Genomic DNA, 144179 nt, shown 5'->3' with positions numbered 1-144179 from the left:
TTAGTATAATTATATTGAAATATCTGAAGCTCTTAAGAAGTTATCTACATTGGGTTCAACGCACTCTCTTTGCGAGAAAATTTTGTAATGCCTGTATAATGACATAGCATACCGCATTCTGTAAAAATGACCATAAATCATATTCTAGAAGATTACGATCGGGTCTAGATGCTGGCCAGCTTTCAAATCTGATTGAGGTTGAAACCTTCGTTTCTAACCACACTTAGGTGGATCGAGCATTATGACTCAGTACTGATTCTTGCTACATGACTTCATGCACCATTGTTTTGTTAAGAGACTTAACCAGCTCTTCAAGACATCTTTATTATAAACATTTTCATATCTTTTACACAAAAATGTAGCTAAGTCACTCCTTATTAGTTAACACACCACCAAACTATCTCTGGAGTTCAAAGATGATGATGAGAATGATGTTTCTATAGGGAAACTTCTGTACATTGTTTTTAGTCATATCACATAAACTCGATCATTCTGGTTAATTCAAATAGCTTAATAGTAAAAATATTATAGTCAGAAAATACAATACTTTTGCGTCCTCTTTTGCTCCGTTTTTAAATGTTTTTTTTTTTTTCACTTGTAATATATTTATAGTCAAACTAAATACAGATAACAATTTATATCTCAGACGGCTGAGGCAATTAATACTTATGTCGGATTAGAATTAAAGTATTACATTATAAAAATAATATAAACGTTGTTGTTATGGATAACTATTTTACTTGCCAAAAAACAATAAAACGTTCAAGAATCTTAAAACTATGTTTAGTACCTTACAAAATTTTATTTACGTGTAAATTCAGACGACGTCTACTTCAAAAAGTAGGTGACGATAACCGCTTGTGATATATATCAAATGTCAGATAAGGAAGGTAATTTTCCCGCAAGCAGCCGTACGTCACAGGTTCATTTGGATATAATTTGACAATAGAGAGATCTCTCGACGGGGAAAGCGCCGGTGAAACGTGCTTGCCGTAATTTAATAAAAAGTGTCTTCAAACACGAATGAGTTATTTCAAACTGTTATAAAATAATAATATAATATTGATTTTTTAGTTTTAAATAACGACTTTGAACACCTGCACATTTTATTAGACATAGGTACAGGTCATTTGGCAGCAAAATTTTACATTTTGTTTGAAAGCTTTAACATTTATTTCGAATCACCCTGCGTCTATTGATCACTGTGAAATATGTAACATTATTTTTTTTATCTATAGGAACGCCACAGGCCATTAACTTATTGCACTAAAAAGTCTGATAGGACAGATTATAACATATAATCAATTTTAATATGTAGTAATCCGAACTTTGATAACGATTTGTCTTACAATACTTTTACTACTATTCGTATAACATTTACCATACATTAAAAGACAACAGATGAGCTATGTATTCATCCATAAAAGCCTTTACATTTCTAGCCAATCACTCTGTATAAATGAATCGCGAAAGTTTGGCTGTGGTATTTAATACAAAAAAACAACACTGTACTTGTCAAACACAAACCAAAGAGTAAAAACAATTAAAATCGAATAAATATGTTACAAAAATCGTGTGCGTTATATTGAAATTATAATCACGTTATTGCCAACGTCTTGCTTTGTTACAAATACAAAGCTAGCTGATTTTAGTAAGTAGTCGTTGTGAAGTTATATCAATGAAGAAAGTGTCTAAAATACGGTAAATGAGTCTAAAATACGGTATTATTTCGTGTTTTCTATTAGACTGCGACAAATCTTTACCTTTAGACAAAATAAAATTTGTCGTGGCCGCTAGCAGAAATATAATTTCTTAGACGTATATAAATATTACAGCCTTACATTTATTACACTTACTATATAACGACATGCAAAGAATATTAAAAAGGAGAATAAAATGGCGCATCGTTTAAAATGAAAAAGGATGTTCACGTTCCGAGCGTTTGCCAAGATGATTATTATATTTTAACAAAGAAGTCTAAAGTTTTTATAGAACAAAGAAAACATTATTATAAAGCTATAGTTAATTAAATTTTGATATAGCACATCAAGCACTAGGCGTAACATATTCGTACCATATTCGTTTGTATTCGAAAAAAAGTATTATTTTTTTTTATTAATATTGCCTGTAAACGTGATGATTTGTTATAGGTATAAAACCTTTAAAGGGATGAATATATAGTTTATTCGTTGACAATCAATCCAAAAATTTACTACTTGTGAAATATCTATCCCTGAATGCTTCGTAATTCCAGAAGCTATTGCTCTGTCGCATTCCGATAGAAAAAATAAATTAATATAACATATTTCAAAGGGGCATTAACGATTAAAAAAGACGCTCAGTACAAGACATTAGTCTCTCCCAAAGATTGCCATGAAGACCGGGTGTACGCTGGCCGTATCCAGCGATTACCCAGATCCTCTATTATTACATTGGTCCACCTAGTGGAGGGTCTATCCACGCCATCTCTACCAGTTAGGTTTCCTCGCTTTAGGACCTTCAGGCCTCAACGCCCGCGGTTGCTCAGCGATATGCCCCATCCACTCACACTACCCAAATAAAATTAGTATATTCATTTTAAATCTCCCCCGACACGTTTTTAATAATCAAAATAAAAATAAATCAAATACTTTATTTTAGAACAATAAAATTAAAATTTAATAATTTTATGTACATATGTAGAAAATATATAAAACTTTAGCTTTAAGTTGCAGTAAATATTACATACGAGCACTCTAAAAAGCTTTACCTCTCTTTGAACATATCGTTAAAATCAAACGAAAGAGAACCTTTTAAATTTTAAAATTTCGAGGAACAACTATATGTGGAAAATATTCCAGATGACGTTAAAAGCGAACGTTGATAAAAATACTTACCTATATAACCTCTTTATTAACAATAATGAAATTTAATCTGTACGAATAAATGTGGGATTTCACGAATAAATGTTTTTGGTTGGAGTTGTCAAGCACCTGTAATATGTTAAATAATTGTGTGTTCCGTTATTCTGAGTGACTTTTATTATTTACTATAAATTTTCATAGCATAAATTTGATAATATGAACCCATGTGTTTTTCTTGTGTTATTTATTATAAAAAAAAATGTTACTCGCCTAGTCGTGTTAAATGAATAGACATATAATATATTTATTTTAAATAAAAACTCGTACAATTACGAGTATAAGGTGCACTGTATTTTGATAACATATAAGTTGTAATTTCTAAAATATTATTTAAATATTAATAACGTTGAGCACTGATAGCCCAACAGTAAAGGGCTGAGACTTGCAATCGTCGATCGCGGATTCGATTCACTTATATATAAGATCTGATATATCTGTGCATTAGATATATAAGATTTCCACTACTCACTAACAAGTATCCAAAGGATAAGTAGCAGCGTCCTCTGCGTACAATAATACCACGCTGCAATCACCAATGCGCCTGCCAAGGGTGGCGATTATGGTGGGGAAACCCATACTTTGCAGTGAGCCTTTCTTGACCAAAACGATGACGTATATTGTTACGACCATTGTAAATAATATATGCTATATACCGAAGTATTAAAGGACACATCCAGAACTCGTTTTATTAATATATATAATTTTTAATTCACTGCATAACGAACGACAAGATAAACGTACCCTAAAAGTAAAAATCGCCTAATTTTATTCTTCATCATCTTTAAAGCCCTTTGCTGTAAATCCCATTTTACACTCGACTTCTCCAAGTAATGAAAGGCGGTTTCTGCTTTGTGTAATTACTATTAATTACAATGCTTAATTAAAATTCTTGAATCTTTCAAGTGGGTGCGAGATGATCGCAGCTATAGGACGAATATATACGTATGTATTTTATATCTATACACCTACAAATATATCGCTTTGTAATAATTACATGGTATACTAGGTTGTAGTTACCAAAGGATATAATTTAAAATTTATTAATTAATAAAAACAGCTATTGTTGACGTTTAACTATTTTTGTGTCATTATATGTTAAAATTATTAATGCATTTGGATCAACTTCTGAATCTCGTTTAATGTTCATATCAATACTAACTAATCATCGCCGTTTCATATTTAATCAACATAATGAATCTGAGAACGCTACATTTTTAAATATAAAATACATTTTAAATAGCCTTCGTCCCGGAACAGGATGTTATCAAGGAAACCACGTACTAATGAAAGATTCCCGACGAAACCACGACGTAATTGCGGATTACCGCAGACTCCTTCATGCCGTGACAATTTTACGATTTACACTTTGATAGTATTTACAAACATATCAGATTACCGCAAATTTAAATTACACAAATAATAGTCTTATCGGGTACAAGTATAAAACCTTACTTATTTAATTTCCCCGTGGTTAATACCATTGTTATCCACGTACATGCACCTTAATTTGTTCTTTTCGTTGTAATAATATATAATATGTAATACCTTTATCTATTTCGTTTTGGTCTAACAAAAACGGTCGCCTAAAATACGCTTCGTTTTGATCAACAATTTAATTAACAGTATGCGAATGGAATTTTTTTTCCTATTAAACAAAACTAAAAGTATTTTTAATACGAAATATAACGTTTTTGTAATAATTTTATTCATGACACGGAAAAATTATTCCCAGTATTAATGAAAAAATGTTTAAAATATTAGTGACATTACGTTTTCAACAAAACGGTTGACAAGGGTCAACGGGATTTAATAGAAAGGACAAGAATTAAGGGCCATAATACGTATGAGGTCATTCTGAAGAAATATTCTTCATAAAGTCAAATATTTGTTGCGACAAAATAATAACATTTATACATGATTTCGTAATAAATATACGTGTTTCGATATAACATAATGCTTTCTGACTAAATTTATAAACTAGATAAGACGTTGCTTATGTACATTCTATGACACTATACTGTTTACTAACTTAATTAAAAAATCTCGAGTTTGTAGTCGTTACATTTTTCTATATTTGCTTATTGAATGATTTTAAAATTACAACTTAAATTATATTTATTTTAGTACTTTTCTATGTTTATAGACATACATACATGTCATTATAGACATGCATAAATAATATTCCTTATTATTTTTATATTTTATATTTCTTAAGACAATCACAGACGTAAAAATTTGAAAAAAAAATAGTTTATAGATGAAACTTTTTTGCTGCGCCGAATATGCGGAGCTTTAATAATAGTTAAATTACTGAAATAAAGACATTTCTAATTTCATGAAACAAACCAATATTTGAAAATTTTGTTCATCTTTTTTTTCCCTATAATATGTAAAAAAATTCTTTTCATAAAATATAATTCGTATTGAAACTTTGCGTTTTTGACAGTTCGCTTTGAATTTCGCGTTTGTGTAATTCACTCTTTGTTAAATGTTTATCACCCAGTTAATTTATTTATTTCATTTTTAATCAAATAAAAAAAGTGTTGTTATGAAGTATGGCACATTCATTATTTTATTAGATCGCAGGAGGCCGGTAACTTCTGGCAGCACATAATCTGTCGAACACTAAGTCTTTCAATATATATGAATGCATACAATATGAAATAAAATGCACAAAATTTTATCTCACTCATCTTTACGTGGAAACAAATTTTTCGCACACGTGGTTCTCGTCACAAAACTAACTAAGAATAACTTATAATAGGACCATTAATATTTTATTAAAACTATTATCATACATGACCGGATACTGTGGTAATTGTTTATGATCATTGTAATAACATTTCCTCTAAAAGGGGCCAGTTAGGTCTCTAAAGGAATTATGAAAATAAAGATTATAAAATATCTACCATAGTCTGAAAAGAATAATCTTAATCACGTTTTGGTACAAAATTTCAAATCCCGAGTTGAGCAGAGGTAGAAAAGACATTCCGAGCTAGAACCGCGTAATTGATTATGTTCCGCGTACTTTATTCATGGGAAAAAGTATTTAAACCAGTGGCGCTAACACGTCTTACTATATCGTCAACAACAATTTGTAGTACATATTAATGCATAAAAGTAATTTAATTTTAGATATAAATATACTTTTTAACATTCATAATTACACGTAGTCTACATTTTGTCTAGAATTCGTAATGTTGCGGAATGTGCTGTGAAGTGTGAACAAAGAACCACTCCAAAAGTTTTTATCTCAGCAGTTCGAATGTATTGTTTTAAAAATACTACACGGTGCGATACTGACACTTATTGAAAGTTGCTAAATGTACGAAAATTAACAGACGTTATATTAAAACATTTTTATAATAAAATCTTTAACTAATGCCTCCGAAACCACTGTGCCGTGCCTTAGAATGGTATGGTAAACTGGAGGGCCATGGAAGTAAAAACATGAGCTACCTCGAGCGTTGATGTCGTACTGATGGAGAGGAGCAGCTGATACATCCTCCGCTTCTACTACGCGGTACATTAGTTCCGGTAGCGCTGTATCTTGTATCCACATAAGAATCCTAAGAGCTTTATGAATTCATTATCCGGCGAAATAAATAATGTCAAGGTCTTTGAGGAAGCCCTCGAGGTTAGCCTCTGTAAAGAGGCTTAGAATAAATGCCTCTGGTGAAGCAATAAAAGCCATTGACATAAAAATTTTTCGATGACAAAAAAATCCACCACACAGTGGTGTGCACTAAGCCTATAAGTGAAAGAAACCTACCATAGGTAAAATCTTAAAAATTAAGACTTTTAAAATATAATTCTAAATTGCACTGAGTTAGTTCTGGAGTCGAGTCCATGGACCGTCAAACGCAGCGTAGGACTTCTACCTACAAGGAGGACAGCCGACCTTGTTAAGGTCAGAAGACGCTAGATGCAGGCTACGGTCATCCGTATGTAAGAAGATGATGATCAAACTACTAACGATCGTGGCAAAAGATTTTAACTGCAATCACCCTAACACTAATTGTATCAGGAGTGTAAATTACCTCCATTTGATTTTATGAATATTTGTCGAGCTCCAATTTCCCACTGTTTACTATGCTAACGAGCTGCGTCTTCTACCCAACGAACCGGTACAATCAAATAAACAAAAGCTAGATATAACCTGGTGAATTTGAAAATGTATGTAAAAACAGCACCATGGGTTTGTAGGTCATGTATTTAAACCAATTGTTTTATACAATGACATATTTATAACAAACTAGTTTTCCCGGAAAACTCCTCACTGTTCAAAGATATTGGTTTGGCATACTCCCCTTGAAAATAATGTATTTTATAGTGATTACCTTATTTGATTTATTTAATAATAAATAGCGTTTACTTAAAAAAAAAAAGTGCTTTGTAACGTTCACTGTAAACGTACCTAAAGGGTCGTTTATTTTTAGTTTAAATTTGTTAAAACGTTTTATACTTAGGGCTACGTTTTAATTTACTTAGAGTCTCTTTATATGAGCGTGATATTTAGAGCAAAACATTGTTTTAGAAAAACATTGTGCAATTCATATTTATATTTCCAAAATGTTAAATAACATTAAGTCGCTTTAAAGGCAGAAGACTATTATCATCATCATTTCAGCCGTAAGGCAAAGTTTTCTCACATAAATTTCCAGTAGAACCAGTACGCAGAAGACCACGAGGAGACAAATCAAAGCAGTGGACAGAGCAAGTTCTGGCTGACCGTGACTTACAGAAAAGAGGGATTAATTGTACAATAAGAATAGCTTTCGTCACCTTTAGGTAAGTAAGAAAACTAAATCTTTATTTTATCCAATCTACATGTAAAGAAATCCGAGATATTTCTTAAAGAGATGTATTGAATTTAATAATTGACCTATATTCCAATAGACGAAAGTCACTTCGAATCACTTGACAAGTCTGGAACGTGTTCTATTAAACTCCGGAGGTAGAATAATATATCGAAGGTAGCACACAGCGCACTGAAGTGGCACGATCCTGTAAGATTCATGAAAATAATTTCAAAGGATCTGCGTTTGTAAAATGGTAACCCGTTTCTTTCATAATATATCTTCCGAAGTAAGTTTGCCATTTATCATTTATGATCTCTACTTTTTTTCTACTAACGATTATTTTGTAAACTGTTGATAACAATTTTTATTAAAAAAAAATATGGGTCGCGTTCAGTAAATATAAAAGACATAATGAGACATTCTTAATTCCATTCTATTCCTCCATGTAAAGATCCTTAGCAAAGTTTTTGTTCTCTCTGTACGTCATGTCGTATTAAATACGATCAATACAAAAGATAAACCATTGTAGGTTGCTAACTGATATAATCCAGCGGATTAGCAACTTAAAGTGGAGATTGGCAGGCCATGTAGAACACAAATGGCCGCTGTGTCTTTTACATTCTGGGATGAAGTACGCGGACCGGTAAGCGTAGCATAGATTGCCCACCTTCAAGATAGACACCACCTTGCTAAATTCGTCAATATATTGTAGATCGCTTCCTACTTGAAATCTATGAGGCAGATCGGGCAATGTAAGTTCCACAGTTAAAATACCATTAATTATTAAATAATATAGAATTGATGTAAAAATATATACATTAATTATTGATAAGAAACGACATATTGATTGAAAAGTAATTGAAAATGTACCAATGAATATATGATATGAGTTAATTTGAATAACAGAAAAAACAATATGAGATTGAAATATTTTAAAATTGAATAATTGAAATTGGAATGTCAGCGTGTGTTCATTTTGTTCCATCATTTCCACACTTGTTTTTCAACCACAATCGCTGTGAACTTGCACGTGTGGCACAATCGAACGAATTGCAAATTTGCAATAAAAGACGCGTCAATTATAAATCCATTCCATTTTTAGTGAGTTTTCAAACCACGTTTATTAAAAAGGAATAAATCATTTTGGTAAATTAAAATAAAAGTTAAAAACAACTAAAGTGGTAAAAAACACGGTATAACAATCATTTTTATTTTATATATTAAAATAGTAAATGTTATTGTTAATGCACTCAAAAGAAGTACTTAAGATATTTCGTCAAAGCATAAGTCTCGAGAAACTACAGAAAACAAAGCTTTAAAATGTTGATTTTACAGAATACACTAAGAATAAATTAATAGCTTACTCCATTCTACAATCTTAAAAGCTTTCTGATTTATATTAACTTTTTAAAGACCAAGTCAGCTTGTAACAAGGAAGTTTTCTTATTTCTTGTGCAGTGCATGACGTAAAAGTATTTGTTTGTCTATCTTATTTGCCATGTTATGTTTTTTTTTTGAGATGGATGTTCACCCAACTATGGATTGAAGATTCCACGGGTTTTAGAAGACAGATCTCTGGTGACCCATAGTAAAAACTAGTTGTTAGTGGGATACCTAGAGGACTTCGTCTAGAACCTCGGCTCGGGCCACTATATTTTATTTTGCTACGCTATATTTCACTTTATAAACAGATTGGGATCCCACTAAACTCTCATATCGCTTGAGCGGACGCTCCTTTGAGTATCCTGGCACTAGAACATTCGAGAGAGAACTTTGAACTTAGGCTATCGGCTTAGCATACAGAAAAGCGCTCGGAGGGGTCGAACCTGGCCTTGGTCGGTAGCCTTACTTCCTGCCACATATGTTTCCTCTATTGACAAACGAACCTCTACTAGGAGAGTTATGTATGACAGATGATTATTATATCTTGTCAGAGTGTATTCGTAATATTTTTTTTAATTCAAAAAAACAAATCCATACGCGTAGTACAGATAATATATAATAGTAATAATCACATACATTTTTCAAAGTAAATAAAAAATTAGATTTTTTATTTTTTTAAATGAAATTTACGATAATATACATAGAACCCTAGTAAATTTAAGACAAACAGTGATCTCGATCTATGTAATCTAAGGAATAAAAATAAACTTGGTTATTATAAATTCCATCCACCATAGTGTTTCGCTCATTTGTAGGTCAATATATACAATTTTATAACAAAATACCAAGCGACGCGGTAAATTTATCTCTTTGTAATTTCAAGATATTTATTAAACATTGACTCTGCAAAAAGACTTATTACTCTTTTTTTAAAGTATGTTCAAGATTTTTTTTACAAGAAAATTTTTTTATTAATACAATCATAAAAAAATAATATCCCGACAAAGTTTCTGGTTAGATCTTTTCTGTAGGTGACGCGCTACGAACTAATGTAAACTTAATTTTAAACTTACAATTATAGATGACTGTAATGTTTTTATATAATAAAGCTATTTTAAACTTAAATTGAAGAAATTAAAAGCAATAACTTTATTCTTCTCCATTTTATATTTTATATTATTTATATATAAAATTAATATATTACATATTACTTAACCAAGACGATTTTAACGAGTAAAAAATTGCAGACTTTAATTATACTCAAGAGTTCCTAATGCCGGTAATGAGGCCGGTGTTTCTCTCCGCACTTCACAATGAGCTTTAGTCTATTTCCTAAGGACGCATTAAATTAATTAAATCATATACGAAACGTTACTACTGCTGATGTATGGCATTAATTGTATCTCATACTGCAGCGAAACTTGTGTTGAATTTTGCATGTTCAACGAGTACATTATACATTTAAACACCGCTGTTTGGAATGTTATTGACTAAATATCATTAGAGTTAAATGTTAGTTTTGTTTTTATAATGAATTCATGGAAGGTCTTATTGAACAAAGGTATGTTTAAACAGTTTTACTCCGTGGGTGAAAATAATTTGAAGAAAATCTAAAGGCCATTTTGAATTTCATTTATAAACTCTTAACGTATGATAAAGTTGGAAAAATATGATATTGGTTGAAAATCAATATGTTAATTTAGTTCGTACGTTGTGTTTAAATAGTATTTTATATAGTATTCAAAAAATATTTTTAACTATAATCACATTGTTTTAAAAATGATTATTTTCAATTATGTATTGAACATTATTATTGCATGCTTTTTGATTTTTATTACCTTGAAATTAACTAGTAAATATTAAAATTAACAGTTTTTAGAAAAAAACTTATATTCTTAAATAAGACGAAGGATGAAAATGAAAATGATTTACTAGTGTAAATATGATATGTGGTATAAGACACATGTCCACCGAAGCCAACCATACAGATTCCGTTTCTTCGAAATTTCCAGTCGTATTTTGCTTACCAAGCAGCTTTATGTCATTAATCGTAATATATAATTTAACTTTCAACGCCGGAGTAAATTAGTTAGGTTAGATACATTTCTATTTTTAACATAATATCCCAAAATAATCCAACCACGTTAAATTGCATTATCATAAACTTATGCGTTCAGGGAATTTGTTTAACTGTGTGACATGTGGTGCCGTCATGTTACATACTTGTTAAACCATATGTTAGTAATATAAAAACCTGTTTAAAAATTTTTTTGTTTAATAAAATATTTAGTAATAATACCTTTCAAATCCTTTTTTGTGCGGTTGATAGAGACCAAATGAAAAAAAAAACGATTATAACATCAGCGATAGCTATAGAAAATTGTTTTCACAGCGCAATCAAAAAGTATTTTTATACAGGACCGCATAAAAATGTTTCACTGAAAAAATAACTCAAACCTTTACAAAATAACTAGGAATTATAAAAACGTAGAAACATTCAACATCATTCGTAGTCTTACAATACGCGATATTTGTTATGGTATACTGGTTCAAAAACACTATCGACACATTTAGATTTTTATGACATTTTTCATTAGTTTCACCATATAATCGATGTTTAGTTTTTGCAACAGCCGTTATTTCACTTACATACCCATTAATTTTTTTGATAAATTTCTTTAAAATGATCATATACCGCACAAAAGAGGCTGTATAACAAAAAGATTTAATTGTATATATATTTATTTATTCTCCACAATTTACAATTTGATTTTGCTAAAAACGTCTCAAGCAGAATAAGCAGGGATTCAATGCTAGAAATCACAAATAACTTGAGTTGCAATCGGCTATATCAGAGTACATATTAGTCGTTCAATGCCAGGCTAACGAGATCGTAAAATAAAATGTTAAACACACATTTCAATGGCAATATTTCAATAAGAATTTCCTGACCGTAAAGGGTTTAGGCTTCCATGTATTACCAGTAGACACGTGACAAGGGTCAAACAAACCAAATTGGACAATCACTTGAAATTTTATATCTCAATAATATCCATTCATAATGTTATTCATTTCATTGAATACTCGTCAAATAGCGATATTTTATATACACGCTTTGACGTATTTATCTTTAGGTTATAACGTATTTTTATTAATACCTTCTATTATTACGTTTGACATGTAGTCAAACCTTTTCTCTTTTCTAGCAAATTCAAATGAGATAGGCGTTCCCTATAAATTTGCAAGGCATCTACAGAGCGATCAAAAATAGATGTAATAGCTTTAAAGTCATGAACGTATAGCTTTAAATAAGCTTATATATGTCCCGGCATAATTTATCATGATAAATATGAACAGTTATGGTCATTCTTTTTACTCATTATCTTAAACAAAAAGTTAGTGAAAAATTATTCCTAATAGATAACACGTAAAACAGCTTTCAAATATGTCCCATTTATGTTACCGAAATACCTCAACAGTAAGTTATTCTCCAGTTGCAAAACTAGAACAAAGTTCCACCATATGAAGGATGTACAAACGGTATAAACTTTTCAAGATAAACACTAATACACACACGTCTTCTGGCCTTCACATGTAGTTTAAGTAACCTTTTTTAAAAGTTTTCTAAGACTTGTTGCGATTTATATTACATGTAATGTTTTTTATTTAATTGTTCATTTTTCTAAGCAACAATTTATCTATAACTGCACATACACTATGTTTTTAATGTTTTTTTAACAGATTTTTTTCGCTTGGATGAAAATAACTTTACGTTAAAAAATTATTTTATGTTAAAATTGGTTAAAAGTAATTTAGTTGTTATCATATTACATAAAAAATACTGATAATTGCTGTTGAAGAAATATTATTGTGGCAAAGTCATTTAACTTTCTGTAACCATAAAATAACTTTTAATTTTCTAAAAAGTTTTCAGCGCCTATGTATAATGTAATCCAACATAACGATCAAATAAATGAATGAATTTGTAGCAACACGTTTAATTAATGCAAAAAATCTTCTACTTTTCGTAAAGAACTATATTAAAAAATAAAGAATCTGGCGACTGTACAGTAACATAAAAATAGACAATGTTTTCATTTTACAGGTACAATACAAAAAACGCACCAGAATTAAGCTTGCTCCTAACAAACACTAGTGTTAGTTTTGTCTTTTATCTTTTAATTGCAGTTTTGTAAGATCGTTTACCGAGCTAGTCGTGCTCCGGGGCATTAATTGCATACGTCTCGTCGTATTTGAGAAACGGTGTCATTGTTCTCAGGATTTTTGTACGCACTATACAAAAAAACTTTTGCGATATTTCTTCGTAAAGATAATTTTATTTATGTTCAAATATAAGTTACTCAAAGTAAAATTTATGGCAACAATGCAGACGTAAATGATTTTTAGCAAGATATTTTTCTTTCAATTTTATCTGCCTTACTTGATGGTAAAGTCATAATAATGTACATGGTACAGAGTTATTAGTAGAAGAGATTCTCCACAATCTTAACTAAAATTAAAAACTTTTGTTTGAAGTAAGCCGTATGACTGTTCCATACGAAACGCTATTACGGAGAGCTTTTGTTTATTGGCCTCCGCTATTGGGGACCTCTCTTTCCACCCCCTATTTTGTTGGGAACAGGGATATACTTTACAGATTACTTATTTCTTTATTAAAATTTTCACTTCCTTATATTACTTTTATACTTTTCTTCCATTTATGACAATCTCTGTCATTCTATTCTTCTTTTCATAATTTAGTCAATTTTTCTCTTCCGCTCTAATATCCTTTCGTCCATCCTTAATTACTGCAGTTTAGTTTATTTATACAATTTATGTTTATCACAGCTTTTTTTAGTTAATTTTACATCTTTAACCAGTATATATCACAGTTCTCTTATTTTCAATATACATATTTATATGTAGTATACATTTTTATTTTATTTCAATTATAATTAGTTCTAATGTACATTTTTGTATTTAACTGTTTATCTTATCATTTATTCCTATTTATTACTGTTCTAGTTACTGTTCTGCAGAAGTTGAGTTTTGGTCTTCTTTCTCTATAAAAATGGAGGCGATAGTGGCCTCTATGGAAAGCTTATTTATATATTTGCGCAACATTTTCAAACTTAAACTTAGACCTATATAGGTCGTGGTGGCAAAGTTTGACAACTCGGTGTTCAGTTGCACTTAAGGTGTTACTCGAAGTAAGTCCTCTGTCAATAAAACAATTGTTCTCTCTTTGTTTAAAGTGTGTCGGCGGTTGGGAATTGCAGGTTAACAATTGGGCGGTTGTATATAGCTTCAAGTGTAGTAGCTACAATTAATACTTTCTGTATTTTTAGTACTTTTTCTTATGCTATGATATAAAAACAGCTTATTATGACGTTGCCACATAATTAAGTAATGCGACAGGCCACTATTTTCTGGCAGTAAAAAGTCTTCACGAAAAGATAATAAAAAAGTGTTGTCACCTTTTTTAAACTTATTTTATGTTTACTATCATAATGTTAATTAAATATTATAATTTTGTGAAAATTTGGATTCACCGACAGACCGTCCCGCCTTGCCGCCGAGTTTGGAGACAGATGGTTTAAATACATTTTAAAGTACAGTTATTTCGCGATGTAAACGAAAATTATAATTCCCGTCTCCGTAAACTTCCGAAAAATTTACAAGAGCACCGGCAGCGCATGCACCCCAGCATAATTACTTTCACAATGTAGCACGAATAAGCATGACAAAGAATCACGCTCCCTTGAAATTTGTATCACGCTCAAGGTAACATTTAAACAAGCGTTGTTTGATAAAGTTAAACGTTGTTTATACATTTTATTTATGATCCACGCGTGTCATAGTTATTATATATTTACGGTGATAATGTTACATGCGTAATATATTAACAGCTCCTATACATCCTTAAGCTTATATATAAATTACTTTAAAATCTTTTCCTGTATTTTATTAAAATATCTAGATTTTTATATTCTCTAAACGCATCATGAAAATAGAAGAATAAATATTCACACGGTAATTAAGACTTCATCCACTAATACTTGATATATACACTTTTACAATAGGATCTCAGGTAATGTCCAATTTAAAAATAATGTGTTAAAACTTAAAAATGTCTTTAAAAGATCTTTTGTGTCAGGCAGGCGAATAGACTCTTTAAAGAAGACATTTTCAGTAGACCTTGGGAGCGATTTTGTCGCCTCCTAGATTAGTGTTAATTAAATATATTTTGAGTTTTTGTATGATCAATAAAAACGTAATGCGTTTTATGTTGCACGAGGAATCCGAATTTGATTGTTAAATGTTACATAATTTTCATTTACAATATTCAGTGGAGCATTGCCCATTACTAACTAGCCTTAATGCCTTTTAAACTAGTACACTGTAAAAAATACGAAAATAATTAATTATTTGCGCTTTTTATAGTCGAAATAGTCGCCGCCCTGATAACTTTTTTCTTTTGTGATGGAAAAAGCTTCATTATATAACCTGCCCCTGTAGGAGCAACATGTAGATGCAATGGACTCCTACCAACTAAAACCCCGCAGTGTTTTGCGAGACCTTATGTCAGAACTACATAAACGACTTCGCACACTACTGTAGTTCCAACGGCTCTGGCCTTGTGCTTCAACTTGTTAGGCTAATGCTAGTGCTCCCAATACATCATAGTAAATGCGTAAAAAAATACTGAGGTGCTGCCTATAAGTCGACATGTATTCAGTGAATTCAGTGTTTTAGTTCCCCTTAATTCAGTGCCAAAATCATGTTGTATTGGTCAAAAGATGTGCGACTCAATTATCATACATGGCCGTCTCTTTCATAATAAATCTCAGAAAATGGTATTTAAGACACAGATAGACATGCACATACTTTTCGATAACAAAATCGACGACATCCTTTATAAGACCAAACACCTTCAAAAGTCGTCAAACTTGATCAAACGCAATTGTTTTAAAATGTTATGTAACACTTGCATGTATAGTTTATTTATTTTAAGAAGTTACGTAAAATTCTCGTGGCAAAAATAAAGTCATTCGTATAAACGTCGCTAACATATATAAATTATTAAAATTTTCATTATAATTAAAAAATTAGTTTCAAAAATTTTACAGAACGCTGTTCTATTTTTAAAAATGTTAAAAATATAGGTATTCGTTAATACATATTTAATAAATATAATTGCAAGTATTTGGAAACAGAAATGAGTACACAGTGATAGGGTTTACACAAAACTATATTATTTGTTCCTCATCTAATAATAGATTTACACAAAGTCCAGATGCATATATTTGGCTTCTATTTGGTTAGAGATAGAAGTAAACAAGAGAATGATGATATTTTTGTGTTTGTATATTTTTTAGTTTTTATATATTAAGAAATCGAAACATCTTATGCGTACACTAAATAAGTTTAACACATATTATTTCGAGATTAGAAAATGAAAATATTTTTGAAGATATCTTTAATTTGTCGGTTTAGTCCATAGAAACACACTGCAGGGCAGAGGCCTCCAGAGATTTCTATTAGGGGATATACCTTAATCGCCACACTTAGCAGACCTATGCGCTCGCAGTGTGGTATTACGGTACATGAAGGACGTTACTACCCATCCTCTGGACACTTGTTTGTGTAACCCCATATTATTAATGCACAAAGTATGATTTATCTAAGATTGTATCCTGGGATTCAAACCCGCAACCTAAGATAGCAAGTCTTAGCCCTCTGCCACTACGCTACCACTGTTCAAAAAAAATAAGCTAAGAAAATAAACAGAGGAATGATATTTTTGTGACATGAAATCAAAATACTTAAAATGTGTACACTAAATAAGTTTAACTCAAGAAATGTTCAGAGGCCAAAAAAAATACTTTTAAGATATCTTTAAACATCTTGATGAAATATACAATTTTTCCTCTCTTCCCTTCTACCAATTATGTAAAGAGAAAAACGAATCTACGCTCAAAGGCCTGAGTCATCAATATCTATTATAATTCCGATGCCGGCGCTGGTAAGATTAATAGATGCCGGGGCTTATTACATCTTTAATTTCACTTCACTTTTTTGAAATTATTGCCATATACCATATTTATAACTTTCATAAAATATAAGCTTCAATTTTATTAACAACCTGTATCCTTATTAAACTAGAAGGGAAAAATTTAAACAATAATGTACATATCGTTCTGCATGTCTTGCACTAGCCCGTGTACAGATGACAAAAAATTACATTCGTTTTTTATTTTTACTTACTATTAGCATCATCACAGTAGACTTTTTTCTAATTAATCACATATTTTTGGGTTTCATATTCTATTTTATAATCATTTAGTATGATTTTTTTCTGCTATTTGTAGTTACTATTGCCCAATATTAATTTCATTAATTCATTTTTGTTACTTGTTTAACAATAGTTTCGCAAAACTTTATAAATGCTGGCCTACTGTGTACGTCATTCATTATTAAGGCGATGGTTTCACGGGTTATTCTAACGCTCAACTGGCATTAGATCTCCATTCGAGCCCTCCCAAATGCGGGACAATCAGCAACCAGGACCAGATTATGGTTGGACGGTTACGCTGCGCCTGCCATTCTATAATCTCCACTGCAGAAATCATGGCCTCGAGTAGGTTCTCCGTGCTATGCGGCTAATCTATCGGACGATTAATTTTATATAACTTCATCTCATATAACTTGCATCTAAATGTAAGATGTAATAAGAGTGTACTGCATTTTAATTATCCCACCATTGGAACTCTATTTCCCAGAGACGTTATCCGACATTTAGATGATGTATATAAGGTTGATAATAGATAATATATATAAAGAAGACTTAGTTTAAATTTTTATAAAACAATTATGTCTCACAGGTTTTCATTCCTTTAATTTACTCGAAATTTGCGCCATACGGAAATCTTACCACAGTCTCAGATCGGGAAGTACAATCTTTAAATACTCCGCTGCTAACTGTACAACACGGAGTGACATGACGATTTTATTTGTTTACTCTTTATTGTGAGAAAAGTAAAAATAAATTAAATGAAAAACAAGGTGAACTATTTGTACTCGGGCGGTCTCATCACAAACGGCTATATCTCCCAGACAACCATTGGATAGCCTTGGTTATTAAGGAAATAGAGTAGGCAGTCATCAAGTTCCTCTCCCTTCCTAACCAAATTTTAAATGATCTTAGCAATGATGCTTTAAACGTTCGTTCCAAAAATAAGCTGATGATCGCTCTTAACAGGCCAAAATCCATCAGCCTTCACAACACACTTTGTTCTTTTATAATTATGGAAATTGTGCCAATAATAACTCAACAATGACACTGATTAGAGTAGAGCAAATCATAAGAAGCAAGTCTATCGCGTCATAATTATTGATTAAATGTGGCCAGCGGATTGCCAAGTTGAAATAGCAACGTGGCCACGTGTAGCGCAGATGCCTGTCTGGACTTTAAGGTTCTGGAGCACCTTTAAAGTCAATAGAAGACGCTGCATATAGGCCTTTTTTAATCGGCATTATTAGAAAACTATGAAGAAGGCCGATGTTCAGCAGTTGACGTCTTACTCCAGAAATAATGATGATGATGAATTTGATTAATTGCGAAACAAATTATATGTCCAAATACATCACCTATGAATATTTATGCATATTTTCCCTAGAGAGCTGAAACCTAAAAGATGCCTTTGTGACTGTCTCTACGGCGTATTACCAATTTCAACATGTATGTACATCTCGTATAACTTCCGCAATATACGAAATTTATTTCAGCTGCGCACAGAGTACATATATGATACGCAGGTTTTGTCTCTGCCTTCAAGTAATATAAATGTAAATTCGATATAACAAAGCGCCGGCACGTGTTTCGAAGTACACACTCCAATCTTATTACTTACCAAACCCCAAATACACGTTTTTGCCATTTGTACGTTTATGCAGATACGAATGCTTTAGTAATTAGAATACAGCAGAGGTTTAAGGACTATGTTATCAGATTATATATTCAGCTAGTTAAGCGACAAAACTTTTTGTCTGAAATAAAACCGGTGATTATTTTACATTTAGTATATTTTCGAAGCTGTAACGGTGCATGTTCGCGTCATAAACGTCTAAATTAAAAAATTAACAAAAAAATATAAACGCAAGAAATATTACATAATTTGTAATACAGTAAAAACATATGAACACTTGGCGTGGCACGGTACATATCAAGTGGCATGAGATCATGGAAGCTTGCTATCGGTACAACGGACCTTTGTTTTATAAGAAACATTCCAATGCAGCCGCGCGCCACCCACAGGAGTTTAGATCCATTTGCCCGGGAGTACCCTAGGCTCGATCGCGTTCACTTACTATGTAACTTCACACGCACCGACGCACACTCTCTGTGTCGGTTGCGTTCACAAGCTAGGTGACGTCTAACGCGCCGGCTCTTATTCAAATTTACGTTATAAATTCTCGTCTCCGTTCTTCAACTTCGTTCTCGGAGCATTTTTAAAATCACGCCACTATCTTTGTGCCGCCTCGCACCTCAACGGGATAAGCGTTTAACAAATATTATAAAAATATTAATGTTAAGCAGTGTTTAGTTATAAGTTAGAGCTCAACATTTTGTCTGTGTTCATAGTTCAATTATTAGGTATTGCTTATTATTTTTCAATATTTTATATTTTCAATTGTGTATTTGTTTATGCCTTCTCTTTTTGTTTTACAATGCAATTTTGTAACTCCGTTTTGACAATAAACAATCACATCAACTGCTTTCGGCTTCTTCCCTTCCTTCATCGCAAGCCATCTCAGGATTTACTGACAGCGGAACAAGTTGTATATATACTTATATATGTACTGTTGTTATAACTGTCACGTGTATTCACATGTCCGGGTTTTATTAGTAAAATAATCTTCGGTCATTGAGGTTGAATCTATTCGTACTTCGCACGGGCACGAACACATCCTGTCTAGTACCGGCGCTCCGCGTTTCGACCTGCTGCCCCCTGACCAGTCCCGGGAGATCGTGCGGCAACAACCAGGGAAGTACCGAATCAAATCAGGCCTTCTGCCCACTACCCTTTAATTTTAGATATTATTTTTTTACGGTACACCACTTATTGGTAAACTCACTGACGCTTTATGGTCAATAAAAAGATAAAAATAGGATTTATGACGAGTTACGGAGACAAATTAAAGTAACCAATATACCCCAGCGGAAAGGCAAGTTATAATGGCAATGGGGAGGCCATTTAGCACGCAGAATAGATGGTTGCTGGGACTTTGAAGTTCTGAAGTAGAGACAACTGATTAACAAACTTAGGATAACAATAACAATAACCTTAACAAGGACAACCTTGTAAAGGTTATTGGAAGACGCTGGAAGTAAACCGGTTCCGACAAGTTGGAAATTTATGGAAGAAGTCTATATCAAGCAATGGACGTCCTATAGCTGAAATTCTAGCGATGATGATAAAAAAAACATATGGTATACTAAATATTTAACAACTAAAAAAGATCGAATATCCATCCAGGGGCATTTGATCACTTTTTTACTAAATACTGATTCTGCTTCTTCAAGTCTCTCTTTTTATGTAGTAAAGGTTGACTGACATATATGATACAACATACAATTAAACTCAAAATTGATCTCCGTAAGCGATTTACATTTCTCAGCAATCTTTAAAATTATTATGTTTTGCTATCATAATCATCATCATCATGAAAAGCTATTGATGCCCACTGCAAGATATAGCCTTCCAAGATCACAACGATGATGCATTCAGTGACTTCCCGCGACCTTATCTGTGTTGGCTGTCCAGCTAATAGGGACCTAACCACGCTTTGTCAATGAGCCCTTGGTTGCCACTCAAGAACCTGTCAGCCCCAACGGCTATCAGTTGATGTGCTGTGTGTCCCGCTCACTGCCATTTTAGACGAAAAATTCTTCAGCAACTTCGTTTTGCAATTGTCTGTTCTAAATATACATCGCAAGACGAGAAACATAGATAAGCGTCGATAAAAATAATTTAAACGAAGTCATAGAGTTCCTTATGATGAAAATATAACAATAACGTTTGCTTTACGTAAATAATTCATATAAGCGAAATGTTATAAAATTTTTAAAAGTTGCAGTACATTGTGTAGTTATAAAATTTATTCTTACGAACTTTGTATATGCCAAGTATGGGTTTCTGTTTCATATTATTAATATTTCGCAAAGTTATTCGATTTTCAAATAGCGGATTGATTGAGAATATTTTCAAACTATTTGCTAAAAGTAGAAGTTTATTACAAATTTCTAAAAAAACAGCACATATTTTTAGCAGTTTTTTTTTCATAAATTTATCAACCTCTACTTAATTTTAGTATCATACTTTAAGATAACTCTGGCAATGGTTCATAATGTAATTATTTTAGTTAAAAAAAATATGCCTATACAGAAGACAGTACACGACATAACACGACAGAACACGACAGAACACGGCAGAACACGGCATAAAACGACAGAACACGACAGGACCCGACAGAACACGACAGAGCACGTCACAACACGACACAACACGACCCAACATGACACAACACGACACAACGCGACACAACGCGACACAACGCGACACAACGCGACACAACGCGACACAGCACGACACGATACAATATAATATAATAAAATCTATTTTTTGCAGTTTATTAAACTAATTTTGAAATTAATGTAGCGCAGAGTTATTATAATTGTTGAAACATACTCTAGCAGGTAACAACAACTCGGCATTTTTCCATTTCATATTTATAAATCTAAAAACAAAAACTTAAAAGAAATTCTTTATAGTGAAAAAAAATATTCTGTTTAGTCATTTATATAAATATTTATACCTTTGCAACTGCATAAGTACTTAGTTAAACCGTTAATTTTTTTCTTTGATTACAAGTTTTATTTCTGAAACAAAAAAGATTTTCTGCAAATTGCTTTCAACATAACGAAGTCGAGAACAGTTACAAAGCGTGTTCAGTTTCCTTTATAATTTAACTTTGCTCTGAAAATTTCGGTGCACGTTTTAGTTCTTGTCGGTTTTTCTGCAAAATATAATCAATTAATGCAGTGAATAATTAAAAAGTGTGAGAGTAGAACATCGTGTCGTGTCATTATTTTTGTGTTTTTCATGTTTCTGACAGAGAGCCAAACGGGCTCACATCAAAAAAGTAGCATCTTTACTGAAGTCGCTACTTTATCTATAATATTTACTACATTACTAGGAAAGTCAACATCTTAAGTGGCTGACAGCCCTTCTAGTTAGTACGCGTATTTGTGGCTCGACGACCTTTGAAATTTTGCTCGTATGCCGACTATATTCGCACGTTTGGCTGCAGAGCGACCCGCTAGTCACTATATTGTGATATATTATCATTAGTGAATAATAAAATTCTTAAATTGGTATGTGATAGTCAATCTTTTTTAATTACCTTTTCTTTTACTCCTTTATGATTCTCTGATGACTTTTCCTCTTCCTTTCTTATTTTTATAACGCAATATAAAATATCTCCTTAAATACAGAAGCCAAAATGGAACGACGTTCAACATTGCGGAAGAGCTAGTCTAGGTAAATAACAACGTGAACTTAAAGATCGTGATCTTAAACCTCGAACGTGTATCAGCTGCTTTTTTTAGGTCACTAAGACAATTGTTCCATAGAGCACTGGACGCTCGAAAAGGGCATCACTCGATCAGCGCTTAGCAATCCGACTCCAAGGCGACTGGAAGCATCATACCGAAATGGTTGCCCTATTATTAATATAGTTGCGTAAGATAATATATTGCAAAATTATTTGAGCTCATCATTTACTGTCGGAAAATATTCTCACCGATAGCCCTTCCTAAAATTTTCTCGGCTGTGACATCAATTACCGGAGTAATGTCCTTATAAATTAAGTTACTTTGCTTTATTTAGTTAATTTATTCGTTGATCTGGTTAGGCCGCGTTCAACTTAAAGCCACGAAAGTACACAATACGCCCTGTTCTGTAAAGAGACTCACACCCGCAAAAGACTCGGTTTTTTTTGTCACCACTTTCACAGGAATCCTTAATACAGTAGATAGATGAATTCATTCTGATTCGTTATTATCACTTAAAATATTATTTACACTGAAGCAGTACATTTTTAACGAGTTTTTGTTTAACATTTTTTTTTAATTTATTGCACAAATTATAGATAGTCAAACCGAACAAAATGTGCAACCAAAATAGTTACACATAATCAGGCCTAGGAAAAGGTTGTCTTTATTTCTAGCGCTAACCTCATGAACAACGCTTTTTTTTTCTTTTATTCATTATTATACTTATGCAGATAGATAAGGTTATCATAAATATAATACTACTAAATATAAATTTTCATAACTTTTTCTAGGAGTCTTTTTTTAATTCGTCAAGCTATTCTGTACTTCTGTATTTACTTTACTTTGTATTGTAAATACTTTTATGCTCACTATTTATTTAGTGCTTATTTATTAAATTGGAAACATAAACATAAAGTAAAATTACCTAAAATAAACATTTGATTTCATCAATTGTTTTAACTTCTCATCAAATTTCATGTGGTTTATCGGAAGTCAATAAAGTTTTAATTGAATACGAAACGTAATAGAAGGAAACATTCGTAGAAATGAAATTAATTCTGAAAATCGAAAATGTCGTGTGCTTTGCGGTGTTCCATTTTGTTATAAGGTTTCATTTAATTTATTGTCAGCGCTTACCTACTAAAACAGGTTAGATGAAATTAATAATTATTATTATTATTACTAGTGAATATGTTATCAATATCATAGTCTTCACTGTGTAGTTTATGTTTTATAATAATACTATTTTAATACATATACTATATACATATTTGATGTTATATGATTTAATATGTTGATAATTATGAACTTGATGACCGCCTGCTATATTTTTCATTTTTACATATAAGGTTTATCTGGAAAAAAGTTTTAAAATATATTCAAGTTAATTAAATAGTAATATAGATGTAAATAAATATTGTTACGTAGTCACTTACGATTATTCAAATAATATGGCTCAAGGTCACCCGGAGAGCAATGGAGAGGCCTGTGTTCAGAGTTTCGCTACGACATAAAATCATATATGAGGAGGTATGCAGGTCTCAGTGTCTTCAGCGTAGCACGAATAATTACTTGTCTGAAATGGCAGTGAACGGGACACGACGGTAACCAATGGCCTTGAAGGTTCCCTAGTGGCAACCACGAAACGGTAGACGCGGCGTAGGAAGGCCCCCTCGTTGCCGGAAGCCGCTGGATGCGGGTAGGGCTTACAATACCGAACTAAAATCTTAATACCGATATTTGATATTTGTAATTTGAAATACCGGGATACCGGTATTATTAATAAAAAATTTACTAGTTATATTTTTACTTACCACAGTTGCTATATTGACTTGTTAACAAATAATATATGAAGTCCCATATTAAATTCTATGTTACACTTTACACATAATAGTCTCGTATGGCATTATATAATTAAAGAAGCAAAAAATATAATTAAATTGTAAGTATTTATGAAATAATATTAATAACTTGTGTGTGTTTTGTTTATTAAAATATCTCCCTTGAAAAACATAAACAATCAATCGTTCAATTTTTACTTATAAACACTACAGCTGATTTGCAAAATGAAACAATTTAATCTAAACAATTTAATAATTTTCGTGTTGCATACTTTATGTATTTGTTTAAACGACACCTATTCATTGGGCAGTAGACGTAAAACAAACAATCGCACTAAGTTGCCGACACCGTTGCTTCTCGATGGAGCCATACTCGCTTATCGGCTCCGTGTATGTAATAAATGTGCCCAATACACATTTTAATACAATTAAATTGTTTGTACATCTTAAAAAAATTGTAATTAATTAACATTATTTTTAATTGGATTTATGTTGTGCATAAATTCAATTTTCATCAAATAATGTACTACCGAAATACCGGTTTTGAATACCGGACAAAAATCGTCCGGAATTCCGGTATTGTAAGCCCTAGATGCGGGCAGCGCAAGACCGATCATTGTAGCGATTTTGGGGAAGGCCAATGCCTTGCAGTGGGCGTTTATCGGCTAATAAGAATAATGACAAGATATCTTATTTAAAAAAAGATATTCATTGTACCACAGTAATAGGTATATTTACCTATTACCGTGGAACAAATAATAATATCCATTTGGTACAATAAATAAAGAAATATACTGTGGTATAAATCATAGTTGTAAGATTTGAAAACACTGCACTGAATCAGAGTTGTTTACCAGGAATTATAAAAATGTTATAATTACGGTTTATAGGCATCGTCAGATATACTAAAATTGGCGGTATTATAATGTACACGGTACTAAGTATTTATTACCTATATAATACATAAAATAATAGTTTGTACATGAACTAAGTAATTTTAACTTATACTGAACTATTTTAACACAAAAGTATTAGGTAAAAAGCCAAGAATTATTATTGTTGTTAAATAAATTAGAGTACAAATTTTATTTATTATTACTAAGATAACCTTTCACGTAAGTGACTAAGCATCTCGCAAACATGTCGTATTGTTTGATAGTTTTGCAATGTTTTTAGTAATATCATGCATGAAATTCATTATAAGTTCTACCGAAACCGTTGTACCTAATGCACGGTACAGCGGTCCTTACGATATGATATGATAGCACACGTATTTCAACTTTTCGCAAACCATTGAAAAGAAGTAATGCTAGGATGGGAATTTACGTAAAAGTCAATGTATGGCTAATTATGAAAAGCACTTTTGTACCAAATTCTTTTTTTTAAAAAAGGTAAGACGTTATAAATTTATCAACAATGGGAACTCTTACTTAGCTACGTTCAGCCAATTCATACTACAGCGCCGATTTTCAGTAAAGCTCTCAAATTTTTTTACTTTCTTTTTGTTGTATATTTATGGCCGGCCGCTTTTAGTCGCAAATCAAGACATATGGTAGGATTTTAAGATAAAATTATTATTTGTATAAAAATAAATAGTAGGTCGTGAGTTCAATTCCTGAAATACAAAGTCATATAATTAACAATCTCTGCATTAATTATAATAATATTGCCACTGCTCACAAACAAGTTTTCAGAGGAAGAGCAGCAGCGAGCTCGGGTACCATAGTACCACAATGCAAACCCGCCTGCCAGACGTTGCGATTATGCTACGTCCTTATAGATATCTTTGGGAGAAGCCTATGCCTTGCAGTAGGCCTTGCTATGATGATACACACAATACAAGAACACAATTTTTATCAGCTTTCTGATTGGTATTATTGTCAACATTGAACTATTCGATTATAAACTGAAGTACCATTCTGCTGACTCAAGTTTAAGTGCGAAACTAAAGTTTACGACCGAACGTTAGAAATATATTGAATTATTTTTTAATCGAGCGACACTGATTCCTATATACTTTTACCGGTTTGTGCTGCAGTAGAATTTCTGAAAATAAATTAGTTGTATGAAATAGTTTCTTTCACCAATTTCTCTATTGGTAAAGAATGACAGCCGCCTCCACAATTAATGAGCTTTATGTATATGTGTCATTATTCATCCAAATATAAGATTCTGTTTATAAAAGTATGAACAATTGCTCTTCTAAACACACCTCTAACTTCGTTTTCTACTAAATTACAGGAACAATTTATGTGACACACGACGACGGCAAATTACATCATGAACATCACCATCACCATCCGACTGCGCATCAGATACAGGAGCAAGCAACCCCTAAACACAAAGAACCCGATAACATCGTCTTTTCAGATGACAACTATACTTTCGTAGCCCTGATAGAGTAATTATCTTTACACCATACAATTTTTCATTGTTTCCTATAGATCAATGTTAAACTAAAATCAAGTGATAAATAAGATAGTTGCTAGACCAGAACATCAAAGCTCCTCATGCGTAGAGAATCCCAGAGATTTGAAAGGTCAGAGGAAGCCCTCCTCCAACCTCAAAAAGCTGCAACTCTACTCCAAGACGCTGGGGCATTAAAGTTGGGTGTAGTAACTTTGAGTACACGGGTCAAAAAAAGTACTATTACTTTACAAAATCAGGACATAATACCATGTTTTTGGGCTGTTTTTAATAAACGAGTTACTTACGGTAACATGAAAGTATAAAAATAGATAAGTAACAATTTGCTATCATATTACGAGAAACGTGTGGAAAAGTGTGGAAAAAATTGTTTTAGTTTTTAACGAATAGTTAGCAATCATTTTATTATTACGTGAAATAGTTTTTTCAAAGATTTTTCCGGGGCTATCCACTGCCTTTATTGTCTCATGGTAAAATCCTTTATCCTTCCTTTGCGGAGACTACGAAAAGTTTATGTTGGACTTCCGCCAAATTAATCGACCGTGTTAATTTTTATATAAACATTCAATGTAATGGTAATAAAATGAACCGTAACCATATTAACATTTAATTTACTATAGTTTCATCATTATCATCAACACTATTTTTGCCACAAGACGTCCACTGCTAGACATAGGCCCCATCCATAGAAATATTATAGGATCAATTGGAATCGGCCGGAATCCAATGGCTTCTAACAACTCTAACATAGTATATTTATAAGATATTACACAATTATCAAGGAGTATCTATAAATATTCTTTCAAAGTAGCAAATACGGTCACTGCTCAATTATTTGTTCAACTATTTACACATATTTCACTCTGTGACATAAAGTAAAGTATTATTTGCAAAAAGCAAAATAAAAATAACTTTTGCCCTAATTATTAGAATAAAAAATAATGCTTGAATAACGGTTCGATGACAAAGTAATAAAAAATACTCCACTAATTGCAATTTGTATCACTGGCAACTACAATATGCGCTAGATAAAAATAATTTATAAAAATAAAAATCAGATGAACAATTATTTCTAACTACACACCTTAATCATAGTAGTTTGTCGTCTCACTGCAATGTACAGAGCTCCCCCAAAGATATCTATTGGGGTATATACCATAATCGCAACTCGTGGCAGGCAGGTTGGCGATCGCAGTGTACTGTTTTAGTACACGGAGAACGCTGCTGCCCATCATCTGGAAATTAGTTTGTGATAATTCTGTATAACTAATGAACTGAAGCTGAATTTTATAACATACCTAATAATAGACCTGGGATTTGATTCCGTGACCTACGATCGCAAACCTCAGTCCTTTACCACTGGGCAACTATTGCTTAAGTAGGTAATTATTGCTCTTTATTAACTCTTTGTTAATAATTTATTTACTATATATTTATGTATGATTTTGTAGATAAAAATATAAGATCACGGTGTGATCAAATGTCTAAATTTTATTTTTATAGGCAGTTAGTTACAGAGAGCATTTAAAATCAACAATCAGATCATATCTTAAGGTCCCAGTTGACACAGAAACTAATTCCTTTATATTTTTACAGAATACTGTTTAGCGATGGATCGAGAAGAAACTGCACGGGAGCAATCATTCATGACAACGTAGTTCTTACTGCCGCACACTGCTTGTCAGTATTGCATTTTATATACCTCTAATCACCATATTACATTTTCAATTTTTTTTGTAAGATGCGTTATATAATTAACTAGATACTCGCCCTCGCTATTGTGGGTGTTATTTCATTAAATCCATTTTGTATAGTTATTTTAATATGTTAAAAAAATATCCTGGCTAAGTTTTTTACCTATAAGAATTTTAGTTTGAGAGTATACATTTTTAAATGAACGTTCCTCTAACGCTGCCCGCATACAGATATTTCGCGCCACCTTAACTATGTCGTGAGTCCACAAAGGCCATTGGTTAGAGATGGCCAATGGAGCTGACAAAGTCTCCCGCCTTCTGCCATTCCAGACGAGTAATTATTCGTACTACGTCGATGACCGAGGTCACCGCGACGTTGGTTGTTCTTCCTTTATGATCTCTGTTCAATTATGATCTCTTCTTTTCTTCTATCAATCTTGCAGCCCCAAGGGACGTCTGTTGAACGAGCGATATACACCGCCCACTTCCACTTCAGATGAATAATTGTTACACTTATGTGGTGTTCTTGCTTTTTTTTGCGGGTCTGTGATACGGTCTTGCAGCAAAACTCCAAGCCTTCTTATGAGATTCCATCTTCAAACCCCTTACGAATTTAAGAAAAAACTCAACTGACCTGTGCTCCGTGAAGGAATTTAATGACGATCTATTTATTATTTATGCGAATCAGTACGTAGGTGTAAATCTCCTTAAATATACATGGTGATTGTTAATATGTGTGAAAGCTTAGAATGGTGAATATGCAGATCGTTTATCGGCAAAAAGCTTTAAAGCTTTTACACCTATTTTCAATCAGCCCTGTAAATAGATAATAACATCATTTCTTATAAATCATTATTTCTCCCTATTGACTTTTTCGTATAATGTAATGAGCCTTTTGAAAAGTTGAATTAAATCCCTTTTATATATAGATTATGTTTTTACAGCGAACCTTTTTTTCTTTTATGATTATTATAAACGTAATTTCTATCTATTCTTTCTTTTAACTCTTTACATTAATAATTAAAAAGCCTAAATATAACTCAAAGCTGAAACCTTGGTTAAAATAAATACAAAGGAAAAAGGTCATACAGAAATCTTTTAGAACAATTATTGTAATTTTAAGCTTTTCGTATTCGTTCTTTATTTTATATTACTATCTACAGAGAATTATTTACACTGGCTATTTGTGTACGTGGAAAGAATGAGAAGTTGAACCCAGTTTGATAGAAAATATGAAAAGATTTTTAAAACCAGAAGAGATCGATGTGTTATATATTACATATATACAGAAACTATTTAAAATCGTATACTATTTAAAAAATCGACTCGAATACAACGGCAGCGACTGTCTTACTAATGTGTTCAATTTAAAATTGGATTTCCAATTTGAATTCGAACGTGCAAGTTTAACACAAAAAAAAAAATTCCAAACTGGCCAGTAACAAGCGAACGGTATAGGTGTATAAAAAATATATAATTTCAAAATTTATGTATCACTTTATTTTAATTGTAGTGAAATGAAAACATTAAGATCTGTACAACCGGAGCTCACTGGTTCTTTCGTGATCATAGGAACAAAACAAATGTTCGATTCTGGTTACGAACAGTATTTACCTATTGAACGTGTTCTACTGCACCCTGATTATAAACAGTGGTCAGCTGATTTAGCAATGGTGTACACATTTTCTGGGATGATGTCGGATAAACCTGGTAATATTATACCTTTAGCGGATGGAAATTCATTTACGTCCGTACATTCAAACGTAACTGTGATCAATTGGAATCAGATGACCAAGAATAATGTAAGTTACATTTGTTATTCTTATTGTAATATCATTATCATCATCATCATTTCGATCACTGGACGTCCACTGTTAAACAGCGGCCTGCCCGTAGATATCCATTAAGATCAGTTAGAAGCGGCTCACATCCAACTTCTTCCAAACACCTTTATAAGGTCTGTTCACCATGCATCGGACGTCCTACACTGTGCTTGACGGTCTGTTGTCTCCACACCAAAACCTTAAATCCCAAGAAATATTGACTCAAGTTGGCTTTGCAAAGTAAAAATAACTTCATCTAGATATAGATATTATTAAAATTTCCAAGTTCCTTTAAAAAAAGTTTTTCTTTAGATATATTTGGTCGAATCACTTATCAATTCTTTATGTAGAACATGAATATTCACCTTACATACCCTATCTATTTTTATATAGGCGATAACGACAACAACAACCATGAAACCATATCACAGCGATAGCTGCTCCGACTCTTCGGAAGAGGTGATAATTTTTTTCTTATTGTTAATATATTAAGTCCGTATATATGAATAGCGGTAGAGGACTGATACGATCGTAGGTCGCGGGTTTGATTCTCGGAATACAGTCCTATATAATTCCCACTTTATGCATTAATTATAAAGGATTGCCACTGCTCAGAAAAGAAGTTTCCAGAGGATCAGCAGTAGTGTCCTCTGCGTTCCAACGTATCATACTGCGATCACTGACGCGCCTGCAAATTATGGTAATTATTTTATATCCCCCATTGATTTCTTTGGAGGAGGCTTGTAATTAGCGTCTATGGGCTAAAAACTATATGAAAGTACTATCATATTTTTTGCAAAATATCTCACCGATGTATTTCTACCGTTTTAAAGAAATTCATTCATTTGTTTGTTAGAAAATTGAGAGAAAGAATTCTTTTATTGCAGTTTTACCGCCTACCGGTTTTTTTATTTTATTGAAGATCCGCTTCTACATAGATAAACAAATAATACATATTTATAAATATTATAACTATATAGTACATGTGTTTCACGAGATAACTTAACAAGACCAAAGCCTTGTTTATGTTCATATATCGGATATACCGATTTAATCACCTAATATTTTTGAGGAGTTATTAATTCTTATTTTCTGGTTATCATCACAGAATATTTGAGTTGTTATGGTGATTTGAGATTTAAGAGTTCTTTATTTATAGCCGCTATACTATTTTATATGTTTTGACTATATCCAGCACACCCAAAAATCCCCTTTGAACGTGACTTCTTTAAATTATATTTTTGTTAATCTATTTAATCGTCTGTTCCAGGCGGGCCACTATCATAACAAAGTAACACATTCACAAATGACTCAAAGGATATTTATTTCTTCTGAAGAAGATATATCTGTGAGTATAATGTATTTTCAAGTACGACGATATACGACGTTTATTTTGTCATTAATTAATAATAAACGTTTATTTTTTATTTACAGGGACTCACAACTAAGGCAATAAACCAGGTACGTAATATAATTAATTACACGAATCTTAACCTCAAAAGTAAATATTAAATACTTAATTTCTAAAATCAAATTCAATTTTAAAGTCGATATGTACCAGTTAAACAAAAAAATATATAACAAATATTAAAACATAATTTGTAAAGGTAAACATTGCGGAAAGCAAATCTATCTATCGTTTATACATAATATGAATGGAAAGTAAAATGGCCCTTGATCTCATGATCACAGTCTTTAAATATTCACACCTAAAAACAGGCCACTGAAAAATGTCCATGATGCCATGTTTCGTCGTCGTCGTTTCAGTCCATAGACGCCCATTGCTTTGCTAGGCTAGGCTATATACCATAATCGCCACGCTTGGCAGGCAGGTTAGCGATTGCAGTGTGGTATTATGGCACGCAGGGGACGCTACTGCCATCTTTTCGAAAATTGTTTGTTAGCAGTGGCGATTGCAACAATTATTTTATATGTTATTAATGTACAAAATGTAAATTATGCAAGATTGCATCCGGCGAATATAATCCAACCTACGATCGGTAGTCACAGTCCGCACTGGGTTACAACTTCTCACACCTTTGTTTACTTTATATTCATTATTATAAAATATTTCTGACTTATGAAAATTAGTACGCAAAATTTAGACGGGTTCATTCTTTAAATCATTTTTAACATAAGGTTAAATACAAACCCTCTAATGTTCACAGCTAAGCACATTATATACGGAAGAGTATTCTATATTTGAACCTCATGTATGCAGACAGATGGTGCTTAAATTAAAACTACAAATTGGTAAGAATTTAAAATAACGGATAATTCGTTAAATTATAACCACAATTAATCATATATTAATAATTTTTAGTAGATGAAACTAAAATTGTCTGTTACACGATCATGAAGCCAAATAAAATTCAGGTAAATATATAAAATAAATTATTAAACAATGTAAATCTACTTTAAATATATTCTAGCTTTAAAACATCCCAATTTACTGTTTATAAGATCAAAGTGTACCGTTTACATCTAGTCTTTTTAAACTTATGACATGTTTCTTTTTATTCAAAATTGACCGCTACCAGTTTTTCTGTCATCGCCTTAACCTTATTTAAGTAATAATCTGGATTAAGATTTTTCGATACAACGTTTCAAGGGTAATTATGGAGCTCTCACCATACATCGAAATCATCTTGTGGCTGTGGCGGCTGGAGACATCTCTAATGATATCGAACACATCATTGTTGGTACGAAGATTAGCTGTTTCTGCTCGTGGATTGCTGAGAATTTACCGTAAGCTTCATATAAAAAAATACTTAAGCATATAAAAATTGACTATACCCCATGTACACAAATGAAATTATATTAGATAACACAATTCTTTCATGTCTAGGATGACTTGTGTCGGAGTAACCACTACTGTATTAATTCAGGAATATTAGCGAATGTTTGGTTTGTATTTTGTATGATTGGTGCCATCTGGTAACACCCAAATGTCGTTATACATATATATAGATAAGCGTCTGGTAAGCGCAGCGAATGACGTCCATCCACTTCGTGATTAGACGAAAGATACTAGACGCTGGTGGCTGCTTGGGAAATCTCTGGGAAAAAATGTAAACGCTGCGATATTCACCTAAAATCGGCCCACATCATGGCACACAGTAATAAAATTCGTTCAAAAGACTTTTTCATCATATGAAGCATAGGTTAACCAAACAGCTTGTATTGAAAATTAATGCGACTGAATTTTAAATTCTGTACACAGAGTATAAACATTGAGGATAAGAATCACGCAATTATTTTACGCAATACACACCTATCATTTAACCCGAAATCGGGCATTTATAGTACATTTTATTTTCAGTGGTCGAGGAACGGAATTAAACTGTTGCACAAATTGCTGCGAAGGAAGTCTGGCCGATATCAACACGGAAAAATATTTTTAACATTCATCAAACAAATATAACACTATGTTATTACATTTACATCGTTTTACTTATTTTCATACATCAATAAAGTTTACTCATAGCGACAAGGCCAGGAAAAAACCAAGATTTTAAAATAAATAATCTTGCCTATCATAACCTATTCCATGCTTGCGTATCAATGCATGGCGCCATCATTAAGTCCATCATCTGTAATATGAATTATACGTAAGAAGTGAATCGTGAAAATATTGATATGTTTTATATTTAGCACTATATAATTCTGAAGCCTCAGACTAATAAAGTTTGAAGCTTAAATCAATACAAAATTTAACGGTAAAAATTACGAAAAGGTTCTACTTAACTCAAAAACATATGAGTCTTAATAAAGCCGTTAAAAATAGATATCTTCTTCATTTTTGCTGGGTAAAGAATCCATTAAAACGGTGCATAGTCAGCACACTAATTTAGCCACACAAAATTACTTTGCAATACTTATAATGTCAATACGTGTAATACATCTGTACAGCGCTCATATTATAGTGCATAACTAGACAGTCTTACCCTATCGGCCATGTAGTCTTCTTATGATTTCTCAAAAGACAATAATACATATTGTAAATCTTACCAGGTTTACATTGACATAGATAGGGGCGTCCAAAATTAAAGCTCGTAAACTTTGATTTGGCGTTTTAAGAATTGAGAAAGAATACTGCGTCCTATTCAAATTAACTTCAAAGTTGATGCATTGAGGGAAACACATTATCCGATGACAAAATAAAAAACTTATCAGTGTTTCAACAATGGAAAGTTAGAGTAGTTATTGATAATTAAATTACTAACAATTTGCAAAGATACTTTTACTAATTAATCTTTTTAAGTTTAGTTATAAACAACTCAGAACAAATGAGTATATTTTAATTGTCACACTTATGAAGTATTTTATAAGATAATTTACCATATAAGATTATATTGCAAATAAAATTACTTAACTTCAATAAAGTTAAAGACTATAAGCTGAAATTAACAGACAATTTCATTTTAAGAATACTAATTCTTAACAATTTCGCCGAAGCAAATGTAATACAAATAACAAAGCAGTTGTGGATCATTCATTTGAAAAAAGAAGTCGTAATAAAGGCCTATTGTTTTGCTTTGTTAACTTTGGAAGCGAATTCGTTGTTAATTTAACGGCGAAGCGACAAATCTACAGCCGCCGGCGTTTAATTTATTTTCCTTCGTCTCACGACTTCTTAAATCCAATAACCATTTTTTTGCAGGTCCATCAGATATTTATTGAACTCTGTATACATGCAAAATAATTAAATTTGACAATATAAACATTTGAAACATCTATATATTGTTTAACATGATACAAAAAGCCTAAATACTTAAGACGCCATAAAATTTATGTTTTAAAAAATCCAAGTGTCGTTAATAATAAGTGAAAACTCGGGAACTGCTAGACCAATTTAATTTTTTTCTCAGATTTTCGTTAAGACATGAGGAAGGTTCGAAGGAACAATTAAATGGTAAAGAAACGAGGGAAATATTAAACAAACATTATTTTTCCTTTTAATACAATTAGCAGATTAAATTAAAACACTTATCACTAGTGTTGTTATTTTTTATCTATTACACCGCTACAGGAGAATAACTTTTGACAGTAAGTCTGTCAGATCAGCTTACTTAATAAAATAATGTTTATATCACTTATAAATATTAAAATCATGTTCAAAGAGATGACTTTTGTAAAAATGTAAGACATAAATTTCATCCATTGGAAATTTATATAGGTTTAAATTGTGCTGCAGTGTGGAACGAACAATTTTTTGAGCTCGAAGTACTTTGTTCCGTTCACGATGCCATTCCCGCTACTTAGTAGCCACTTGTTTCTTCTTTAGTAGAATGCAAGCACGTTGCCTGCACATTTAATAGCAGCGTAGAGTTTTCAACGTTTTCTCTATTTTCTTTAAACTTGAACAACTTCGATTCTTTTAGGTTGTTCTTAACTTATTATTTGGCTAACTTATAATGTAACGAATACCTCGCAATGAACGACATAATTGTATACTGAACGTACGACTCTTCTATCACCATGATCATTTCAGCCGATAACCGCCGATTTAAGGCAAAGGCCTCTTTCAAAGATCGCTTTAATAGCTGGTATTGCGCTGTCAACCATCGTCTTTCCGCGAACTTGACTACGTCATCAGTCCACCTACTCCTTGTCTATCGACAGGTGGTCCATATTGGAGATCTTTTCGGTCCAAACGGCCGTTGCACAAGTTGCATAAGCCATGTGCTCCATCCACTGCCACTTCGGACAACAACAACAACAACAGCAACTAATCGAACTATGGCATTAAACTGGGTTCTACTGCAAATCTACTCATTTCTGAACCGATGTTGCAGCGAAGCTCGGAATATGACTCACTACATTCCCCAATATATTAACATTTTGAATAGAGCTTTACCTACATTATTTGTAATATTCTAATGAAAAAGGGTAAAACCATAACACGGTTAACTTTAAAATCACTATAAAACTTAAAGGACGTCATATTATAAAATACATGGTTCCCTTCCAATCAAACCCTATACCTGATAACATAAAAGTAAAAATTAACTCACAAACCCAACAAAGTAATACATAAAAATATTTTCTAAATGAGGTACAGATATTAACCTTATAAAAATTAAAAGATTATACATGCCGTACATGAACAATCTTAATTATTTTGATACAAGTATCGATATCCTACTTACAAGTTATTTATTTTGAAGTTATTTCCGAGTAAGGGGTGGATTTGAGCAAAATTAAAAACTCTAAGGTTATCTCTGCGTACTAAAAGTAAACTAGCAATGTAATAAAATCAGGTGTTCGACGATGATCGATGTAGATATGTTGATAATTTAGTTTATTTGTGGATTGATCGTCAAAACATCTATGTAAATTTGATTAAAAAGAAATACAAGACATTCGGCTTTCAATACTGACCTGTAACAACTATTTTTATCGCAGGAAATAACTTTTAATATTTAAAAAAGACGCGAAACTATTTCTTTTATCATTGGAAAATGCATTTTGCCAGTTGACAGTTAAAACTAGACTGGGCTCTCTGAGGAGGACAATAACTTTATTTGATATTTCTTAAGAAAACCATGAAACACATGTTTTTTATTCATCATTTTTCCTAGATATTACGTCTATTAAATAAGTGAGATAGTACTTGATTTTGCAATACTTTGTTTTTTTATCTTTTTTTTCGTTTATTTAACATTATAAAGAAGACGGGTTAATATTAATGCATAGTTTACATTGAATAATCTTTATCAACGTCATCTCAGTTTCATATAAATTTAAATACAAATAGTACGATTTTTAATTGCACTTAAACGTTCTTTGAATTATTCACGTTTTACATTGAATACGGGAACACAATACACTCGGTAATTCGTCCGAATTGAAAAGCGCCTCAGTTTCATGTACATTTTTATTTTTTACTTTTTAAATCGCAAATGAATACAGATGAAGTTTGTTTTGTATTTTTATTTATTTCTGTTTGTGCTGCACTTTTAGTTATTTCGTATTTTAATTAAAGCTTGACAAAAAGTAAATAAAAATAAAAATGTACACAAAGCTTAGGAGGTGTATTTATCGAACGATAACAGAAATATAACAATCATAAAAATATACAGAATTACTTTCCATAATCAGACCGTCCTTCCCCATATTTTCAACAGAACTGGTTGGAAGCAGCTTGCATCCAGCGTCTACCAATAACCCTAACGCTGCCCTTGCCGTGGTCTACGTGGTGCCGTGCACTTTAGAACTTTAAGACCCCAGCGGATATCTGTTCTGTATTACATAGCCGACCCATTACCATATCAACTTACTAATTCATAAGGTGTGTTGAGTAGTAGTAATATAAAAGTCATAAAAAACGGTTATAAACGAGTATTATCTTTCGAAGTTCATATTAAAATCAATTATTTATACAATAAAACAATATTTTTAACAAAAATATTAAATTCAGTTGCAACAGTATTAGTCCCATATTTAAAGTAACCTTTAAGGATAAATAACGAGGGTTTAGTCTTACTGCAATAAATAGGTTGAAAATAACGAATTTCAGTTAAAACTTAGTTTAACTTTTACACATAATTCTATGACTATAATATTAAATAAATAGTTCATGTTTCAGCCCATAGACTTCCACTGTAAGGCATATACCTGCCCCTAATATATCAAGAGGGAAATATACCATAACAGGGTTGGCGATCACAATGTGGCATTATGGTATGCAGAGGACATAATTAACGCACAAAATGTGGATTATTTAAGATTGCATCCCTGGCATCGAACTGCGACCTACGAACACAAGTCACACTCCTGTGTAGGAGCTCGACTACAACTGTTCGATTTTAGTTTTTGAATAGAAAATTAATAAATAGTTCAGATTTATAATGATGTTTAGATTCAGGTATATAGTATTTAGTTAGATATGATATATAGGTTGGTAGTTAGATGATTTTATTGTCGATTTGATTTTTAGTTTCGTAAATTTCTTTTTTTTTTATAGCTTAAGTCATATTTTGGTTGCCAGTCGTATGTTTTTGATTACTTTATGATTGTACTTATGTAGTATTGTTAATTTTGTTGACAATCCTTTATAATTAAAATAATTGTATTTATTATTAAAATTTATTGAATAACATTTTGTTTAGACTGTTTAGATGTAGCGTGGCTTCTATTCGAAATAAATCTTTGAAAAAATTATGACCTAAAACATAAGAGTGCTCGGTGTGACCTTTTTTTTAAAACCTAAAACATTTCTTTCACAAAGCTCTTTCAGAAAATGCAGCAAACATTTTTAATTTTCATCATTCTAAAAGGTGGTATTTTATACGGGTTGTTTAAGAAAATTTGAAAGTCGAAAATATATTCCTTCTAATATTATCTTCCTTTTCATATTGTTATCACCATTTCAGACTTTGATAAACATAATAAAATAAATATATTTTTAAAATTATAGAAGAAAAAAAATGTTAGGTTCGGGAGTGAAGACCTCGCGTTGGCTTGCGCAGCGGAAACCGTACACATATAAGGACATATGACCTTGTTAAAGTCTCGTATGACGCTCAATGCAGGCCGCTTCCTAGCAGTCGTATTGGAAATGCGAAAGGCTAAAATGATGAAGACAAAAAAAAGCATATTGCCTTACGCTATAAAAATTAGTTGTTTTCCTTAGACGTCATTTATTATTAAAAAAAATTGTGGTTTACTTGAAATATACACAAACGGTCTAAACATTTTATTGGTTTATGTATAAACTTGAAAGTATTACTTTGTTGGTTTTAAAGATTAATGTTCCATATTTCGCTAAAAGGAAAATACCCTCATAGTAAAATCGGTAATTTTATTTAAATTAAATTTACACGGAGGGAAAACTTTATACTTCCTCTTCTAGCTGTATTAATAATGATTATTGTGCAAACAAGTCAGAATCTTTGTTGATACTTCTCGGAAATTATTTCGTTGTTATTTTATTAATTATGTTCACTTTACATTCAACAATGACCTCATTCATTTGTTCCAATTAGAACGCGTTCTACTTTAAAGTTTTTTTTTTCATTCTGAATGAATAGAAACACAGATTACTTGTTTTTATTTATTTTACATTTCTGCTTTTTGGACTACCGTAATTTTAAAGCTAACATGTTCGTTTGCGTATTTCAAAAACAAGCGCTTTTCCCCAATGTTTAACAAGCAAGTTCTATTAAATGAATTCAATGGTTAATATTCTTTTAAATATCTCTATCGCAACCGGTAAGACTTGTAAGAACACTGGTATTATCGATTTTCCTATACGACTCTGAATCTTGGCAAATCACAGAGAGGACTGGAAAATAATTGAAGCTTTTGAAATGTGCTGACTATGAGTTTTCCCCCGTCTAGCCTAAGATTAAGCCCAGGCAAGATGCTGCCCTTGAATCTTAAATTATTTTGGCCATATCGCTTGCAGATATCCTGATAACTTCTACAAACTTTTGGTTGCATGGAAAGCACACAGTAGAATACCTCGTGAGCGATCATCCAACTACTGGTATGATTAAGGCAAATCAATAACTGGACTCTCTATTACAACTGTCTTGAGCAAAACAGGATGTAAGAGGGTATGGAATGAGCATCGATTTAGTCAATGCGTTTCCAGACGGATATGACTTTCATAAATTAAGTCTGAGAAGACATTTTTTTAAAATGAACTGATGTCGGCAGGAGCGCAAAGTTACCTTTACACTCTAGGCAAGTTTTGAAGAGCATTATTAGAAAATTCTATAATAGTAAATATATATCGTACTATTACCTCAATAAACAATAATTTGACAACCAGTAACCGTAAATTTAAAAGTAATTTAATAAATTTTAATATTATGAATAGGAATTTACAGAATTAAATCGTCACTTAAAACACATTCATAAGACCTAAAATAATTTAAATACTAGTTAAATTCTATGCTAAAACATTATGAGATTAAAGATAAAAGTATTCATGAAAGTGGATGAAACAAAAACCATATTTTTTATGTCTATTCAAAAATTCTGTTAACATTTTTAAATAGAGTAGTTTTGTTGCGCTTTTTCACTTTCATATAAAACAGTATGGGAAAATGTTCCAGCTGTAAATTAAACATGGCATCTAAAAGGCTTTCCCAGTTCTGAATCAAAATCAATTCAATCGAATAAATTTATTTTTACGATATACGAATCTGTTCCTCTTTTTATTTATAATATTGAGTATCAAGATTCGGTCAATATTTATCTGATTTAGCTTATTTATTTATTTTGTAAAATCAAAGGTCATCGAAGAGTTTACATATTGGTGATTGAAAGTCAGTGTTAATTTTATTGGCTGAACAACTAAGTAGACATGTTACAGCTTAGTTTTTACAAGAAGTCACGCCTGACGTTGTTCTTTTATCTATTAATCCTGTATCTCAGAAAGCTCTAAAACTCAGAAAGGCTAACAGCGACCAACAACCAGCGAATATAGGCATTCACAGATAATGCGAATTTCAGATGGTAGAGAGCTCTTAGCCTAAACATTATAATTTGTCACTAAGTTCGAGATTTCTCTCGGAAACTTCCGTTCAGGCCGTTACAATAAGTATTTCAACGGATTGGGAGACTATTCAACTATTAGTTCGCTATAGTGGGCACTCCATGAAGTAACCGTGCTAGGGACTGCAAAAGAAAAACCTCTGCTTTGAATTTCATTCTATAGACATTTAACATACCAATTCGAGAATGCCCGAAGACATTGTCAAGTTTAACGTCAATGAGTTTGCACGTCAGCGATTAAAGTTCTATCTTGAAATTAAAGATCATTCGGTAATCCAATTATAATAGCTACTAAGTCCTTCAAGTTGAAACAAGGAATGTTCACACACTGGCACTGAGTTGTGTATACACTATACATATAAAAAGTGTGTTGTATTATTGTTCACTTTGTATAAATGCTATTATATTTGTATATTTCTTCAAAAATAAAATAGTACTTCCGCAATCACAATTCAGTCGTTTTATTCAGTCCCCCAAATTAACATCCTTAACTTTGTAGACAAATGGATGCGGGCACTGTAACTGTTTCCTTAACTGAAAGTAATGCGCCATTTCTGTCGCGCTGATTCTGTTTTACACCTTGAACGTGGTGGACACAAACATTTTATATCCTACTTTATTCAACCCGTTTATGGTTCGCAATAAAACTACTAGTATCAATTAATAAGGAACGAAATTTTATAATAAAATATTACAATATTAAATATTCATGTGATAACTGGTACTGTGGTATTCAAACTGTGGTAGTCCAGCGTTGAAGGACTCATACTGAGCTTTAGAACCGGGAAAGAATACTTTAGTGCTTTTCGAATTAACTTTAGATATGTTGTAATGAAGCCACAACAGACCTGGTGAAGCTTTAATTGCCAACGGGTAAACACCATTATTCCATGACAGAACAAGAAACTTATCAGTGTCCCTATAGTGAAGTCATGGTAATTATGAACTAATAATTTGCGAAAAAAATTATTTGACCAGTGGTATTCCAGCGGTAGACTGAGACTTGCAATTGCATATCGCGGGTTCAATTTCCTGTACCACGGATCTTACAATTCACACTTTGTGGATTAATTGTGTAAGTTTGCCGAAGATCATAAAAAAAGTTTCCAGAAGATAGGCATCGACATCCTCCGAGTCCTGATCCTGCTTAATACAATACTATGATCGCAACCCGTCAGGCGCGGCGGTTGTAACATATCCCCTCATAGATATCTTTGAAGTAGGCATGTGCTTTGCAGTAGGCGTCTAAGGCTAAAACGACGGAGTATTTATATTATAAAATACGTTGTTGAAAAAAATCTGCTTTAGTACCTAAACGAATATCTTGCTGTGACATTATTTATGGTACGGTCGTGCGACACTAAACATGAAATAATAATACCACAAATATTTATTTCTACAAATGTTTACACCCACTGTCACAATGCCGGGGCAATGTCACAATACACTTATATGGGGTTTTCAAATTTATAATAAGAAGAAATATCTCAAAAAATGAACTTAGTTACCTTACCTATGTTAATGTTATACCTAATGTTAGTAAGTTTTAAATCAATTAATTCATTACACAGGAAAATTATAAAATAGGTTTTATAATTAAAGATATTACATGATCGATCGATCGAGGAAATTTTTCTTACGAATTAAAATGGTATTTAGACTATTTTTTAATAACACGATAGTGTAATATATGCGTATTTTAAAATATTATATACCATCAAAACTTTTGAAAACATTGCAATTGTCTACTTTTTTACAGGTTTAAAAAAAGGAATAATTCAAAAATCGTTAAGGCTTAACATTACAATAGTTTTACTATTTTTTCCGAATAGGCTATGAGTCAAATTTGACTTGATTTCTAATTAAGTTTCCGATTACTTTTACACGGTATTACCATATATTTTTAAAAAATCACACGACTTACGAATTCCATCTTCTATTATATTTAAGTGGGGTTTTATTAAAACGGGGATATTTTCAATTTTATTGCATCAAAACAACTTCATGACTCAAAGAATTACCTCCCCATGTTTTAAAAACAAAGTGTTAATAATCATTTTAGCCGTCGGTGTCGCTGCTGGGCAAACAACTCCTGCGTAGATTTCCAATAATACCAACCTTCTTACAGCGCTTTCCGATTACCTTAATAAGGTTATTTTTTCACCTTTTTGCGTGGACAATATCTTTAATAGGATTGAAATAGTACTTTTGAAATATAAAAGGTCTTCATTATTTTTAGAGTATCCTTGCAAAATTTAACTTTAATATCTGTTATAAAATAGGATCGAAGTAATAAAACAATACGTTCGCTTTTTGTGGATTTATTTCTCAAGTATACAAAATATAGATTGAAAAGCAATAATATTTTACAAGAATTCATATAAAATATGTCTGGTGTACAACGAATTAAATTTTAATGCTTATCCGTCTCTATAGTAATCTTCTAATGTAATTTTTAAACGTATAGAAAAATAATACATTAATGGATAATAAGTTCTTAACATTACTTAAAATTATTGTTATCATATCAATCACAAAAATATTTGTGAAAAGTAAAATTAAACTGCTAAGACATTATTTTTTTTAATAAGCGAAGTGTCTACAATTCGCCTTTGAAATTATATTTATATAATAACCAACAAATTAGCATTTTTCCGAAACAAGTTTGATTGTTATACATTCATAAGCATAGTATACATACAACGAATGTTTAAACGAATTAACAATTTTAAAAAAAATACTAGGGACGGCACTGCAATTTAATTGAGTTAAAAATCGATTTTCATTTTAATCGATCGTTTTTTGATCAATCGCCTATTTATAGGTAGTATAAAAATATTAGTGCAAAGAACAACTGTGTTTAACAACAATATTTAATCATTTTAAGCGAAATATCATTCTCTGCATCATTATTTTATGCTACCGTAACAAATTTTATAATTATAATCCAATATTTAATATTACAAAATTCTGCATAATGTTAGCTTTATATAAACTAGCCTAAAGCCCTCTAACAAAAGCTTATAATGAAATTGGCAAAAGCCTAATATACTGTGGCAATATAAAAATAAGTAAGCTCCAGGCAGTTTTAAATCAAGCTATTTATATTAATAAGTAAATGCTATATAATACAATGCAGATTCAAGGAAATAATTAAGTCATAAGTAAAGTAATATTTAATACTTACAAGAGATTCATATAGTTATTTAATACAAAACATGAACTTTCAGATTTATTCAGAGATTTATCATCCTACATGTGAAGAAGTGAATTTACCAATGGAACACTTTCTTGACAATAAATATATAGTTTAATAAATACCATACTTTATGTTTTAGGTGGGTGATATTATTTGTTTATTCATATGAGAAAAATTGGTATCAATTATATTATATTATCTTACTTGGTAAACGAATAAAAACCCATTTTTTTAAAAGAAAAATAGGAAGAGCAAACATAAAGATTTCTTTTAAATTAAACTAAATGGGCCTTGGGAATGTTAAAAAGTCCTGCTTATTAGTTTATGAACACGTGAATAATAATAACAATTAATACAGCCAACATACCAAATTGCAACATCATATTAATTATATAAATATAAATAAAAAGGCATAATAAATTATTAAAAAATTTCAATCACATAAATCAAAGAATTTTTTTTAACCTAATAATAAAATGGTGTATTCATGGTTTACAAAAGTGTTGTCAGTTATTTCAAATATGCAAATAATTCCGAAAGAAAAAATATCGACAAATGATTATTAATTGGAGCTTAAATAATGTACTATGTAATGAATGTACTGGCTTAATCTAGAATAAATCTAAGATATTCTAACCTAAGAAATCTGTTAAATCTCCATTTCGAGCTTTTAATTAAATAAAAATGTATCAAACTTAAATAAAAATTTCAGAATTTAAGAGTAAAAAATCTACAAAACTGAGCAAAAAAACTAATACAAAACGGACGCAATTTGAATTTGTAAAAAAAATTTGGAATAAAAATAATCCTTTGAGATAAATGAGTATTTCTTAATGACTAAAAAAATAACATGTTTTAATTCTTACAATTAATATTATGTAGATACATTACAACTAGTATTGTCAGCCATTATTCTCCTGCTGCGACGACCCACACCTTGACCAAGAATGGCAACACTATTTATTTTCACAATTTATATTGTGCCACCGCTTACTAATGTGATGTTAAAATTTTAATTGTTACGATTAAAACCATAAAAGAACCTTTCATATTTAGTTGAATAAGTGATGTCTGATAAAAGTACATTAAAATAACTGGCCAAAATATCGGAAGTATAAAATATTTACACTAATTCTACTCTACCTATATTGCCATATTGTTTTAAATCTCATAATTGCAAAAAAAAGAGCGAACACAATTTGTCATATTTACTACAAAATTTGAATACTGTTTTCTTTCACATTCTTATGATTTCTACATGTTTCGTTCTCAAATAATCAAAGAACAAAATATTCCATGTGTTTTAAAAATGTTTAACAATTTCAGATCCAAAATACTGATCGATCAATGTTACATAAATGCATCATTACAAACACCTACACATACATTAATTCAATATTTATATTCTCACAGCTCCCATTAAGGCTACTTTGGAAGGTACATGAACACATATTGTAGAATATCAACTACCCCAGAATTTACCTTCTCATTTAGGGATATACAAACTGCAATATGTTGCACATATAATTATTTAAAAATACTTGTGATGGCAGGGCACTGAGAACCCCTAGCCTAAGACCGTTAAAGTAGCGAAGCTCAAAGACTCTCTCGAGAACCTCGGTTACCGCTACTTTCTACTATTTTACCAGATTGGACGGCCGCCGAGTTTTTAAATCACTTCGGCGGCACTCCATGGAGTGACTAGGCCCAAGGCACCCCATGAGAGGACCTCAGCTTATTCTGTCATCACTTGTCGATAATACCCGCTCAGCATTCAGACACAATGGCGCCCGAAAAGGCCAAACCTGGACAGGATCCATTGCTATTGTCTGTGACTACTACCACTTCTGAAAGTACAGCGCTGGGATAAGTGGCGGAAGAACCTCCAGCAACGCTTCTATCCAACACTACCAGGGGTTGGCGACCTTAATGATATACGATCCGGACTCTTGCCGACGAGACCGGTTGGTCCCTTAAGTTCGTTTGAAGAGTTCATTTCATTCATGTTTATTTAAAAAGAAAAATTACAGGAACAAGATTTATAGGCGAGGAAATATCATAATTTACCGTGAAACGTGTTTCTAATAACAATTTTCAAGGTAAAATACTTATATTAAATATAGCAGAACACAAAACAATTAGTATATCCCTTTGCTTTCACTCAATTATATCAATTTGTGCAGTTATTAAAATTAAATTATATGAATATATAATAACATTGATAAAACTTTAACTACCAAGCAACAATTTTGAAGGTTTGACAGACATTAAATGGTTCATAGGTTTTTAGAAAAAACGCCAAAGGGAGAATTAAGATGAAATTTGATAGTTAACATTGATATAGTACAACAATATATAAAATATACTAACCTTGTTACGTAATATTGGTGTATGCGAAAATAAATAATAAAAAAAAATATATTAGGTTCATAAAACTCCTATTGTTCAATACAAGATATTAATAATTCTATATGCTGTATTTAATAGTCATATTAAATTATCTTTAAATGATTTAAACCATAAACATTAAGGCATAAAATACTGGTTTACAAGATCCAAGTCTCATGTTTAAAATGTAATGACATGGTAAAAGATATTATAAATGTTAAACCACTTTTCTACTAATAATTTAAAAACATTTACATTGACAAAACATTTTCTTATTTTCATTTCATACACCAATATTTTAATAATTTAAGAGGAACTCTGACATCAATTCCATTAAAAGGTATCAATAAGGTTCAGCAGAATCTTGCTTTCGATACATAGTTTATAATAACCATTAACACATTGAAAACATGATTTTAAAATAAATATTTGCAATTAACATATATTTTAAATATGTAGAATCAACATTAAAAACTATCTATGGTGTATAAATCGATGTATTTAAAATACATTTCTTAAAAACTTTAATGTTTCTATGTTGTGATTTACAAAGCGTTTAAAAATTAAGCAAATACTGAAAATTTTTATTTTAGAATCCTGACAATAGTTACCTTTAGGTTTTAATTCAATCATAACAAACTTGCAAATCGATTTTTTAGATTTCGATTATCCTGCATATAGTAGCCGGTAGGGGTCGCTGTTACGTCGCGAAGCGCGTCACACGGCAGCAGGAGAAGCCGTATGTCAGTGCCATTTTGATTTCTGCGCGAAAATGTCTGCTCGAAGATTTTGTGCAAAACATATACCCAGGATCTATGAACCATTCACAATGTATTAAAAACTCTATATATTATAAAAATAGGGTAAGTATATAAGGTTAAACTAAATTATTGGAGTAACGACTAGTTAGATATTAAAGTAAATGTATTTGCTAACTTAGAAATCATTATACTTAATAAAAAAAAACAACCCTAGTGTGAAATATTAAAATTATAGTCTATATATTTCATAACATAAAAAAATATTATTTATTAATTATTACATTAGTGTATAAAACGTGATATACTATCACAAACATAAACCTGTGAATTTGTAAAAAATAATAATAGCCGATACTAAATACTCAAATATAAATATTAACAGTACTTAGTCAAAAAGCTCAGCAAAATTAAAATTAGTAATATTTCTATTGAATACTATTGACATGTGATGTGCTACTACGTGACAAAACTTACTTGTGCAAAAGCAGTACAAACAGCAGAAGTGGCTACAATCAACAGGTTGCGGTCAAACCACTCCTCCGCTGCCTCTAAGCAGCCTTTGTCATATATTATTTTAGCAATGTCAAAACTCTAAAACAAAACACATATAACAAAATAAACCCAACATTCAAACTACCAATTGACATTTTTCATGTAACTTAAATACAATAATTGACAGTTCCATAAATTCAAAAACCCATCAGATATAGCTGTGTTTTTATGGTTGCACAAGACATTCTTGTTCGAAGACATTATTTATTCACTTATATGTGCTTTTTTATACTAATGTCTATCCATTAATTGCATGATTTTAATTGTTTTGTAATCTTTATGTTTTTAAAACTACCAACGAAAAGGAGCAAAGACGATACAACAAGAATACACAAAAGCCCTTTGAAACCACAGTGTTACTACTAGAGGTGCCACCGCAATGTGCCTTTTGTAAATAATATGGTTTACAAAACATAATGTAACTTTTATAAATTTTTGAATGTCAAAATGGCTGACATTTGGCACGTATATGCACATTACGCAGTGGCGCCATCTATGAATGACTGGTGCGCAACACAGAGCATTTGAACCTTGAGCGCGAGGGGGCTCACTATGGCTGCGGCGACGGACGCGAAGTGCCGATGCAACCAGTCCTCAGCAGCTGCCAGGCAACCGCGCTCGTTTATCACTTGCTCGCTCACTTGCTACATTTACATTCGTATTTTCACAACGTGGACTAAGAATATATCAAAACCATGTCCATAATAAATGTTGTATTGACACCAGCATCTCTATTATTAATCAAAAATTCCCCAGATAAAACACATCATATGTTTAATTAAAATAGAACCATTTTACAGCCCTCTTTCAGTCACTGAAACATGTACTTAATTTATTTGTATCCTTTTAAGCAAGCTTACAGTTGCTGCTGAACAAATAATGTTTCGTTGCTTATCTTCATAGCATATTTATACATATAGTTGACCCATATTTTTTTAATTTTACAGATTTTGGATACATGTTAAATATTACATATAGGATGAAATGATGAAAAATCTAGTAGAGGGAAGTTGCAAGATCTTGGCAGGGCAAACAGTCATGTTGGTGATCCATGCCTGTGCCTTGCAGTGGGCGAGTATCGGTGAACATCATAATCATATTGAAAAATTTAGTTATGTAATAAATATTTAGAAATACTTACATAGGTAGGTTTTCTGACGTCATACCCACATTGTTTATTTTTTATAATAATATCCTGAGGTTTGCTGCGACAACAACTGAAAGGCACTCCACAGGCCTCCCGAGAGCCAACTGCACCACTTGAACAGTTAAAGTAGGCATTGCGATCCCAGTCGCGGGGGCCTTCGACACCACAGCATTGCAGCTATGAAAAAAAAAAAACATTATTGGCATAACATTGTGTATAAACCGGTTATATATGTACGATACAAGGATTCTGCTTACATAGCATCAATGTGATATACATCCAAAATATTCAAGGCGCAAGCATGAAAAGCGCTTAACGCAGATGCAGCTACTACGTGACCAGGAGCAACATCATAAGGAATAATAATTAAGAGAAATACTTCATTTTTATACTTTGAATTGGACCAAATATTTAGTATTTAAGTTTAATAAGTAATTTCTTTTACAATAAATAAATAATAACAAGTTAAATGTTTTTTTTTATCCTTCTTAATACACCCTTAAAAATTTTTATATATCATATGTATATGTAACTTCTTTGTGAAAATATATGGCAATATTTCTATCAATTCATCAAGATGGCTCCCAATAACAAGCATTTAAGATAGCAGAGGTTTGGCTTTTTCACTTCAGAGAATGTTGTATATACTAATATTTATATTAAGTACCAAGAATAATAATTAAAATTAAAGTGATCCGAATTTATAGTAAAGCTTATTTGTGCGATAATTATAATACTTTATATCTTTGTAAGTAAGAGTGTAATTTTAATGGTGTTACACAATCATTCCTCACTTAACTCACACATTAGTGGTTTTAATAAATAGAGCAAAGAAGAATAAACTGGGGAGAGAGCTTACATATACAATATCTAGCCGTTTGCTTATTTAAAACAAATAAAAATTACATTCATCTTTCATACACACTTCAATTGACTTCTTAATTAGTATTAATTCGCTACTATAATGGAATCATCATTGACATACCCATTCTCCTTGTATCCAATCAATTAAATTCTGCTGGTCAGGATCCTCTCTATAATGTGTGATAAATGATTGGAAGCCGCTTGTCGCTTGTTGCTTGATCTAAAATATTAAAAATAATTGCATGTTATTATAAATAAACAAATCAAAACTTTAAAACTTAAACTTTTAACTTAAAAACTTCACTTTGGGATTCAAAGGTAGAGTTCTTTTACTGCAGTAAAATATTCATGTAGATTTATTCATGACAGCCCCTTAAGATATTGAAGTAGAGACCACAGACAGGCAAGAACAGCAAAGGACATCTACAAGACAGACAAATGACCTTGTTCAGAAAATGCTGGATGCTGCCAACCGGTCTTGTTAGAAATCTGCAGGGGAGATTATATCTGGCAGTAAACATCTAATTACATACAGTTTGTAAATATGGGTCAAATAATAAAATGCTTTATTACTTTTAAAATCTTGTGCCTTGACTCCATAAAATATTTGAATCATGTTTATAAATATTTTTTACAAAAAAATAGTTAAATTAAGTAATAACTTTACCCAATCTTTGAACACGAAAAATAAAATGCCAGTTGTCATTTCAGCCAGTAACAATAGTGCCAAAAATACTGCATACTGTAAAAAGAAAATTATAATCTAGATGTAAAGTACATAAAAATTAATGATTATAGATACTATAATCTATGTACATTTATTGATATATAAAAAATTAAAACATACATGTGGATACACATGTATGTTTTAATTTTTTTGGTAATAACAGCTATTTACATTTTGCTTGTATATAAATACAATATAATTTAATAAAAAGTAATGAGAGACTTTTAAGATGTGATGCTGGTGCAAAATGCTATAATACATCTCTTGGATTGTAAAACAAAGGCGACAATGTAGTTTCCATCTATTTGTCTACAAAGAGTCCTTAAGTATTTGTACACATTGCCTGCAAAGATGGAAAAAACCTTCCTTAATTTATCTTTCCAGGTATGGATATAAGAACACAGAAGAATAGCCAGATCACTAGATGTGATGAATAAAATCTGCACTACTATAGACTTCTTTCTGTACTTTACTAAGTTAATGATGCCATATACATAGCTTGGAACCAATAGTGCAGGTACATGTGAGAATATGGTATGTGATGGGGTTGTGATTCTCAGCAATGGGTATTATAATGGGAGAAGAATGATAAATATTATTATATATCGCTAGACAAGTAAACATTCTTAATGAAAACGAACCATACCTTCAAAATACTATTTGATAGGAGTAGTAAGCAGTAAGATAGTAATAACAAAAATCTAATTTAATAAATTAACTTTTATTCATTAATAACTATTTTATATTAATTTCTCTATTTCAGATAATGCATTCCAAAAGAGGCATGTGGATAAAGGAGATTACAGAGTGGGAAAAGGAGCAAGAGCAAGCAAATAAAAAGATGCAAGGAAAATCTACCCTTTGGTTTGGAGATGCTATAAAGATAGAAAAGACTTTGATCAGAGGCTTATGTTTTATAGACAACCAAACAAATCAGAATTTGTTGCCAAAGTGTACAAAATTCTGTAAGTCATAGTAAACAAAGGCATAATTACTTGGTACATAAATAATTTTAAAATTTAATCTACATAATGCAAACAACCATACTTACGCAGGCTAGTAGGCAGGTATTCTCACGTAATGCACCAACACAGCCCGTAAATCCAATAATAAATGTTATTGTTCCTGTAAATATACAATACATGATAACAATTAATTTAAAACTCCACTGAATCAATTATAATGAATATTTTATGTTGTTAGACAGTCATTATTATGTTGTCAAGATAAATATTATAGTTATTCCTTGAAAGTACTGCGATATATGAATGTGTGGATACTTAAACTGATAGAACTATTCACAAGTGGATGTATAGTAGAAGTTTCAAAATGAACCAGTTTACACCTACCAATAAGTAATAGTAAACAATCCCATTTTTTCCAAATTTTAATAAACATTTTACAATAACAAGGTTGTCTTGTTAAGGTCACCAGAAGATACTGAATGCTGGCCACTCAAAACCAGTCTAACTGGAAATCTATGAAGGCCTATATCCAACAGATATACTAAGGCTGAAATAATAATGACAATAACTTAAAAAAAAATTGTAATTATTGGCAATTGTTTGTGTTCACTCACCTACACATATAAGTATAAATGCGGGATCCAAAGCGATATTGGTTAATCTTGACAGATTGTTGAATGTATCTTTTTCCATCCATGCCCAAATACCAACTGCTAATATTATGAGACCCACAAACTGCAAATAGCAATATTTTCAGATAAGTTCAGGAAAATTTTATCAAAAATTAAACTTGTCCTTTAAACAATTCAAGTGGAGTAACATGTACCAGAACTGAAAAATCAGTACCAGCGTTTTCAGATTACATCGCCGTTTTTTTTTTAATAATAAACGTTTCAAAGGACTCTATCAAGATTTTCTCTAATTTTGTACAGTAAATTTATAATACTAATAATTAGTAAAAATCTCTTATAAAACATAGACAGGACAAAGAATAACAACAATTATATATCTTGTTATTACAAAACAAAGCAAATTTTACAGATCAACTCTATATTGATGCTCTAGTTACAAGACAAAGCAACCTTGAATCATAGGTCTGTCCACAATTTAGGTTTTGCCACGCATAATAGATCTCAAGTTACTCGCATTTCATATGATCTACCGTTAGCTAAAGTAATCATTAACTTACCCAGAATAATACATTAACTCCAAATATAACATATTTCAAACAACAGCTGACTTCGCTGGTGTCACGACGATACTTTCTTATACCGGGCATTTTTACACATGCTAAGCATAAGTTTTATTTAGAATAAGTCTTACGTTGAATCGCTACATTTGATGTATATTTAGATTTGGGTTGAATTACGAACATTAATAACAAGTAGGACAAAAACCTATGCACACAAATATACTGTCACAATGACGACCAATCACTTCACATCTAGGTATGTACTATATGATTTAATACCAATTGAAATCGATTATCAATGCGTCTTTTTACTAATCGATTATTCCGAATGAAAAACCAAATAAATAAGAACAAACAAATTAAATAGACTGGACTAAACATGAAGCGAAAATTCGTAATAAAGTTAACAGTTTATAAAGTTAAAGTTAACCGATTAATTTTGTAGCGGTTAGGTGTATCTATAAATAATAAAAAACCGTTATTAGTTTTATTTAAGCAAACGATGCGTTTAAGCTAAAGAAATAAAAATATTATTTATATGGATACATGATTTTGAAGTAGAATTTATATATTTTATAAAGAAAGTTAAAATCATCTTTTAAAATAATATATATTTTATTTATAGTTCAAATATTTTACCATGAATATTAACCTAAAAATCTATTGCAATCTAATAAATAAAGTTAAATGTGGCTGGAGCATTAAAATTCGTTTGTGCTTAAAAAAAATTGTTATGCGTGTTTTTTTTGAAGCATAAGAAATTTTTGTAAAATTTTTCATCCAACGCTATTGTTATATCATAGTAATTTTTCCAACTGTTTGACGTCCACTACTAGATATAGGTTTTCCTCATAAATTTGAAATAAGACCGGTTGGAAGTGGCCTACATATAGCATCTTTAATTTTATATATTTCCATTAATTTCAAACTGATAAATTTTACCACAAAATACAAATATTTGATAAAAAATGATAGATTCAATTATACCACATTTTTGTGGTGAATTTACTGTTCATATTCTTTTAATCTTTTGTAAAAAAAGCGAGGCGAAAGATCTTTCATTAAAAAAAACATGTTGCATATATATTTAAATTGATTTATAGTAACAAAAATAGCTTAAAGTAATTTATTTTTCTCGACATATAATTAAAATACACGTTATGTTATAAAGATAAATTTGCTAACACATCTGTTTTAAAGGCAATAAAAAAGACTTTTTTTTATTATAAATCCTTTTTACTAATTTTCACATGTATCTCCATCAGCACTATTTTGATGAATCCAGTCGATGAAGTGACTAACTTTGGTGTAGATTCCTGGAAAAGTTAAAGATAATTTATTTATTACAAATCTTCAACATAATTCATTTTTTGTCAAATTTATAATATAGGTCAATATTTATGTAGTTTTCTTTTTAATTACTTCGTTTATTCACTCACCTGGATATCTAGGATCTGCACATCCTATTCCCCAGGAAACGACTCCTAAGGGTTAAAAATTATGATATTTTAATATTTTCTATTATTTCAATATGTTAATAACGTCTGACATTTGAAAATGAAAGGCTTTTGCAATACAATTTCAACACATATAAGTTACAAACTCAGAAAGAATTAAAATACAAAGATAGTGTGATATAATTACTTAACATTGAATTATTATAAAAGTAAATATTCGAAAAGTTACTCTAATTCAAACGAATTCGTTGTAAAAAGTACGAAAGTTGCTTATTATTACAAAAGGTGTAATTTAGATAACTCGTTTAAATACTAAAACCGTTCAATATTACTTTACCCGCTTGCACATATCTTCCATTCGTGTCATACACCAATAATGGTCCACCACTATCTCCCTGGAAGAAATACCAGTAAAACATTCTTAAAAAATATGCCAAAAACAATAGCAAAAAGATTCTTTTATTTTAATCATAGTCCTCACAATCATTTGAATTGTAGCATATCCATACATCGTATATCCATAGGCCTCGCCAATAAATGAAATTAAAATAGTGAAAGAAAAGAAAATATTGTCTAGTTTTGACTCGTAACCTTTATTTATACAAATCCTATCAAATTGTAACGGTGGTTACCTCGATCCTTATGCAGAATCTCGAATACACAACGTGATTAATTTCTTAAGTATCGAAGCCAATTAGAATTCGATACAAGCTGTGGCGGCCGTTAGATTCTTAGCAGTACATGTAAATAAATTACTTTTACTAACAGTTTAAATACTAATCAATTACCTGACAACCGTCCTTTCCCTTTGAAAACGCACACATCATCATTGGCTTAAGGTGGTCTGCTAATTTAGAGGCCATGCATGCTTCGTCTGTCAGTATTTTTAGGGAAGCTTTCAATAAAACTCTTGATGATGTTTTGTCAACGCCAACACGTCCCCATCCAACGATAGTCCCAACGTAACCACCGAAATCTTGTCCTGAATAAAAGAAAATAATGCTAAATTACGTTTTACGAGTAAAAACAGAACAAACCAAACAAAGACAGAGTCCAAGTGGCAACCGGTGTAACATAACTCCTGAAGATGCCCCGTGGAGGGGTGAAACACGTGTTGAGTAATTTGGCGGTGGCGGTTGTGTGATTCGCATTGTTTGCCGCACGACTACTGCATGCATGCACGACTACCACTGCATGTGTGGAAGTGGCTAAGTATTAGTTCTTTTCTTACTTAGGATGAACTTCCGTGAGGTAACGCCTAATTCCATTAAATACGAAAATAACCGTCGTAGCTCAGTTGATTGGCAAGTTCAAGTAGCGATAGGCAAGCCGTATATCGCACAGAACAGATGGTCGCTGGAGCCTGAAGCTTGAAGTGGATCACGGACCGGTAAGCGCACCTACAAAGGGGTCAGACGACCTTGTTAATGTCACGCCAAATCTATGGGGGGTCCTCCCTTATTAATGATGAAACATTATTCTCACATTATATACACAATTGAGAAAATTATTTTGGAATAAAAACTTTTCGGAGGTTCGTAAATATTTACTGGTTTCGTCCAGAAACTGGTGCCTTTCAAAACTTTTAAGTGTTCTACCATCATTTCTTTTTTAACCACAGGCCGAAAAATGACTAGACTTTCAAATGCTTTGAATCGATTTTCCTCCTTACGCCGATGTTGCGTATTTTCATCGTTACCAGATAAGCTTGAAAATTGAAATAAATTAAATATGTTACATTGCATTTCCCAATATTTAAATAATAAATATATTTTAATAAGAACATTTTCACATGCCTGGAGTTGGTAAACATATCGGCAATATAGTATCTCCGAAATTAACAGATGAGTTCAGTGTTGCAATAGCGATATCATTTTCGTCTCGTAAAGCTGTCGAAGAGAACTGCTCGTGTATGACGGCTTTCGTGATGCTGCGTTTTTCTACACCTGATAGGTCATCCATGTTATCTAATCCGAGAAGGACTACCATGTCCTTTATATTGTCCCTGGAATTATTAAAACTCTTATAACCTGACGTTTAAGCTTAATTAGTCAAAAGAATACAAAATGAACATGCTGTAACCAACCGAAGACGTATCTCTTTTCTATTATTAGCAATGTAAAGAATAATAATTAAACATATAAGTAGTAAAATATGATGCAAAAAGGCATCTATTTACGAAAATAGTTACAAAAACATTGTCCTTATTGAAACTATTAGCAAAATAAAAAATGTTTTATTTTAAAGGCAATAAAAAAGAAAAATATCCGGCACATAAACTCTTATATTTTTTCTTTCTGAACGACGCAGTCCGCTCATGAAAAGCCTTTACACTTTGTATAATTCTTCATGAAGCCTTTGTTTAAGGAGAATTATTCAAATAATGGGACTTCAGATAAACAAGATGTGTCTGATTGATAAGTAAGAAAACAGATATAGTATTTATCTTATGTAAAAATTATATATACCATTTGAAACAATGTCCAGCACTCAGTATATGCTTCGTGGTTATCAATGCGCCACCGCAATGCATGCGGCCATTGTTGACTATCGCTACCGTCCATGGATAAGAATGAGGTTCAGCCCTTCTTCCTCCCACTATCCTCATGGAGAACACTGTATCTGACGGTTTCCCACATTCTGTGCGAATGGTAAATAGAAATAAGAATTAAGAAGCACTACCGAAAATAGTATATACAATCATCACAAGAAGTTCGACACGTATTTCAAATTTTTCGCTTGACAATATATAAATCAATTTAGTCAATGAACGAATTCATCAAACTACACAATCATGCATACATATGTAGAAAAAAGAAAATTATATTGACTTTTTGTTATATACGCAGCAGATTAGTAATTAAAAAACTTGGCGTAATAACAAATCTCTTATCAGTTTCTTGATTATCTGTTCCATACTGTTTGTACATTTAATTATAGAAAGGATTTTTTTTCTTGTAATTCCACTTACCACAATTTAATCCCCGTATCAGCTGCACCTAAAATAAGAAATTGCTTGCTTTTCAGCTATTAATAATCGAGGCAATCGAAATAAAGTTTGTTGTCACCAGATATTTCTTTGTACAAACCTGAGTCAGGGTGGTGAAAATTATAAAAATACAAATCATTTTTTTTAAAACACCTATTTCACCGCTAGACACGGTCACCGCACTACTTTCTGCCTATGGCACTTGATGCTTATTTACGTTTTACACACTTTGCACTGGGGAAATTATACACGCGATAATGTCCTTGTACATTTTACACGCTATTGCCTATGATATCGAACGTTTCAAATCTCATATAGCACTGTCCTTTAATCGTTCAGATTTTACAAGAATAATCCATTACAACTTCTTTACATTTATAAAAAACAATACCATGAAAACCGCGGAATATTCCATAACAAATAACCTTAATATAAAGTTGCGCGTAAAATAAAAATAAAACATTGACGTATGGAATTTATGATTACTGCAACGACGATGATTTCATTAAAAAATATATTTATTTTTTATCGTTTATTTTTATAACAATGTACTTTATTGTATTCAAATATCTTTTAAAAAGCAGTTAACTTCAAGAAAATTAAGTATTAATTTAATCTATCTTCTCTAAATTTTCATAGGATGTATGTGTATTTGATTTTAAATTTATTTACAATACATTCCATCTGACGTTTGTTGTTTAATCCAAGAAATGTATTTTGATACAATTGTATAAACACCTGAAACAAAAGAAATAATGCCACATAATAAATAGAGGGGAAGTTATTTAACTTAAACCTTTGTAAACTGAGGTAAGAAGAGATAAATTTAAATATTCAAATGTATTATTCGAAACATAATATCTGTATTTTAATTAATCTAAACATAAAAAAAGTTTTTTCGAAAATGTTTGGTAGTCAAGTGGTTAAAAGCTTTAGGATCGAATTACCGAAAAAAAACCGTTAAAAAACATGGCCGCTACCTATGAGCGATTAATGAAAACTAGGAACTCGGCACGTTCTTAGATACAAATTAAAAAAAAAATTATCAAAGTCCATTAGGCTCCGTGAAGAATGTATATCCTCTTTGAATAAATACTTATTTCTCAATTTCCCTGATTGAAATATATTTTAAGAATAATATTGTAAAAAAAAAACATTAAGGACAATTATGTTTCGTTGGTTATGTTTATTTTTTAAGCACGCTTAATAAAATCATTCAAACGCTATATTTTAAAAAAGAAAAGCTGGGTTAGGAGAGTATGTAATTCTAAAGAACTGTAATCTACTACTCGTCAAAAATTAGACAAACTGAAAATTAATAAAACCAAAAAGAAATTTTTTATCTTTATATTCAATTAATATTCATTTTTCGATTGCTTCCATTTATATTTCATAATTTTATCTTTACTTAAATTAATATATTTTTGTAATAAAAGTGAAACATAGCATAAATTTTAGAATATATATTAAAAATAATAACAACTCCTTAATACAATAAGTGCAACAAATATGAAATGAAAATAATTTTACCAGTTTTAACAATATTACTAATGGGCTGGATACATTTCGATTTTTACTATAAAAGCGATCCATCCATATAGAATGCGTGAAAAGAAATTTCGGAAGACCAGTGGTTTGGAAAACGGAAGATATAATATCAAAAGTATGAGAATACTGTATGGCGTTCGCATAGACGTAACTTCTTAGCCTTCCATGGATTTACCGGGTCTATTGCATAGTTAGGATAGCGGCTAGCCACGGTGTTTGGGGCTGACGACTTACATAGCAGCTTTAAATAAACGACCTTGCAAAGCAAGTTCAGCTGCACCACCAGACTTTTTTCCCCGCCAAATCTTATTTTAAATAATCCAATGATACTTTAGAAACCCGTTGCACAAATGAGCTGATGTTCGCTCTTAACATACCTAAATCCTTCAGCAGATTATAAAGAAATTTCGCTATTATACTTCTCGCACTAACCTTCAGCGCAGTCAAGTTCACTATAAATTTCATTCACAAAGTCGTACTTGTACACCTCAGTTGTGTTGTACAGTACAGTTGTCTCTCAGATAAAATATTTATATAAAATACATTAACACGACTAACAAGCATTTCAAGTGGAAATTAAAAAAAGGTTAGATATTATATTAATTATCATTGGTTGTACTTACCAGGATATCCAGGCATGGCGCAGTCTATACCCCATGAAACTATACCTAAAATACAAATGTTAGCTATAGCGCTACCGAAACCGCTGTACCGCATCACAAATATGCGCTCGACTAGTCGGGCGCGGTACAAGGGTATATACGAATATGCAGTACATATATTTAAACATAATTTGCCACTATAATTAGTATTAATATTACTTAATATGCCAATAAAGTAAAAAAAAATGTCATATTTACCGACTTGATACCATTTTGCATTGTGTGTAGCCGGATGAGTAGAAAATAAAGGGCCACCGCTGTCTCCCTAGAAGCAAATAAATTATTCCCGTATTCGAACCCGTTAATCGTCAATAAATGTTTATATTACAAAAAAATTAACAATAAGTGTTATTTTTCAATCAGAATTTTTATTGTAATGTATTATAAAAACAAATATGCAATGATTAACTAAGAACAAACTGATTCGTAAAACCAAAGCTTATCAGAATATTGGAATGTCGATTGGATATAAAATACCGCAAACGATTATATGTAGTGATTCTATGACTCAGCTATTTGGCGTGTATTTTACTAGGATTATTATATAAAACCCCACATTAAATTCATATATTTAAGGGAAACAATGGAGTACTTGGCAAATGTAATTGTAAAAAGTTAGACGCTTACAAAATATAAACAATAGTAAAGTATTTACGAACAATAAACTAGATGTTAGAAATCGATTTGATCGCCTGTTATTTCACGCTCGTGTATTAAATTTATCGTATATAATTGATTGCTAAATTAAACGGATTTTAAGCACATATTTTTATAACGAGAACTTGTCGGCTCATAACCATAATCTACATACAATAGTAATTAATGAATAATATATAAAACGAATCATCACAGACATACTATCCACAAATCAACTGACCCTAAATATACAATTGAATGACTGGTCTTGACCTAAATTGTCTGTGGATTTGAAGTTGTTTCATTACAATACTTCTTTAATTACAAGCTTCACGTGACAACAGTTCATGACTTATGTTGTCAATTAACCTTCAGCGGAGAGTCCTGCGTGCTCTGTGAACCGGGTGTGGACCAGACCGTGGTGCATCTGAAAGCCGATTATCCCGCATTCGGAAGACTTCGTTTATTCTTTCATTATGTGGAAATTTCAACAAAAGGGAACTAATTACCCTGTCCCAAAAGTCAAATAGGGATAAGAATGGCCCCCAATGGCGGAGGCCATAAAAGCAATGTTACCAAGTGATACTTCTTAGACATATTAAAAGGGGAATCAAAGGACAAGTCAAATATATAATCACTTTTAAAGTTGTTTTTCGTTTGTCGTGTTCACCCTATATAAGTGATTTTTTTTTAATATTTGATAATATAATGCAAGGGATTGCACTCACGTATTTTTTTCCGAAAAGTGGTTTCTTACTTTTGGCCTTATTGACAAGCTTACAGTCGTTTAACGAGCGATGGAGAGGGCTATGCTCGGGATTTCTCTACGGGATCAAAACAAATATGAGAAGGTCCGTGGACGAACGAAAGTAACCAACATAGACGACGGGTCAGCAAGCTGAAGTGGCAGTAAGTAAAGAAGAAATCAACAGAAGAAGAGACAAGAACAGATGATGAAAAGATGGCGCCTTAAGATTCAAGAGTGGAGAAAACGGACCGGTAAGCGAAGAAAACCACGTCTAAACTCAAGGCGGTCCAGTGGGTTGATTCCGTTGAAGTTGGTGCTGTTAAGGTTTGTCGATGCGGAAGCTTTTACAGCTTCATCAAAACTGAGTTCACGGAACGGAAAAGTCCGTGAAGTCAAAGACGGACCGGTGCGGAACTTGTTAAAGCCATTGAAAAATCCTGAATACAGGCCGCTTCCGATCGGTCTTAATTTCTTTTCTATGGAAAAGATCTATATCAAGATGTACGTACTACAATCGAAATTTTCCCAAAAGTGCCAATATAAACAAAAATCATTAATCAAAGCAATCATTATACTAAGTTTATACGTAGACTGCTTTCTACCCAGCCAATTGTAGTATAGTAATCAGAAATCGGATATTAGTATTAAAATTATTCACCTATCCTAAAGTTCATGGATTAGCTGATCATAGAGAACACCTTTAAAAATCATCTTGCAAAATATATGACTGGACCTAATTGTTCTCAGGAATGAACTCTTAATAATTGATTTATATATTTATAAGAAGACCACTGAAGTCGGTCAAATAATTCTGGCACCAAAAAAGCTTAAAGTAAATATACGTCCGACAATGAATGAAGATTATTTATCATGATGTAAATTACTTTTTCCTAATATCTTCATCAACCATTATGTGTTTTACTTTTTTATAATATCTTGCTTATATAGAAGTGAGAAAGTGGCTTATATAGAATTTGGAGCGTTCATTATATGCTTACTTTTTGAAATGAACACACCGTACGATTTTTATACGCAATTTATGCCACCTGACAGAAATGCCTCCTGGTAACGACATATCTTCCATTAATTACGATTGAGACAGTTTTTGGAAAGTTTTTTGGGCATTACGTTACGCCATCTGTCTGTGTCTCTGTGTCTGTGTCATCTGTCATCATACTGTGTTTGTTCGAGCATTCAAACGGGACCAACACGTGAGGCTGCGACTCCATGGTCACCCTACACTAAATTTTCCGGTAGTAAAAATAAATGTCCAGCGTTCGAAATTATGAAAATATTTACCTGGCATGCATCCTTTCCTAAATTGTAAGCGCACATCATGCCGTCGGGAACAAGATTTTCCTTGTAGATGGAAGATTTTGTACACTCATAAGCGTCGACCTTTTTCACTTTAGTCTCTTGCAGGTACCGCGATGAAGTCAAAGCGCCTTGTCTAGTTTTCCCCCATCCAGCTACAGTCAATGCTAAATCGTTGAATTCCATATCTGAATAAAAAATAAAAATATGTACTCGTATCATAATTTCAAAGTATGTGCGAAATATTTTGTTTTATTTTTTCTATATACGGGGTTTACTCTATGGCGTAGTTTATAACATGAAAGCATCGAATTATATTTCTTTTACAAGCCAAAGGAGATCCAGTAACTATCAACTTATCCTAATAATGGTAATCAAAATCATTGACCACACCTCTATAACATTAATATCTAAACTGTGGTTTCAACCACGCTTCTCCATATTTCATGAAGTGAGGCAATGTTCGAAGATGTGAAGAAAGTATTTTGGTGACCAGAGCATCATACAAATGTTCACCAACTGACTGCTAGAATTATAATTCGCATAACATTTTTATAGGATCTGTACTATTTTTGAGTTCATGGCCAACGTTCTTAATGCTATTTCATCATCATTTTACCCATAGGATGTTCATTGCAAAGGCTTCCCCCATAAATTTTCAAAAGGACCTGTTGAAAGCGGCTTGCATCCAGCGTCTTTTAACGACCTTAGCAAGTTCGTGTGTCCACTTCATGGGCCGACGTCCTCGACAATTTTGTAGCTCGAATAAAATGCCACATTATTTTTCTGCTTTTCTTATCTGCCTGTCGCATATTAAAGCCGTATTAAAACAAAGGAAATTACCTTCACTCGGCAAACAAATCGGTTGCACTTTATCAGAAAATTTTAATCGATTGTCCAGCGTCAAGACTGCAATATCGTTTATATCTCTAACCGCGTTGGATTTGAAGTTTGGATGTTTTTCACCGTTCACTATTCGATACACGGAAAACGATGAACTCAGACGGTCATGCATTCCCACGTTGACAGTTAAATCCTTGAAATGAACTCTGTTGACAGAATTAAATTATCAAATACATATTAATAAAAGCATTAATAATTTTTTATATGTTATCTTATTATTAACAGATATAAGCGCACTGCAAGACATAGGCCTCCTCTAATAATAGCCATAATGATTCGTCTTTCGCTGCCCGCCTCCAGCAATTACACGCGTTCTTAACAAAATCGGTCGTGTTCGCCACACGAGGCCCTTCGACCTCTATTTCAGATGAACAGTTCTTCAAGATACGTCGGTGACCAAGGTTCTTCTGTGAATTTCCTAATTTATGATTCTATCTCGCACACGAAACTTCAAGCGTGACTTTCCCTATTACTCTCTGGGTGACTCTAAGATTATAAAAAGCCTACCGCAAGAAGAACCAGGTCTAAGGTCCAAAAGAAATCATTACCAGTACCAAATAATGTAGACTTTTATAATAATTCATATAGTTTTAAACATTACTTCGTTTATCAAAAATAGATGGCTTGTATCTGTTAATGCAGTGATATACATATATTTGAATTTATATTCTTCCTTTTATTAAATTAATTTCAAGTAGATTTTACATATATTTCTAGTTTTCTATTACTTCCTTTTAAACTGTTAGTTATTTTTTGTCTGTTTCTGACTTCAATATTTTGATATTTCTACTAATAAGACATAGAAACTGCTATCAAAAACATTTGTTTTGATAAGGAACAATTCGCAAAAGAATTCACACGATATTGAATGTTAAAAAGGATGAAGTAAAACATTTACCCGAATGTGATACAGTGACCAGCTGTGAGAATATGAAGATCCGTAATAATCGCGCCCCCGCAGTGTAACTTCTGACCTAGCATCAGTGATACCAACCACGGATACTGATGTGGCTGTACGGCAGATCCGCCTACTATACGTCTGTTCTTACCAGCAATACCGCATTCTTTAACAGTGAAATTTATATCAGTTACGTAATTTAAAGCAGGCTAGTGTCTTACATACTTTATTACTTATAAAAAACATATTTATTAAGATAAGTGTCAAAAAGAAATTGATTTATCACTGTAAGTATTTACTGCTTTAAAATGATTATAATATAACTAAAGTTGACTCGGTGCGGCAGTTTAGCGGATAAGAGTTAAAATGACGTGCCACAAGAACAGTGTTCGTCAAGTATATATTTCATATACGCACGCCAACAACAAAGTATAGTTATTAGTTTACAATAGTTGCATTTAACAAAGTACAAAATAAAATGTTTGCTTATTGAAGGCGTACACAACCGCAGCCATAATTATAATACTAACTCAATAATAAGAAAAATAATAAAACAAGATGCAAATAATCAGTAATATGTTAATTTAATTATGACCAATATTTTGTACTTTCGTTATGGTGATATTAAAAAAAAATAATGTAAATGATACTGTTTAAAATTGTATAGTTAATAAGTGAAGTGTTAGGATTTATTACATGTCCAATTCTAGATAAAATCACACATTGTGTGAAAACTGAAACATCGCCATCCGTCGTAGGTGGTTAAAAAATATTACGAGGGAACTACGGACACGAATTAGCGTGGTTAATTTTAGGCGGTAATATCTCTTTAAAATGAATATAGTTTTTACAAATGATTTAAATAAATAATTAACGCAATTAAAATCAGTTTAAATTTCTCACCGCAAGAATGGTTAACATTTTCGCCCACACTCTACAAAAAAAAAGAGCAATTTTAGTGCATTTCCATACAACACAAATAAAATCATATAATAATTAAAATTAATAATTACACATTTGACGATCATATATAACATCAACAGAGTCTGTTTCATTTTGTTCACATTCATTTTCACGCGCAAAACATTAGGTTAGACACATTGTTGGGCAGGTGTAAGAACCATTTCTTGATTATGAGTCACATGCACTGCGTTTAATTAAAAAATAAAATTGATTTGGAAGCTCACTCGTGCATAATTTATGTCGTGGCTTGCACTGTGCATTCACTTTTATAACTATAAAATTCAAATTCAAATTAAAAAATTCTTTATTCAATGTACGATGGATTACATCTCTTATTATCGTTTAGTTCAGTTTACTACCAGTTCGAATGATATATGCCTAAGACCTGAGAAGGACAGGCGGAAATAACTCTGGACTATTTTTATATTTATGATATCAGGGTGACCGGAAAGTAATGCCGTTTCTGTCTACATGTTTTACAGAAAATTTGATTGAGTTTACCGCTCCGGCATTAAAAATTTATATACTAGATGGCAAAAGGTTGCTGATAACGAAGGTGAATATATTGTTTATGAGAAATAAAAGTTTGTTAAAATGTAGTCGTGTGAATTTAACTTAAGAAAGCAACATTACTTTCCGGTCTCCCTAATATAACGAATACAACAATAATTCCGTTGTGCTTTATTTTTTAACATATATCAATAACATGGAAATAGCTTGAAAGCGAACCTATTATTTCCGTGGTCTGCTATCATCGATGTAGTCATTTATAGTGAAGTAAATGTTCTTAGATTTTTTAACTTCACAATAGAATAGCCTGGAATCCAAACGGAAGAGATAGAATAATAGAAGAAGATATGCCAATGAATGCAATGAAGTCAATGACGCCGAGTCTTAGATGCACAAAGTTCGTTTATTCAGTTCCTCGCACAATCGGTGATGTTTTTATGAAGGTACAAAATATATTTTTAATTGCAATTTTTCTCTCGAAGACACTTAACGACTGAAATTATAACGAATAGCTTACGGTATTTACGGTACAAAAATTGTGTTTATTGCAGCGTATTACCACGCAATAGTATATTACTATCATTAATATAATACTGTGAAAGTAGCTGAAATAAACTGTCCGAGCATTTAAAATAGAAATTTTAAAATGGAAGTTGTAATCTTTATTTACTATCAACTTATGTATTTAATAATTATGGCTTTTTTTATTTAACATTGTGCATTAATACAATTCTTAATTAAGGAATGTTTTTACATGTAGAATAATAACGACGTAGTAAAACAATACTCAAAATTTAAAATAAAAAACTACAGCACGTTTGTAATATTCATTGCAATTACATTGATCCGTAATTAATATTTATTAAGTTATTTATACAGTTCAATTGCGGTAGAGGACTGAGACTTACGATCGTGGGGTCACGGGTCGATTTACGAAATAAACGAAATAAACACTTCGTGCATCAATGTAGGATATATAGACTCTGTGTTTGGCACTAATCAGTGAAACATAGCTCCTGAAGATGCCACGTGGAGGGGTGAAACACGTGTTGAGTGATTTGACCGTGACAGTTGTGTGATTCGCATCGTTTACCACATACGCATTTATCAGCGGGCTGGCGGGCGGTGCACTTTGTTGCACGACTACCACTGCATGTGCGGAAGTGGCTAAATATTGGTCCTTTTCTTACTTAGGATGGACTTCCGCAAAGTAACGCCTGATTCCATTAAATAAAAGAGGATTGCCACTACTCATTAACAAATTTCCCCCTAGGGCTGCAGCGTCCTCTATGTACCGTAATACCAGCAATGCGATTATGGTATATCTCCCCACAGAAATCTTTGGCGAAGCCCATACCTGGCAGTGGACGTTTATGGACTGAAATGAACGAACGAATTCTTGTTCAATTTCGTTCAGTTACAAATTATCTTGTCACACGCAACTGCCTCCTTATTATCTTGATATTTACTAGTCGCTAATATATTTAGTTTACCTGAAGCTCCCCGAAGACACAAAAACTCTTAAATTAGTTTTGTCAATTTAAAACAGAAAACATTTTTGCTTCGACGAATTAGAATTGAAAATAGATGTGTTGAAAACATTTTTAAATGGGATGAAAATATAATACTTAAAATGATAAATAAATAGTTAAAATAAAGAGTAGTTATAAATAATAAAGCATACATGTCTCCTGTACTTATTGACGTATCAATTCAGAGCGCACAGACAAAGTTAATATTGGTAATACTAGTGTTTATTTTCAGGTATAAATTGCAGGTCAATATTTTAATTACTTTTTATAACAGTGTATTTGTATTGCGTTGTATCAGCGGTTACTATAATGCATTATAATTTTAATATCTCACCTTTGAAACTCTTGTACATTATACCTACATAAAAAAATTATCATATGCATATTTTGTTTCATAAATTAAATTCTTTTCTAGAATTTAGAACAAAGTGCATTATTAAATATAAATTATTAAAACGGTCAGCATGCAAATTCTTATCACATTTAATAATGTCATAAATAAACTGTTATTAACAAAACTACGCAAAAAAACGATACAGGCAGATTGGATATATCTATCTAATTTTAAATTATACAACATTGCTGATTTATACGAGACTTGAGCGATATTAAGATGGTAAATACCACAAAATTATTATCAACTTTGCTACCACTATTATAAAAGCAATATACACAGCGCAAGCCAAGCACAAATAATTATTTCACCGAAAAATTATTTTGACACAAAAACAAAAATAAAAGAGAATAATTTGTACCGCGTTCTTGTAAACACTAAAAGTTACAATACAAACTTGGTGAATTCATACCGCCTTATATAGAATTGAAGATATAAATAAACAATACATAAATCTTATTCAGAACAATGTATAAATTGCATACATAAAGTAACAAGTTGTGATCGACACGGTTAATAAATAAAAAACTATGCAATGATTATATAGATGACGACGTAATAGAAATATTGATAACAATATTTCTGTATAACTATTTTGACGACCTAATGGTGGTAAGCTATCCATGCGCGTACTTCTTCCTTCTACTTTGTCAGTGAAATAAATGCAAATATAGTGCGTACTATGTAAAACACTAGAAAAAATTATTACAAGGGGGGTCGTATGTCACGCTGGTGCCGGAATCAGCAGAAAGCAATACAGATTCGTGTCGTAACGATCATCGAGGACTCCCTGTATGACCTGATTAAGATCATTAAAAAATATTGAAAAGACAAAAAGATGTTTCTACTGGCATCATTGAACATAGAAGGAAACTTCGACAGAGCACGGTGGCCAGCAATTCGATACACGCTTGCGAAACCCGAGTGCCCAGAAAATCTTTGACATTTAATTGATGACTATTTTGATAATAGATCAGTCCGCAGAAGCGGAGCATGTCAAACTGAATACGAAAGGATGCGAGCACGGCCCCATTGATAGTATTTTGGAATATTCTTTTGGACTCACTGCCACGAGTATATTTGGGGCTGGGGGGTTAGAAATAACCTTAAATGTGCACGATATCAAACAGGAGCTATGCTGATCGCTAACAAGCTAAAGTACCATCTATCACTTCACAGCATGAGCGGGGGACACTGGTCTCTCAAAACAAATGAAAACTTGTAAGCCTTATTATAGCGGGCTAACTTTTAAAAATCACATTAAAACTGCAAACACTATACGGACAGCTCACAATAGCGGCTAAAACAAATTGGAGACTAAATTCCGGAATAATCCGGACAAAATACACGGCGATAGTTAAATCCGTACTGTTATATGTGGCATGCGCGTGGGCATCAGCTACCAACAAAAATGTATTAAGATACATCTCGACAGTATCCAACGCGGATTCGTATAAAAGACTGTAAAGTCCTATTGGACGGTATTTCTGAACACCGACATACTGCTGGCTTTAGTCATTCTGTTTGACTTGACTTCCGATTTGGGAACCAGCCTTGTTGTATAAAATTAGGAAAAGTTACTCCGAGCGGATAGTGGATAACCAAGAAATCTAGATAAGCTTCCCTTTCACTAAGGTATCACGCTCAGCAGAACAAGTGAGGAAAGATTTTTCCTGTATATATAACGGTGTAAAAGTGAAAAGATAAAAGAGAACTAAAAATATACACCAACGGGAGCAATATCGGAAAGTAGAATAGGACAGCACACTCTTTATGTGTTTTTGCTCGTTTGCCCCTATCTACGGAGGGACAGTGTGTTGTCATTGCGTTAAATAATTTTTTCGTGTTGCTAACGTTGTGTCGAGAGATTCCGTAGAGGTCAAAACTAGGAAATTAAAGTTGGCCCACCATTGTACCTTCTATTAAGTGGAATAACTGACTCTAGTGGAGGCCGCCAATTATACGCTGTTTAATCCGGCACTGAGCTGTATTGTATATTGTAGTTGTCGATCTGCCTTCCAAACAGTAACACAGACCGATTCTCTCCATCCTCTGGCAGTAGATGCAAAGAATAACATAATGCAATGTAACAAAAATGATAAATAAATCAGGCTCTTTTGGGATAAAAGTCCACGCAGGGAGTGTGAGAATTAAGATGGCAGTCAGGTAAAAACTGGAACGAGAAAAAACTGAAATTCGACACAGTGCTCACTCAGGTGCTAAAAGGACACGGGGGGTTTTCTGAGTATTTATATAAATGTAAGGACAGCCCGTGCGCCTGTGACCTGTAGGTGAGCCAAAAGTACAATAGAATAAGAAATAATGTACTAACATAATTAAAAATAAATATAAATAACTCAAATATACACAAACTGATTAACAATACTTGCTAACGATGTAAGCAAATACGTAATTTAAAGTAAGCTGTAGCATAAATATTATACCCATATATATATACTGCATATCAAGTTCCTCTGCTAGCTCTGCAATTGAATTTAATTCAGTGACAATTTGTTTGACCAATGATATCCGCCACCACCCACATCAGAGGAACACAAAAAATGCCAGTAGTGTCTGGTCACAAATGAAAGTAAAATTGTAGACGAACGCGCTTATTTCATTCAAAAGGTATCAAAAATCCTAATTGAAATTCATTCAGTATTCATAAACCATGCAGATAGCGATCATAACAAAATTTACTTTGAACAATAAAACAGATCCCACAGTTTTCGACAATAGAACTCAAGTAAATAAAGTTATTTTATTATTCAACATCGCTGTCTTATTAATAATTAACGTGCCCTGTAGACAAAGTAAAAACAACAATTAAAAATATAAAGACTATATAAGACGTACGCCTGTACATATTTAAAAGTAGTATTAGTATTTCCGAAGTGGACAATAACCTTTTGTTTACAAAATTTTAACGAAATCGTAAAATAAAATTAACAATTAACAAATAATTTAAAAACATAAATTCGTGCTCTTGAAAATTGATTATCGTAGAAATGTGATGAAAAAGTGATGTAAGCAATACCATGTGTTATTCGTGCTTATTGTTGCATTAATCGGCAGATTGCTTTGGGAAACGTCATTTGGCTTGTTATCCTAAAAAATAAGATGGATGGAACATATTATGTTTGAACGTAACAAGCGCAGGATACTAATCGTATTAAATTTCACAGATATGGAAAACAATACAAAATAATGTAAAGAAGTACTGGAACAAAATTAATAAAGTTACAATTTTTAAATAGGACAGTTTCAAGTGACACATTTTAATTAGTTAGTTTTATTCATCCTCTTCAACCTATGGTTCAAGAACTGTGTTGCGTAACGTTCCGTTTTGTGTGCAATCTAGCCACTATTGAAAAAAAATCGTAGACGAACGCGCACATTCCATTTATAAGGTATTCAAACTCCTTATCGAAACAGTAATCGAGAAACTTGCAGACAGTCATCATGACAGAATTCACTTTAAACGATAAAACAGATCAAAAAGAATTTAAAAAAAATTCATACATATCCACAAGGGTGATAGGAACGGATTACTCGTACAAACATAAAGTTGTTTGGAAAAATGCTATAGGATTTTTAATAATGCATTTGTTTGCATTATGGGGTCTTTACATATTAATAACAGGAGGTGCCTATTTAAAAACTGCATTTTGGGGTAAGAATGTTTACATTTGATATTGATATTTCAAATAATTTTCTTTACGAATCAATCATGTTCATAATAATAATTTTTTTTTGCAGCTTTGTTTGTATTATATGCGAGTTCAGAAGGAATTACAATTGGAGCACACAGGCTCTATTCGCATAAATCCTTTACAGCAACTCCAGCATTGCGCGCTTTTTTGATATTTCTTCAAACTGCAGCTGGTCAGGTATATAAATTTAATTTCGTTATATTTTTTTGGTTATTAACTGTTAACAATCAATTAGATTTTAATCATTATGTCGAAGGCCAATTACTTGAAAGAAAGACATTAATAAAAATTGAAAACCTACAAGGGAGGCGTATATGGAATCGTGAACAGTGGAAATTTAGAGCTGAAATGATAATGAAAACATTAATTTTCCAGAACTCGTTGTATATTTGGTGTAGAGACCATCGTCTTCATCATCGATACTCTGACACGGATGCCGACCCTCACAACGCCAAACGAGGATTCTTCTTTAGCCACATAGGATGGTTGATGACGAGGAAACATCCTTATGTCATTGAACTGGGGAAAAGGATTGATATGAGTGACCTCGAAGGCGACTGGATGGTTATGTGGCAAAAGAAGTAAGACATATTTCTTTATCTATCGATAAAATAGATGCCAATGTTTACAGAGGTTTGACGAGGCGTGATTATCCAGTGCATATATTTTCACTTTGTACTAACTTACCCTGATAGCGCTGACTAAGACTTAAAATTAATTAATTATTAGTAACATCCTTTTAACATAACGTAAAGGTCAGCTAAAAACTCATTTTATTAAATTTTGTCCGCAATTGATATGAGGAGGTGTTCGTTAAGTTCGCCAAGCTAGTGTGAGTTTTATATAAACTTTTTTTAAAAAACTATATCATTTTCTACTACTTCTGTCATTATTGATTATAATATTCTAGAAATTTACATATTGAAGAAAATGTTTGAATATTAAAATCCAGATAATATTAGAAACCATAAATTATATCAACGCCGTTATTTAATACTCTTTAATAACAATTAATTGAAACCCACCCAATTAACCACGCAAAATTAATAACAATGTAATTTTAGGTATTATTATCAACTTTACATAATAATAGCACTAGTATTACCTGTATGGGTGCCAATACACTACTGGGGAGAATCATTTGGTAACTCCCTTTTAATATGTTACTTTCTACGATACATGGCTCAAGTGAATGGAACATGGTTAGTTAATAGTGCTGCCCACCTCTATGGCACCAGACCATATGATAAGTAAGTACTTTTTTTATTATTAATCGATGTAAAAACTACAAATCAACTTCTGATACGATTCGTCTAATGTAAATTACTGTAAAAAATATCATTGAAATTATAGTAAAAACAAATAGAAAGAAATAAAAACAAGCACCGTAAATGTAAATGGAAAAACTCTGTTTTGATATCAAATTGATAATCATGACTCATAACTAAGTTTATTTAATAATATGTAATAATTAATTTTATCAGGCATATTATTCCATAAAGTTGATTTTTAATGTAAATCGTGTACAAATATTCAGAAAAACATTTTAATTAATTCTATTTAGATCATAGATAGATTATATGTTTTTGCTTAACATTTAAATCTCGGAGGGCATTTCAGAAATCTACAGCCAGTGGAATCTTGGTTTGTATCACTAATAAGCTTAGGAGAAGGCTGGCATAACTATCATCACACATTTCCTTGGGATTATAAAGCGGCGGAGCTGTCCATGCATTTTAATATGTCCGCGACGTTCATTGAGATGTTCGAAAAAATGGGCCTTGCGTCCAATTTAAAAACTGCATCGCCCGAAATGGTAAGCTTAACTTTCAATATTCTGTTTTACAATGCTCTCTAATAAAAAGTCTGTGACACCGTATAACTTCGTCATTATGTAAGTCGTTAGTACCACTGCAAGGAACAGCAAGGAACAGGTCTCTCAAAAAAATCGCCACGATGACCGCTCTTGTGCTACCAGCAACGAGAGATAGCTCAACCATGAGCTGTATGACCTATATAGAAATGCTCGATTTTTCACAGCGTTCAGGGTTGTAAAAACGAATTGTTGCAATAGGTGGATTCCTACTGGTCCCAACATCCTGCGGCTGAAATGATGATGTCATCATGGTGGTTTCTATTGGTAGTTAATAAAACATTTAATTTACTTAAACGTTTCAAAAACATATCAATACGTATGTGACAAATTGTCGAAAAAATTAAAAATTTTTATCAAAAAAATCCTGTGCTAACCTTCCCTTACTGTAAAACTTTAAAATGTCCAACACCACCAAGTTCAATATCAATCAATATTTCTCTAATCACTTATTCTTTATATATTTCCTTCATATTTCCATAATAACATGTTAAAAAGGAAAAACGATTAATGATTGTATAAAATAATTACATATTGTATTATTTTGAGCATGGGTAAACATGTCATAATGATAAAAATTTGCCGTTTTTGTAATCACTTAATGTAACTTACAAATCATTTTACTCGTTTTTTATTCATTATTAATTAAAGGTTTATTGTAAAAATGATATAGGATGATTGGTTATAGGTGTAAGTGCTTTTAAGAAGTAATAAAAATAATAAAGTAGATAGCTCATTTGTCAGCAAAATTTTCAATTACCCTATGTAAAATGACTCTGAAATATGTATTTTTCTATCGTAATGCGACAAGCCAGTAACTTGAGGGAGTAAAACATCTGCAAAGCCACTAAACTATAATTTTAATGTGCTAATTCGAATTTTGCACTCTTTTATTAATAATTTTTCATTTTGATGTATATTATTTTAAAAACAGTTTAATGAACGGAATAAAATTTTTATTTAAACGTTTAATTTCAAGTTTGTTTTAAATTTTTTAAAATAATATGTTTTGTTAATAACGCAATAATTTTATACTTAATGCTTTACAAAAATTACTCTTTACATTAAGTAAATTCATTAATAAAATATTTAATTTTGTAAACGAATATTTAAGTAAATTAAAAATTAATACAGAATTATATTATTTTTTGTAGGTGCAAATTGTCGTCAATAGTTTGATTTTTATTTAAACACATTTTATCACGTATTTACTTTTTTACGACGTAGATAATAATTGCCTTTAAAGAAGTTGTTGCAAATAATGCTAATTAGCAATAGTTATCGTACATGAAGTCATTTTCACAATATTTTATTACCTGAAATCTTTTTCATGTTTATGTCTGCACTTTTTATAAATGATGTAAGATATTTTTATGCGTTTTGCATAACCGCATAAAAAACAAACTTAAAAACTTTTAAACAACCTGCAATAATTGGATGGGAAATTTATACAAGCCATGTTATTACAAACAATAATGACGTTATTTCCTCTGTATAATTTCTGGAAATACAAAGTCTTCGAGGACAGAAAATAAACAATAATGAAGTTTAATAAGTAGTAACCCGAATTTAATAATCACCTTTTATAATTATTTCACCATTGATTTTCGGAAAGGTTGTTCTGTACATTAATTGACGGCAAATGAGCAATAAATTCTGCCTGTTTATAGACTTTTACACCTACAGCTAATCACTTTATATGAATAGTTTAGTTAAAGTTATGTAAACATCCCTTTCAGTTACTAATTACTGCTATATCAGCTGTTACTTCAATATAATAGAAACGTGTTGCGCCTAAAGATGTTGCATCGGACATAAAGAAATCCTTAATCTAGCAGTAATTGTTATTAGAGAGAAAACAGTAATTTCGATCAATAAATGTACAAACAATGTCACATGTATAATGGTTAGCTAATTTTTTTTTTAATTTTAGGTGTCTAAAAGAATAATGCGAACAGGCGATGGTACCCATTACGCTCTTGGAAATGAAGAAGCAAAATCGAGAGTTAGAGCATTTGGTCCGTTGCATCCCCTAAATCCAAGTTACAACGTGATAGATCACTCACCTAATTCGAATCTACAAGATCATGGGTTACCGCTTTACCACGAGTTTGATATTTTGAAACCGAACGGTGTTTCAAACCGTAATCCGAATCTTGCGTGAAACGATTGTATGTTTCGTTTAATTATTTTTTATATTAAGAAATATTAAAAGATTAATTCCGTTAACCGTTGGACGATCAAATTAAATAAACTCATTCATAGTTAATTTGTAAAAAGAAACAAATAAAATTTAGGAGTAACAATATCTTAAAAGCATCATAATTTTTAATAAGTCTTTGAAACAAGCTAGCCGCAAGATGATAACAATTGACTCTTTACACACAAAAAAATAGTCAATTATTTTTATTTATTTTTAAATAAAAGAAAATGAAATTTGTTAGTATTTTTATTTTTGTAGCTAATAAACGGGTAATAAACTTTGTTATAAAAGCACGTGTCTATATTTTCTTCTAGACTACAAGGTTTAGGGAATGATAATATTACATATTAAGTCAATCAGAACAGAAGCAGCCGCGACGTGCATTGTGCTTGATCCAGTACAAGTACTTAGTCACTCTCGTGTACACGCCAGGGTAACCTGCGCGCCCACATCCGATTCCCCATGACACCACACCTGAAAATGAATAAAAAGATAAACATGTAATTTTTACAAGTTGTAATTACAACACAAAAGATCGTTGCGACACGAACTTCTAACATATTTCAACCATGAAGTTCAAATTTGCAAAAAATTATTATCTGTTATTTTATTTGATAAACGAACGAAACTATATTACGAATCAAATTATAACATAGGATTAAATTAGTGTACCTAGAATAATTTTTATTGTACAATAAGTATGTACAGTATCATAGTACCAGTTAAATGTAGCTCGATCTGTATTTTGTTCGGATAAGAACTACAAACAAATGCTCAAAATTTTCTCTCACAAAATATTATCAATGTATAGGTTTTAATTATTGCACATTTCTTTTTTAAATATAGGGTAGTTTTATATATAGATTGAATGTGAAATTCATTTCAGAAATAGTAAATAACCTAATGATAATATGGTAAGAAAGAGCGGTTTTAAAATTCGATCCTTACATAGTTAAAACTAATTACTGCGTACTGTACTGACAGAAATTATAGGCCTATCGATTTCCAATTGAAAAAGCTAAAGAAAAAGTTACAAATATTAATGAAATTAAGGACTGTTATATTATTGTCTTTGTTTTATTTTATTATTTTACTTATAAATCAACAAGGAATAATGTTAAGTTTTACCTAAATTAAATGAAAATATGGCGCCTATCCATAATTAATGTGACCACTAGATTTACCTTTACATACATATTAACATCTAGTTTCGGTTAGTTTAATTCAAAAGTGTATATGATGATTGATTGCGATGTCGACAATCGGAAACAATATAAAACACTTAAGGAACTTGCTGTAATGTTTTTCGTATATGTTTGTGTGTACATTATAGAGAACATAAAATAAAAAATGAAAAAAAAATACATCAAAAAATTTAACCACCGTTAAATAACAAATTTTGTTCGATAGGGCGCATATGTATGTTGCCATAAGTTAACCACTTAACATTTTGTATACTTTATTGAATAAAAAATATAATGTTCAAAAACTGACTGTCTTTATTATTTTTTCTCTTTATTGGAAGGTAGTCGCACGCCCCAATCGTATGGAAATCAAAGTTAAAAGAACATACCTAGCAACTCATAACGCTTATCTCCTCTCTCTGCTGATAGAGGTCCTCCACTGTCACCCTGAACAAAACAATAATGCAATTAACTAAATAAACTATATTTAATTACAATTTTTCTTATCTAACTACGGCATTTAATAAAACATACACATACACGCTCTCCGAGCACCATATTCATTCATTAAGGTAAAACAGCGATGACTTATAAAATTGAGTCGTAGTTTGACACTATGGGCCTCACAAACAAGCTCATAGTTACTCAACTAGCGATGGATAGAGCTATGTTCAGGATTTCTTCACGAGATCTGATCAAGAACTCGAAGACCCATACACTAACGGACGGTAAGTACAGTTCTACAACTCGGCAAGTTGCAATCAAGGCAAAGGGTACCAATCCGCAGGGCCAACATAGTCCGACGAATTGGCAAGTTGAAGTAACAGGGGGCAGGCCATGTGGCACGAAAAACAAATTGCCGCTGGGTTTTCAAGGCTCACGAGTAAAAACCACGGACCGTGCAAGTACACCGTAGAACGCATATCCATATGGTGAATAAATGACCATGACATGTTGAAGTAGTCCGAAAACTTTGGATATATGCTTTATTAGAAATCTACGGGGTAAGTCTATGTCCAGCATTAGACGAGGTAAGCCGACCGTTTTATCTCTTGTGAGTTGTGTGCGCTGCACTGCACTTGCCGGTCTGTTCTGCGTGCTTCATTGACATATTGTTTACTTTCTTACGTCTACGGACCTCCTCATACCTGACTCGATCTCGAAACCCTGAGCATAGTAAGAGCAAGTGAGAGACCACATTATTACTAACTATTAATTAATTCCTAAATAAATATATACTGTTGTTTTGTAGTTTAGACTATAACATTTTTATTCTAAATTCAAGATTATTATTATTATTCACTATTTTATAATGTTTGTTTTAAGCAAGTGAAATTACAATTTATTTTTTTCATACTGTACGCTCAAATTTTATTAATATATCAAAAGCAGAATTATGTGATTTATAATTTATGTAATATATATTTAATTAACGTAAATCTTGATATCAGTCGGCACTCTTTTAAAGTTGTAATCTTCAAATCTTTTGCAATTCATACAAAGGTTATCTGTAAGAAATCGCGTAATGCGCTATGTCCTTCAATTATCCTTCAATATTGTTTTGTTTCTATTTTATGTTTATGAGCTGACTCCTAGATGTACTATAAAATATATAGTAATAATAAATTTTTATAAATTAATAATAACTAGGTAATAATATAGTTAAGATTTGAAATTATTTTACCATCAAAAATCTCGTTTTAATTTATCACAAATAATATTTTTATGACTAATTTATTACAAAGTCCTTAATAAACGTAACTACTAGAAGTACACAATGTTAATAAAACAACTGATTATGACGCGTTAAGTTTAAATCTGTGAACGAGTATTGTATAAACTTCTAAACAATAATTATATTAATGAGATTCTAGTTCGAAGTTCATGATTAATAAAAAATATAAAAAACTAACAACAGAGGTTCTTATAAGTAATTAATTACTTATGTAAAAAAAGGAGTTTAAGGTTTTTATGGATTTTTTGCATGAACTAAAATTCCATCAATTTTATTATTATATAAGACTTATAGAATACAGCACAAAGATAGTGAGTTGTTGTCTGAACCGCCGGAGCAATCGGAATCTCTCAAGTCACTGTTACGCTATTAGTCGAATTTAAGAAGCGTCGCCGTTCGGATACTTCTGAAATAGGCTTTCAAAGTAGAATGGTAGAATCAATTAAAATTGGGTCGGTAAGTTAAGCTGATAAATGCCTTAAACCCTGTCCTTCTTAAAACCAGCAACGCAGGCCGTCAGGCTTCGCTCGTCAGTGCTTCGCGCTCATCTCCTTACAACGAAATGGACCTGACACCCCCACGGGGAATTCCCGGAATGCCGAGTTACACCGTCAACTCTATTTTTAGAACAACCGTGGCATCATGTAAACAACTACTGTATCATCACAAATTATATTCTGTATTCTAAAAACTGTGTCAATAATTATCTCTGTGACGTTAAAAGCTTAGCGTACATAAATGGATTTGATACGCCTTAAGAACTCACTTTTTCATTTTGCACGCAGAAATGACACTAATTCAGTGTACTTAATAGTTGAAATATTTTGCAGACGCAGCTCGACGCGCTCTGCGCACTTTACATCTTTAAGTAAATTATATTTTTAACTAATCTGTTATTTAATATATAGTTTTTATCAATATACATAATACCTACCATAATAACATGTAACATGTTTTACATTACAAGCTTAGCAAATTTGATGTTTGTGAAATTTAACTGAATCCAACTTGAATTTATTTTTCATCAAAATTATAATGACAAAATTTTGCATACAATTTCTCGTAGGCGAGTAAATAAACTTATTGATTATTTTTTAGTATAAATTAATAATATAAAATATGCGGCGACCTCTGGTTGAGACCCACTACAGTAGTCATAGATAATAAGTTATAATTAAGTAATTGCGGATTTTGATAGATAGTACCTGACAAGTGTCTCTTTTTCCTTGATCCGGGTACCCAGCACATAGCATACTGTCAGCTATCATTGACGTCTCGTACTTTGTGTTTTTACACTCTTCATTGCTTAGTATGGGAAGCTCGACGTCAAGTAGATAACAAGAGTGATTTTTCTGCTCCCCTATAGAACCCCAGCCAGCTGCTATCGCCTTTACACCTTCGTACGTATAATCTGTAACATTTGTTATCTAATAGATACAGACGTTACCTCGCGGAAGTCCCTGCTAACTAAAAAGGGGCTAATATATAGCTACTTTCGCTATGCAGCTGTAGTCGTACGGTAAACAATGCGCAACACAACTACCACCGTTAATCTACTCTACACAGGTTTACCCCTCCACAGGGCATCCTCAAGAGATGTTAAACTGACCAGTACCAAAAGTTATGCTGCTAGCCGGTCTAGGCTTTGTGCAGCATTACCAAAATCGAGCCCGTGAAAATAAAGGTCCACGGACTAAAAATTTTACGCTGGGGATCGTACCCTAGTTACGACAAAAACGTCCACATACGGAGGACTATACCCGTGTAGGTGTATAGTGTAGTGAGTGGGGTGTTGTATATGTAGGATGAAGCGAGGACTACTCAGCGGTCGGGAGAGACACGGGCCTCTCCGAACCGCCCTCGCTTGAACGCGGGTCAGGCGGACTCGGCCACCGTGTCATGTAAAGTGAGTAGTGCGTGAAATGTTCACGAGACCGCCGGGGCTCGATGTGAGGCGTGTATCTTGGCATTGAGACGGGGGAGCGCATATTATTTAAATTCCGCTTTAAGGGCGGCGAGAAGGTCCGAGTGCTCCGCAACACAGAGAAGGTGCTCCGAAGGACCGGAGGCTTAGGGGAGTTTTGCGGTGAGGATTCAGACCTCGTAGAGGTCCACGTTGGCGAGGTATAGCGCGAGGGCTTTAAGTTCCTCGGCAGGCGAAGAGGACCCTGTTTGATGGGTTTTGGTTGCTCACGAGCAACCTTTATATGATCAACCCTACTTCTGTCGACGACTTCCGTCGTCTCTCTCGCCACCTGCGAGGGGAAGGCATCTCATTTCACACGTAGGCGCTCCTCGAGGATAAGCGACTTAGGATTGTTATCCGTGGCCTCACGCTCGAAAATGAGGTTACCGACGTCATCAAGGATCTCAAGAAAGCGGGCGTCCCCATCCTCGATGCAGAGCGCATAACCTCATTACGTACAAAGCTCCCCATGCCACTCATCATGGCAACCCCCGAACTTTCCTCCCAGGGAAAGAAGATCTTCGGCCTCAAGGAGGTCTGCTCCTTATCAGGGGTCTTGTTCGAGGTCCCTCATTGCAGAGGCATCGTCGGCCAGTGCCACAGATGCCAACTCTATGGGCACGCTGCCCGTAACTGCTACTCCCACCCCCGGTGCGTTAAGTGCCTAGGGGATCATGGGACAGCAGAATGCTCCCGTCCCGCGGACACAGAGACACCACCCTAATGTGTCCTCTGCAACACTGAAGGACACCCCGCCAACTACAGAGGCTGTCTCAAGACACCTACTCGTAATAAACTCTGTGCAGGCTGCCCTCCGACCTCCCGCCCTCCAAAAGTCGCCGCCTGACCAACCTCCTCTACTCCTGCGGGGAAAGTTTCGAAGCCCACTTCGGAACCTCTCCTTTCCCCTCCGCTTCCAGCTACTTCAGCCTGGGCTAAGGCACTCTACCCGAGAGACAAACAGTCCTCCGCGTATGGACGTCTTCATCGTAACTAGGGTACGATCCCTAGCGTAAATTTTTTAGTCCGTGGACCTCTGTTTCCACGGGCTCAATTTCGATGAAGCTGCATAAAGCCTAGATCGGTTAACAGCCTAATTTCAAATACATCAAATGCAAATGCAATGCTACTTATGCTATCTTAAGCACGAATACGTAAATTACTATTAAATTATTATTTATTTATCCTTTTTATACTTCGTGTAATGGCGAACTTAATAACTTATATATTCTACCAGTCAACGTAAAGTGGCGCAGAGATAACAAGTAGGCAGTGGTATAAATATAATGGTATTATATATACATACATAATAAAACTATACATACTATCTACTTACTAATAAGCACCTACTTAAATTGGGGGATATAATGAATATAAATTTTAATATGTTCTCCTATTGTCAGCATACACAGCCCTAGTCATAATCATGTTAGCTTATATCTAAACATTAATAAGTGAATAAATCAGAAAAACTATGTTAAACAGCGTCCATAATAATAACAAAATAATACAGGAACAGCATATCCTGTTAAATTAATTATAGTCTAGATTATATACCTTCGTTACATTAATATTACAGAAAAAAAATTAAAAAAAAAATCTTTAAAAGCATTTGCAGTGTCTAAAAATATCCAACTCGGATATTACTGCATCAAATTGAATGTAAGTGTTGCACATTCTGGAAATCGGGTGGTGTAATCTGAAGTTGGTATTGTGGCGTGGTGTATTAAAATCTCTTTTATAATAATTTTAAAAAATAAGTATGAAGACGCTGTAAAATCGACTTTCAAAAAAAGCGAAAGAACAAAAATATCAATAATTGATATTAATCAGATACTTTTAAAATTAAATGCTGAAATAAGAATAAACGATAGCGGTTTGTTCACATGTAATTTGGTTCGACCCAATCGATTTATCAGTGTAGCTTGATTAAATTTAATGATTCACGGTAGCATAATTAATTAATCAGTTTGAATCCCGTTTAGTTATAAATTGAAGTCAGATAAAAAAATTGATGTTGTGACTTCGACTCACCGTCGTTATGCGGCAGGCAGACTGGTTTCACGGTGTCCGTGATAGTGATTCGGTCTGAGAGCCTTAAAAGCGCAATGTCGTCTCTGAATGTGACGTACGTAAAATTGTGCGCTATAACTTCTATCACATATCGAGTCTCTGGCCGGTGTGTTTCGTTGCAGCGATTGTGTTCGCCCAATGTCACTTTAATCATAAACCACATCAACCTGAAGTCAAAACGGTATTTACATTGATTATTGTATGACAGCAGCGTGCAGAACAGATGGCCGCTGGGGCCTTAAGATTCTGGAGTGACGACCACACACCAGTAAACGCAGCGCAAGACATTTGATCACAAAGTGAACAGATGACCTTGTCAAAGTCGTCCGAAGACATTTGATACAAGCCGTTTTCAGTTGTGCCTATTGGAGATCTATAGAAAAGTCCTGGGTCCAACATTAATCGCTGAAATGGTGATGTTAATGACCAATATTAAAACGTAAATCAGCTGTAAAGATTATACAAGGAACCTTACAGTTTGGACACACTAACTAATGGGGTACAAAAAGTTAATATAATGAACATTAACACTATCTTATTTCTACCCTCTACCTACATCCGGCTGTTGTTCTAAGATCATCGTTCCATCTAAAACGACAAAATGGTTCAAAATCCTTTATCTACTGCAAGACTTGCCATTACCATGGCTGCTATTCCCAATAAATGTGGTAAGCATTCGCAATCGACAATTAAGCGAAAATCTTAATTCTTCTTCCTTTAGACCGCCATTTCGTCCGTTAAATATATGATCCTATAGAAATTACATACATCTCTTACACTCTTGCTGGATTACTTTTAACTATATAGACAATATCTATCATCTTCATAACTATTTCAACCGTAGGACCTAGGCCATAACCACGGCTGGACTTTGGCCCCACAGATAGGTTTTCAATAAGCTGGAAGCTTCCTGCTGGAAGTGGTCTGCTAGTTATTAATGTTGTTAGTTAATAATGTTACTTGTTCACCATGTAGGAACTACACGTTGCGCTTTTCGATTCGTAATATCAACTCCAGAATCTCAAACCCTAGGTGGCCGCCTGTTTTGTGCGATTTGGCCTACCACTGCCACTTCAACTTGCCAATCCGCTAGGTTACGTCAATTACTTTTGTTGGTTTTCGGAATTATTCAATTGCCCAAAATATCAATTACCAACCCATTGTTATTCAAGCCGTTTAAAAGGTTGGAGTTAAATTATTTCTGTGTTAATTTAAATATATATGCATTTAAGTTTTACCCCTTTACACAATGCGCGGCGGTGAGAACGTATCTGTCGTTGATGACCATACCGCCGCAGTAGAATTTGTTGAAGTAAGTCAGCCGGGCCACCCAAGGGAACTCGTTGACGTTTGTCTCTTCACCTCCAACTATTCGGGAAGCTTCGTTTCGTTCTCCACAACCTTGTTAAATATAGTTATGATATATAAACGAGATAGTAGTATTTGTTAAATTAGTCGATGCAAGAGCTAGAATGTTTTATGACTAAGTCTTATGATGGCTTAATGTTACAGTATTTCGATTTGAGTTCATTACGACTACTTAAACTGAATTATCTAAACTGAACAAAAAAAATTAAACCAAATTCTTCTATGAATTTAATGTCTCGAAATATGTTCTAATGAAAAAATAAAAGTTGGAAATAATCTAATCATTATGTGGTATCAAAAAATTGCCTAATTTGGTGTATACAGGTTGATATACAATACATAATGATCTTTGTACAAACATATATATATCAGTACAAAGATCAATAAAAAAGGTTATGTTACTAGGCCATATTATTTCAAAAACGTATTTCAACATATCTAAATTATATTATTTTAACTATTATGATGTGTCATAATAAATTCAAATAAATCAATTAAAAACAAATAGTTTCTTTAAAAAAAATCCATTTAGAAAAAGAAGTTATATAAAAAGAATGTGTACTTACGACAATTGCATCCATATCTCTCATCATATGCATCGTTATCAGTTGCCCTTGCAGGCTCCGCTCCTTTTACCTTTTTATTAAAGGACCTTTTTAGAAAACCAGTTCACAACCTACCTGACCCGAGATGTTTAATAACTTCAAACCTAAATTTCTCATTCTTATTGCAAAACATTATACGATACGATCCGATGTAATTTACATAAGTCAGTAATTTTTATCAACCTCTCGATTAACGAGGCCCTATATTTTAATAAAATCCAAAGGCTTTATTACTGGAAAAAGACCTTTTAAAAATTATTAACATCTTGGTATTCAATTTGTATACATTTCTGTAATTACAAATAAGCTAATGACGTTTATAATTACATAAAAAAACTTACGGAAGGAAAATTTAACGCAGCACACAGAAAAATCAAAAGCGAAAAGTTGCACATTATGAAACATTTAACATATCAGTTTGTTTTAAATCGAATTATTTTCTTAAGCTAACTGCACAGCCTAGTATTCTAAAACGCGATACCGATGTGCGGTTCAACGGGAACCCGAGAACAGGATTGAGGACGATGCACCCGCTCTATGCATCTACAACGTTCTAGGCTTTTAACGCATACCTACTACCAATCAAGTCACTTGCCAGCCACTCACCTTACCCCTCTTTATAAAAATTTTAAGGAATTAAGTAATTATTCGCCTTCTGTTCAATATTCGATATTAATAACTTAGTTAAAACCTTCTTAGACCATAATCATCTAACAATTGTCCGGTTTCGTTTGAACACTGTGAACCACAATGAGGTAAAGATGAAATATTCTCACATCCCCATGAACATCTTTCCGTAAAGAAATGGAAATTTCTCACGGAACCAATAAGTTTTGACTCCTAGATGATATAATTTCATTTTGATAATTTACGAAAGATCGGTTCACATGAGATTTAAACGATTAATTAATTAATTTCTTTACAAACTCAAAGTGCGTTGCAAAACAGTTAGAAAAAGTTTTTTTACCACTTCAACTTTAAATCGCTTCTAGCCAATTTAAATGAATATTTAATAATTTACTGTTTAAAATAATTAAATATTGGCGGCATAATTCAATAAATAAATATATAAGAGAAAATGAACACATAAATCAAAAGAAATAAAACAAAATTTATGAATCTTAATTTTATGTTAATCAGACGACGACTAAACGCTTCAACCGGTCCCTTGTCAAATGCTGGTTCAAACCACTTAGTGAGGTTAAATGAAGCATAAATAATGATAAATTTATATCGATTTAATATGCGCAATAGCATGCGTCTTCGGTGTTGTCTCTTATCCAGTCCAGATATTTATTGACTCTGGTATACACTCCGGGAAATCCTTTTCTTGCACATCCATAGCCCCACGAAACAATCCCTGAAAAATTTCGACATGAGTTTAAATCCACTACATTTATAATGATTGGGTTGCAGCTGTCACATTTCAACCTTTATTGCGAATCGTATTGTTAACAGACGACGGACTTTAAGTAATAACTAAAGTTCAATAGTAACTCACGCATCGCGCAACTGTTGGAGCTCTTCATAATATTCATGATATACATTAAAATTAACCAAATCAGAAAACCTCTGTTGCCCGACAATTTGTTTGTTCAAATTTATTTTTGTGTTTGAGTGCTTTTTGTATTCCCAATTTGTAATTGTCGCCTACTATATTGGACCTCGTAATCTTATACAAAACTATAGTAAAAATTGCAAATAAAATAATAGATAATAATAATTTGTTCAAAAAAATTTCAACGGTCACAATATGCTACTTTACTAAGCCATCTGTCTCTTCGATAACGCATTGTAATGTTGTAACAATATGTCACGGCAAGACTATGGCACATGCATATAACATATAACTACACACATACTATACAGATAATAACAGAATGAAATCAGTCTTGTTTTTTCTTATTCTCTACGCTTACTTGATGATATGGAAGAAAATAATCGTTTGAATTAAATTATTTGGCGTTTTGATAAAAGCAACTGTATCAATCGAAAGACTTTCTAAAAATTTCAAAGGAGGTTCACCTAGTGTTCCGAGTAATAAGCATAATGTAACTGTAACAGATGAATATTCAAAATTTACATTCTCTTTCCTTTGCCCAGTTTCAAATGCTACTAATGTTAAAGAGAAACTAGCAACCACTATTTGTGATGTTGTGTCTTTATACATTATGTTTTCGAAACAAATTTGTTATTAAAAGAATGTAAAGGCTACTTTCACGATTTTGGAACAGCTAATACAACGCAAAATAACTAGCAAACAACAATAGTAATGGTATACTAAAGAAAACTATACTAAAATAAACTAAAAACCATTATTCAAAAACAAGAAAATCATCTAGAAATACGTCATAGACGGCCACGCTAATTAGCGTTACATTTAACTCGTCCTTTACCATGTACCTATTGGAATGTAGCCATCACTTAAGGAAGTTCACATCTCCTAGATGCCCCAGTGGACAATTAATGTTCATGTGGCTAGCGAAAGGTGAAAAACCTTTCTGAGGACCAGTGGCAGAACTGGAAAATACTTTACACTTCATATGTTAATCTAGGAAGAGAAAGAGAAAGGGTGGCTTCAAACAGACAGCTCCCTCACCTGGTGATGGTGACTTGGATTCGCTTTCTAGCTTTATCTTGAAGCTAAATACGACGGTAGAAGAAGATCACTTTTCGACTATTACTGTAGATGAGAATCAACATCAGAATCTTTGTTAAGAATGACAAATAGAGTCAAATGCCTCAACGCCGAATAAATTAATACGCATTAATAGTGGAGTGGAACGTCGCGCTCAGGGATGTTCAAAGGATTACATTCACGGCTAACTTTGTTATAAATATATATTATATTATATGCCTAGATCTGAGACGTAGTTGTTCACGATAGATTGTATAAGAACACTCAGAGTCACCCAGAGAGTAATGGATGGGCCTAAGTTTGGAGCTTAGCTGCGAAATCGAATTCAATCGAGAGAAATGAGGAGATCCACAAAAGACCCAAAGTCACCTAAGTAGCTCAAAGAATTGCACATTTAAAGTGGCAGCCGGCGGGAGACATCGCTCGTATCACCGACGGCCTGTGGGGTCGAAAGGTCTGAAGTGGCGCCCATGACCCGGTAAATGTGGTATGGGAAGCCTTCCACTAGACAGACGACAACATAAGCAAGGTCGCGGGGAATCGTTAAATGCAGGCAGCGAAGACAGATCATTGAGGTGAACTTTCGGAGGAGGTGAAGACATCATGACAACGATGATTAATATACAACAAGTTCAGTTCGTATAACAAAATGCCTGAACTGTTAAAAAAAATAATTCTGACATAGTATAATTCTGGAATAATTATTTACGAACTGTAATTCAATAAAATAGTTAATAATTTTAACACCAACTTATCCACGCTTAATTGTTAGAGCGAACCAAAGTCAATGTTAGGCTTCTTAATCACATTGAACCACACCGATATGGCTCCATTATTAGTAATGAATTTTTAAAAAAGTAAAAAAAACATGTGTTCCTTTATAAAAACTTTTTTTCACATAGCATAAGGTGGTGGTCACATACATCACTTTATAATGTAAGGATTTCTAAACCGACAGTGTAATAATGAACTTTTTTAATGTTGTATAATAACCGATAATCTCAAACGATTCTTAACATTTGATATCTAGCGGCAATTTTTTCTTTCTAGATTGATCTTGTTAGATTATAGATGCTTTTATTACATATAGATTTTTACGACCAAGTCCGGTTTCTTCCTAGTATAAAGCATTCAACTAGAAAGTTATTAAAATCCCAAAGACCCGTATCTACAGAATTAAAATAAAAAATTAATTGCTAACAACTTAATCCGGGACAGCACCGGTAAAATAATTTAACAATGATATTTTATATAAGTCTTTATAGAACTAGTATAAGTAATTATGAAAATGTATTACTTACCTATTAATTCGTATGAATGTTCTACATTCTCCGCTACCAATGGTCCACCACTGTCGCCCTGTAGAATAATAAATACTGTGTAACTATACTAGTCGCTAAAGAAAAATACACAGGCTGATTGATTTTAGATGTATAAACTTTAATGGAGTTATTGTACAGCTCATTTGTCAGCTAAAAGCTTTAAAGTTTTTACACCTATTTCCAATCGCCCTGTATAAAGCGGTTCGCGGAGGTTGGGCTTAAAGGGTGCCTAACCCAAGACCTCTTTTAAGGCAATAAAGCTCAAGAAAACTTGCAGGAGGCTCAGCTCGGGCACCTAAAAAATAAATACCTAAAAATATAGTAAATATCTTCAATGAACTGCTACCCAGACGGAGGCTCTTTAACCTTTAACTGTGGACGCGCGGTCTCACAGACCGCTTGCAGTTTGTAATTTTTGTGTTTACCCCTTTCCTGTTGCTCCCCGCGGTTAATGCTCTCAGTAGCTTTAGTTTTAGCACCGAAACGAATGATGAGATGATAGGTCGTGTCGGCGGACACAAATTAGCTGAGTTATTTTACTTTATACTTTAACCGCGGTCTATCGGACCGCACGTCCACGTTTCCTGCGTAAATTATAAAAACGGTGAATTTGTTTAATTTGATTGTTTTATGTTATTTTCATTCAAAATGTCATTGAATATTGAAGGAGAAGATGGCCTATGCTCATTTTATATCGCATTCTTGACTTGTGCGGTATAAATGCTCATGTACTACACAATGAGCACCAGAGCCAAAAAAATAAAAAGAGGAGTATTCCTAAAAAAATAGCACGATCTTTAGTAATGATCTTCCGCATATGCAAAGACGAGCAATAAAACCAAATATACCAAACGAATTGAAAATGTCAATGAAGCGAGTTTTAGGGGCAGATATGCTCCGAGATGAACCCCCTAGCCAGGAGAGTGATTCATTAAAACGAAAAACATGTCGTTTTTGTCCAACAAAACTAAAAAGAAAGTCCAATTACACTTGTATAAGTTGTAGGCAGGTCATATGTTTACAGTGTTCCAAACCCTTGTGCAAGGACTGCCGATAATTTTAAACAATTGGACCAATGTCAAAAATTTTGTATTTTAATTTGAGAAGACTTTTATTCGTTTTTATATTAGGTTAAACCTTAGATTTTTAGTTTTGATTGTTATTTTTTCTAAAAAGTTTAATTCATTCGAGTTTTTCGTCCTACAATTGATCTCTAGTAAATGTATGCCAAAAAGTGCTTGTATGCTTTATTTTATTTACAAATAAAGAAAGATTGATTAAAAGCCTCGAAATTATTTAATTTTAATATACCTAAAAAACAATAAATACAATAGTGTACAAATAAAATTAATATATACGTAATATTTGGACTTCAGAACATAGCGGTCCGAGAGACCGCGCGTCCATGGTAGTGTGACAAAAAAATGACGTCCATAGTTAAAGGTTAATATAACTAGTCCCAAATCCCGATTGGATGGAAGCACGGCTATTATTTGACCATAGTAACCGCTTACCATTCCTAGTCAAAAGCGCCTGAAAGAGGCAAACCTCGACTTCATCAGTTGTTACCTAGCTAAAATTACTACCATTTCCAAAAATATTAGCACTGCGATAAGAAGTGTCGGAAGAAACTTCAGCAAGGCTTCGATCAAGAATGATCGTCTTAAATGATTCTATGATATGATGAACTACTCTCTCGACCTGCCGCTCACATACATCAGGAGATGACTTGCGCGTACAATTGTACCACAGTTTGCTTCTGCTTTTTCTACGTAAATGTATCGTACATTGTTCGAGTTATTATTGAATCTATATTAGGATCAATTCTTGTAAAAAATATAAGACCTAATAATACAATGTTTAACAACATCGTAGTATCAATTATAATTAACAATCAGCTATGAATAATATTGTTGCAAAAATTATAACTTATGAACGTGAATCTTATAATTTAATTATATTTTTGTGCTAACAATGTGTGTGACTAATTAAAAACCTTGACGTCAAATTTATGTACCAGCACGTTGTTATAAATAACAATCTGTGTTAGCTAATTTTTTTAATGGCTACAATAGTAATTTAGATATGTAATTAAAATATAAGTACAATAGTGTTTCATTTATTCACATAATCATTTACATGAGTACACGTATGTATCTTAAAAAGACGGAAATAATTAGTCAACCACGAGTAATATAACGAAGCTGTCTCAAAGAGATGGTTAAGACACCTTTATCGTCACCATCGTCTTAACCGTAGGACGTTCACTGAACGTGCTGAACAAAGGCCTCCCCCATATATATCCCATAAGACCAACTGAAAATGGCCTCCATCTAGCACGTACCGTCGACTGTAACAAGGTACTTTGTCTAATCTTAGCCATAGACAAAGTATCATACAAAAACAAGACGATTTCGTTTATGAATATTTACAATTTCACAGTTTAAAACTTGGTTTTTAAATCGACAGATTTTACGAACACCGTTTGGGAGAATCGATCATAGGTCTCTAATAATATGCAAAATATATTAGTTTTTTGTAGAAAACTATGTTAATAATTTTACTAACATAGATTGATTCATTTTGAGAAATAATTAATTTACCAAACATTATAAATTATTTAATGACGCACCAAATTACGTATTGCTAAAATATTTCTTTGTCGTTGATTTTATTATACCTATTAATTACAGCTTATATTTTAAATTATCTCTATACACTTTACGAAGTCTACAATATTTAATTCTATGGGTTGGTAACATTGTTGCTGTTTCGAATAAATTAATAAAAAATGAGGTATGATTTTTATTTGTAACGTAGATTAATAAAGAGTAATAAGAAATATTAACTAAGTTTTTATATAATTTTAATTTAAAATTAAAGATTCTGAGAGGAAACGTCAGACCGGCGAACACAGCATAGAACGTCGATCAAAGACGCTGTATGCAAGCACCTTCCAACTGGTCTTATTAGATATTTATGGGAAAATCTACGTCCAGCCGTGGTCTTACTACGGCTGAAATAATGATGGTGATGAAGATGATGTATTGATTGAAAAGTATGTCAAGGGTTGATTTTCTATCATATTTTTTTCCCATAAAACGGTGTAATTTAAAATAACCTAGTAAATCACATTCGCGTTTACGGCCTTCATTTAATCGAGCAATAAAATTTCCTGACTGTAACGGTAAGCAGATTTGTGATGGCTGCCATTCTGGCCGTGTATTAGCATGAACTTTTGAAAGTGATTTGAGATAACCGTATAGAATGAAATCACATATTGCTAGGCCTAGTTCCGGCCTAATTCGGCGCGTGGAAGTCAATTTATAATAGTTTTCGTGGAAATCAGTTTTCCAAAAGAAATACTCAAGTACAAACGCATGACAAATATCGAACTTTTCTCCGTTCAGCTGCAGCTGCATTCTTTAGCTGCCATAATAATATATGTATGACACCGATTTTGTACAGTTTTGACAAAATAAAGTATGAAATTTTTAGATCCAATTGAAATTTGAATTTATAATCAACCAATTCTCTTATAAAATTCAGATATTAATAAATGAATGATCACATGTTGTGTGGTGTTAAAACAATAATGTAATATTAATTAATAAGTATTATTAGAAAAAGAGAAAAAGATAAATAAGATAAATGAGAAAAATATTTATGCACATGAGGATAAAATTTTAAATAAAGCTAGACTTTTTGTATCTTGCTCTAAGCTTCTTAAATCTAAAGTCTTTTGAGAGCATTTTAGTACCATATTACAATACACTAGCCCAATGTCTCTGAATAGGTTTTAAATAAATCTAACAAGTCAATGAACTAACACTTGTAAAACACCCTATAACAACGTGAAGGATTTTAAAATATAACCGCAAAAACAAAACAGTCAGAATCTTTTGTCTTTTCAGGTGAGGGCGTGTTTGGAAGCCTTATATCTTTAAGTTAAAGGATACGATTAAATGGAAGCTCATTCTGTTTCTATTTTATATTAAATACTCTATTAGCATTCTTCTCGTGATGTTCACAAAAAGTTAAAATATGAATGAATAAATAAATAATGAATCGATCAATCAATATTAAGGAAAATAGGTAATTTCTGTAAACTTAAACGGTAACGCTTAATCATCCGATGAATTAACTTAATAATATTCAAATAATTATCTCATCGCGGGATGGATATATTGTCGCGTGGTATGTACATTTATTTTCTTCCTCGCTGTATAATTAAAAAATTATATCATAAATAAATTTGAGAAGAATAAGGCAACTGAAAAGAGAGAACTGCATATCACTCACCGTGCAGGCATCTTTGTGCGCTGTTGCTGGATACCCAGCACACATCATAACATCCCTGATCTTGGACTCGTTATAGTTCGTATTCCGGCACTCCTCATTACTGAGGACCGGAAGCTGCGCCTCCAGAAGTGTGCACGACCAGTTTCCTGTTTCTGCCTTCGCCCCCCATCCCGCTACTGTGGCTAATGCTCCTTGATAAAGGTTTCCTAAAAATACAACCTCTTACAATATGCTAGACATTTCGTTCGTTAAGTGGCAAATTCTTAGGGATGAAACTGCGAGAAACAGACGAGAGACAGGCGGCTGCAAACACAAAGATGTTCTTGGTTGCGATCGCCGCCTAACCCGTGATGATAAAGCTAAAGTTCGGCACAGTACTCACGGGAAACAACGTATTTTCTAAGTATTTATATACCTACATATATACGTATACAATAAAAGGATATTCTGGTGAGTTTCTGTGACCCGGAGACAAGTCAAAATGTAATCGAGATAATAACCGAGTGTTTTGCATACAGTCGAGAAATTATTTTGAAACAAAATTGAATATATATGATAGGTTTGGTGTAGGCTAAGGTGGCGGTAAGTCGCTTGATGCGGGCAGCGTAATACAGATCACCATAGCGATCTTTGAGGCAGGCATGTACCTTGCAATGGGCGTATATCGACTTAAAAGATGATATACGTAAATAGACGAATATACACAAACTAATTAACAATTAAGGGAGCACAAACAGATTTATAAGATGATTTAAGAATATAGCAAGCAAAGTAATTGAGATAAATACGTATGGATACAAGATAATCTAGGACATGCAAGAGATAAAATAAGAAACAAACAATACTTTACTATTTAAGCGTATAAAATCACGAATCTAATATAATATATTGTAGTTTATATTTTCAAGTTATGTTTATAATCGCATTGTTGAATTTTGTTGGTCAAAAGTATTCTAATTATACGGTGCACAGCGGGTAGAATTATAAATGTAAACGTTACCACCGGAGTAGAAAAACAGATGAATTAATTTATTATATGCTCAATGTTCACAATATACACAAAATTTTAATTACGATTTTTATTATTAATAGCACAAGCATATGTCGAAAAATATAAAGCATATATTAGTTGTATTTTCATTTTAACATTTATAAGAAAAAACTGACGCGCTTAAAATATTTTTTATTTTATTTTCGTTCTTGCGCAAAAAGATAGCAAGTCCTTCTGATGTATTTGTAAAAGTATACAGACATAAAAATCAATTTTAACAAGTCTTTGTATTCTAATTCACTTTACATCCATAACTCCCACTCTCTCATGCTAAATAGCTCATAAAATTTGAATGTGTTCATTTAACCTTAAGAAACCAAACAGAAAAATAAGAATTTTTAAAATAAAATTCAAAAGTAAAGCTCGTATCCGTTCCGAAAGGAACCATCCAAAAGACATAAAAACGTCCTTTTAATGAAATGTGAACAAAAAGAATTTTCTCTTTTAATTTTATATTAAAGTCTTAAATTTGTATAAAAAGGGTTAAAGTGGGAATCGACTCGTGTTCTTAACAACTTATTTTTCATGTTGTTTTACGAGCATGTTATCCACAATTTATTTGTATTGCTCTAATAAATGTTTTAATGTATCGTGAAATTTCATACCCTGTGAATTTTTTCACCTGATAATACAACAGTTTTTAATAAAAAGGACATGAATTTTAAAAAGAGAACTAGAGAATTTTGATTTCAATAATGTCAAAATCTTACCAGAAGCTGTTGGCAAACACACCGGCCTTATGGCGTGTGAATACGTCACGGGTTGATTGAGGAGAAGCAAGGAAACGTCGTTGGTCAGGTCGGTCAAGGTAAAGTTGTGGACGATCATCTTCAAGATGTAATGTGTTTCGGGTCGTGTCTTGAACAAACACCGATCATGCTCTCCGAAGGTCACTCGGAACATAAACCACATGAATCTGTTAAATAACAAAACATTTTTTCATTTTCAAACAACGTAAATCTTTTTAGATGAAAAATAAAAAAATGAGGAATAACCGAGATGTTATGATATGTACTGGATAAGCCTACACGATGTGTAATATTATTCACTTTTATGTACATAAGTGATTCCACCAATGTACTGGTTCATGTGTGGCAACCTGGCGGTAACGACCAAAGACTTGCAATTCTAGGTCACGGGTTCAGTTTCCGGGATACAATCTTAAAATTCACACTTTGTACATTAATTCTTTAGGATTTCCACTGCTCACAAAAAAGTTTCTAAATGAATTAGCTAAGAAAATTTACGAAATTCCACCCAAAGGGGGTTTGAGCAGGCGTTTACTAAGTTTGTGAAGCGGGCAGGTAACAGCTATTATAAATATATTTCGTCTTATATACTGACTTATCACACAATCTCTGGAACCATTAAGTGTAGAGAATTTAAATTAGGTACTAATATTTCTTTCCTTAAGTTAAGGTTAGCTAAGAACGAATTGCACGAAATTTCACTCGAAAGCAGGATTGAGGGGGCGTTTATTAAGTTAACAAATCGGGCATCAACAGCATTTGTAATACCTAACACTCGACTCATTTGAATAACTTACTTTTTATGGGCAATTTAAAGTAGATATCAGATAATGTACAGAAAAAATCTATTGTTAGATTTAATATAAGAAAAATGCCAGAGAACACTTATGTGTTAAGGGTAACTACACTGTAACTTCACAGAACATAGCACATCTTAGTTATATTTGTATTCGCCTGCAATTTATTTCAATGTTAACTAAAAGTATAATTTTAGATTCTTATTAAAACAAAATAGTCCAAGTGAATTTTGTTCTTCTGTTGCGTTTTTTATGCGATGGTATACTCATCCTGATGTCAAAAACGTATGTAATCTTAACGATTTTAAAGGAAGTATTCTGAAATTCTTATTATGAATTTGAATATTCCACCAGGTATGCCAAGGTACCAGGTATGCCAAGGTAGCTTAGACACTAAGGTTTTGGCTGTCATTCGCAACACTCAGCTCGATCGGTTGCTATTATCGGATTACATAGAAACTTTATATATATCTTGTATATGTTGTCCCCTAAATATACGTCAAACTAAAACTGGCTAATAGGGCAAGTCGCAATTAACCCTAGAAAATTAATTATTAAAAAAATTGTTTTACGACCTTGTAATTTTAAAATTATTGCCGTTAAAAAAAGTAAATTAAATTTAGGCAAACTGTGACATTTTTTCTATTACTATAAATACACATATAATTTTTCTACTTTGTTTTTTCTTTCGAGGTATAATGAATAATTCTTTTGTAAACAGCGCTCAAAATATCAAACATCACTGACCTGATTTTGAAACAATAGCACTTTTAGTTCGACAAAAAAAATCATAATTTTAACTTCAATCAATCCAGAGTAATCTTGGCGTTGATTTATGGGAAATCTTGTACATCAAATAACAGGACCATTAAATTGATGGTTAAAAAAACTTGTCAAAAAAGTTGATATTACCCCTTAACACAGTGAGCCGCTGAGACAACGTATCTGTCATTTATGAGGGAAGCTCCGCAACCAAAAGATTTATGGTAGATCAGGCGAGCGATCCAAGGAAATGCGTTGACGTTGGATCCGGAACCGCCGACCACTCTCGGTTCCTCATTACGTTCGCCGCATCCTAGAATAGAATTAATCCTGACAATTTAACACTAAGGTAGTTAAATATGTATCATTTTTAAAATAACCAGTTGCTATGACACGTATGACACGCGTATGACACGTAGACACGCGTATGACACGTAGTATCAATATTTAGTTATTATATTTATTATTTTGTATATTTTTATTAAATATTTAATAATATATTTATCAACAGTAGTTGCTATTACAGGAAATAGTATTTACAATATTTAGTAATTATATTTATATATGTTTTATTTAAATATTTAATAAATAAATGTAATCATTAATATACGAAATTTACATGTGATGGTACTAAATTAAATTTATTATGTACTAATGGCATACTTATAAAAGTATTGCGACTTAATCGATATACAGCTAATTAAATACGATGATAAAAATTATGAGTACCTAATTAAGATTGAATTATTTGCTTAATAAAATAAGTTAAAATATCATCTACTTGAGCAAAGTTAGCTCCGCCTTAACGGGATCAATAATTTGAGAATTTGTTTCATGTGTTCAGGCCATTGTATTACAAGTTAGCTAAGCATACATAATACTTCCCACAAAAAAAAACCTTTCATAGGTTATACTTTAACGACATTTGGAATCATTGTATTATATTTTTAGACCAGAATAAAGCGCATGCAATATAAATATACACGGTATAAAGGCAGAATAATTTCTTATCGTTGTGATATAGTAATAATGTTCACTTCTGCAAGATATACAATAAACCGTATAGTGCATCTAAAACCGCTGCACCACACCGTAGTCCGCCGTCGCTCTCATTGGCTTCATATTATTTATTCCTCGTGCCCCACCACACCGTGCTTACTCAAGGCGCTGTATAGCACTATAGTATCAACTTATTTTCTCTATCAGATAGCATAGCTAAGAACTTAAAATAATAAAAATGGATATGAACCTAATATGTTGATTTGGTAGGACAAATAATCACTAAAATTATCTTAATTATTTCTTAAACTTCTCTATAATGTGTGCCTCGAATATTAACAAAAATTTTCGAATAGTTAGTACTTTATTACTTATCATGTGCACTACGAAGCTTAGACAAACTTAAAAAGCAATTGATAAAGTAATTAAGACAAAATCCGTCTGTGAATTAAAGCATCCAGCATCCCATTTTCAAGTTTTGCATACAGTAATAGCAATGCACTGAATACTTCATTCAAACTTAATAACATTAGGAGTCAACTCAATGCACCTTTAGACAAACGCAGAATATCCTCTAATGGGGCAAATAACTGATGGTTAAAGTCGTGTACGAAACAGTGACAGATATTCGAAAGTAAGTCTGAGATTCTGTAATGACGAACTTTAATAGGGACATATCTAGTAAGGGACAGCCATATTTATCTGTCATGTTAAGACAATTTATATACATTACCATTATTTTAATAATGTATTAAATACAAAACGCAAGCCAAATGAGAAAAGATCATAAATAAATTTCATAAAACGAAACTCAAAAATTAAGTAATTAAGAAGTCCCTTATTAATTAAACAAAGGTAGAGACCGTAACTTTATTAACGAATTTATACTGGCCGATTTTTAAATGTTTAACACAATGAAAAAAAAAAAACTTGGGTAATAAAACGGAACATAAAATTCTCACAGTAACATCAGTAGTATTTTATGTTTTACTTTTGGAACGAATGTAATGAACATGGCCTAACGAAATGGCAAGTTTAAGGTAGCGGGCAAACCACATAAAACAGAAAAGATGGCCGCTTAGCTTAAAGCCCAAAGGTTCTGGAATAGAGGCCGCGGACCGACAAGCGTAGCAAACAAGCGTGGCCGTTCTTCGGCCACGCACAAGGCGGACAGACGACCTTGTTAAGGTCGCCCGAAAGCGTTCAATTCAGGCAGCATCCAACCTGTATTATTGAAAATCAACGGAAGAAAACAGCAGTTGGTGTCCTTAGGTTGTAATGATGACGATGTTTGTGATGAAGCGATATAATATTATTTAAACAACAAAAATACATCGAGCAATGTTATTCTTAATTAATTAAGTTATATATGTTTAATTTAATAAACACTACAACTTGTCTGAGATCTGTTTGTTTGATTGTAGACTAACGTATATATACGTATATAATACGTAATAGAATCTATTGTCCAAGCCACAATATGTCACTTACACATATATAAGTACTTATAATTACTTTAAGAGTAAAGTTAAGTATGTAAACATAATGATAGTTTCAGGCAGTCTCCTAGTAGAAACAAAATATTTTGCTCAAATGGAGCCCTCATACTTATAACTTGATTGTACCAAAAACTGATAACTAAATAACCATCTGTCTTTTTATAAAGTTTATTAAGAATGATGCCACAGAAGAACTAAAGTAACGAACGTAGGAAATAATACGAAGACATTGTTCGTTAGAAGTGGCAGTAAGCGTGACTAATCACTCGTGGCTAATTGGATGGGCCAACGCAAGACGAGTGATCGTGGAGATCTTTTGGAGCTTATGCCTTGCAGTTAGTGTCTGTCAGTAGACATAATAATAATGATAATAATGATGATGATGTCATAATGTCTGATAATTGCAAAGAAACAGCAAAACTTTGTGACGTCAACATCTTGCAATGTTGCATTGATAACAATTAAAATAGTTTATGTAAATAAACCATTTCTTGTTCACACCCAATAATGATTTTTTCTTGCTTTTTAAATGTCACTAAAAGAATAGACAACAAAGTTCAAATCACTATTGTGTTCATTATCATATAAAGGAAAGTCAGTAAAGTGTGTAAATAAATGCAAATTCGTGTGAAAATAAATATTATTGTAATTATTTATACATGTGAGATAACTTCCAGACAATTATATTAATTATATAAATAGTTTAACGTACATATTAATTTTTAAGTTATGTTCAAATTTACATATAACTTGTATAATTATAAATGTATAACAATTCCACGCGTCTGATCTTTAATACGCTATTAGTAATTATACAAACATATTAAAATATCTACTACGTAATATAAATGTATCAATTGTTTGTGCACAAAAAAGTCAATAAAAAATATTAAATCAAACAATAGGATGAATCAATGCCGAAAAACTTTACTTAAAAGTAAAGTATTTTTTTTTCTCTAAACAACTTTCTGTCTAGTAAACTCTATTAATCAGAACATACTCACCGCAATCCATACACGGTGGCAACTCTTGTCTCTTTGATATAGTATCAGAAGCCGCCTCCGATATATCCAAAGTTGTATATTTTTCCTAAAAGGAATAATACCCTTTTATTTTTCTAAAACATCTATTTTAAAATTTATTGAGATGTTCATAAATAACGTATAATTCTACGCTATTTTAAATATACATTTTGTAAAAGTAATATTAAAAAAATAAATTTAAGGTCATTAATATTCAATATCGAAATTCAATACCAATAAATTATTGAATATAATAACTTATGGGAAAGAAAGTCAACATTTGACAGAGACAAAATATTTATTTAACAAATTAACGGCCAAAGTGTTTATTTATTCGGTACGTTAAAGTTTTAGCGTGAATTAGCGTCATTTCAAATTTACCGTTTTATAAGCAAAGGCGAGTAAACTAGAATAAATAGTACGAGCCTAGCAAACAGAATTTAATTATGTAATGAAGTCATCTTACCTTACTCATAACGCCACCGTCACTTATAGAAACGCACAAAAAATAAATTAAAAAGCACAACGTCGTTTTCATTTTCGCGCACTAATAAAATGGTAAATGATTTATTTAACCAATGTACAGCCTCAATCGCCGTATTAATTATTGATGCGATATCTCAGTGCTCTTTGGGTACACTAACTAATATCTTCGATTCCAACGTGTTTATGGAGTTGGGGTACCTTGAAATGAAGCACTTATACTTAGCCAAAAGGAACCCTTAAAAACAGGTTAACACATCGAAAAATTTATCACCTTCCAGTATTTCATGAAAATTATTTCGGATACGCGTACGGCAGATTAAACAGACGGATTGTTTATACATTTAATTCAAAAGCTACTTGTGAAAAGCACCGTTTTAAACGTCTATTGGAGTCTGTATGGGCATCGAATTTGGCAATGACCTCAGGGATCAATGACCTTACCTGTCATATTCACTAAATTGATTCTTATGATCTCATATATAAGGACGATCTCATATTTATGCTTCATCAACTAAATGATACACACGCTACGTAGAAAGTCGTAATTTATACTTGTCCACAAATCCAAATGAACTAATAAGTTTTATGTATTTAGATCAATATATAACACGATTTATTAAAGTCGATGAACTTTATAGTGAAGAAGTATTACATTTCATTAATGTAACCATGTATTTCGTAGTATTTCAAATTACTTTCGTATTTTGGTAAATGTAAGACCTTGATTATAAGGATAAATAACACAACATTAATGTATTTTATTGGTATAATTTCATATCATGAACATTTATTCCCAAATATACTTAGTCTTAATTAATATGGCAATAATACGCATATTTCGACGCGAAGAAAATAGTAACTTTCAATTTTAAAACTGACATTTTTGGTACAATTGGTACAAAAAGTTATTTGAAAATTACATCGAAATAAATAATGTATTTTGTCACTTACAATATCACATTACAAAATTATATTTAAAATACATTGATTAGTATATTACGGTTAGATATTAAGTTCATATAATTATTTGATTATAAATATATTTAATTAATTTTATTTCTCTTTTTTTTTTTTGAATGGCGTTGAGTAATTGGTTGTAGTTTCATGCGTTGAAAACATTACTCAGCTTGAGCAATAGCAGGCATCTGCGGTATTCTCTTTGATCCAGTCTATATAGTTGGTGACGCGGGTGTAAACTCCTGGGTATCCGACTCTAGCGCAACCGTTACCCCACGATACCACACCTGCGAACAAATAAATCACGTTGAGTGCTCAACATACCACAATTAATTCAAATACTGACCCGAACATAAATCCTTATCGTTAAATTATTAATTCTAGCTAACCGGTTTCATGACTCAGATGTTTTTAATCTGTTTGCATAGTTTTCTTTTTTTTAAAGTATTCTCTGCCTTCATTGTTCATATAACAATAATGTTATTAAAAATATATATAAATATGTTTGTTTATTAACCGATTGAAAATAATGTTGTGCCTTTGTGCGGCATTTAAAAATATTAGTTTTATCTCAGCACTGTATTTATATTAACAAAATACAAATAACCATATTTTAAAAAATTTTGGCTACTTTAGTTTCCATGTATATAAAAGAAAAGTGATACGACCGGTAAGTTGTTCATCTGATGATCACTTTAATGACAATGCGGTCCTACTAAAAATTTTGGAATATAAAACTGCGTGTAGTTGGTACAATACCCGGCGATAAATATTGCAAATCGATCTTTGGAAAGAGACAATCGGCTAATTTCGGCTTCGTAGAGCGTTATCTCTGTCGCACGACTGACAAAACGTCTCATAGCTAGTGTGGGAATAGATACGGCCTGGGTAGCCCCCCGACGTAGATAGAGAGAGGTATAGATAAGGAGGGGGAAGTCGCTGGATGCGGGCAACGCAAGATGGGAGTCATCATGCAAACTTTAAATAGAAAATTGATATTTTTAAGATGTACAATAATACGATACCGCCTGATACAATTAAAAAGCGAAACACGCTGACTATAATTCGAAACATTTTAAGTCAGGATTCTCTATTTTAATTCAAGTCCTAAAATATAACAATGTAAATATTCATTACCTATTAATTCGTAGCGTTTGTCGTGTTTTCTGTCCGTTACAAGCGGACCGCCGCTGTCACCCTGAAAACATTAGAAAGTGTAGGAAATATTTTAACGCATCTCCATCTCATTTCGTATGCTGTAGGAGATTCAGTCGACGAGCGTGTACTACCATTGTAATTTGCAATTAATTGAACACATAAATGCAATTGGATTTATAAATGTTCGATCAGAGAAGCTAAAGGTCAATATACTCTCAAAAATTATCCGTGATGTTGGATTGAACTAAAGTATTTCCTTAAAGCATATTGGAAATATTCATATCCTCATGCTCGTATGTTATAATTAGTGGAAAGTAAACGATGTAAGAATATTCCAATGAAATAATAAATATTGTTATATAGTATAACATTCGTGTTATTTAGAATTCGTGTTTTAACTATTATGACTTCAGAAGGACTAGTAATATATCTGTCATAAACAATTTATTATAAACAGTTAAAGGTTTAAAGCCATTAATACATCATTGTTGAGTTGATGTGAAGATATAAAGCCTTTTGAACACTGATTTAATCAAGTGCTGTGTTTGAAAGATTTTCTTCTAACCTGTATACTTATTCACTTCTTTTACAACGTCTGTTACTGTTGGGTACCTACCGGCACAGTAGTTTCTCAATAAATTTAATATTTATGAATACACAACACACAACCCTTTTTTAACACGGTCTTTTTTACATGATTGTAAAGTAACGCGTTTCAACAATAGTAATAAACAGTGTATTACTGTTATGCAAATATTTTCGTTCTTATTTTACGAATTACTAGCATGACTTTTAATTCTAATATTGACATAGATTACTGAAACTTATACACGCTAACAAAATACAATTGGAGGAATACAAAGTTCTTCAAATTCATTAGATATAGACAATTGTGTATCTGACATATCTACTAATGATAGCATTTTTGGTCCAATCGTAAAACGAATGGAATGAAAATGGTTTAATTACTGGATTTCAGTCTTATCTAATAATCGGAGAATGTATACTTCGATGCATATTAACTCAAACATAATTTCGATAAGAAATTATGGTTGAGTTTATATGAGTTACATATTAGTAGATAAATTAACACAGAGAACTATTTCAGAAATCTCTACTTAAGGAAGTATAGTTTGTCGATTCGATCATTCGCTTTCCAATGATCGCAAATTCAATACAACTGCTTTTGGTAAATACTCATCGAAATATTTAATCTATTTGTAATGTATAAATAATATTCTAGAAATGCTCTTGAATAAAATACTGGCTCATACGTGATTTCTTCCTTATAACATTTAATATTTAAACGAATTTTATTTTTTATTACTTTTAATTATACAAGCTCTCTTAACGGAGAGATCATTATCAGCAGCCGTATGACGCTCACTTGTGGACGTAGTCCTCCTCCATAGATTTCCAATAGTCAGTACTGTTATTATAAGTCTGATGGAAGCGGCCCGTTTCGCCTATCTTCCAGCGAGGTCCACCTTGTGAGTGGACATCTATAGCTGCGCTTGCCTGTTCGTAGTCACCGCTCCAGATACTGGAGACCAAAGCGGCAATCTTGCGCGCTATGTGGTATCCTAGTCTCAGGGTTGCATCAGTTACTTTAGTTTGTTTACAAATCTCCTAGTTCCTTATTTGCTTTCGTAAATAAATTCCGAGCATAAACCTCTATGACCAATGTATGTTAACGGGAAAATAAAAAATTAAATAAATAAAAATAGTTAATTTCTTTCTTGAAAGCCTCTTAACCATACCTGACAGGAGTCTTTTTGTCCTGTTTTCGGATATCCAGCGCACATCATGTTATCTGTGATCATGGAAGGCGTGTATTTTGTTTTTCGACACTCTTCGTTACTGATCACTGGTACTTCCACTTCTTGTAGAGTACACGAGACTTTGCCTTCCTCGCTAAGTGTGCCCCATCCAGAAGCAACTGCTTTCACTCCAACGTACAAGTTAGCTAGAAAAATAAATAAAGTACAGTGTGTTTATTCGCACTACCAAAATATTGGCAAATGGTGTACTACTTATTTAATTCACTACTATAATGTTCCACTACTTATTTGATTTAAATTTGCACCACCCTTACAAACATTAACATCGAAATCATCGTACAATAATAAATACCAAAATCATGTAATGATTTATTTAAAATGAGCACACGCATCACACTTCTGTCATTTTTGGAAGTTCATTCGTCTATTGTAACTAGTCCGAAATCGCATTGATTCTTTGTAAATTTTCTGCAACGCTGGACACAGTTTTTCTGTAGTTGCAAACAGAACAATGTCAGAACAAAATGAAATGAACAAGGAAATATATCATTATTTTAAAGAAATTTGGTAGCTTCAGTTTTAAAACAAATTTAAATTTGGAATTATAAACCAAAATGATAGACAGGTATTAAAAATCAATAATTTAATAGAATTTAATAATTATAAGAGATTTGCTTATCAATTTGACAAATCAACTACTTCGGTCGACTACTAAAAGCGTAGTTTGTAGAGCATAATTATTTACGCATAATATACTTTTCTTTAGGCTTTTTATGGTAAATCCTATAAGGGCAGCTGTTTATATTATAGCAAAACATTCCCGTGTAAAAATATCCAAATTATCGTGGAGTAAATTTAAGAAATTTGTAAAACAAAACCTTGTTAAAGAGTTCATTACAGGGTGAAGGGTTTTTATGTGATAATAAAGCTTAAGAATGTTTTGCATTATTTTCAATCGATGTTGTAAAATTGACCAGAACGAAAACCCGTCGGAGTTTCTTGCGAGTTTTTCTAAGATCAGGGCACTTTTGCAAGTAGCTTTAAGTTAAATATAAGCGAAATTGCAATGAATGAAACTCATCATTTTATCACAATTTCGCGGTTGCCGGGAAATTTCCAATATTTCCTATTTCATTTTTTCATTTAAAAAATTAATAATCTGTCATATTAATTAAAAGTGTTGAAGAACGTCTCCGTACGTAGGAGCAACACAAATTATTTCATATCGGTAAAATAAAATCGATCGAAAATCAGTCAATTCAATCTGCAGATAAAATACTGCTGCAACGATTTCAAGCAAATAGTATGTATAGTACAATAGTTGTTTTAATTATTCTAGACATATAATTATAATCAGCGACTTTGGATGAACTCTAAAAATTGATAGCTATCGCTCGCATGAAGGAAAAACACAACATTAATTGAAAGACTCGATTTGGAATAAATTTTCCACTATTTTATTACGTAATAAGTATGCAATTAACGATTCGCAGATAGTATCTCTTAATAAAAGATGGATTCGCATAATAATAAAATCACAAAAGATAATATGAATATTTAGCAAGCTTATTTCAATTATTGAAATATTTGGTATTAAATTGTAAAGTTATTCTAATAGAAAATATTTATATATGAAACTATTTATCAACGAAATGCTGAAGACAATTTTAAAATTTCTAATGTGTAATATCGCAAATGGCATTGACATTAATATCCGTTAAGATTTTTTTATGGTACAAAGTGAAAACGAGAGAACGCAATTAAAAGAAACTAGTGCTTCCAATAATGTCTATAAAAATGTTGTTTAGCTCCTTTGATATGCTTTATAATATCGTTATTATTTATTTCTATTCCTCGTTGTATCCTTCATATTATATATTAAGGATTATCTATATTAATCACTAATTAATTTCAAATACAGAATGCCAGAAGCTCCTAGATAGAAACAAGAATCAAATTAAGATCCTTTAAGGTACAATTTAAAGCTGCTATTGAGTTAAACACGCGAGAAAAGCCCACAACAAATTTAGTCAAATTTTTGTGATCTTAGATACACTATCAAGAATGCCTAATGGCAGATATAAACACAGACAATCAGAAATAATTAAAAATTGCACTAATTTAAGCAAAAGAAACCTATACCAATATAGTAAACTAAATATTAGGACGTGATTTTTGGAATCCGACACAAAATCAATCAGCCGTTTCTTTGAGTTCTTTTTTAAAAGTCTCTGAATTTTACGTTAATAGATTCTTTAAGATACAACTTTTAGTTTTGTTTAAGGCTTGTTCACATTTATCTTAAGTATTCTATCACCAAGTGTGATATCTGTAATTTATTTTAATTTCTAGGTATTTTCATTTAAAAAAAAAACAAATTTTTAATTAAAATAACAACTTAAAAAAATTATTCTACTGTCTTTCTTTTTTTCATTGTCACCACGCCATATATAAAGTATATAAGTTATAACGATATTCAAATTTCGAACTTGTTGCATAACTTCTATGAATAAACAATATGTGACTAAACGGGTAAATTGATTAGAGTTTTCTTTATTTAATGAGCACATTGAAACATTGAAAAAAGAAAATATTTATTCACTTAGTAACAATAATAAAGAAGGCTAGTTAACCTCTTTTAAAACTGTTCTGTCGATTTCAGATCAATGTATGACGTGACTAAAAATCTAAATAATTAATTAATAAGAACATCATCGTCATTTTAACCATAGGTTGTGAGCTGCTAGACATTGGCGTACCCGCTAGGATATCAAACACGACCGGTCGGTACGGGTACGAATTCAGCGTATTTCAACAACCTTAACAAGGCCGTCTGTCAGTCCTTCTGTGGTCGGATATCCTAAACTACGCTTGCAGAGACCTTGCCTGCAGTCCTGAACACTTAGGCCTCTGAGGCCATCTGTTCTACGCACTATGTGGTCTGCCCACTGGCACTTCAAGTTGCCTATCCTATGGTTAAGGGCTAAAATGGTTGCTTTCGTTCATCTACGAATCTCCTCATTTATGACTTTATCTTGTCGAAAAATTCCGAGCATAACCCTGATCATTGCTCTTTGAACGCTATCAGTGACAATAGTAACACATTCTTACGTCACTAAAAATACGAGTATGTAATAACAAAATATAATTAAGTTAGAATTTTTTTTCCATCCAACAAAAGATGCTATATCCTGACCTGTTAAGACTTAATTTACTATCGCACTATTATCGGACATAACCACTACCCAACCAACCACTACCAACTACCATGGCGCGACTTCTATAATCAGACTCCGGAAACTGCATGATCGGGATGTTTTTCATGTCCAGAATCCGCCATCCAGAAAATAAGTCCTGACTATTATATATTTGCTATTGTTTTAATTAATTGACGATTGCGTTGTGGTATTATTTTACGCAAAAGACGAAGAAAAGTTTTTTTTTTATGAGCAGTGACAATCGTATATTATTTATGAACAAATTGTCAATTATATAGATTAAATTCCGGGAATGCAACTTATGAACTACGATCGCAAGTCTTAATCCTGTACCGCTGGGCAACGACTACTATCTTTACATTTCACATTGTCCTTATATTTATTTAATTTTTTTTATGTTCATGGATTGAAGTGGAATAACAAAAATGTAGTTGTATTTAATTTAAAAAGGAGGTTCACATCTATTATTTATGCTAGTGCGTGTATGGAGATTTGCTGTGATATTTTTATAATATTGTGTTTGGTGTTTACGTTGTTGTTATGCCTTAAAATAAAATAAATACGATTGCTAATGTAATAAAATAACTCTAATATATAAAGTGCGACAATGTGTACTTGTGTTAACTGCATGCTAATTAAAACACGGAGACAGTGCATGGTGACCTTCTTTAAGGGACAAGAACAAATTTTAATAACAAATTCCTTTTAAAGGCTTTCTCTTTGTGTCTTACTTTTTTATAAAATGTTAAATATAACATAAGTGAATGAAATATTAGGAGGTTTAAGTATTATTTATGACAAATACGTAAAAGTATTATACCGTAAGTCAATAGGATACTTTTGTAATTCTCTCATTTCCTAGTAAACTTTTGTACAATAATTTGTATTTTATTATGAAATGTTTGAACGATTTGATAATGAAGATTTTATCGCGATATAAAGAACAAATGCTTTATGGCATGAACACCACGTTAAAAGTATTGAAAAGCCTATAGACCTGTAGAAGTCTGGATCACGTCATTAATGTATGTGCGTATGGTGAGGTGAGTATAGGCCGAATAGACCGCTCCGTTCCATTAATCCGCCATGAATGGTCGCGGCGACGACGCTCATGCTATTTTTATTCTTTCCAAGGGTTTCGCCTTACTGCGCTTTTCTAAGGCACAATACAGCGGTTTCGGTGTTCTATATCAATTTTATCGTATTTAAATTCTGCTTCAATAGCAAGCAATAAAACCTACCCTTAACAATATAGTGATACAAAGGGCTTTTAATACCTTTTTTCATATTCCTGCCGTTTTGACTTATTGAAGTCTCTTCTTAGAGAAAATATTTGCAATCGTGTTGGATTAAACCAAGTACCTCATCGTTTTTTTATTATCGGAGATCAATATCGGCCTAAGATGGTAATTGTATAGTACGTCATTTATTAATGATTGTTTTTCGATTCAAATTTATTGATATAATATAGTAGAATAATAACTAAGTAGGTCTGGTTTTAGTTGTTTTTAAAACTTCCGCTCAGCTTTCGTATTTGGCTTGCAAATTTTAACACACTTTATCAACTAAGTAGTACTCAAAGTGTAAAAATTCCTTTTATAAGATAGAAGATAAGAAGCGTAATTGATTATAATGAATCGACGACAGATCATTATTGCCAAGATATGCCCGTTTCCTTACAATATATTATTCACCGTTCGCGAGACAAACAAAACTTAACGTCTCACGTTTGTACATATAGTACGTATGGTATGTAAATAATTGGATGTTCGGATCAAAGTAAACATAGCCTGAAGGTTTAACATCTTTATCATCATTTCATCATTTCAAGATGCCCACTGCAGGACGCTGGCCTTCTCCTTATTTCCAATAGGACCCATAGGAATCATTCAGCGTCATTCAATGACCTTTACAAGGTCAATGCGTCCACCATGGTCCGGCGAAGGATGTCCGCCCCCAAGACAATTGCCGGTCTGTTTGTGGCCATCTTTTCAGCACGCTGTGTGGCCTGCTCTCTGCTACTTCAACTTGCTAGTCCGCTAGACTATGTCGGTTATTATCCGGTCATTGCTGATTCAATTTTGAGGATGTACATCTCTCAATATTTAAAAATAACTTACTTTTATCGGTTGGCAAACAGATAGGTTTGATCGCATCGGACATTGGCACCCGTTCGTTAAGTCTCAGCAGAGCGATGTCATTGTCGAAGTTGGTTAGGCTGAATTTATTTGCAATGACACGTATCACAAATCTTGTCTCAGGTCGTACAGTTGCGTTGCATCGGTTGTGTTCGCCGAATGTTACTTTTATCAAAAACCACATGAATCTGAAAAGAAAAACAAAAGAATTATTAGTGGTCATTAAACGATTTTGGTGATGGTTGTGCTCGGGATTTCTCTATAAGATTGGATCAGAAATTTATAGAACCTTAGACAAACGAAGTAACTGACTTAGACCAAGTAATAGGCAAGTTGTATAGGCAGTAAACAAGCCACGTAAGTCACCAGTCATGGAGGAGCCTTAAGTCCAGAAGTGGACATAATACGGTTGAAATGATGACGATGAAAAAACTACATACACATCGCACAACTGTTAACTTGTCGACCTATACCGCCGAACTCTTTGAGCAAAGTTCACTCATTATAAATAACCCATAATAAAATAAACGACTTTTGGAACTCTTCTACTATGAAATGTGTATAAGCATCTGTGTAATTTTCACAATGCAAGCATTTCGTATGGAACAGTAATGGATCTTACTTCACATAACACTGTTTTATTTTAGCATCTTTAGCAAAACATCTCTACTCCTAAAATATTTTACCTCTGTCCTGACTGCGATTGAGAAATATCTTCTAGTCCGAAATGGAAAGTGTGGCTACAATGCAGTAATGTTAAGCGCCTATTTATTCCGCCGTGCAGTAATGTGCAAATATTCAAATACTTTGCTTTGAAAGGCGCTAAGATCTGCATTTCTTGTGAATGTACTTATGACGAGAATTTACTTTTCAGCAATCTGATTTACAATTTTAACAAATGAATGTCCTCGTTACTTTATGTTCCAAAAAGAATTGAATACCTTTATAACTCTTTATAAGCGAAAATAGAGAATATTAAATAAATTATGCTCTATGTGGAGTTTCCCAATGATTGTATTAAATGATGCAAGATTCGCCATACTACATACAAATAATTTTAATTTTTAGTTACTTTTCGGTAGGAGTTAAAACAGTAATAATTTTAAACTCACGTCCAGAGAAACCCAATTTAGATTATGATAAATCTAGGCTTAAACAAGTTTGTATACTGCATATTGTTATTAAAAAAATAATGTTTGGAAAAGCATCGATTAAAAAAATGTGTACTAATGTAACTTTGAAGAATTGCAATTCCATACACCATAGTTAAATGCTGTGCGAAGAACATAATAAAATTTGTTGCGCCAGAAATTTGAATGTCTGAGGACACGAGCAATAATTTGTAGCTACAGCGCTGTTAACAATAAAACATATTACTGTGTAGCGGCAGAAAGACAGTGCGGAATTAACCACTTGAACAATTCCTTCCTTCCACTTGCCCCGGTATAATAATATACACACACGTCATTAACCGTCCCAAGTTTGTATTGAGCGAAAGTGACACAGTATTTTTCGCCGCTCTGTGGACATGCATACTATTAATGACCCCTCATTTACGCTTTCACTTACTGTATTTTTTGCGTCTTATTTTTGTTCAACCTAAACCGATTCTCCTTGTCTCTCGATTCTACTAATTTAAATGAATATTTTTCCCCCACGATTCTCGGTATCGACAAAACATCGTTAAAAATTTACATGCGGGTAAATTAAATAATCAACCCAAAAACGCAAAAAGTTGAACATAAAGGCTCCACTAATGCTTAAAACGTACATGTATTTGTCGAGGATAATGAACTTTGAAGTTCGGAGCCTGCTCCTTGGGCCGGTTTAAAGGTGAACGCACTAATACTACTGATTGGAATTTAAAAGATCGCACCAAGAACTTATTATGGGAATTTTGGCCAATTCTCAGGTTATCGGACTGGTTTTTCAATGATAAACGGTCCCAATGACCATATAAATTCACTTGCATTAGTGTTCACTTAAAACTAACATATGTAAATAGATTTTTGTGTTAAGTTTAATCGAAGCAGGTAATTTACATGTCGACAATGGTTTCTAAGTACATGTGTGTAATGTAGCAACAAAATGTGTTAACAATGGTATTTTGTTACCTTAGATTTTGCCACTTTGACATAAACCTAATTGCTTAACATCGAATTATTATTTTGTAATTATCTATTTAAGTCAAATTAGTATTTCGATTTACATACATTTTGAAATTAATCTTATTTAACTTTTAATTATAGATTAACGTTTTCTGCGCCATATAAGTGACTATACAGAATGATTGGTTTGAGGTGTAAAAGACATAAAGGTGAATTTATTTGCTGACAATTAATTTATAGTACACGCATCCCAAAAATAATTAGTTTCAGAAATAATAAATAGCATGATATTAATACAGTAATAAAAAAAAGAAAGCAGTTTAATTATAATTACAATTTTTTTTTCATTATTTGTTCCTGCATATTTTGTACTGTCCGAATACCGGCCCGACGTATTGGAATCGAAAAAATAAATTAATTACTGGAAAATATTTCAAAGAAATCACTTTATACTGGGTGATTGGAAAGAGGTAGAAGAGCTTGAAAGGTTTTTGTTGACAATTAGAACATATATTCGGTCCTTTAATGCTTTTACTCTTATAATAAATCCCACCGTAAATTGAACGTTTCATTAACTTTTGAAGTTCCGACGAATGGCGGGAAGAATTTAAATAACGGCTGCAACAGGAAAGTAAACATAGAAATACAATGTTGATAGCGCGCCAACATACTCCTTAAGTTTTGTGCAAATACTTGAAAACCTCATACTTAAACGTTCACGCTTCTGTATTGATTCAAGTAACTTGAAAATTTGCCAAACGTTGAGACTAGAAGAAATTTTTGTTCAAATACAATTCTACCTACGTATTATTCGATTTGTATGTGTCTGTTTGGAAAACCTTGGGCGTTTTAAATATAAAATAAACTAATTACTTTTACCGATTACGAAGTCAACGTTATATTTTTTTTAACAGTTACAAACGTCTTGATAATTATAGTTTACCGTTTAAAGATGAATTAAGAGATCTTTAATTGCATTAAAAATTAAGTAGGATTTTTGTACAATGCTTAAGATATTATTATGTTAAGGATATATATTATATAGTTACCCTTTGACACAATGTGCGGCAGAAAGCACGTATCTATCGTTAATAAGCATGCCACCGCAATAGAAACGTTTGATGTAAATCAATTTGGCCATCCATGGGAACTCGTCGTTACTGGCTTCAGTTCCACCAACTATACGCGACACTTCATTCCTCTCGCCGCACTCTGAAATTCAATATTACATGTAAGTAGCCAAACTTAACAATAACTCTAAAAATGTATCCTTTATTTGAATGAAATATATTTAATTTATTTTTCCTTAGTAGAGAAAGCATAGAATTGTTTACTTTAAGTTTTAATAATTTTCGCGAGATGAGGACAACACTAGACCACTCATTAGTGATCTTTGATCGAGACCTAAGCCTTGCAGTGGACGTCCATCGGCTGGCATCATGGTCATGAGGTGATATTAAAAAAATATATGCAAATAAAAATATTGCAATTTGTTTACAAGACGTCAAGGTATTTGACAAGCGCATATTGGACCGGTTTTCGGATGATTCCTCATTCTTTATCATTTCACGACTTCGGACCTTCTTTTCTTTTCTTTTTACATTCGTTTTCACAAGAAACCTCTTTTTTGCATTGAAAGAAGAAGAACAATGTATAGACAATACGATACAAGCTAGATAGAAAATAAAATAAAGAAGTGTAATGGTTATTAAAAGATACAAAACACAGAAATTAAAGAGCATTTTACTGTCTACAAGTAGCTTTTTCGCTGACAATTTTTACTGAATTATAATTTTTTTAAACGGAATTTTGAAAATAATTGATGCATGTACAATCATCAATTAACATTGTAACCCGTAGGTGGAATATAAGTTTATAATCAACAATTAAAATAACAATTCGTAAATGAGGTGAATAATAAGCGATTGGTTGACTATTAATATATTTGGTTAAAAAAGAAAAATATTTATAAAAAAGTACTCTATTTATTACAATTTTTGGCGTTTTAGAATAACTGTCATTTCCAATGTTTTTACAATACATAATTTAAAAACACGATCATGACAAAGTTTCACCGCCGAAAATCTCCGAAATTACAGAATGAATCACACACACAGGCCTATAATGTGGACAAATGTCAAGCTGACTTCTCAAACTATACTCAATTTATTACCTATTTACATTTTCCTCAACGACTTCTAAGGTGATTCGGGGCGCCATTTTGTGCATATTTTTTTAATTGTCTGTTAAATCCGTCTGTTAAATGCTAAAAAACTTCGATTAACTTGTGTTTTTAAAGTAAATTATGTTATTAAAAATCGAAACGACCTTAAAAAAGAGCAATAACCACGAAGCATAAGTGATAAAACAATAACAAAAAGATTTATTATCAGAAAATACGTTTTTTTGTAATATGGGAAAGACGTAAAATAACTAAAACTTAACTAACTAAGGATGACGAATACTATAATTCAGTGGCGTTATTAAATATTATTTTCAATCAAAATAATAATAATAAATAGTAGTTAACTTTTGCTTTTATTAATTTTAAAAGTTAATGTATATTTTACGTTAATTATTATTACAAAACTTTTTTTAACAAAAACTAATCTTTTTTGAGCCTTTTTTATTCTTCTTTTCTTTTAAACATAAAAAATATGATAACTTCATTAAGGTAATAGAAAGCTACCTAGTTATTTTATGTGTGAACGTACGTTGGTTTAAATTACGAGACTAGCAAAAGATTTCATCATCATCATGATTTTAGTCGGAGCACGTCCACAGCTGAACATAAGCGCAGGTTTTTAAAAAGAGCGTTTTGAAGCGGCCTGCGTGATCCTCGTATTCCAAAGACCTTAACAAGGTGGACAGAGAACCTTGTTGGTGGTGGAACCTAAAACGTGCACCCACTAGATGGACAGACGCAAGACGCTGGATGCAGACCGCATTCAAGTGGCCTATTAGAAATCTATAAGGGAAGCTTTTGTCCAACAGTGGACTTCCCAATACAGAAATGATGATTAGTACAATATTTTATTACAAAAATCTGTGTGGCATCGCACTACCTTACACGTGGCAAAAAAAAAAAACATTTGAAAACGTTAAATATCTTAAAGCATATTTTAACTTGATAACATCCCCTTCATCAGCATTTTAAATTTATTAAACATTTTAAATAAGGCTGTTTTTTATTCAACACGATTCAATACAATTTAGATAATTCAGCCACGAAATGGGAGCAAACGGTACATCTACTAGATGGTCAGAACAGTTTAAAAAGAAATTACGTCTTTCGCATATCAGAGTCAAGTTTTTTTTTTATTGATTACGTACCTGTTTAAGAAATATAAATGTAACGTTTTATTTAGGTTCTTATCTTTTCGTGTAAGGAAAAACCTTGATTCTGGTTAGTTTAAAATGCCTAAATATTGTGTATTTAACATTTGGAAATTCTACATCTCTTTAACAAAGAAACAAATCATTATTATTGTTTATGATTAATATCTTTATGACCTTTCACGAAACTTTATTTTCCTAAAATATCTTTCGCCTAGGCAGGAAAATAAAAAATTACCTATCGTATTTTTTTTCCAAAAAATAGACACGGGTGTAAAAGATTTATGTGCACGGGTGTAAAATGGCTTCAAAAATAATAAATAACATTTTAATAATGAAAAGCGTGTTCATAAATCGAGTAACTTCATATTAAAATTTATTATTATTTACTAACTGTCCTTGCTGACTTTCTACTTCTAGAATAGTTGGTTTGTCGCATTTCAATACCGAAAAAAGAAAGAAAAATGGATGAAATATATTACAGAGTGATTACTTTATACAGAGTGTTTGGGAATAGGTACGAACGCTTCAAAACTTTCGCCTGGCAAGTGACCCATACCCATACCCCTTCAAAGCTTTTACATCTATAACTAAGCAACCTGTGCATGAATAAAAATATGTAGCTTATTTTGAATGCCTATATAATATAATAAAGGTCAAAAAATGTTATGATAGTCATAAATAAAGATAAAAAAGGAATGTAATAATCATATTACATTCCTTTTTTATCTATTATTTTATTATATAGTAATAAAAAAAGATGCAATAAACGATAACAGGTATAATTTTCGATAATCGTTCAACAGGTCCTCATCAAACATAATACGACGTCACAAGTTAACTTAGTCCTGATATTTACTAGACCAACTTCAATTTTAACATAAGATACCCATCAAACCAAACGCATCCGCATGGTAAAAATGTTCACGTTCACGTTTTCTCTAAAAACAAATCCTTCCTTCCCAATTTTGAATGAGGAAACATAAAAGTATACGTGATTCAATTATGAAGAAATTCAGGCTATGTTTGAATTCATGTCATTACTGCCTACAAAAGTTAAAAGAAAATGTAGGGAGAACATTTCCCAGTTTTAAAACGCGCCGCCCTCGGGTCCGCACGGCGACTCAAATCGATTCTGTCCCAACTCCGATATCGATTCAGCTAAATTTTCTTCGAAGGAAAGGATCTCCCTTTTCTCCAAAAACTAAGTAGATAAAAATTAGTCAATACAATACGTCAGGCGACCCATATAGTGTAGATTTTTTAAAAATTTATTAGCTCGAAGATTTCGGATCCGCTCGCACAAACTCCGAAGAAGCTGTAGAAGCGAGAACCGGTAACAGCGTCCAGAAGCAATCGAATTAACTCATTCCCCAGGGCCAAAAGTTTAAATTCTAATCTATAAACCTCGAGTATAATTATACCTATGGAACATGTATTTTAAATTAGATGTGTGTTACATATAACGCATGTTAAATTGCGTAAAATAACATAGGGGCTAACTAATTACTATCTATAAAAATAAGGCCAATGTGTATAATTATTAGACAAATAAAAAAAATCATGTGATGTTATTTTAAGCAGGTTTTAAGACAGGTCATACTAGATCAAGAGCGGTACCCGTACGTATCACGGTATTTTCACGATATATCAAGTTTTTTGTTTGTTCTTTTTTTTAATCAAAAACTTCGCAGCATTAGTTCGCTTAAAGGTGACCTAAAGGCTTTAATATCATAAGCATTATAGAAAATAAAACATCTTGAATATTTAAAATCGATTAATAAAACTTTGCTTATAATAACAAACTTGTTTTGTCTTTTTGCCACGAATTAATTTGAAAACTTGTAAACAATTCTATGTTTGAAACATTCTATAAACAAACGATTCATCTGGTATGATGAAATGTCCATCACAACAATCATCAATGAGAGGATTCGTTTTTAAAAGCTATTTTCATATTATATATCTAGGTTGTACTGCATGTATAAATATATGTGAGTAACTAATATAAAACATAAAAACATTCATCTGAAGTAATTCAAAGAAAGAAAAATTATAAATATGTTATACTAACTGCAAGTGCACGAATTTTTGGGTTGATTTTTCTCCAAGAGGGGTGGCCTGTTACCCCACACACCGCCGAAGAAATTTTTACCCAATACTTCTCGGCTATCGCGTGCTGCATCCTCCTAAGTAAAAAATAAATAGTTATGAAACAATAAATATTAATTAAAAAGGAGATTGTTATTTCTTATACATATATCACAGTCGTTCTTCACTATAATGATAAAATTCACAAAATAAATTAAGCAGAAATTTAAATTGGACGCTATAAAAGAGAAAATTCGGTCGATTAAAATAATTTGTCACAAACCTCCGAATGAGTGAAAGTTATAACCACTGCCACTAAGATTAGAGAGCACTTCCACATCTTGAATATGTGTACTGTTTTTGAATGATAAAAATATTTTTTTTAAAAATTAAACAAAATTCAAATATCGAATTCAGAATTTCGCGCACAGCTGGCGCATCGTCTTCCGTTCTTGAACTTGTCGCGCGCTCACAAACGGACACACACTGAGATGCGCCCGACCCGTAGCCATTTTCTCGCGGACGAACGTGATTTGCTTACGGCTTCACCACTACCACTTCACCGTATACAATTACGACTAAATTTCTTTATATAATGGACAGAAACCAAGTCTCTCCTAACTCCTATCTTCAGTATTAACCAAAGTAAAACTAATCGGCCAGGATAATCTGGAAATAGTAGACTATACTTCTTCTAATCTTTATTATTAATTAAAAAGAGAAAAGATGTATTTATTTAGAAATTACAAAAACTGTTATCTAATAAACATAGCAAAGAACTCTCAAATTACATTACGGAATTATGTACTTTTGCAAACAATAAATCATAGTTGATAGTTGTCTATCGGTCATTTATTAGTTTTGATACGCTATAAAGTATTTAGTTTCTAAGTTAGTAGTATACTCGATACAATTACTGACACAGTTTTTACACGCAGCCTATACTAAAATGAAATAGAAAATAGTTCATCAAACTACTGCTCTACGCCACAAACTATACTACAATTCACATTAACGATGAAAGATTAATGTCCATCAAACTACATAAACTGCACTATATTGTGAACTAAACAGAAAGAAAAAAACTGTTCGTTGAACTGCGCAAACTTTACTATAGCTTATATTAGAAATAAAACAAAAACATTTCATCAAACTACTATACTACTGCACAAACTAAATTATATGTTACACTAACAATAAAAGATAGATGTCCTTATAACTACACAAGATGTAGCACTTTGTAAACTAAACTGAAAAAAAAAACAATTTACGAAACTACGCAAACTTTACTATAGTCTATGCTAAAAATAAAAGAAAACAGTTCATCAAAATACTGTTCTACATTTTATGCTAACAAAAAAGATAGATGTCCATCAAACTACATAAACTGTACTACGTTGTAAATTATAAATTGAAGATAAAATTGGTTAATTGAACCGTAAAATTTATGATTGTAAGCTCAGTATATCCGATCATAGTATAAGGCTTATACAATGATAAACAATTCAAAATGACCACCAAGACATTAGATAAGTAATCGTAGGTTCCAGGTTCGATTATCAACGAGCAACAATTTTACCATAACCACTGCTCACTATGAAGTGGACTTAAGCTGCTTACATAGCCCAAAACTCTTTCTTTTATAAGAATGTTAAAGATGAAAAATTACATAAAGTTCTTTCGTAAACAAAATATAAACCAGTTAAAAGGACCCCCTACTCTCTATGTTATTATATCATTATAAACAATATTCATTTAAAGAAAATTATATTCTTTCGGGCTGCTATTAGTGTCATCGCCCGTCAACCAGCAATCTTGCAGAGTTGATGCAAAATTAATAATATTGTACTTAAAATTGAAGGTTAACAAATATTATTCAGTAAACAGATATCAGATACAATTTTTTTATATATAGTTATGCAATCTACGTGAATAATGAGCTTTAATGTTTATCATACAACAATAGTAAGAGTTGAGGAATAATACACTTAAAATACTAAAGATCCTTTAAACACCACACTTATCGCTAGAAGCGAAAGTGTAACTTTCCATAGAGGTCAATGTGTTCAACTTCTCAATATTAACAGTTAAACAAGCTGTCTGTCAAGTTGGCTCTAATATTTAATAAATTTAAGGTGACAAATTTTTAATTAATTATATAACAGTTACAGCTCGCTTAATATAGCAATTCATTTAGTTCTATGGTATTACAATATACTCGCTGTCCCCGCCCGATTCGCGTTGCTCGCGGTACCTTTTGAGGACGTATAGTCATAAAATCTATTCTAAGTAATTATTAATGCGCAAAAAAAGTTTTACACTTATAAGAGCTATAGTTTGAAAATAGGCATTTTTTAACGACCCTCTCAATCCCCGAATGAAATTGCAGATGTAATTTCGTTAAATTCTTAGCTGATTTCCGCCCTGCTAAAGACATTTTTATTAGTATTATTATACTAAATCTTTCATTGCACCAGACCAGCATGTCTTATTTATATTACTAAAATTATGCCGATATTAATTGTAGCTTGACAATTTAAGGATTATAATTTTTGACATAAAATAATAGTTATAATTTTAAGTCGTAAAATTTAGTATTCATTAATTTCAGGCGCTATTTTTTAACTCTGCGTTTGACTGAATTTTAGTATAACCTGAATCTACTGTACTTATTATATACTTTTTCGTGGGATGGCTAAGGTTATTTTTAAGAATCTATTCTCTCTCTTCTACTTATCTCATTTTTGGTTATCACAGATTCCGATAAACTCTTTTATCAAACGCTATATTATCAGTAGACACTGAGCCGTTAATATTGAAAAAGAATTCAGTGCACTAATGTACGAGGGCCAAACTGAAAGTTTTTAGAACTGGCAACTTAAATTTTTTAATTTTTCAACATTATATTAAAAAATTAAGTTTAAATTTTGAAAATAGAACTCTTTACCAATAATATTGAGTATACATTTCATTCATTTGTCATTTGTTTTACGATTTGGCGGCAAATTGAAAATTGTCTGTGCACGTCAGAATGAATTTAAGCCGAGAAAATTTTCGTGCAATGATTTTTTATGACTTTCGATGTCATATAAGTCAACAAGAAAGTTATGATAGACTTCGATTGGCTTTTCACGATGAAGCCCCATCTCGTGCCACAGTTTACAACTGGTTTAATGAATTCAAACGTGGTCGAACTAATCTCACCGATGATTTGCGTGAGGGACGGCCTTCTACAGCGACGACTGAAGACAATATCAGTGTTGTGCGGCGTATGATAGAGACTGACAAAAGAGTGACCTATCAGCAGATTCGGACAAGTCTAGGCATAGGAATGAGTCAAGTGCACAAAATCCTCCATGAACATTTAGCGGTCAGGAAGCTTTGTGCCCGCTGGATACCGCATAATTTGACCGAGGCTCAAAAACTCCGCCGTGTTGATTGGTGCCGAGAAATGATCCAAAAATTTAACGGAGGTAACTCAAATGCTGTGTTCGACATACTAACGTGTGACGAAAGCTGGATTTACTGTTATGATCCGGAAACCAAAAGACAGTCTGCTCAGTGGGTGTTTCCTTCCGAAGAGTTGCCAACTAAAGTGAAGAGAGGTTGAAGTGTTGGAAAAAAGATGGTGGCCTCGTTCTTCGGAAAGACAGGTCATTACGCGACAGTTGTCTTAGAGGATCAGAAAACGGTTAATGCAGAGTGGTACACTAACAACTGTTTGCCACTTGTCTTGGAAAAAGTTCGAGAGAAACAACCTCGCAGCAGGATCCTCCTTCATCACGACAATGCCTCGTCGCACACCGCCAGGCAAACGATCGACTATTTGGCGACCTCAGACGTGGAATTACTGGGTCACCCGCCGTATAGCCCCGACCTCGCACCCTGCGATTTTTATTTATTCCCGAAAATAAAAGAAAAACTTCGAGGAAAACATTTTATGGACGCCGAAGAAGCAGTGGCTGCGTTTCAAAACGCCGTCGAAGAGACCCCTGAGGCCGAGTGGGCAAGGTGCTTTTCTCAATGGTTCCATCGAATGCAGCGATGTATTGATGTAAATAGACGCTATTTTGAAAAGTTATAATAAAACTAATAACTTGCTAGAATGCTTAGTTTTTGATTTTCTAAGAACTTTCAGTTTGACCCTCGTAGATTCTTTTCTTGAATCAAGTTACAAGTCGATTGCGAAGAGCTACGAGTATACTCTCATTGTTGCCAGTTAATGGCATGATGTATGGTATATATATGTCCAAAAATTAATGGTTTCAGAAATAATAAACCACGTAAAAATGATAAATTAAAAAGATCTGCAGAACTCAAAAACAGTAGATAATTAATTTAAATACGTTAGTTCAAATTAATTATCGTTTACTATTTCTCTCGTCTCATATCTTTATACTGCCAGAAGTTTTTGACTAGTCGCTTTCCAATAGAAAAAAAATTTCAGCGTGATCACTTTACATAGATTGATTAGAAATAGAAGTAAAATTTTAAAAGTATTTGCTGACAAAAGAGCTATCCATTCACCCTTTTGTACACTTACTTTGTACATCCATAATCGAACAGCCTGTATACACCTTTGCTCCTAAAATCGTAAATGTACACAAAAATCGAAGCGAACTAAGTCCATGCAAACGTGAAGTCAATACGGTATAAAATAAAACTGCAAAGTTATTACAAACAATTTAATAAAATTAACTTAAATATTTACAAAAGTAAAACGTTTTATTATTTATATCGTTAAGTATAAAAAGTATGTAAGTATATAATAACAAGTCATAAAAGTATAAAATTAAACAAACCAACAACTTAATACAAACTTAAGTCAACATAGAAAACATGAAGAAATCACAGTTACAGCCTAGAGAGCGATAATTCCAAATAAATTTAATGAAAATACTTGCTATAACTTAAAATACTATTGTGACAATAAGTTATTCAGTAATCGATCGATTATTCTAGGCAATTACATATAAGGGATAAAAGAAATATTATTATTAAGACACAGAATGTGTTCTTATTATTTTTTATCATTAAAACTGTACACAATTAAGTAATTTTGGAAAATTAAATAGTTTTAGTTATAATTAAAAAATTATATTTACAACGGTTTAATACTAAGTAACGTAACATTCTAAAATTTCTTACATTCTATTGGTAATCTGCACCACCGGCCTGGTCTTATTGTTACAGTAAAAATCAAAATAATATTTACACTTATATCTAAATAATAAACCTACTAATAATTAATTTAGCGTAGAACCAAATTCAGTAATGCCACTGCATTATCATGTATTGGAATTTTTATAACATAACTATTTACTATATTTATTAAATATTAATATCTTGGCAAAATAATATTTAATATGATGTTCCGACTATTACTAAAGATTATTTCAAAGTTATGTACATAACTGCTATTATTTTTAGAGTAAAGTAGGTCGCACAACTGTTAATTAAACCGGCTTTTAGGATGTAGAATGACAATCAGTACATTCTACTTGTAAACCTGCAACACGTACCAAAAGTAGTAATTTACATACAATAATTTATGTGAAAAAGTCATGTTTTGTCATGTAAAGATATAAAAGGAATAACAAAGATAATATTCTCTTTTATTTCTACATATTCTGTTCAGAGAAATTTAAAAATTCGTACATTGTTAATTATTTTATATCATATTAAAATCACGAAAAAACATTTCTTTGGTATGTTTAATGGGATGGACATACAATCACAGGAAATATCAGATCATACATAAAATTTTAAATTCAAAAGTGTACAACCTAAAATTATTTATTTACTATTTAAAAATTTAATTAACCACATTTCTAATAAAAATGTAGATGTCTCATTTAATTCTAAACATAATCCATTTTGTTTATTTATAATTCTTATTACAGTATAAAGATTTACATCATTACAAAGCTTAAATTTTTACAATTAAAATATGTATTTACATAGTTTTAAAATTTTTATATCTATTATTATACAGATCTATCGTAAATAAACAAGATAATAATAAATAAAATATTTAGTTATCATGTCAGCGTGTGCAAAAAATATGTTTTAATTTCCACAAAGGCAAGAATCTCTTAAATTAGCGCGGATCCAAGACAGATACCGCGTTATTCGAGTATAAACTCCTGGGTAACCTGGTCGGCCGCAACCAACGCCCCACGATACTATACCTAGAAATTAGTACATAATATTCCATTAACACCTATTTTTCAAACTAAAAATGTGTTTAAGTTAAAATTTTGCACCTAGGCTATTTATTTATTTACTTACTTAATTACGCAATAAATACACTAAAAATGCTAATATCGAACAGGTATGATTGCTGCGCCTATGTTGTAAAAGAAATAATACATCCTCGAAAGAAATCAATTAAAACTGATGTCTGGGGTCATTGTAATTACACTAGATTCAATTGACAAGTAAAAATTTCCCCGCGTTAGCTCTGTACCACGGAGTCAGAAAAGAATTGCTTTCAAAAGAACTGAGCTTAGCGTTATGTTTATGGATATTAAAATTCGTTAACACCCAAGAGAAGAATCTAGGAGTTGAAAACTTGACTTTAGTAAGGGCGTCTTGGAACTAAAACGCAGTAACAGTTGTAAAGAAAATCTTTCTGCGTTGTATCTTTGAAGTCGTTCGATAAATCATGATAAAAATATTGATTTACTGGTGGCAGAGCGTTTTGTTAGTGAAAATGATACAAGGACACAAAAGTAGTACCCCGTAGGTTTCAATTTAGACCAGTTCGAACTGGCCTGCAACAAACGCCTTCCGTTGATTTATTAAGGTCGTTTGTCTATTTTGTGGTTGTTCGTGGTCTTTACTCCATAGTCTTAAGGCCCCAGTGGTCAAGTCTTCTGATTGCTATATGACCTGCCCGATGCCACTGTGAGAGGACTGTGCAATGGCCTTCTTTACTACAACAGCTTAGTCAAATACATAAATAAAAAAATAAAAAAACTCTTACCGACTATTTGATATTTTTCTCCTTGTTGAACGAGCAAAGGACCGCCGCTGTCACCTTGACATGAGTCTGTAGACGCGCGTCCAGCGCACAGCATGTTGTTAGTTATTCTAGAAGCTCGATACTTCATTCCCCGGCATTGGGTTAAGGACAAAATTGGAACTTTTACTTCCTGAACGATGGCCGGTAATTGTCCCCCTTCAGATGTACGTCCCCAACCTACTACAATACCTTGTTTGCCAGCTGGTTCCGTTCCTTAAAGAATAAAAATGTAAATACAATTAATTCAGACAAATGTCACTAAATTAAAACGAAAATATTAATGGTATGAAAGATAATTTTGTTTCACAGAGAATTTGACAACGATTTCACAGACGTAAATTTTTTGGCAATTTATTTCTAAATTAAATACAATTGTACAAATCGGTTATGAACAATTAAAATCGCGCAGATAAATATTATGAATTCTAATACACCTATTTCATTTATTCATATTATCATCTTATCACTTATAGGACTACTTGTGTATATGATAAGAAGAATACCAGAAGAGAATTTTTATTAAAACTGGAATCATAGAGAGCTCAACTATAGTGATTTCCTTCAAATTAAAGTTACGAGGGTTCCGGTTTATTTCTGATTATTTTCATAGTATATGGTTGCAGATCAATTCATTCTTAACACTTTAAATCGGTTATGTATCTTAATTTATAATAATCCAAATTTTGTCAGTATCATAAAGAAGATAAAACATTACTTACCAACAGGCGGTAAGCATACTGGCTTAATAATTTTGGAAAACGTAACTGGTTTTCGTAATTTAAGAAGTGCGATGTCGTTGTTATAGGAGTCGGCGTCGAAACTGCGATGTCGGACGATGGTATTTACTGCCCTCATGATGGCTGCGCTCTCGCTGGTGATCGTTTGGTCGTGGTCGCCGAGTATCACGCGGATCTTAGATCGTTTCAATCTGAAAGGCAGAAATGTATCGTTTAATCGATCTTAAATTAATTTCGTTATTATATCATGAAACGATATGTTATAATTACTTGCAGATTAGTGTTATTAACGCGTTAGCATTAACTGTTTACTGTTTTTTTTTTTCTTCTTTAAGTTCATGGACGTAATTGAGCCCGAAAGCTACTCTATAAACCTGATTACGGGTCCCAGCATTGGTTATTCCAACAGATTGAGATATTAGAAATTAGAGACAGAGTGAAGTCCATCGTTTTGATTTGGACATGGGTCAGGTACGATGCTCGGGGTCTACGGGCCGTATAGCAGTTTTAAGGGATGCCCCTTCTTGTATTTACGTTGACCTACACCCAAGTCATGTCTTCATCTAACCATATTTAAAATTATCCTTTTATAGGTTGCCAAAATGTTCTAGTAATAAACTGTTCACTCTTAATAGACCTTAATTTTGGGGTGTATATTGTGTTGATTTATAGATTTCCCTGTTATACCTCTCGTTCCTACTTCCACCACACTCAAATTCATTTCGATATTATTCCTATTTACCACCACAATTGTGTGGGCTTTAGGTATATTTTCTGGCATAGCGTGCAGTACATCGGTACCGGACGGACTTCACCAACTGGAATTATGTATATACAATAATTAATTTCCAATGCAACATGCTTCGTAAAATATTAACTAACAAACAGCAGGGTTGAAATCCTCTTTAATGCCTTAACATGGCGGTCAAGGTGTTTTAGTATGACGCATTTGTTAATTTGCTACGCTGAAAGGTTAAAATGAGAAATATTTTTAATTCTGATCAAGTCCATATTTATCAGCCTCCGCCATAAAACGTCAGTGTTTTATTGTGAAATTAAGATTTTATTGCACATAATTGACTTGTTTGGGTTGTTGTTCTGCCAAAAAAAAGTTTTAATAACATTTTACAAACGTGCGGACGGGTTCTAATACGTATTAATCATGTTATCGGAATTGAATATCTATAAATATAATTAACAATGATGTCTTAAGTATGCACACTAATTTTGGCGCAAACGTGCATTTTATCAAGGGAATATTCAGGCTAATTGATGATTTAGTTATAAGTTGATGAATGCTCTTCTCCTAATAATGACATGATAATAATATATAAAAAATCATTATTCACTATCTGTTCCTGCAGACTCCTTTTTGAATTTCGAAATTGAAATACCAAAAAAATAATCAATATTACACATATAGATTGATTACTTTACATGGGGTGATTTAGATTAGAGCAGTTGTAACCCCGCGGTAGAGTACTGAGGTTTGCAATCTTAGGTCGCGGGTTTAATTCCCAGTATACAATTTTAGGTAATTCACACTTTATGCATTAATTATAAAGGATTGCAACTGCTTACAATGAAATTTTGAGAGAATGGGCAGAAGCGTCTTCTGCGTACGATACTACGACAACGCGATCGCCAACCCGCCTGCCAAGCTTGGCGATTATGGTATTCCTTTCTCCTCCTTCTCAAAAAATCTTTGGCCGAAGCCTAAGCCGAAGAAATAAGTGTAAAAACTTCAAATCTTTTTTGTTGACAAAGAAGCTGTACATTCACCTCTTTAAAGCCTTTACACATGTATACAACCGTGTTGTATTTTTCTAGAAACATCTATCAAACCAGTTTTCGTATACATTTTAAGAATGCAATGGATAAATAACTTGTTATATCAGTTTGAGGCCGGAACAAATTACTTTCACAGACAACTGTATCGCTAATTCAATTGTGATTCATAAAAAATGCAACATCGCGTGCATGTAAATATAAGAAACAAATATTTATTACACCGACCACTCGACTGCAAAAAGTCGACGACGTAACAGTTTCGAAGCAATTTAGAATCGTCGTAATTTATTAACAGATATTATTAATTAGTATACGTTACTGCTTGACTGCTTAATTATAATACTACATGTACTTACAGTTATATTGTTTATTACTTTTAATCTTTTTCACGTACGTAATATATGAGATGCATGCAGATTGTAAGAAAAAAATTTTTTACCTAAAATATTGGCCAGTGACTTCTACGCATTTCGTCTCTTCTTTTATCTTTCAAGTAATACATAATTACCATACAGGAAAAACTGCTTGCCCTTTTCAGCTAACAATTTATCGAGTCATAACCTAACTTACTGCAAATCGCAGAAGCAAAAGCAAATTAACTGGCCTTCTTTACCTTTACTTTCCGCTGATGCATTGTATTTTAACACAGTTACTCTTATTTAAATATGTTTATTTTATTTATTTATTTTTATTTCTTTTTATACATTTTATGTATAACAGAGAACTTAATGCCGAAGACATTTTCTACCAGTTAACCATTAGGCGGTGCAGAGATAAGTTAATAAAGGTAGGTGAAACAAGTTAATATTATAAAACACGAAAAATAGAAAAAAATCAAATCAAATTGATAAGGCAAATTATCACAGAAAAACACCTTATTTAAATATACTAATTACTACTACTTAATGTCATTATGTATAAATATATCATTATATATATTTTTTTAAAATACATGTACATTTTATATAAATATAACAAATATTAAAATCATATTATCGCGATGGTTCCGTCAGCTTGTCAAGCAACAACTATGAACCTTCGCTTTAAATGCGCAACGATTCCTGATCATCCTAATATCGAGGGGATTGTGTTCCGAAGCAAATTGTTTTACGAAGAAGGAGTAAGTAAAGAAGAGCGAAGTGTCTTTTTTAATATACTTACTTCCTAACGCAATGAGCAGCAGTAAGGACATAATCCTTGGTCAGCAATGACGCTCCGCAGTGGAACTGGCCATCGTATACTATTCTGGCCATCCATGGATATCGATTTGCGCTAGCCGGAGTTCCGCCGACGATTCGGTTCTCTTGATTTGGTCCGTTGCATTCTGTAAAGTTATAAAGATCTTATCTAACTGAATGTCTTCTTACTTTTTTGTTATTTAAACCTGTTAACTCATCATAAGTCATAAATAACATGAAAGCTATGATTTTTAAATGAAATGTATTCAAAACTAAAATTTAACATCTTTAAATACTTTATTAATCTTTTATATGTCTTTTTTAAGGGTCCCGGTATTGAGGGCGCTCTCGTACCCCTTAACTTATTTCTGGGCCAGGGACTTTTATATCTTATTAATAATTTTTTAGTAATTTTATTTTCGCGCTCTTCTTCCATGCATCTTAAAAATCTTGTAAGTTACGATCATATAGCATGATATTCTTAAATTTTACTTTATCAACTTGAGGAAAAAGTGGTGAATAATTAATTTTATTTCTAGTCTTAAATGTTAAAGACACAAAACAAAGCGTGTAACAAAAAGAAATTGCATTTCAAAGTGATTTTTTATGATACATAAACAAAATAAAACTAGTGTACAAAATATAATAAGCGTGTGTTATTTTACAAGGAAATAATTAGGATTATCAAAAATATAGTTGTTTCAATGTTTTTTTTTACCATTGTAGAGTAGTTTCGCATAAGTTTGCTTAGCGAAAAAGAATAAATAATTAAAAATAATAAAAATATACATTTTTTATTCATCATTAGTAGCCCGACGGTAGGGGTCTGAAACTTGTGGTCGCAGGACGCGGATTCGACTCTCGAGATACAGTTTTATACAATTCACACTTGGTCCATTAGCTACCTATGATCGCCACTCACAAACAAGCTTCCAGAGGATGGACAACAGCGTCCTCTGCATGCCATAATACCACACTCCTAACCCTCCTGCCAAGCATGGCGATTATGATATATCTACCCATAGATGTCTTTGGGGGAAGCCTAAAGCCTTACAGTGAGCGTCTATGAGCTGAAAGAACGACGATAGTGTTTTTGTACGTGTTGCTGTCAGTGACCTTAAGCATTATTATAAGGCCCATCTTAAGCAACTACGCCGTAGAGCTATTCATTTCCAAGCTATATTAATATCTCATCTAGTTCAATTTAAAAATAAACTATAAAGTCTTTACTTCGTTCTTAGCATCAGTATCGGCTTTAAAAGTCTATTTTTAATTTGTTTACTGTTTTTACTCCTCTTTGATATTTTATTTCACTTGGTAACGGATACTATATTATTCAATTGGAAACATCCAGCTTTGTCGAAGATAAAATCTACAGACTATAACAACGATAAGATAATTTTGTAAACGATTATAGACAAAACCATAAATAAGCATTACTAATGATTTATTTGAATTCCTAGAAGTGAAAAGCGGAAATATTACCAATACTAGATGCGAATGTAGCTCCTATACATGTTAAAGCAGGTAGTATCATGTTGTACTTTACACTTTAATGAACAAGGTCTCCAACAGGAAAGCAATCTTTTCCACTTTCACCATCGATCTAACAGCTCTACTAGCTAATGAGAGGTACTACACACTCGCACTTGTTGTATTAAGACATAAATATAACGAAGTTTATGCCATTAATAAGACAAGAAGTAAACAAAGAAATTAAACAGTGTAAGAAGATAAATAATATATGATATTAAAGTGGAGAAATGGGTTCAAAAATTAACTAAAGAAGATTTTTATCGAAATCTATACTCACAAGGTTTTTATAGAAAATCTTGAATAAAGGGTACATAAGAGAAGTAAAGACAATAGTTATAGCTTAACATGCTTAGAAATATAGCATAAAAATAATACATGTATACACAATGTATATATAAATAACAATTTATTAATATTTGTTGATATAATATCTGCGATAGTGTGCTGTACAAATGAATACTTACCTATCTTTCTAGGAAGTGGGTTGGCTCTGCCGCATTCTAAAATGTGAATGTGAAATGTAAATAAGATGATACTAAATTTACTGTGATAATTTTACTAAACTACATCTAATAAAGAAAATCTACAAAAACATACAATCCCTAACTTAAAGTGTTATCTTAATTGTAGGCTTTGGCATTGTATGTAATGAATGATATAGTTTTTTAAACGTATGTAAAGATGGTTAATGAACATTCCTAAAAAAAGAGAATATTTATTATAGCTTCGAATATGTTTTTGTAATTTATTTCATTATCGGGAGCGTCAAATAAAGTAACAATGATTAATCTAATATCTTGAAATTTGGTGAGAAAGGGTTTAATGAAATTACACTCGCAAGGTGGGAAGAGCAGGCTTTCATTAAAAAAATGCATAGCTGCAAACTAAAATGGCCTTTAAAAACATAAAATTTAGCCAGAACATGTTCTGGCATGTTAAAATTATTAGGAATAGATTTTATGAAATAATAACCACAAAAGACAGTGCGGGCCACGCGAAGCGGGAGGAAGACAACTATTTTTAAAGAAGCAACAATAACTCAATTTCATCATAATAAAAAAACGTGCTATCTCATTTCTAGTCCAATTCAAAGCTATACCTCGTATGTCGTTTTGTTTCTTTGTCGTCTTGATGTACATTGCTGCAATTTCGATTATTTTACACGTAATGATTGTTTTTGTGTAATTTGTTTTTTTTATAATGTTATCAGTATAATTATGAAATGTAATTGATACATGTTTTCTTGGAACGACTTAAAAACATATTTTATTCAGAAACTGTGTCCTGGAACAGCCTAGCGAACTTAATATATTACTAACCACAAGAGCAATCCTTGGTTTGAGTGTCATCTTCATCATCCTCGACGCTTTGTTCCTCCAGTAGTGGTACTTCTAATCCGAAGATTGCATCGAAGAGAAAACGGGAACTTCTATTTCCATATAATAACTGAAATCACCATAACATTATAATAAAATTATTAGCTTTATTATTATTTTTATCTTAGCATGTAATAAGGATGGCGTGCCGGCATAACGAATTGTATTGTCACGAAGATTTTAAAGCATTGTTTTTGATTCATATCATTTTGTTTTAGTCGACTTAAGAAGTTGTCAAACGCTGAGCATGCCTTATCAAAACAACGATCATGAAGATTACGTTTTATTTTATAATACTTAAAAATTTCACTTTTTAAAGTTAAAAACAACGTTGAAATTCTGACAGCAGACTTGTCGATGATATATCTATTTTGCAATAGAGTAGTATTACATTTTTCCGGAAGCATTTTGGATTTATTTAATTTACATTCTTGAGTTTTTTAAACATAACGGCAAAAAGTTTGATAAAATATACATTTACGTATATATACTTGTGTAAATACAATAATTGTTCTTTATTCATTACATTTGTGACACAGCTATACACTTTATACAACAATAAGCACTCCATGTTCACACAAAATGCTCTTTTATAAGTTAATGTATATGAGATCATAGCAGCAGCTTGCGAGCTTTCAAAGTTTATACAATTGTTAATCTAATAAACTTTGGCTTTAAAACAGGAAATGGAGTTGGAATAAGAACTACATGACTAACTTATCACTTCTCGTTCGAGGTGAAGAGGCTACTTTTGATTTATTTGGTGACATTCAAACTGTGGTTTCGTAGATTCAAATTCTTTGACGTAAGTGTAAATTTTAACTTAAGTCTTTCGCGATACAAGCTTCAACGCTAATAAAAGAAATATAAAAATCATATTCAATTTTATCATTACTACGCTAGCCATTTTATTTAATAGAGTTATGAATACTCTTTGGAATAAAATTGATTTTGAATAATTTAAACGATAATTGAATATTGGAAACTTCATTGTGCAATAAATTACTTATTTTACATTGTTATATTCGCGCTTTCATGCTTCTCTAAAACTTAATAAATAAAAAAAATATGTATTAGTCAGTCTGGCTTTTTAAGTGCTTCTTACACCTATAATGTAATTACGTAACATTACCTTTGCCAATTATTCATCTTCCGATGTATATAACCTTATGTAACGTTTGTTTACAATTTTAAATAAACAACCATTTTACTTTCGCGGTTACGAGGCAAGACGAGGTTAAGCGCCGTTCGCTTGTCGTTCGTTAGGGGCACCACAAGAAATATTTTATTAGAAACCGTTTTCACTGACACGAACTTTTTAATTATTTTTTTTCATTAAAAACACATTAAAATACAGGAGTAAATAGCAGGAGCTTATGTACTATTATAATTATTGTTATTTGTTAAGTACATACCCCAGTGGATTGGCATATTAAAGTGACAGTGGGGAGGTCAGCACAGATCAAATGGCCGCTAAGGCTTTAAGTTTCTGGATTAGAAATCAAGGACATATCATAGGATTGACGGTCTTAACCATACGAATGGGTTGTCTAGCAGTGAACATTCTACATCACATAAATGATGATGCCGGCGATGACTGCCGTATTCTAAATATTTTTCAATTTTGTAGCAAAGTATTAAATTAAATTCGTGAAAAAAAGTACAGACCTACGTCATTTATTTTTAAATAACACTAAGCCAGTATAAACAATTATTTAATGATGTATTTCAATATATTCCTATTTCATGTTTTTGATTTATGATGTCGTACGAGATACGTCGTCGAGTAAAAGTTTGTCGAACGTATAAGAAACACTGTATTGAATATTTCTAGTTGTTTGTTGCTAATCGATTTGGTTCTTGGTTCTCTTCTGGCTTGATCCTACGCTTCTTTGTTCTTTGCTGCTCTTGGTTTTCTAGCTTTGAGAATTTTTTTAAGTAGAAATTTAACTTGGGGCTAATTTTTTATTTTGGATCAGACTACCACTACTACCCTAAAACCTTATTTAAGGTAGCGAAGCTCGATGGTTCCCGGAGGAATCTTGTCTGAGGTCGATACAAACAAATATTTCATCGAACGCTTCTAAGTTCTTAATTCGGCGGACACCCTATACAGAGCCCAAGAGCTCCGCGAGGACACCACGCCTGGGGCTTGGGACACAAGTGGCCGAGAGGGCCGAACCTCGATTTGGTCGGTTGCGATTGTTTGACTGGTTAAGTGATAACAAAACTTGAGAATGAACTGCTCCACTACTGTATTAAACATGTTGTTAAAGTAACCATAAAAACTCCGCATGACTTTCTTGTCAGCTCTTCTTAAATCGCGTTTGGAATCTTTACAGCTTTAAGTTGAAGCATGTCTTTATTGATGAGCTCAATCTAGATCTAGTTTCTATTAAATTAACCTCTTCTGGTATTATATAGTATAAGATGTAATAAATAAATGATCGATAATTGATTTAGAACAATAGTTTATTTCTATAGCCTTCAAAGGAAAAGCTAAATTATCCAAATAATTGACGATCTTTTTCTTTTATAGTTTTCGAGTTAAGATCTTTTCGAGTTAAGATTCTTTTGGGTTTTGATTTATTGTCATATGTATATTTATTTTGTTTCTCGACGCCGTTCATTTGCGGTAACAGAACAGTGAGTAAGCCATCTTGTGAGTATAAATTTAAAAATATATTGCATTTAATTCCAAATTTCAACCACACGGGGTCTAAGTAGTAGTAATGTGAGCCACCTCACATCTTTTTATGAAAGGAAGTCTCTTTCTTAATTGTGGGAATATGCGAAATAACGAACAGAAGTTGTGTCAGCCAGCCCAAGCTTTTACTTTACGTAATGAACCTAAAGTTAATTTGCCAGCAATATCCGTGATACTTTCTCTACTTGATGACAATCGACCGCCACCCGTTTTATTATTTTTTTTTACATTTTATGTTATCTGACATCATGTTCATTAAATTTGATCATAAAGATATTAAAATAATATTACAAATGTACTCAGATGACATAAAATAAATAGTATACGGCTCGTAACTTTAAATTGAATTATGTTTTATTAAAAACAATTATACATGTTCCAGACCAGATAAATAAATGAATGACATTTTATCCATTTTAAATTGGTTTATAATCAATATTATCGTTTTAGACGTAGGACATCCACTTCTTGACACTGGGAGCGGTCTGCATCCAACGTTTTCTAACGACCAATACGATAGTCTGTTCACCGAAGTAATTTCATCGTTAACGGTGCACTTGGAACTCGAAATTGGAACGCAGTATTGTTTACACATTGATTCATTCAAACATTTAGCCCGTAGGCATCCGTCGCAAGGCATAAGGCCTCCCCCAAAAATCACTTGAATGGTCTTGCGTTGCCTGCATCTAGCGACTTCCCGATGTTTGTGAATAAATTATCTTCACTAAAAATTGGTGTCATTGAGATATTCACTCACATCAACTCACCGGCTGTGTTGTAATACTAAAAGCTAATAAAAAAATTATGTAATAAAATATTCAATTTATGCGCAGTAAAAAAAAACCTCATCTGGTTATTTTTTACAAAAACAAGTGAGTAAGCTTAAACCTTTGCTACAATCGCTCTACTCATAATGATCGTAAACCGGCGTTGAAAGCCTTTCAAATATAGCAGTAAAATGTTATTACTTAAATATAACACACATCATCATTCTAAGAGGAAGTCAGTGTGTCTTTAGTTTAAAAGATGAATCTTACTGGAATTCGTTTCTTATCTGTTACTTATTTTTTTATTTTAGGTTAATTTGTAACTCTTACATATACAAATTCATTATAATAAGGCGAGTTAGCATTGTGCGGAATAATTTGACTACGTGAACGTATGTATATCACAAGCGCTTTCCCTTCGAAAGACTCACGTAACTTGTTGTGACGAAACTGATCACATGCTTGACTCCGATATACGTATTCGGCACTATTGAATAACATGTTATGAAATTATCAATAAACGAGGCTAAGGTTGCTCGTAGCTATTATTAACGATCTTTGTATATAACACATAGATATACAAATTATATTTCCGGGTTTTTTTTTCTAAAGTTTGAGATAAATATTTAATACATAAATTATTTCAGTACATTTCAGTGAATCATCAATAAAATTTACTATCGCTCAACCAAACATGGAAAGGACTATGCTCGGGTTTTCTTTAAGAGATTGAAGAAGGAATGAGAATATTCGTAAAAGAACAGTAGTAAACAACCCAGTGAATTTGTGAGCTGAAGTACCAATGAACAAGCCACATGGCGCGCAAAACAGACGGTAGCTGGAGCCTTAAGAGTGGAGACCACGGATCGGCAAGCGCATTATAGGACATCGACCCACAAAACGGACAGACGATTTTTTTTAAAGTCGTCTGAAGACGTTAGATCCAACTAGTCTTTTTAGAAAATTTTTGAGGGAGGCCTATGTCCAACACTGGATGTCTTAGCGCTGAAATGATGATGAATAATGATTACCTAATCTAAGGATATAGGAATTCAGTACTTAATATTTAGATACGATCTCAACTCATAAATAAATAACAATGCAAACAAAAATAATTGAAAATAAATTAGAAATCACCGTGTATAAGGATAACGACTAAAAAATTTCAGTCCAATAACATTATTCTGCTCAATGTCAAACGGTTAACACAAATAAATAACGAGGTTGGCAGTAATAAAAAAATTTAGCAAAAAATTCTTCATTTTTAAGAACTCATCCACAGGTAAAACGTTCCGTGACCCGGTTAGTTAACAATTGGTTTCGTAAGTGTCTAACGCTAACAATCACTTCATTTATTTTATTGAACAATTGAAGTTCAATACCAGGTCAGGGCCCTTAAAGAACTTTATCGATAAGCAATAAGGTGAATCGGTGATAGTAATGACCCTGCTCTTTGAATGCTTTATTCAATTTTTAATTTTCATTTTTTATTTTGCATATACGGAAGCGTAGTATAATTTTATTGCCAAATTATAATTAGTATAACATTGATATAAGTATGTTATTATATTAACATCTCAGGTAAATTCTTATTATCTAAAATAAAACAAATAAGACAAATATGTATAGCATCGTAATAATAAAAAATCTTGAATTTTTTTGATATTCAATTAATATATAGGTTTATTCAAAAGGTTAATGTCATTATTATTTTTTTCTTTCGCTATTGTAAATCGTATTCGTTAGGTATATCCGTTAAATATTAAATAATCTTTAGAGATCAAAATCCATTTGCAATTAGAAAAGTAGTTAAAGGGATGAGAAAGCTCATTATAAAATTTATTGCAGACGTATTTTACGATCAAACCTGTCCGTCTAGCCAGTAGGAGCAAAGCGAGTACCTCATAGACAGCAATTTAGTTGAAATAGTTTAAATGGTCACGCTCCACTGGATACATTTCCCCGCGTCGACTATTATCGAACTTCTAAATTCGTAAGGTCAATAAGTATACTTTCCAAAGCAGAATTGCTCGACGCCTTTCACGAGGTAATTGTGGTATCACTCTCGTTTTTGCTGTCCGATGTAGTTCATTAAACGTTAAAAAGAAATTCAAACACGGTAACATGGAGCCTTTACTATGAATATTAACACGTTTATAGATCGCTTACTAACGTAAAGTAAAGTAAATTATGGATTACGTAAACATAAGGATTAATATTATAAATACGTTGTTTTTATACACATATTTACTTCCGTCAGATTTTTTTTAAATTTAGGATCAAGTTTTTCACTATCCAAAAGTTAAATCTATAATAATTTATATTTTTACTATTGTTAGCATATTCACTTACGTAAATTATTTAGAGATACTATGTATATATTTTTATTAAGAAAAGAAACTTCTTTGCATAATAAAATCGCTCTCGCTTGTTACAACTTTTTATTTCCCTTTATTTGACAAAATGTTAATGTTGAATTAATGAGAAAAACTTAGGCAGTAATAACAAAATTATTACACTTTCAATAGTGAATACAAGTAGAAATCGTCTTGAGAAGTATAAACGTAAAATATCCTTTGTAAATACGACGACGTCTCTATTCGTCGAGCAGATCTCAAATGGTTACCCATCTGCGAGCGGAGAAATTTGTACACCTTACCTACTCTCTATTCCTTACTTTAACTTCCCACTTAACCCCATACCTGGAATTCCTTGACTCAAACCATAATAGAAATCTTCAACCGTCCAGTAACCTTTTACTATTTTGTCCTTCTCACAAATCTGACTTCGTTCATCCTTCTTTTCTTGTCCAAAGCAGTCTGCATTGTACTAAACTTCCTCTCGGAATGAGATGGTCAGCAAACCATTGTATGTTCAAAAGGTTCGAGACTTATTCGCGAAAGAATCGCTATACTCTCTCACTAACGAGTTATGTGTATAGCTTGTCTCTACGTATATGTTATGGACGCATGTATAGACTCCTGTTTAAATTTTTATGACTATTACATAGTAAATTTAGTATTTACCATGTATATGTAGCATATGTTAATGTAATTTATTTTCTTGTGTTTTAATTTCATTTTAATTCAGACACCTGCCTATAGTAATTATAACTACACCACCTAGGGTTGACTGGTAGAAAATGCCTAAAGGCATTAAATCAGCCATTACATAAATTGTAAAAGGGTTAAATAAATCAATATCGTTGTCATAACTTTGATAACACGATTTCGAAACTTATACATTCGTATTTAAATTGTAATAGTTAGTCAACACTAATTACCTTCAGATTTAAGTGATATGCAAATGAAATATTCCAAAAAACAAACAAATCAAACCTTCATACATCTACCGGAGTTTATATATAGAACATTTTATACAATAGCAATAACAGGAAAAAAAGTATATCGATACTGGTATCCTTATAGGTTAACCAGATTTATAAGCAAACGGCGCCGAACTTCACAGATGTCAATTAAGATATAAAATTTTCGAGGACAATTTAAATTATGTCAAATTATATGGTTATATGGGATACATATAAGAAAAGTGCGTATAAAATAGTGATGAAAATTTTAATTTAATTGTTAAAATAAAATAAGACAGAATCTACAATCCCATAACAGCATTTGGTTGTCATTTTCATTATGCTTACCTTTCGTTTACGATTAATAAAAATTTAAATCGTATAGCGTAACATAAATACACCTACATTTGCATGTTCCGCACTACCGACATGCTGGCCAAATATCGGAACCGGATACAAGTTATATAAATACGAAAAACCTGTTAAAAGTTTGTGTCAATTAAATGTAATAGTGACGTATTGCATATGGTCGAGCATTTTATTGAATTGTGCAACGCGGCATTTATAAACGATCATCTGTTACGTGGTAGGTAACCCCAAAATATTCATCTGCCTGTCAATACTACTTGCTATATGGCAGTTTGACATTTTGGCGACATTTAATAAATACTGATTGAGCTTTTGTAACATCATTTAATATCTGACTTATGTGTGTGTGTATTTGTTAAAAAAGATTTTTTTAAAAGAAAATAAAAAAAACAAACCTTACATTGTACAAATATCTTCGGTAAAGTCTATTCAGTTTGTACGACGCCAAACTACACTTCTTTAATGCGTCCCACAATAAAATTTAATGAAAATATATCGGCAATCATTACAATTATAAAATTGTATACTAAATTATACTAATTATATAATTGTAACATTTATACTGAACAATTTTGTACAAAAATTGTTCAGTATACTTAAACGTTTGTACAGATACTTAATATTAGTACATTAATTTATTTATTTAGTCAAATACGAATAGAAACCTAAGACAAGTGTTGTAACTGTAGAGTTACAATTACAAAAAAGAGCAAATACGTAATTAGAGTAAAAATAAGTTTTGTTTGACTTATATAAGAACACTCGTAATCGGCGAAAGTGAAGCATATCCGCCTTATATTCTGTTATAATGCCTTCGTATAATTATTTGTCGATTTGAATAGCAATTTTGACGACTGCAATACATCTTTCACATCACGAACAGATATTTATCTATCACGCTTGAACTCTCGTCGCGTACAACACCTTAACCACAAATTTAACAAATTGTCTTTTCAGTCTTCTTTATTATATTTAGCTCTAAAAGTGTAAAGATCTCCAATCTGTTTGCTAAAATTGAGGGTATAACTTTTTGGTCTGGATTTTACTTGATTTTTAAACAGAATCAAAAAGGCTATCAACTTATTATAATGAATTTCATTTATAATTCACACGTTAAAAAACTGCGTTTATACTATCAATGACATTAAAGTAGAAATTTAAAATGCAGTTGTAATTCGTGATTATTAATAGACTTTTTATTATACATATCTATAAAAATGTAAATGTTAGTTAATAAGGACATATAGTCATTTCATATAAATGAATGTAAAGAAATAAATAAATTAAAAATTACAATATTAATTACTGCTGAAATGTGAACATTCTAAACTCCAAAATGTTTAGATAAAGATTTATATAACATAGTTAACCCCTCCGAATTTCTGTTATCGATAAAAGTACGAAGAAGGCAAGTCCAAGTCTCGATAATTAAGAAGAGTCAACAATATACTATAGCTCCCACAGGAACCTACGACTCGAGACTTTTCAATAATTACTTCGCATGATTGGAGGCCTCCTAGGACTCGTATATTTTACGATAACGACACAAAGCACTTTTGCAAGCTAATAAAGCAGCATTAATTTTTTAATTAAAACACGGATACAGACCTCCGGGTTAAGAAAAAATTGAATAAACTAGAAAACCTAATAATAGTGTACATTATTTAAAAGTACACAATATTTACAAAAAAAATTTTTGCGATAGCTCTACGTTTGCACACTGATTAATCAATTATCAGTCACGGACGCAGATATTAACATACAGTTTTTACAATATTGAATTTTAGACGTGCTAATCAAATTAATTTTTAAAAATTAAATTACTGAATTAACCGTTATTATCTTTTAATACTTTAATACTTCTCTATCACCTTCTGTATTAAATAGAAAAATATAGTTTATAACTTTAGTTAAGGGGCGGTTTTTTTAACTACATATAAACATATATATTAGGATATGCTTCCAAATAATATTTTTATACTGATTTTATTGACTAATGAAATTATTTTCAGAAAAATCTGTATAGATTTTTAAATAAAGTAAGCTTTCCTAACTTATAAAATAAATAATGAGACGATAAAATAAACGTCCCTAAAAAGTGCAAAAGGTGGTAGTCACAACAAAAGTACAGAAGATAAATATACATAGGAGCAAAGGTATCCACGGAAAGTAAAAGTACAAAGTCAATGCACCAATGTGACGTAACATCGATGGTCGTTAGAATTACAATGACCAAGTTCAATGCAACAAAATTATAACTCTTAAATATTTACAGTAATACTTACTTGATTATCAACAGGAGAAACGTCTGGTAAGCTAATTTTTCTGCCATGAATAGAGTAGACGCAGAGCACATAAAGAATAGCCACTATCCTCCATTGGCACATTGTCGCAGAGCCGATGTTAAGACCGCGATGTCAATATTGCTTGCCGCCACTATTTATTTGCGCGACATCCCGAGCACTTCGCGGTCACTGACAAATTCGGCGACGACAATTCAATGGCATTATTTCGCAAACGAATCGCAGGCCGACTGTCGGCCGCGGCCGTGCGGATTCCGCTGAACGCCACACCGGGGTCTTCGTCCACCACCACATACTTTCTCCTCGAACCAAAAACCTAATGTACAGATCCCTGCAGCCCCACCACGGTCTGACGTAACACTACCATCGACATCAATTACACTAATAACGCTCATAAAAATATGATAGCAAAATAACGCGCTATCTTACGTTTACAAAATTAAATTATGGTAGCATAATTAAAAAATACATAATAATATAATGAACAATAAATGTTATTCATATATAAAATTATTTAATCCTTATCAAATACAATAAATAAAAAATATTTCGACTTATTAGAAAAAATATTAAATTTTATGATTACAAGCATTGTTTTAAGTTCGTTGAACAAAAGTGCATAAAAACTATGCTGCACTTATCATATGAACACGCATGTATTGAGATAATTAATCAAGCTTTGGACTGCTTCGATTTTTATACAATTACTCTATTAACACATTGCTTAGATTTAAATACATATTACTTACTTAAACATAATTAACGTATTTGTCACAATTATTTGATAGCTAATTAATTTTTAAGTGGATATTTTGAAAGACTTTTTTCTGTACATTGCACGTTATAGATATTTTTCTTATATTTAAATTAGAAATTTAATTTAATTAGTAAACTATGTAGAAAAATAATCCCAGCATTTGACCCTCACCAAATGTAATAAACTCGAACGTATGTAATACTCTAATAATAATTTTTGGTCAAATGTTAAACTATAAAGATATACAAGAAAAATAGTCAAAAATAAATTGCTATATAATTTTAAGTAATGGACAATTGCGAAATAATTCCGTTTTCGTCGGGGAAAGTTGGAAATACTCTGTAATCAATAATAGGCCCCTCAATCATCTACCACAGAATTGTTACAGAAAAAAACTACTTAATATAGACATCTGGCTGCAGTTTCCTACATTACATATAATATTAAACTGCATGTAAGATTAAGATGCGGTAACTCCACATTCATCCCAAAGTATATATAAAATAGATCCATTTTACAAAAGTATAAAATCGGTTTTATTTTTAAATATTAATTACAAATTTAAAAATCCTAGGTGCAAACGAATTTTCAAACAAGGAATTCTCTATTATACGTCTGCGTCTGGAATCACCGGATTTTCCACAATGATAAAATGAAAGTGAAATCATGAGAATCGCGGCGTATTATTTCCGCAACACGCGGCAAGCGGCCCCGACCGACACGTAATCGTGACGTTTACCGACCTCTCCAACAAGATAAGAAGCCTCATCTTTCATAAATGCATACCCCATTTATTCCTTCATATCTAAATACAATTTTTTCTAATTCAAAATTTCTTTATTCAAGTAGGCATTACACACGCACTTTTTAATCGTCAATTACTGTAAATACTCAATTTTAATTTTTTAAAAATATTTCTCTAGTAGTAATAATCATAGTAAGTTAATCCTTTTTGCCATGCAAAACCAACAAACAATAAACTTAGACTCCTTCAAGAACCGCAGGATCATTTGAAACATGAATTTTCTTATAGAATATTAGCTCTCCCTTCCGCTTCGCCAATTCATTGAACGCCTCTTAATCTCCGTGCGGGTCGATTTTCTTAAAATCTGTTTGTGTCTTACCTCCACACGACGACATAGCTGCACATCTCTTATATACGATATGATTGGCTATAGTGGTAAAATCTTAAAACGAGATAAAGGTATGGTTCATTCATCAGCCTATTCACTTATTTCTTAAAAACATATATAAAGTGTATTTAGTTTTTTCTGTAAGAATGAATGTAAACAATGACTTCTGGCAGTATAGTCTGGAGGGATCAGTACAAAATAATTAATTTTAATATGTAGTAATCTTACAAAACGATTTTTCTTGCTATATTATCATTACGTTATTTATTATATTTGTAACCATTGATCGGATTTAGTACAGGATGGTTTTAGATAAAGTGTACCAATGTATGGTAAACCTTATTTCTGCTCTGTTTGAAGTTCAGTACAGCTTCATCGGAACTAACTTCACGGAGCGAAAGGGTCCGTGAACTTAAAAATAAAAGATAAGCTGGACAGACGCATTCCAGTTGTACGATGACGTTCGCATGTAATAAACCGCTCTACCCGAGTAGAGCTATGTAGTGTTGATGTTGTGTGTAACACCCTATAACTACCATATAATTTACATAAAATGAGCCCTTGAAGCTTTTACAGTTATAATCAATCTTCCTGTAATTATTTAAGTTCTAAACACTTTTATATTGTTCATAATCTTGTCAATATCATAGGCGTAAAGAACAATTTGTGTTTTAACTATTATTGAATTGTTGTTTATTATATATGTAGTGAAATAGCTGGTGGTTATATTTTAATTTCACTAAGAGCATTCAAGTCACGTCTCCTCCCGTCACATAGACGCGGCGTAGATACGCCCCCCACTAGATAAACTGACGACATAGTTAAAAGTCACGAGAAGTCGCTGGATGCGTGCAGTGCAAGACCGGTCAACATGGATATCTTTGGGATGTTTATGCCTTGTAGTGGGCGTCTATTGGCTGATACAAAGATAACTCATACCACAATTAAATAGTACTGTATTCACAAGACATAATTAACACCAGAGGTAAAATTATTTCATAGGTAGTAATAGTAATGTCAAGATGGCGTTTACATTAGTAACATGACAATCTACATCCATCAAGGAAACGTTAAAACTAGCAATTCTGGCTGTGTTTAACTCAGCTAACAGTTTTAAGATAGATGCTTTGGGAAATATTGTTATCCATTTTTTTTAAGGAAACTTAAAATCTTAAAGGTTATTGCCTCAGACAATTTCTTATTTTAATAGTATCCAATAATATAGTTTAAAAGACCCACACTACACTAATTTCATTAAATTCAAAATAGGTAGAAATTAGAATATGCTCATGAGAGAGTACGCAGCAAAAACTAAAAAAAAACAAGAGATATATATAAGATTAAGCATTAACTGAATAATGTGGTGGATGTCTCGCAAGGAAAAATGTGTCAATAATATAAATATTCTTATTCGTGCATTCTTGCCAGTGTTTGTGGTCATGCTCCAGTCAGTTCTGATGCCCCTTCTGCTCTCGCTAAGCGTCGCCTTGTAGCTCGGTGTTTGTCGGCATCCGTTTACTGACTTAGTAGTGACAGTTTACTTGATGTCTGTTCATCTCGTTGTAGAGCGTCCACGAAATCGCTTGCATTTTAGTTTTCCTTGCTCCTTCAAATTTTATTCAAATTTCATTACGGATGATATATCCAAAGAACTGAGGATTCGTATTTACAGTCGACGATAGCATCTCTTTCCTGTTAAGTTCTTTGAGGATCGAAACGGTGGTTCAGTGCGCCGTCCACGGGATTCTCAGCATCCGTCTCCAACACATCTCCAGAAGCTACAATTTTTCATCGATCTAGAACTCTCTGCATCCAGGTCCAAGCTCCGTATAAAATGATTGGAAAGATCAGGCTGCTCAGAGCTTCTCGAGCCTTTACCACCAATTGCCGCGTTGTAAGTAGCTACTGTCTTGTTCCTCAGCCCCTGACAAAGCCAGCTTGTCCGGGTGCGATCTCATTATGCAGATACACCAGGAGTCTTGTATCAACAATACGAAGCATTATCATCATATCATATCTTATTATAAGAAAATAGAGTCTGACCAACCACTCGGCCAAGTACAAAAGGTCCATATCTGGCAGTCCGTTATGGAAGTAATTGCACGAAAAGAAGCCATGGACATGAAATATATGACATAGAAAGTGTCTAAAAACTATTATTACGTCAGAGGCCCATAAACTAATAGTGAATCCGTTAATGATAAATTCATGATTTAAAAAAATCCACTATCACCAAGTGTAAACGCATCTTCAAATAATTTTTCTATAGCTGATGACCACTACAATTATTTGTCCCTTTCATTTGCTTATAAAAAATAAGATCGAGAGAACTTCAAGTCAATCCACATATTAGTTGGATAAAAACCAAATAATTTTGAGAGATAATTCCCAGTTTCTTCACTGCATAAGGGAAACAATAAATACGGTCTTTTGGTTTTATCACGCGTTTTCTGATTTTTAGTAATTTGGTTATAAATCACTTGTGTCTAATATCCGAAACTAGTTCATACACCGCTCCTTTCAGTGAACTGCTGAAAGGCTTAAGATTTTACACCTCTTATTATTAAGTCTCTTGTTATCTGCAACTAAAATCTTTAGTGTCTTGAATGTTTCAGAACTATAACTATACGTCGTTAAATATTATATAAACTTACCTAAGGTTTAATAAATATTTATTATGAACATCCTCCATAAGGAATTTCCAAGAC

The 144179-nt window shown here is 32.2% G+C and overlaps 7 protein-coding genes across 9 annotated transcripts; 2 read left to right on the top strand and 5 right to left on the bottom strand.

Annotated features, from left to right (window-relative positions):
* Nucleotides 1-26280: 26280 nt before the first annotated feature.
* LOC137927087 (uncharacterized) lies at nucleotides 26281-33895 on the top strand. The gene is made up of 10 exons (XM_068770872.1): nucleotides 26281-26356; nucleotides 26789-26948; nucleotides 30182-30470; nucleotides 30885-30950; nucleotides 31762-31839; nucleotides 31926-31952; nucleotides 32660-32744; nucleotides 32815-32867; nucleotides 33103-33239; nucleotides 33814-33895. The coding sequence occupies exons 1-10, from the start codon at nucleotides 26281-26283 to the stop codon at nucleotides 33893-33895; spliced, it is 1053 nt and encodes a 350-aa protein (XP_068626973.1).
* A 10831-nt stretch (nucleotides 33896-44726) lies between these two features.
* On the bottom strand, nucleotides 44727-53064 carry Tsp26A (Tetraspanin 26A). Of its 2 annotated transcripts, XM_068767981.1 has the most exons (9): nucleotides 52793-53064; nucleotides 52218-52338; nucleotides 51690-51763; nucleotides 50579-50653; nucleotides 50033-50131; nucleotides 49042-49224; nucleotides 48431-48544; nucleotides 47823-47939; nucleotides 44727-47400 (listed from the first exon to the last, which is right to left on the bottom strand). In XM_068767981.1, exons 1-9 carry the CDS (start codon nucleotides 52880-52882, stop codon nucleotides 47332-47334), a joined length of 942 nt encoding a protein of 313 aa, XP_068624082.1. In that variant the 5' UTR covers nucleotides 52883-53064; the 3' UTR covers nucleotides 44727-47331. The 2 variants fall into 2 exon arrangements, with proteins under 2 accessions (XP_068624082.1, XP_068624074.1); XM_068767973.1 differs by lacking the exon at nucleotides 48431-48544 and having other exon boundaries at nucleotides 52793-53058.
* A 945-nt stretch (nucleotides 53065-54009) lies between these two features.
* LOC137925544 (transmembrane protease serine 9-like) lies at nucleotides 54010-65922 on the bottom strand. The gene is made up of 13 exons (XM_068769006.1): nucleotides 64964-65922; nucleotides 64854-64884; nucleotides 63951-64116; nucleotides 62993-63198; nucleotides 62135-62337; nucleotides 59650-59716; nucleotides 59413-59457; nucleotides 56721-56892; nucleotides 56049-56257; nucleotides 55041-55234; nucleotides 54590-54647; nucleotides 54235-54279; nucleotides 54010-54111 (listed from the first exon to the last, which is right to left on the bottom strand). Exons 1-13 carry the CDS (start codon nucleotides 65018-65020, stop codon nucleotides 54035-54037), a joined length of 1530 nt encoding a protein of 509 aa, XP_068625107.1. The 5' UTR covers nucleotides 65021-65922; the 3' UTR covers nucleotides 54010-54034.
* A 4383-nt stretch (nucleotides 65923-70305) lies between these two features.
* Nucleotides 70306-75985, top strand: LOC137923111 ((11Z)-hexadec-11-enoyl-CoA conjugase-like). The gene is made up of 6 exons (XM_068766268.1): nucleotides 70306-71022; nucleotides 71109-71239; nucleotides 71438-71643; nucleotides 72127-72312; nucleotides 72683-72878; nucleotides 74869-75985. Exons 1-6 carry the CDS (start codon nucleotides 70812-70814, stop codon nucleotides 75097-75099), a joined length of 1161 nt encoding a protein of 386 aa, XP_068622369.1. The 5' UTR covers nucleotides 70306-70811; the 3' UTR covers nucleotides 75100-75985.
* On the bottom strand, nucleotides 75370-99729 carry LOC137927073 (transmembrane protease serine 9-like). The gene is made up of 14 exons (XM_068770865.1): nucleotides 99677-99729; nucleotides 99193-99277; nucleotides 95841-96003; nucleotides 94093-94298; nucleotides 92332-92537; nucleotides 88009-88066; nucleotides 85317-85429; nucleotides 84411-84473; nucleotides 84031-84100; nucleotides 83335-83497; nucleotides 82058-82263; nucleotides 79263-79468; nucleotides 76712-76769; nucleotides 75370-75612 (listed from the first exon to the last, which is right to left on the bottom strand). The coding sequence occupies exons 1-14, from the start codon at nucleotides 99683-99685 to the stop codon at nucleotides 75491-75493; spliced, it is 1728 nt and encodes a 575-aa protein (XP_068626966.1). The 5' UTR covers nucleotides 99686-99729; the 3' UTR covers nucleotides 75370-75490.
* Nucleotides 99730-100494: 765 nt separating this feature from the next.
* On the bottom strand, nucleotides 100495-116990 carry LOC137923135 (trypsin-7-like). The gene is made up of 7 exons (XM_068766289.1): nucleotides 116767-116990; nucleotides 116467-116581; nucleotides 112106-112268; nucleotides 108931-109136; nucleotides 103572-103777; nucleotides 101791-101851; nucleotides 100495-100940 (listed from the first exon to the last, which is right to left on the bottom strand). The coding sequence occupies exons 1-7, from the start codon at nucleotides 116821-116823 to the stop codon at nucleotides 100819-100821; spliced, it is 930 nt and encodes a 309-aa protein (XP_068622390.1). The 5' UTR covers nucleotides 116824-116990; the 3' UTR covers nucleotides 100495-100818.
* Nucleotides 116991-122534: 5544 nt separating this feature from the next.
* Nucleotides 122535-139839, bottom strand: LOC137923115 (trypsin-1). Of its 2 annotated transcripts, XM_068766281.1 has the most exons (7): nucleotides 139564-139839; nucleotides 130072-130198; nucleotides 129217-129252; nucleotides 127200-127362; nucleotides 124230-124438; nucleotides 123472-123723; nucleotides 122535-122674 (listed from the first exon to the last, which is right to left on the bottom strand). In XM_068766281.1, exons 1-7 carry the CDS (start codon nucleotides 139663-139665, stop codon nucleotides 122553-122555), a joined length of 1011 nt encoding a protein of 336 aa, XP_068622382.1. In that variant the 5' UTR covers nucleotides 139666-139839; the 3' UTR covers nucleotides 122535-122552. The 2 variants fall into 2 exon arrangements, with proteins under 2 accessions (XP_068622382.1, XP_068622389.1); XM_068766288.1 differs by lacking the exon at nucleotides 129217-129252.
* Between the last annotated feature and the right edge of the window lie 4340 nt (nucleotides 139840-144179).

The sequence above is a fragment of the Battus philenor genome, unplaced genomic scaffold, assembly GCF_028537555.1.
Source record: "Battus philenor isolate CCGP_79_NKW_IND1 unplaced genomic scaffold, ilBatPhil1.0.hap1 SCAF_10, whole genome shotgun sequence".
NCBI classification, from domain to species: domain Eukaryota; kingdom Metazoa; phylum Arthropoda; class Insecta; order Lepidoptera; family Papilionidae; genus Battus; species Battus philenor.
The sequence above is the reverse complement of the archived record's forward strand: the minus strand, read 5'-3'. Positions and strand labels throughout refer to the sequence as shown.

Coding starts and splice junctions, on each gene's coding strand:
- LOC137923115 (XM_068766281.1), bottom strand. CDS start 139,665: ATGTGCCAATGGAGGATAGTGGCTATTCTTTATGTGCTCTGCGTCTAC. Junction 129,253..130,071: donor AACCAAGGATTGCTCTTGTG/GTTAGTAATATA, acceptor TTCACATTTTAG/AATGCGGCAGAGCCAACCCA. Junction 123,724..124,229: donor AGTATGCTTACCGCCTGTTG/GTAAGTAATGTT, acceptor TTATTCTTTAAG/GAACGGAACCAGCTGGCAAA.
- LOC137925544 (XM_068769006.1), bottom strand. CDS start 65,020: ATGAATGTGAACAAAATGAAACAGACTCTGTTGATGTTATATATGATC. Junction 62,338..62,992: donor GATTTGTTTGCCGAGTGAAG/GTAATTTCCTTT, acceptor TTTTTTATTCAG/ATATGGAATTCAACGATTTA. Junction 59,717..62,134: donor TAGGAAAGGATGCATGCCAG/GTAAATATTTTC, acceptor ATTTGCTTCTAG/GGAGACAGCGGTGGCCCTTT.
- LOC137923135 (XM_068766289.1), bottom strand. CDS start 116,823: ATGTGGAAGTGCTCTCTAATCTTAGTGGCAGTGGTTATAACTTTCACT. Junction 116,582..116,766: donor TAACTTTCACTCATTCGGAG/GTTTGTGACAAA, acceptor TTTTTTACTTAG/GAGGATGCAGCACGCGATAG. Junction 112,269..116,466: donor CAAAAATTCGTGCACTTGCA/GTTAGTATAACA, acceptor ATTGAATTTCAG/AGTGCGGCGAGAGGAATGAA.
- Tsp26A (XM_068767981.1), bottom strand. CDS start 52,882: ATGCCCGGTATAAGAAAGTATCGTCGTGACACCAGCGAAGTCAGCTGT. Junction 50,654..51,689: donor ATACCTGCCTACTAGCCTGC/GTAAGTATGGTT, acceptor TTCTTTTTACAG/TATGCAGTATTTTTGGCACT. Junction 49,225..50,032: donor ATTGGATACAAGGAGAATGG/GTATGTCAATGA, acceptor TTTTTTTCATAG/CTGCAATGCTGTGGTGTCGA.
- LOC137923111 (XM_068766268.1), top strand. CDS start 70,812: ATGACAGAATTCACTTTAAACGATAAAACAGATCAAAAAGAATTTAAA. Junction 71,023..71,108: donor TTTAAAAACTGCATTTTGGG/GTAAGAATGTTT, acceptor TTTTTTTTGCAG/CTTTGTTTGTATTATATGCG. Junction 71,240..71,437: donor TTCAAACTGCAGCTGGTCAG/GTATATAAATTT, acceptor TTAATTTTCCAG/AACTCGTTGTATATTTGGTG.
- LOC137927073 (XM_068770865.1), bottom strand. Junction 96,004..99,192: donor GCCACCGTGTATGGATTGCG/GTGAGTATGTTC, acceptor ATTCTATTCTAG/GATGCGGCGAACGTAATGAG. Junction 76,770..79,262: donor GAAAAAGAGACACTTGTCAG/GTACTATCTATC, acceptor TGTTTTGTTCAG/GGTGACAGTGGAGGACCTCT.
- LOC137927087 (XM_068770872.1), top strand. CDS start 26,281: ATGCAAACCCGCCTGCCAGACGTTGCGATTATGCTACGTCCTTATAGA. Junction 30,951..31,761: donor GCTCCGACTCTTCGGAAGAG/GTGATAATTTTT, acceptor CGTCTGTTCCAG/GCGGGCCACTATCATAACAA. Junction 33,240..33,813: donor TGGATTGCTGAGAATTTACC/GTAAGCTTCATA, acceptor TTTTATTTTCAG/TGGTCGAGGAACGGAATTAA.